Source organism: Cyprinodon tularosa, unplaced genomic scaffold, assembly GCF_016077235.1.
Source record: "Cyprinodon tularosa strain WSP-4 unplaced genomic scaffold, ASM1607723v1 ctg27, whole genome shotgun sequence".
Lineage (NCBI taxonomy): Eukaryota > Metazoa > Chordata > Actinopteri > Cyprinodontiformes > Cyprinodontidae > Cyprinodon > Cyprinodon tularosa.
This window is the reverse complement of record NW_024038974.1, coordinates 2,199,049-2,315,258: the sequence shown is the minus strand read 5'-3', so window position 1 is coordinate 2,315,258 and position 116,210 is coordinate 2,199,049. Positions and strand designations below refer to the sequence as shown.

Genomic DNA, 116,210 nt, shown 5'->3' with positions numbered 1-116,210 from the left:
GTCAGGAGACTTGACTAAAGTGCTTTATTTATTAAGTTGTAGAAGACACAAAATCCTGGATCCACGTCGTACAGTTTTAAAGGTTTTGCTGATGAATATTAAGGGAATACATCTACATATCAGGAGTTTAAAAATGTAGAAAACTAAATATCTTCTGCTAATTTAGTTCCTTCTTGTATAACTAACTTACCTAAGACAGTTTTAGTCCAATTAAAGGTCAGAAATGGGGTAAAAATTGCCTATTTTTTCTATGCAGAGGATTAGACTAGTTTAGTGAAGAATATTATTGCAGATTTTCCCACCATTACAGATAAATGGTCCATCTGATCAGACGGCATTTTGTTGGTTCGACTTCTCACACAATGACGGGTCAGCCTTGGTGGCTGGAAGGTTAGCACTAAGCCAAACTCCAGTTAATGTGTGTTGGGCTGTTTATTAGTTGCAGCTGGCTTAGTTGGTGAGAGGTTGGAGGATTAGTGAGGAGAAAGGCATGGAAGCTGGATGTGTGTGAAGATGGATGTGAGTGTGCTGGTGATGGTGGGGCAAATTGTTTTAACCCCTATTACTGCGACTGCATGGTTCTTCCCTTATCTAGGCCGCTGCAGCCACTCATTAATATTCCCTACATATGGCAGCGCTTTCTGTATCATTGTCTATTAATGGGAGGGATAATCGCTCATTCAATTATCAGGCAGTCAGCAAAAGACCAACCGTGCCAGCACAGCTCGGGTTCACAAAGTGGCAAAGCCCAAAACAGATATGTGCCACTGAGAAGGTGAGAGCGATAGCAGGGATTACAACATATTAGCTACTTTAATAAGTTAGGAATGGAGTCATGGGAGGCAAACAGGGATGGCTTGGCAAACAGGAAACATGTCTGAACTTTGCAGCAACAAAGCAAGGGGGGTTGGGGTATGACCTTCTTTATGTTCAATTTGAACATCAAACATCACAGTTTCCCTGCTTTATAACAGCAGCTTCTCCTCTGATAGTTACCAGGTAATGTGGTTGGGAAGAACCTTTGATAGCTGCATTATAGGCTCCAACAGCCTGACCCTGATGTTTGCGACCAGTTTTTTGGCAGTGATCAGATTTACCGCTCCCTCTCTACTGATTTGCGTTTTGCGGCCTCAGGACCTTGTGGTGTTTGTAGCCATACTGCTGAGGCCATGGCCCGGACATGAAGAGGTCAGTAATAATAGCGCGACCTCTGGCTGTTTTGGCCCTCAGAGACCCTGTTGAGTCAACACAAGCACACTTAAACAGAGGGAGGGAAGTGAAGAGGGAGAGTTGGAATGATGTTGTTTGGTTATTTGACGAGTTTGTGGAAGAGTTGGGTCACAAAAACTGGGAGTGCGGAGCTGTTTCTCTAAGACGGCATGTTTTGCAAGACAGATAGGAGGTGAAATGTTAACAAAAATCTTAAAAGAAAATCCACAGTTTGATAAATTTTTGCATTCTGACTGAGGCAAAGGCGGCTGAGGCTGTGGAGGGGCCTTTGTTGGCGGTCCCATTTTCTCCGTCAGAGCAGCGTGCTCACAGGGTCAGCGAAGTTACGAAAGTAATTAAAGCTCGGTGATTCAGTGGCTGCTGCAGAGAAAAGAAAGCAAGCTGTCATTCTGATTTAGAAAAATAAATTACAATTTTAATAATGGGGGAGGATAGGGGTGCGAGAACGTCTAGAGCCTTGGTGAGTACATCAGGGAGGAGGAGGTGGGCATGTTGGATGGGAGGAGGGTCGAGGGGGTTGCTGGCTGCCTACTTATCAATAGTTGCATTTTGTAGTTTTTTTATTTTTTTGAAACAGCATCGGTAGTACATTGTGAAAGCACAAGTGCCCTTAAAAAAGAAAACCCGGGAACATTAACATACTGATTTCATGCGCATGGCAAAGGGCCCGAGCCAATATCAGAGAGGACTCAGCAGTCCTATTGTCTGCTGGGACTCTGGTCCCCTCTGATATGAAAATTCAATTATTTTATAACTAGATCTGGCGCTGCGTTTTGACAGTCTACGGTAGCGCTTTGCCAGCTGCATCAGCGTGGGGGACCAGAGGCTCCTGATAGCGAGAGGGGAGGCCTTTCAGACATTGACATGTTTTTTGGGGGACAAGATTGCCCTAAATGTGTTGCATTTAGGGGCTGAAAGTTAATCTAATGCTCTACCATTATCTCACTCCGGTAATTCCAATACCACCCTCAATCTGTGTTTATGCTCATGCACGCAGCCTCACATACTCGCACATCCATTCATTCTTCAGCAGTTTGAATCTGATTCTCAGGGTTTTCTGCATCCAAACAGGAAATGTGTTTATTCTGCAAGGTGCACAAACTCTCAGCAGGTTGGGAACTATATAAAAAAGAAGTTTTCTTCTTGGCATCAGCAGTTTTCTGAACCCGCCCCCCCCCCACATATTTAAAATCGTGTCTTTAGAAAAGTTTTTTGCCAGATTTACATAGACTAATTATAATATTCAAAGTTATATGCATGTCATTGCTATGTAGAGAAACATTTTTTTACTTAAGTCTGTTGAAGAAGTATTAATGTAATTTAACTCTATTTTTCTCTAAATATTTAAATGGCATTTCGCCATCTTAATGTAGCTACGCAAATACTGGCTAAAACTTTGAAACCAGACAGACATAAGCTGGTCCATTTTCTTAGTTTCCTTTCATATCCTCCATGGCTCATTGTGAAAGGTTTTAGGGGGTCCCTGAAGAGTAGGAAACAGGAAGCAGCCCCCCTGGTAGGGCCCTCTAGTGAGAGCCCACTGTGTTGTGCTTATTATCCCGGCCTGGGAGAAGACGTACCTGCCTCGCCTCATTAGGCCGCTGTGGAGTGCACGCTCAGCCTGCAGAAGAATGGAGCATTAATTAGTATTCTCTGCAGGGGGAACTGCCATTAGCACTTAATTAGAAGTAAGAGTACCATTCAGCAGAGCAGCCAGTTAGTGTGTTTTCTGTCTGAGTCATGCTGAAATATTGCTGAAAGCCCTCTTGCCATTTGTCTTTACAGGAGTTTTATTTCTATACAGATTTGTGTGTGTGTTTTTTTTTTTTTACTTTGTTTAGTTTTTGAAGCATGACAGGGTAAAGATGCAATTGCTTATTGCCTGATTACATATAGAACAAAGCAAGAGGAGCTGGTTCAACCACACCAGAACCCTGTGCTCCCATGCCTGCATGCTTCTGTAAGATTTGCTTTTGTCTACTTGCTGCTGTTGACCTGCATGAGGTTAAATGATGGTTTCTTGGTCCGGCGTGGTAAAAATTGGGTGGTTAGTGAATCCAGGTCAACTTCTCCTATTGGTCATGGGGAAGTTTCTTTGATCTGCTGAGTAGGCATTTAACTTTTTTCTTTTCTCTGTCCCACATCACCACCACTGAGGAGGACAAGGGAAGCTGTTAACCCACCTCGGTCCACTACTCGGCCTCCTCGGTCCTCCGCTCTTACACTTTGCTCGTCCTTTTCTCTAATCCCTGCCCACCCTGACGGCCCCTCCGAGATCCAGGGTGAACGCTGGTAAAGGCGCCTTTTCTTTTCCAGCAATCTGAGAGGCGGAGAGCTGTCATTTGCCAATTTGGCCTGAATGGGGCGGATAGCGGATTGAATGTCGTTTTCCCACCAGGCTGCACCATCCAGACCAGCAGGGGAGGGAGGGGGATGTAGAGAGGAGTGTAATGCTAGAGTAAAATTAGAGCTTTGATGGCAGCTAATAGTGTGTGATGGGAGGCGCTGACGTGGACTTCCAGTACAGACGCCACAGGTTCCCCTGTACTCTTCCTCTCTCCGTCTGACTCACCTGTAAGATTACGCCAGCCCTGCCTACCGTCTCAGAGCTGTGATTTCACCCTGAACAGTGTAATTATACAGCTCCAAATCCAAGCCTCCCCAAGTCAAAGGGCCAGAAAGGTCCAGTTTCTTTCTCTTTATACACACTCATGCATGCAATAAGTGTTTGTGCAAAAGGAGAGTTTGCAGAAAAAAATATTACATTTCGTATTGCTTGTTCAGTTACTTCTGGGAGGAAATAATTTACACAGATGTTAACAAAAAGTTTTTTTGAGTTTGAGTTCAAATTCAAATCATGCCCAACCTCCGTGTTTCTGATGTTCTATTATGTACCTTTTCAAATTTTAAGATTAATATCTGACCATTTTCCAAAAGGTAAACTGTACTTTATCTATATACAGAGTGAATAAACATTTTTTTCTCCTAAATGGTTGAGACACTATAAATGAAGTCATTTGAAACTTTTTAAAATATGCTCACTATAGTGAAATGCGTTGTCTTGGCAATTTGTGCAATTTTGTCGGCTAAAAGCCCTAAAAAGAAAAGGCGACGAAGTATTTGGACAGAGACATGGCTGAGCAAATGTGGCTACTACGGTCTGTCAATTTTATAGAAGGAGCTCCGTTTCACTCGCACCCCCGCCATACTTCAGTGTTTTCATCTGAGAGGAAGAAGAAGAAGAATCCTTGCGCATGCCCACTGAGCGATTTGCCCACAACGGTCAACTGAAAATCAAACATGTTTGATTTTCTCCCGACCAATCCCCATCCCTTCCTGATGGGGAGGTGGTGTAAGAGAGGCTGATCGCCCCTCGTTACCCCCTGTACACTACAGTGTGCACAATCAGGCTGAAAGTCGGCCAGATTGAAAATTTCTCGCACGACTGGAAAGTTGGCCCAAATAGGGCAAAAAATCACACAGTGTAAGCCCGGCTTAATAGAGTCCATCTGTGTTTAACCTGATCTAAGTATGCAGGTGTTTCCTAAAGGCCTCAGGTATTAGAGGACATTATTGAGCAAACAGTATAATAAAGAAGAAGGAAACAATTATCAGGGATTCAGCTGTGGAGATCTTCGACTCAAGGCTTTACTCTAAAATAATATACTACACTTTAAGAATTAAACATTTTACAGTGCATCCCTCTTCCAAAAATTGCTTAAATGCAAAACAATATGCATAGAGTCAATCTTACTGCAAAAAAAACAACAAAAAAAAAACAACATAAAACAACCACAATAGTGAAACACAGGGAAATAGGTCTTTCGTCACATACTAACATCCTGATCTCTTTTCTTTTTCATTTAGCAATAACTCAGTCCTATACCATAGTCCATGGTACCACCAGTGGCCCATTTTTTCCAGCCTAGGCTGCTCTACAAAATCCTACAGAATTTAGAATTAGCTTGCTTTTTTGTTTTGCTGCCTGCATTTTATAATGAATCTAAATCAGAGCTACATTTCAGCACATAAAGAGTTGAGTGAATGCATGGGAGAGCTTCTTAACTTATGGTTACATTTTAGGAAACTAAAATTGACTGAGCAAGTAAAGAATGCAAAGTCAACTAAAAAGAAAATATATTCCACCTTCATAACTCTTAAAAAGAATTACGAGATATTCTTTAAAGCATGCACTTTTGGTGCAGTTTATCTAATTAAAATATAACTAAAAGGAAATTTAATTAGCTCCTTTCAAAGGGTAAAAAAAGAATCACTAAGTGTTTTACAACAAGCAAAAAATTATACATGTAAGAAATTTGTTAGAAAATGGGAATCAAGTGATAGTAGGAAAAATATGATCTCAGTCGTTTGGGTAATTATGTCTAACCTGACAACAGCCAGATGCATGTCTCGCTCCGCCTACTGTAGCTCCACTCACATACATGAAGCTAGGCGGAGCGAGACATGCATCTGGCTGTTGTCAGGTTAAGTTATGTCTACAACATCGAAAAAACTTTGTTTTCCTTTCTTGTGAAAAAATGCACGCTTTCATCCTTAGTGCATGTGAAGATGCTCATAATAATATTAAATTCCCCTTTTAGCTTGTTGGGTCGTGTATGTATTTCCTTTTCAAATATTAACCCTTTAATGCTTTTTCTTCTTTTTGTTACAAATGTATCACTAGCTTTAATTTATGGATATCTGATGTGATAGACCAAAACGGAATAAAGCATAACTGTAAAATGCAGGAAAAAAAGATTACCGTAGATGTTTTCAAAGATTCTTCCAATAAAACTAAAAATAAACCCTTTGTATTTAGGCTAATTTATCTGTACAAACTTTACATGGTTTATTTTTTCCCATTTTCTTTTCAAAATAGTTGAATTTCAGTCTGACGGGACAGAGAATGTGTTTAAATAGTAATGTTTAAGTCTGATCAGATTCTTAATTGAATACAAGTGTGAGATTTGACTGTGAATCTATTTTTCCTTTCTTTATACCTAACCCATTCCATTGCAGGTCTGTATGATTAGGGCTGTAAACTTATGTACAATTTTACTCTCCTATCAGGGAATAATAGATATGTGCTACATAGAAATAAGTCTGTATTTGGATCGCTGGATGGAAAGGGACATTTTCTAAACGACAATGAAAGTAAGCTATCCATGAGGATTTTTGCTTACTGTATAATTTAAACTGCTCCTATGCTCAGTTTAACAATGTCATAAACTCTAATCCAGCAGTCAACATGTACTGCGCACTATTTCGGAAGGCTTTGAATACAACTTCTGGAATAAACTTCCGATCCTCACAGTGCAGGACACCCCATTTTGCAGGTCTCCAATGCAGGGTCCTGATAGTGGGGGTTTGGAGATTTGGCTTCCTCCTTCTCCCCATCATCCATGGCCAGCTTCCATGCCTGAAACAAAGCAAATCACCAAAGCATGATGATACCACCACTGTTGGGTGATGTATTTAAAGGGATTTCTAAGGAGCTCTTAAATGAAACTGCCCCCTCTCCACTTAACCTTATCCATAATCTCTCTGTGCTTTGTTCTTTTATCCTCATAAATCTGTTTAGTTACTAATGTGAGACTGAATTACACACAAGCAGATTCCTACTACTAATAAATTTGTTGATATTTTTCTTTAGCATTTTTTGCAGGCAATTTTCTTTAACAACATAATAGTGTATACAGCTGACCAAAAATGCATAAAATAGTTTAAAAACTTGTATCTTCTTCCTTTGAGTTCTTATTTATACTTTACTTTGTGTTGGTCTGTCATGTCCAGTCCAATAAAATACCCACATTCTAAAGATTGAAATGTAACGCTTTAATCCACACAGTAATCACTCACACTTCGCTCCCCTCACCCTGCCCCCACTACAAGACACATAGATGCCTAGAACATAACACTGGGACCTGCCTCAAGGCCATCATAGGCTCACACACACATTTTCACACCTACATCGGATGTATTAATATCTCCCCAGATTGTAGCGGCACTGTGATGCTTTGACATATGTGCAGTTAAAGGCATCTTAAATGTCCGTATCAATCTGGGGAGCTGTCAGCTTAACAATGATTGAAACAGAACACCTTCGCCGGCGTCAGGCAGCATCATTCTCATCCATGCAATGTTAGAGAGATAGACGGCTCTCTGCAGGACATTCCATTGGATCAGCTGAGCTAGAGCAATTCAGGGGGAAAGATTGCTGGAACTTTTAATTCTGTTGTGCTGGCACAAAGATTATTGTTCATAAGCCAGAAAGTCAATATCCTGTTTGATTTAATTGATTTCCTTGTATTGCTCTCTCTTAGTAATTCTTATATGCTTGTGACCGTGCTGCAGGATTGTCTTCTTCCTGCTGCACATAAAGCATAATACTTGGCTCTCCAGAGACGGGATATGTTTTGTTTTTTAGAGTCTTTCACACCAGCTCTTCCTATTTCTTTTTGTTAACACAATAGCCATCTCTTTTTTCACCCAGTGTGGAAACCCTTTCAAACGGGCAGCTCCAGGTCAGTTTCCTTGCCAAGTTTTGCAGCCTGCCATGTTGTCTATTCTGCTCAGCTATTTAAAAAATGTTGAATATCAACAATGGCTTTCAGTGGTGCATTGTCAACTTTTGTATGAAACAATCTTGGCTGAAAGAGATGGGTCCCAGAGCAGGGAGAGCTCAGCTGCAGTGTGCACTGCCCAAAGAAGTGACTGCCCAGCACTCTCAATGTTTCATACTTCTCTGCTGCGCCTTGGTTGTGCTGTTTGAAAGGCCGAGGCTAGAGTCTGAGCTGAGGTTGGTGTCTGGCATCTTTCTGTCCTTGGAGTGCTGCTTTTGGGCCTGCTGACAGTCAGCTGCTGAAGTCGGATCCAGCAGAGAAATTTGAAGGCAGAGGAACCCTCGGGAGCTGTGAGAGATGGGTGAGTGTCCTGAATTTTTTTCTGATCAGAGTGGGAGGAGGTTAGTGGGAAAGAGTGGAGAGGAAAGGGAGGGGGCATTCAGGAAGACGATGTCGGGGAGCTTTGTGTTCTTTAAGTTCCACTCTGCCCTCATGCGCTAAATTGTAAAGGTGATCCATTGCTTCACATTTGGAAATTAGGTATTTTCACGTTTCACCTTTTTGATCAGATTTTATATTTATAAGAAATGGAGGAACTAATCCTTTCCTGTGCAAAAAAAAAGAACTAACAGTCATTTTGATATTTTAACAATATCCATCATGCCTCCCATTTTCAAGACTCATCCCATTTTGATATCCAGGCTGATGCATGAGTGACTTTAAGTAGAGCTCTGTATTTATGTGTGTATTCTTAAATAAAAGGATGAAAGCAGGAGTGAGAGGCTTGCTTCCAGATAATAGTAGCTTAGGCTCTTTGTCCTGCTGACAGCCAGGAGAGGAGCAGAGGCTGGAAGTCTCCCTGATGCAACCGGCAGCGTCTTGTATGTTTCATTGACATATCAGTCTGTGGGGCAATGAGCCGTTGCTCCTGCACCCCTCGGCACACTTGTGCTTCACATTTGTCGGAGGTGTCTTTATGGAAGTGCAAACAAGCGGCACGACAATCTAACTCTTAGGTGTTGCTGAGAAAGAAAATTTGATGCAAGAGGAATTTAACTCACTTGATTTTATTAGTGCTGCAAACAATTAAGAAATGCTTTACTATCAAGTTCTAAATCAAATTTTGTCCTTATGTTTCCAGAATTTTTGCACAAAAAAAAGCAAATTACTACATTTATTAAAAACATTACAGAAACAACTTTATAGTTTTTAAGCAGAATGATAAAACTATTTTATTCAATTTCGATATTTTTGGTCTCAGATTAAATAAAAAAAAAAATATAATGATAATAGTTAAAAAGGTAAACATTTCGTTTAAAGAGGAAAAATCCCTTGCTGTTTTAGGAAACTGAGTGTTGTCCTCTGCCTCACCTCTTTGAGCTCAACCAGAAGCAAGGTGACTAAATTCATCTCAGTTCAGCCCATCCATTATCTTGTCAACACAGCCAGCTTTCCACCTTAGTTTGCTCTCCTCCCAGAAGACTTGCTTTAATGAAACGCAAAGTAATCACCACACTTATCTCGTCATGCTCAAGGTAATTAATATATTTAGAGGGCGATGGCTAACTCTTAATTAAATTAAGACCCTTTTAATGAGACCTTGGCTAGGACTGAATTTATGGCCACTATCTGCTTTATCAAGTGCTTGGCATGCAAACAGAGATTAGTCATTTTGTCCCAAATCACAACCAGATTGCACATTATATTATTCATGATTTATATATCAATTTATGCTTGTTTGTTTCTTATTTGGGGTTAATAAATTACCTCCTATAATTTTCTTCTTTAAAAAAAATCCTAGCTTCTGCAATTAATGCTCAGCAGCTATGCTGCTGTTACATTTTCATTCTGGAGGGGACTACAGATAACAAACTCTGGGATATTAATCATATTACAAAATTGGTTGTATCTAATTAATTACAGTAACACTGCAAATTAATTGTGGATTCTCACAATATTATCTTAAGCTAATGAAGCCCTGACAAAGGAAGTGTTTCATTTTTTTTTAAAGGAAGAGGAAGCTAGATTAGTGGGATCTCAATTATTGCTAAAACAAAAGAAGGCTGCTTGCTCGGGCACGGTGCAAAGCAAAATGTGACTATTCAGCACTTTCCCCAAAACAAAAAACCAAGAAAGTTTCTTTTGTTTTAGTAAAAATACTGAACATGGCAACGATTGGGCAGATACATGGGGAAATAATGAGGGCTGTAATTAACTGGCCAGGCAAATAATGGTACCTAAAGTGATCATCAAATAGAGGTGGTTGATAATGCCATTCAGTTTTTAGGCATCAGACCAGGCTTAGCCAAACATGTAAGCAATCTTTATTCATTTCAGCAGCTTGCATCTGTGATGGAAATGCATGTATTGAACATTAAAATCAAGTCTATATAAATCACATGTGATCAAAGAAGTTCTTTGTTTGAAAGTTCACCTATATGTGGTCATGTTTAATTTTAAATTTTAAAAGAATTTTTTTTTAACATAATGTGACAGTGTAGTTTTTATGAGATAAATAACATGTTTGAACCTTTAAGTGAACTACCGTAAATCACTATGTTTTATCTTTTTGCATTTTTCTCTTCAAATAAAACAATCCTTTCTCTTTTTTATAAACTCATGTTAGAACCTTCTACTTGAATGAAAACCTTAAAGAATTAATCTTGAAATTGAATATGAAGAAGGAAAACATTGCAAAAATATTCACTTTAGTCCATCTGCCATGTATTTAATAATTAATGTAGTTGGAGTGCTGTGGAATGGTCTTCTTCATTCAGCTTTGGTTTACAAGTTAAACACATTTTTAATAATCCATGGGCAAGAAAAAAAGCCAACCCCGCCCCCCCATCCCCCGATAAAGTTCTGCTTAAGACCCCCTACATACTGGGATCTGCTCTGCATTGGATATCAGAATTTTAATGCCTTAAGCAGAAAAGCATCCACAGGTTGTAGTTGAGCTTTTTTAATGTCATGTGCATTTTTTCCCCTGACATGTTAACAAAATGAATACCCTGTTTAAAATATTCTGCTGTATACTAACGTGCACCTTTTTCCTTCCCTTGGTGGAAAATCTACCACAAAGATGTCTTTGTGCACCTTGTGGGAAGTAGATTTTGCTTTAGATATATCCTTCTTTTAAAATGGTTATCAAAAAAATGCAAGTTTGTTTAATTCCTTATATTCAATGAGCTGAATATGTACACTTGATTCAGATCATTTTGAGACAGACATCAAGTTTATTTTAATCATGAGCTTAGCTTATTGTCTGTTTTCAGTGTGCTTTTAAGGAATAGAATTAATATATTTTTATTTGACAAAATATAACAACTTGACCATAATCCATAAAACTTGTTAATATTGATAATTATAAATTAAAATCCAAGGTGATATTTAATTTCTGGATTTTTTGTTAAAAGCATTGAAAAAACTAAAGAATCTTCAAAATCTAAAATTAACTCACAAAAGTATAGAAATCCTAAATGCAAACCCCCCATATTAGCACCTTAAGTTCTGACCTGAAGGGCCAACACAGAAGTCATGTCATGCAAGAGTGCCTTAACCCAGTAGCTCTGAGGCAGAAGCATATTTTCTGAATTTTTTTTGCTTAATTTAACTTGTATAAAATTAGCTTCAAATGGATGGGAACTTATAATTTACTTTGATGTTTTATTTTTCATTTAACGCATCATATACCAAATGTTGGATATGTTTCCCCTAATCTGCAAAGCAAAGGGTCAGTAATCATTGTATCTTAATGAAAAAAAAATGTCTCTACTGATTTCCTCTCTTGTGATATAATTTCATTTGGCTTCATTAGCCAATAACCACAGGGGGAAAATGCTTTTTGGCAATTATGAGAATTGGAGGGTCAGTGAGAATGGATTTTCACCCTGCTGCACATGATTATCTAAAGTGGCCTTGTCGCAGCGATTAACCCTGGGTCCATGTGTGTGTGGATGTGTGTGATTGACTGAGTTTGAAATGTGCATCCGTAAAATGATAAGCAGCTATGAGCCAAAGGTGATGAGGTGAAAAAACTGTTCCCCTTTGCCTGAGTGAGATGGAGCACAGTGCTGGGTGGTCACGCCTTGTCTGTTTGCGACAGTGGCGGGTTAAAGAGATACACAGGGTCTGTGTCAGCGGCCTTGGCCTCACACAGGCAAATAATGAGGAAGGACATGCTTGGCTGCTGAGGGAGAAAAATAAAAGAAGCTGAAGTTTGAAGCAGATCTCCTGTGTATTGTTTCTGGACGGACGAGGTCGATGAGCAAGACGCCTACATTCCTCATAGTGGTACGAGGTGAGCCTTGGTGTACAGGGGATGACACTTGTGAGCCAAACTAAGCAACAGATAAATCTCTTACAGCTGAGGGAGGAATGCAGTGTTCTCCATTAGTCCTCCAGACAGATGTGCACACTCCACTAAAGCTCTGAAAATCAATACATTTGTCCTCAAATTGTGTGTTTTGCTTTTATGTTTGAAGGTCTGGTGACAGCTCCTTTTTCTGATGGCTGAACCTCCCCTTACATCAGATGGACCAGCAGTCAGAGATGATGACCTGCTTTTGTCGGACATGAGGTACATTAAAGAATTTTACGCGAGCTTGGTGGTTTAAAAAATACCTTTTAACACAAGCGACTCCAAATATTTACTGATTCTGAACAGTTGATCGTCAAAACATTGATTTGTTTTAGGAGATCGAATTTTAAAGATTAAGCTTTAATTTTTCAGATTCATTAAACACAATGATGTATTTCATTATTATGGCTCATATCTAAAAAAAAATTAAACAAAAACTTGCAGAATATTTTAATAATACAAGGGGAATAATGCAATATATTTTTTATAAGGGGGGGGATTTCAATAAACTATAGAGTTGGATGAGTTAATAATAGTTAATAACACTGTAATTAAAACATGTATACAAACAATTTATTCTCCCAACCCAATTCTGAATGAGAGACCTACTACTTGGGCTCAGAAAAGACACGACCGGTCTGTTTCAGGGGCCAATTTTCTCTTTTCCAATTAACATTTAATTTGCTCTGTGTTTTGGAAACCTAGTATAGCAATGACTGGTTTCAACTGTCTGTAGAGATTCTGTTGTCGAGAGAAAGAGACCCCAGAATCAACAATGCAGCTGAAAGTTGCTATCAAGCAACCATGGGCATCATTACACGTCAGCAGAGCATTCATGCTAAACTGTATGAATCCAGTAATTCATTCATAAAAGTCCCAACAAAGTTCTGAGGGCCTCTGATTTACAGATGGATGTACTTTTCAGCAGATCAGCATTTGTGCAAGAATGTATTTTATCATTATTAATTTTCTGACATACTAAATACAAAAACAGTGAAACAAAGAAAATAAATGCTTGATATATTAATGATAATATCACTATGTGTGTAAATAATCTGTATAATAAGTTTTACTTTTTGAAGTTGATTATTGAATTAAATATTTGGTCATATTATTTAATTAATATATTATAATCTCTAAACATAAATTATGTTCTTTATTTAATAAACACTAATTCTCTTTATGTTTGACCAGTCTTTAAATTGTCTTAATCTATATTGGTGACAGTGCTAAAAAAAAAAAAAAAGCCTTAATACTGTTGTTGTTTTTTTTTTTTTTTTTGCATTTTTTTTTTCATTGAAATGCAAAATCTCTAAATATTTGTTAGTCTGCATTTGATCTGTGTTAGTATTGGTGAAAGTGCTTTAGATTTTGAACTAGAGTCGAATACATTAATTTAAGATTTCTTAAAAACAAGAACAAAATTGCCTTTATATTATCAGGAGTTTGATACTTGTAAACCAGAGGCTTTCTTTTTTTCCCCCTGCCATTAAAAAGCTATAGTGCTCTGCAATATTTCTTACCCAGTGCTTTCACTTTGCACAAGAGAGGGTGGTGCCTAATCCCTATTTACTGGAGAGAAACTAAAAGTAGTCTGACAGGAAAATCTTCCTTCAGTGCTCTCCTATAAAAACAAGTAGAAACCTTTGATCCCAACTATTGGTTGGTGAAGATTATAATTTGCCATAAAAGTTGAATCAAATAGGAGCCTTGTTGTCACAGGGATTTAATTTATTTATATATTCAGTCATTCATCTTGTGCAAAACTATGTTTTAAAAATCATGTAAAGACCCTTTATTCGAGGTGCTGACGTTGCCTTATGCATTTATTTTCAGGCTGGCAGGACTTAAAATATAAATGTAATTTAGCCCATCTCATGAGTTATTTCAATAAGAAAGTATAACACAGAACACATCAAGATGTTTAAGATGTTGAAAATTAAACCTTTATCATTTTTTTCTCTATAAAGACAAACAAAAACAAAATTTTTTGCAGATAAACGTTTCAATAAAATAAATAAAATCGTAGAAATGTATATATTACAAATCTGACAATACCTGTTGACTGAATGGGTATCACCGATCCATTCATTTTCTTGAAAGGCACTCTGGTCTATTGCTTACTGCAAAAAAATCTAATCCCAGAGATTAAGTCAAACGCCAGGAAAGAGAATTACAATGTTCCTTGACTACATTACAGATTAAAAATCCTAATCATTAAAATGCATCATTTTTATTACCAACCGCGGCTCTTATTGGTCAGATAAGTCAAATTATCATTAGGACTACCAGCGCAGCTTTGTGCGACAAAGAGGCGATAAGACCAACACTTTTATTCCTTTAAATGACCCGTGAATATTATTTTTACCTGCGCTGAACTGGGGAGGACGCAGCCATTCACGCCACACAAAGGGAACAGCAGACCGTGTGTAAATCGCATCTTCATTTGCATCCCCGGTCCCTGCAAAAAAAAAAAAAAAAAAAAAAAAAAAAAAATCATGCAAATCTTAATGAGACAGTCTCCATTGTGTTTGTAATTGAAAAGCCATTCTTTGTTAATTACTGTTTCTCAAAGGGACCCCGTCCACTGGCCACTGAGCTGAAAACAAAACTGTAAGAAAGAAGTTACTGATGCCGGATAGAAAATGTAGAAAAATGTGTTTATCGTTCATTTAAAAATTTACTTCCAATTAAAATGAACGTGCTGTGGTAGGATAGGTCCAAAATAATTAAAAGAACACATCCAGCAAATAAATGCACTAAATTAGATTCAATATATAACTGAGTTTATATAACGTCTGAAATAATAAAATGTTGCCTGAACTTTCTCAGAGGAGAACATATATGTTTTATATACTTATTTTAAATTTAAGCTTTGGGAAACGTCCTGATTAATTTTATTACATATATGTATGCTTAATCTGTAATAATAATAATAATAATAAAAAAACTATTAATTTTAGTAGTTTTAATGTGATTGTCAGATTTTACTATTTAAGGATGGACTGGGATTGTGTGTTTCGCGCTGCATGAGCTTGATTCTAATTGAAAAAGAAAAATAGAAGATTAGCAAAGAGTGAAGTTTAAGTCAAGACTTCCACATATTTCCCAACATTCAGCAGCAATGCACCCTGAGAGCCCCCTCAGGGCTGTCAGGGCTTGTTGAGCCTGAATCAGAGCAAACTGTGCTGGTGGTCCCTCCGTTCCTTAATTAGGAAATTAGCTGCACAGAGACCCTCATTATCAAACTCCAGGTTACTCCTGACTATATTCTCTCTCTCTCTCTCTCTCTGCTACTGGTCAATTTCCATAAGGAGATTACAAGCGGATCAGCATTGAGATTTGCGCAGATAAACAAATAACCGGTCCCTGAGAATTAGATGACTACTAATTGGACGTTAGTTTTATTGCCCCCGTGCTGTTTGTTCCGCCCCATTGAACGGGAAAATGGAATCCGTTCGCTGATGTCTCTTTTTGAGCGGATTTCTATGGCTCAGGACAAATACTACAGTTGGATCTGTCCCCCTGTTCTGCCAGAAAACACTTAAGTGTCATTTAGTCTAATTTTCAGACATATCTTAAAAAAAATAAATAAAAAATGTAGGGCTATACAAAGCAAAATTTCCTTTTGTGGCTTGTAAAAAAGGCAAGAGTTTCATTTGACTTTAAATTATGGAGAGAAATTCAACTAATGTGTTATGCAATAAATTAAAGTCGGAACAGTTCAAATTTAAAAAAAAAGGAGCGCGTCTCGGTTTACTATTTTTTTGTGGCGCAAACCTGCGCGTTTTATTTGTTTGATGCGCTCCTCCCGTAATGCCGCGCTGATCAGAGCCCCACAGTGGCTGCATTTTTATCTTGTAAAAGCTCCAGGAGGTGAGTTCGCTCCAAGATGCACCCAGCAGAGCTCCCGTAGATACTCAGGTGTTAATCGCTCGTTCCTGATGGTCGATTCGTTTCTGGATCATTAGCAGGTGTGAGATGTTTCACTCGCTTAAGGTTTAGTTTCAGGAGAGAGGGTCGTTTGTAAAGGCCACACATGCAAATAAAAAAAGCAAAGGGGGGGGGGGGGTCTCCATGCTGAACGTTTTGCGCAAACAGCAGCTGACAGCGCCTTAAAAAGGTATGGAACTGACTAAACTTTTCCTCATGGGACCAAAAAAAGAAAGAGCCCTTCTCCTCCACAAGAGGTCGTTAATGTATTAAAATTCCAAAATAAAGGGTCCCTGAACGCAGCAGAGATTTAACATTAATTTAAGTCGTATTTCCTTTAGAACCCTGCATTTTAAAAGAGATGAACCGAATTCAAAATCAAAATGAGTAGCAATTCTTGTATTTTAAATTCAAAAAGCATGTTTGCATGCTTCATTGCATTACAAAAAAAGTTTGATAATTTCCTCCCCAGGGATATTTATGTTGAATATTATCTAATACAAAAAAGGACTAATTTAGAAAAAGTCCCGTAAAAACTAATCCGAGTCTGTCCAAAAGTGTTTGAACAAATAGATAAATAGATCAGTTGAATCTGTTTAAATGTGTCTAAAAACGAACTTAATGCAAACTTTCTATTGAAATGATGTAGCTATAATATTATTCATAATTTTAAAGTTTTTTTTACTTAAAAGTCATCAATATAATTTCAAATAAAACATTTCTAGCTATCTGACATAAATTGTTTTATCTAATTTTATGTCCGCTTAGGTCTCAAGCAAATGTAGCCTTTTGGCACAACTTATATTTTACTTCTTAAAATGATCCGAAATCTAAGTTAAATCTAAGTTAATTTTATTATAGGCTATGTATCAAAGTTTAATTAATAATTATGCTAATACTGATGATTATAATAATTGTGTCCCCATGTAAAAAAAAAATGAAAGAGAAAAATATGCTCTCTAGAATAAAGTATATATTAATTAGAGAATAAATCCCTGCATTTCCAGTCTAAATTCCCATCCTCTGCTTCTAAATGCTGTCATTTCTGAGCCCTTGTAGCTGAAGTGCGCAGCAGTTTTAAATCTTCACCTCCTTCCCTCCCCCTCCAACCTTAAAACGCACTGAAGCGCTCGCAGGCCGGAGCTGCGCTCTGATTGGTCTGCTTCCTCTCATTGTCAGCGCGTCAATCCGTATCACGTGGTCCGGCCTCTGGGCCTATTAACACATGAGCTTGGAGAACAAGTTTACAGACTTGTGTTTGAGAGCCGAGAGGATCTGAGCTGCTCTGAGCGGACACAAACCAGAGGCACCTGCGCACACTTGCTGCTCCAGGCAGAACTTTCCGACCTCTTTGACTTTTTTTTTTCTTAGAGAGGGTTTGTGAACTTTTATTTATTTATTTTTTTCATGTGCGTGTGAGAGATCTACAGAAGTCGTCTTAATGTATAACATGATGGAAACCGAGATCAAGACCCCGCTCCCGCAGTCCAACTCGGGCTCGGCGCCGGGCGCAAAGAACAGCAGTGCCAGCGACCAGGAGCGGGTGAAGAGGCCGATGAACGCTTTCATGGTCTGGTCCCGGGGACAGAGAAGGAAGATGGCCCAAGAAAACCCCAAAATGCACAACTCTGAAATCAGCAAGCGGCTTGGCGCAGACTGGAAACTTCTGACAGACGCCGAAAAAAGGCCGTTCATTGACGAGGCCAAGCGTTTACGCGCAATGCACATGAAGGAACACCCGGATTATAAATACCGGCCCCGCAGGAAGACCAAGACCTTGCTCAAGAAAGACAAGTATTCTCTGCCTGGAGGGCTGCTGGCGCCAGGAGCCAACCCCGTCAACAACTCTGTGTCGGTGGGCCAGCGGATGGACGGTTACGCGCACATGAACGGCTGGACGAACAGCGCGTATTCCCTGATGCAGGACCAGCTGGCCTACCCTCAGCATCACAGCATGAACAGCCCGCAGATCCAACAGATGCACCGGTACGAAATGGCCGGCCTTCAGTACCCGATGATGTCCTCGGCGCAGACCTACATGAACGCGGCGTCCACCTACAGCATGTCTCCAGCTTACACGCAGCAGAGCAGCAGCGCCATGGGGCTGAGCTCCATGGCGTCCGTGTGCAAGACGGAACCCAGCTCACCCCCGCCGGCCATCACGTCCCACTCTCAGCGGGCGTGTTTGGGGGACCTGAGGGACATGATCAGCATGTACCTGCCCCCCGGCGGGGACAGCGCAGAGCATTCCTCCCTGCAGAGCAGCCGGTTACACAGCGTCCATCCACACTATCAGAGCGCAGGGACTGGCGTCAACGGGACGCTACCTCTCACCCACATCTGAAGAAAAAAAAAAAAAATAATTAATAGACTTTCAAAATGTTCTTCGGATACTTGAACTTTTCTCGGTTGCTGCAGCGAAACGTTCAGCAGATTCGTTCAAGAACAATTTGATCTGAAATCCCTGACGCGTCCGTTTGATGAACTTTAAATGGACCGAAACTGAACGCTGAGCCCAACTCCACAGAGGCTTTTTTTTGTTTTTCATCACAAAGTAGAAGCAATCAACATGTGTAGAAGAATTGGACTTCTATATTTTAAATAAATGCCATATTTTCTCGCTTTGAAAAAAGGCATGTGGACTCATGAAGGGGCTGGTGTATTTCAGAAAATAAGTTGGATGGACACTCTGTTCATAAATGTTTACACTTAATTTGTAGGATGTCAGTCGTCTCCACTGTGTTCACAGCCTTTGTAGATTCCCCTTTTTTTTCTTTTATTTTTTATTTCTTCCCCAACATGAACTAGGTTAAATAAAATGTTAAAACTGTGCCGGTCGCAAACGCAAGTTTTATTTATAGCAATTTTTTTTTTTTTTTCCTTTAATAGCTTGTGCAACCAGATGTTTTGTCATGTGAAAATATTCAACATTTTTTTTGTAAATCTGTTTTTGTTCTGTGATGTTCTTTTTTTTGACAGAGTCATGTTTACTCATTTATCCTGAACGAAAAAAAAGGTTTATTTAAACTGACGTTTCTACGTATTTTAAGACCATCCTCTATTCTTAAATGCTGAATAAATTTTTAAGAAACGTAATTTTGCCTCAGTGTTTTGTTTAAAAAATTAGAAGGGATGTTAAAAGGAGGGTTTTGTGCAAAATGAGGAAAAATGTCTCAAAGATGTGTGAAAAACTGAATTGACATGTTGTGAAAATGATATACCTTTAAAAATATGCAATCTATATTTTTTTCATTAAAATTTGTGAAGATCTATACATTTTTAGGCATGACATTAAAAAATTTTTATTTTCCAAATGAAAGTGTTCTTCAAAGTTTTAGAAATATTTTAAATAAGTATTTAACTTGTTATTTAGAGCAATTTACATTCAAGCTACAGTCTTCTACTTTATAGATCTATATTTTTAGATTTTTCATAAAGTGCTGTTGTTCCGTTCTTTTACTTCATTTTAAATTCAAGCGCTTTTTAAAAATAAAATCTAGCTTTTATCAGAGTTAAAGCCAAGCTGTATAGCTTCACTTTACATAGGTTAACTATCAAGTTAACTTGTAATTCATTTTCTTTTCATTTCATTTTTAAAATTAATATTATTTCAGCTTTTTAAAATATAAATATAATTATCAATATCTTGAGTCTTTAGGTCTCCCATAAAAGAGTAAAGTAGGAATTTTCTTTTAAAGATTCCTGTTTATGTATTAAAGGTTTTGCAATAGTGCAAACAAAACATTTAGATTAGAAAATATAATATAAATTATTGTTTTAAACTAATATTTCTATCTTCAGGGTGTCTTCTTTTAAAGATAAATGTGGAAAGAAAATTAGCTAAAGCTGTAATATACTGAAATATGTGCACTAAACTTCACAGCATCTATGAATATAGCCACACTCATTGCTGCTGTTACTATTATACACAGGTGCAAGGAAGAATGGGCCAGCCTGCTGTTGAAGTGTACCTAAGGATAAATAAGCTGCGGCCACAAAGAGGGCCGAAGCAGCATGGCCTCTCTGGCCTTCCCACACTCCCTGCAGGAATGGATCCATACAGCTCAGCGCAGCAGCCTGGATTAGACCCCACGTACCTTTGTGGAGGGAAAGATTATCCAGACCTCCCTGCATTCACTGACAGGGTTTAAGTCACTCTAGCATGCCAGCAGCCACCCGTCACTTAATCGCGCTCTCAAACTCCTTTTTTTCCCTTTTTTGTTGAAATTAAGCAGCTTTTCTGGTGCTGCTCCTCAGAAGTGTGTGGACAGAGCAAAGGTTAGTGATCAGTAATGAAACTGCAGGATATCTTCTCTATACTGGGATTTGGGAGTAAATTTGAGATAAATAGTTGAACCTTCTACTTGAGATGTGGAGAGAAACTGTGCTTGTTTCTATGCATGTTCTCTAACTGTAGATTAAGACTGAGACCATTTTTAGGGGAGAAAAGTGTTAGGCAGAGCTGTGAATATGCATGATGTGTTTGAATATTCTGGCAGTTAGAACCTCTGAATTCAACTTGCTCCCCCTCCTGCTGAGTGCCCAGAGGGCCTCTCACCCCTGTCCTGTGGAACTCTGTGCCCACTCAGCAAGTGCAGGCATATCCCACTTCCATCTGCCTATGACCTCACAGCCCCTGTTTGTTTAACCCTCTCTCCAAAAAACTAACCTAATTATAGCCCTGTAGAACATGGATCCAGAAGATTCCCAGTGGATTTCTCCACTATGTGTCTACCTCTCACATGGAGGACTGAAACCAGGGGCCATGTTTTAGTCGGTCCTGTTTTTCACTCTCCCCTCATATTATGTCAGAACATGTTCTGCCAGTAGCACATCTTGCATGAGTACTCAAAAAAAAAAAAAAAGGTGGTAAAAGCAGAAGCGTGCTCCAAGTTTCCTCATTTACGTCAGAGTGATGAGTGGAAAAACTCATTAGACAGATCGCGCTGACAGAAGGACATTTGTGACATCACTAATTCACCTGCCCCAACCGGCTGGGCAACCCTGCAGTCGGAGTGGATCTTCCACCCTCATTTAATCACAGTCTGTGATCTGGTTACTCCCTAAAGCGTGGATCAGAAATCACAGTGGTTTGGGTGTAACCGATGCATGCGGGTAAGGGTTCCACCTAAGATTCAGATTGCGTTGTTTTCTTTGGCTTGGACCTTTAATATAGGCCTGGGAGTGGTAGCTCGGATAGCCCGTACAGCACAGACAAGCCGGTCCAAAGTGGAAGGACTTGTGCGAAGTTCTTGGATTGACAGCAGAGTGTACGAGGTTGTGGAGGTGTGGGGGTTGGGGATGGGGGTTAATCTCCCTGAACCGGGGCAGATGTTGTTAACGAGCTCCTCTCAGGTCGACTCCCTGCGTGGGAAAATGGCATCAAATCCTGCTGGGGTCAGGGCTTTTGGGCTGACCCACTGAGAGCCATCCCTTTTCACTCCACTGTCCTCTCCATCCCTCTTCATTTACTGGCAGCACTCACCAGAGACACTAGAAAATCAAATCTGACCGACTTTGTAGCTCCAAGAGCATGTAGAAGTTTCAAGTCCTCTCTTGAACTTATGTTGGCAGCAACAAGGCATCTTGCGTGATGTTAATGTCTCATTAATGATAACTGTGGCTGGATCACAGTCAATGACACAACCACAAGGAATGCTGAGTTGGAAATGCTTCAAAGACAAGCATGCCGCTGTTCTGGAAAATGCATCCGCCCAGCTGCAAGCTACAGGTTCTTGTCTCTGTAGAAAGTGAGTTAGTTGCCTTACAGGCCTTTATGCACCAAATACTAAACAAACATTAACATATGCATTGTCAAATATTTCTTAGAAAGATTCATTAAATTTTGCTTTCATGCATTATTAAATTGTCAATAGTCTTGATGATTACAAGTAAACCATTCACACAATTTATTTTAATGTAATTTTTTTTCCAAAGTTGGTTTTGCTTAGAAGTTCAAATGTCATTAACAAGTTAAAACTCTTAACTTTAACCTAATTGAAAGAAAGTCAAGTTGTTTTCAGATAGGAAATTATTGAACAAGCACAACAAAATTCTTAAGTTCTGCAAGCCAACCTGCAGCAATGTGGATTGGTTTCAGGCTGAGCTATACAACTGAAACTAACAGGTTTCAGTGGCTGAAGATCAAGGAGGACACAGCTACTAAATGATCAAGAAAGAAGTAAAACATTAAAATAAGTCATTTTTTATTAGCCTTAATACTATACAACACTACTTCAATGAGAACATTTGATACAAAGAACAAACCTAAGTAGAGACTTAAAAGAAATTATTTATTTGTAGAAATACAGCCCATTTGTTATATAAGCTGCTAAATAAGCTGCTAAAATCCAAAACATTATAAACATTTTAATTCCCATTTTTTTCCCAAAACATCAATAAAATCCTGAAAAGTTGAGCATGTGTTTCAGCCCTAGGAGATAGTAATTCCTAGAATAATTTGTACATCAAACACAGCTATAAATCTTTAAAGGCAAGTCTTTTATAGCTTCGTAGTGGACTGAACTCTAAACTGGACTCTGCATCACAATCAAAACATTACTTTGCACCACGAATGGGGCTGAAACTTTTATAATCCTTTTAAATAAGACACAACTCAATGTTCTTCTGCATTTTACACCATATTTATTTTGCACTGCACTGAACATTTCCGTATTACTGCCCTTTTGCACCATTTGTTTTCAAAACCAGTTTTCCTTTTCTCCTATACTGTTTACATGCATGATCACTGCTGCACTTTAAAAGGTAATGTTCATTTCACTGATGTAAGCTACTCGTTTCACAGTTGAAGCTGTAGCGACGTAATTTCTTTTTGTTTACACTCGATGTTTACAAAATGACAATAAAGTTTGTCTAAGTCTAACAAATTGTTGCCCATGATTTTCTATAAAACAGAGCCAGGACAGTCAGATCAGGAGTGGCAACATACATTGTTTTTTAGTCTTGTCACATATTCTTATTTGCACATGTGTCTGGACTAGAATCTGTTTATTGTTACTAGAGAGCATGTTCAGATCTAAATAACTCAGTTGTAGCTCTGGTTGCATGTATATAGCCTTTGTAATGCTGGAAAGTAAACTCGGCCCCACTTAGAAATATTTTACTTCCATGAACAGGTTTTCTTTCATAATCAACCTGCATTTTTCTGCACCCTTTTCCCATTGAATATGACGAGCTTCTTAGTCTCACGTTTCCTGCATATCTTATAAGGTTTCAGGATAAACAAATTTCGAAATTGATATTAACACAAGGAAAATACTTGATACCTATTTTCAATAGTGTGGTTACATTTTTTGAAAGCACAGGTTTATTCCAAACCAAGAGCAAAAATATATAAATAAAGCAAAATGAAGTAAAACAAAACAAATATTAATAATGTGACAACCTTGACTCCAATTTTAATTGTGGCTTAAGTAGACACAAGTGTAAAAATGAGGGAAAAGTTGCTTATAGGTTTTTAAATAGGTTCAAATGAATACGGTAATAATAAGAAAAAAGTAGGAAGGTCAGTAACGTTTTAAAACATGTAATAAAGTAAATACATTGGAAATAATGAATTAGGTGGTACATTTAAGAGTATTGGTTTATATATTTATGATTTTATTTTGAAATTTGTCAGTATCAGTATTCTATTGGTTCAGCCCTTCTTTGAAGAAATATACAACTTCAGTTTCACTGCCCTATTTGTTCTGTTTTTTTACTATTTTTTTTCTGACTGAGCCATCAGCTGATTAACAAATTCCTGTGTTGATTTATACCACAAGCTCAACTGCAGCATGGTTGAAAAATGCACACCTGGGAAACAAATTTCAAAGCAGGAGCTTAGAAGTGACAGAACTCTATCATTGGGCTGTCTGTCTCTGTTAAGCTAATACCAGCAAGTGTTTGCTTATGTTGTCTGGAAGGTTTTCTACTTCATTATTGCAGATACTAGAGCTTTACTGAGCTTTTTACATTGCCTCAACCAGATTTTAAAACTTATATTATTATTATAGTCTGAAGCGTCAGTGAGCAGAGGGGCTGAGCTAAAACAAAAGTGTAATAATTTGGGCTACTGTGAATTGGGTCAGCTTAAATCGATTTTTGATAGAAACGAGTATCTTTAAATAGTTCATTTTTTAACTATCAGCTCTATCGAGGTATGAGTTATTTTGACAACTCTAATCTCCTTCTTGTTTTGTCGCAAAATTCAAGCATCACTGTTTTTTTTTTTTTAAACCTTTTGATTTTGCTGTTCTTCAAGATAAGCCAAATTTGTGCAAGACTATTACCGGTAATTAATTTGAACTGAGGCTCTCTGCAGCTAGCCTCGTGAGACCATCCTGATCTCGCGAGCTATCAAGATTTCACTCTCTAATCAGTCTGGAGACTCTCTGTTGAAGAAAATTTGGAGCCGTTCACCAAAGGAACGTCCAATCAGCGTTGGCTTTGAGGCGGGTTGAGGTGTAACGCAACGAGAAGCGCGACAGTTCAGTCTAAAGAACATGGTGGCTTCAGCCGATGAAACTAGCGTTAGCGTGGCTATCGAGCAAGTTTTATCGGAATTACAGAGTATTTCTTCACTGAAAGAAGAGCAAAACACTGCTCTGGAGGCTTTTCTCAGAGGAAAAGATGTTTTTGCTCGTCTCCCGACTGGTTTCGGCAAGAGTAGCCTAGCTTGTGATTGTGTTTTCGTCGTCGGTCTGTTAGTACGTCATATGCTTCGTTGATCTGATTGGTTTATTTGGCCCGTCTATCACCAACATAGGCCATTCAGCTAACCAGTATTTTCGCCCCTTCCCTAAATTACTTCAACGGAAGGTTTCCAGATGGATATGCGGAGCTGCAGCTCCTCTAGAGTAACCAAAGTTCTCTTATTTCAACCTGCCAATTTAATTTCTTGGTTGTTTCTTGGAAGATTTGCAGTTTTACCGTGCTCTCTTTAATTTCATATGATTTACTGGCACTGTCAGATCAAAAAATCGTGGGATACTGTTTTATAAACTAAAAACTGCTTTAAACCTCTCAACAAATTCCCCCTTACCACTCTCATGTGTCCCTTGCTCTTCATGATACTGTTTGTTCTATTATATTTTCAGACAAACCTCTGAGGACTTCCCAGAGCAGCAGTATTCATAACGAGAATTAAGTGAAACTGACGTCTCTCCATAGCCATAATTTCGCCCACATATTTGATCAGTCTCCCACTGTAAGGTGTGTTTGTTGGGCCAGGCTGGGTGAAGTCTCACCTGTTATTGACAGCTGCACACTGACACGTACAGATAGGCAGGCATGGTGAGCAGAGCAATCCCAGTGATGATTGTTTTGTAATGGAGTCGTTGGATCTCTTAGTGAAAGTTGTTTAACTCTCTTTACCACTAGAGACAGGGGAAATGGAGGGGGGGTTGACTGTCAAAAAAAACAAAACATTATTTTAGAGAATAAAGATTAGGCAAACCATATTTTTTTTTTATTTTAAATAATTTTCTCTTTTTAAAAACTATTTTCCTCTTAAAATGACTTTTTTGTTTTAGCTCTTGTGACTAACTGAAACAAAAATAATGTTATATCATTACAGTAGAGAGACAAATGATGTAGTCTACTATTTTTAGCCTTTATATTCGAGAAAATCGTGCTATTTTTTAAAAAATTCCTGATTATAACAAAATAATCAAATGTATTCCCAGTCCCTAAGGGAACCGCCACTGTCCAGGGTAGAGCTGTCAGTTTTCCTAAGTTACATCACATCCTCGGCAAAGCCAATGGCCAAAATAAGATGCAGTAGCTGCTTATTAATCTGAGGGCCCCAAACAGGTGATTTTAGACATAAAAGCAGGATTTCAACAAATGTTTAGTAATCTGTTGAAATACTACTTTGCACATATAGATAGCACTATAAGACATCTGTTCATACAGTTAAACAAAAACAAAAAAGCAGATTTAGGGGTAAGCAGCCCTTTGGATGGACTCATTGACTTCTGTAGGGTTCTCTGAATGCATTGGATTTTAAAGAAATGTCAAGAAGTTCAATGATTACTTTTGCAGGAATCCTTCACTTCTGTGAAATGTTAATTTAAAAAAAGTTTGCCTTTAGGAACTTTTAGGGAATCAAGAAAAAATCAGTGTTTCTGATGAGATTTGGGTAAAAGGAGAGGTCTGATGGTTATTTTGTTGTTCGACCCATGTACAGAGTAAACATACTGTACACAAGTTACCTATGATGTGGCTTATCCTCATTAATCACGGCCAGAATGTCAGCTGTGTTTCTTACAGGTTTATCCAGGCTCAGCTTTTTAATGCAAAGGTCATCCATTAAGGTGTTTGACTCTGAAGGTGTGTTTACTCTGCCACAGCAGGTGTGTGTGAATATGAGACTTGTCAAATATGAGTCAGGATTACCACGGCTTTTGTCCCAAACAGTGCAAATATAAATCGCACGAACAACTTAATGGGGACTAACTTGATTTATTTTTTTTGTGTGTTTCTTTATCTAGTTCCTCCAACTTCTTGTTTGGTTAAACATCAGTAAGCTTTTCTTGAACTTGTTTTTGCTTGTAATTGTGGCTAAATACAACCACACAAGGTAGTTCACAGCAGGATTAAGAGACTTCTTTGCGAGTAATGATGACAAATAGATGGAAACCTTTCTATCTGCTGTGAAAAACATCCTAACTGATTGACTCACTGTAGTGTGAAAAGTCTATCTGGTGCAGATGGTCTATTTCTGCACCACATATTTGTTTATGAACACTGAAGCATGCTTGTAATTTATGAAGCTATACATTTTGACCCTTTCAGGGTATCCTGTAAAAAAAATGGGCCAAGTGTACGTGAGCTGATGTATGAGCTATTCTTTAGGCGTTGTGAAGAGTGTATGGGACCTCTGCAGGACAATGCAGAGCCAAGGGGGGTAGAGACTTAGGGGGGTGACCAGGGGGAAGATTAGGCCTCTCATCTAGGGCACAGATATTGATTAGTGTATGCTGAGGACAGTGAAAGGGAACACAGATTGACAGATAAACAATAGTCGTGTGGTGACTGTAGACGATCAGAGGCCCTCTGATCATATCTTATTGTCAGAATCTATGTTCGTTCTGCAACCTGTACTTGTATCTGACCCCAATTCACAGAAAACAAGCATCAAATGCTTGGCGAGAAAAAAAAAAAAAAATCTTATATAAGAGGAGTTTGGCTCTGGAGAAAATTGATGTTTTTGGTTGGAGCACTTTTTTGAACTTTTGCCTAAATGGGTGTGTGGTTTTTGGGGATCGTAACCCTGGGAACGTGGGAGGAGGGGGAAGATGCTCTGCTATGGGTCAGTCGTGACTGACTCTGTCACTTATTGATTAGTTGCCATGGAGAGTTAGTCGGGCCATCTCTCTTGGAGGTGTGTCCCCAAGGGCCAGCGGCGGTGTCCAGATGAGCCTGTGAAGGCTTTGTCTACAAGGGATTTAATGTGTGTGTGTGACAATACTCTCACTAGCTCTCATTCATACTTCCTTCATCTTCCTCCTAGTTATGGCTCCATATTTAATCTATTCACCATTTGCATTCTTTTACTGCCTCCGGCCTCCTTTGCAAAATTTCAGACAGAAAAGCAATCTGTGTTTCAACATACACCTCCTCCCAGAGGATTGGATATAAAAGGGGTTGTAAACAAATTGTTTAAACTTTCTGTGCTGCAAAATCCTCCTCGCATCTCCTGGATTTACCTATTCCTGTGATTTCTAGTAATTTCTGGTTTTGTTTTATTCTTAAGAAAGTTTAGGAGGTAACGGCTGGAATACACAACTCGTATCCGAGTCTAAAAGCTCTAATGCAAGTTTTTTTCTGTCACACTGACTGCGTAGAGACTCCCGCTATGCACCACTGTGCAATCATCGGAGAGTTTGTCCAGCAGAAAAACAAATGTGAACATTGATCTGTTGTTAATTCTTCAACAAACTCAAAGAAAGTCGCTGTTTTGCTTTATCAATTGTCTGTGCTTCTTAGCTCCTATTACGGGTAAATTACACTGTTTATTGAAATATTTAATTGAATGTGTATGTCAGAATCCGCCCTGCTTGCTGTATACCCACTGTTTGTTTCCAGACAGACTTACATGTGGAGGGAAGCTGGATGGTTTACCTTTGATTCAGAGATTTTACTTAGTATTTTCCCAAAAGGGGGTGTATGTTAATTTTTGGTAAAAAGGAGTAGTTGTGCGCACATCAAAAACCTATAGTCAGGGATCTCAAAGGGGATCTTTGCAGGGAGCTTTGAAGAGGTTTGCTGATTTTCCTTTTTCTCTCGTATTTTTCAATCTCTTCCTGTCAAATACACTGTCAAATTGCTGCATAGGTCTGACCAAAATAGACCAGGGGTTTACCTTGGTCAAAAACTACACAAGCATAGTTGTATGCAGAAAATTATATGCAGTATTGTGGCTACAATGTGCATTGTTTACTATAGCATTAAGCTATAGTAAGCACTTATCTCAGGGAAATAAGAGCAACTTAAATAAATTAAAGGCGCATCTTAAAAAAAACCCTGAATTACAAAGAAAACATTAAACAAGCTGAATAATCCGAAGTTCTATCAAAACAGGAAGGAAAGAAGTCAGCTGTCATGTAAGCCTTTTGCTTTCGTAGTGATCTCTCTTTGCAAAGATCCTCAGTAGAGTGAGCTGTGCCTTTAATTGATAAGGTTTGTAGAGTTTTGTTGGGCCCATCCATGGAAGAAGAAAACATGACTTGGATTAACAAAGAGCAAAAGAGACAGATAAATAACCCAGTCCCATATTGCACAGTTTAAACAAATTTCCTGCACAAGTGGGAGTCACCTTTGGAAACCTTGGCTGTATCTGAATGTTGGCCCTAATCCATATATACAGCACTATATGGTGGTTATGCCATTTTTGATGAGTATCCGAACGTCTAGTGGATGAAAATGTAGTGGACTCCAAATTTCCCTCGATGCACTTTGAAGTTACATGACCAACGGGGAGCAAAAAGTAGTGATCATCTGTCCGAACGGTCAGTCAACTGAGTACCCACTCTGTATAGTGAGTGAGGGTTTTAGTGGTTGGGGTTAAATCACACAGCCCTTGTGATAATAATCTGAAAATTAACTTTGGTATTGTTTCAAGAGTAGACAATGCCTCTAATTATGTCAACAGAGCATTTTTTTTTTATCAGTGCCCTTAAAAGAAACAACATAAACAGCCATTGGAATCCTTTCTTTAAGAGTGAACTTACATTAACTTGCAGATCATATTCTAATGACACATCCAAGCTAATTTATAGGTGCACTGCAAAAAATAGAAATCTCAATAAGTTATTTTTTCTTAAAATAAGTGCGTTTTTCCTTATTTTGAGGAGGTAAGTAAGACACTTTGCCAATGGAACAAGACAATTTCCTTTTAAAATAAGAAAAAACTATTTTATCGTCTTATTTCAAGTAAATATTATCTAACTATCTTATTTTAAGAGTGAAAATACTCATTCCATTGGCAAATCATCTTATTTACCTGCTCAAATTAAGGCTAAATATACTTAATTTAAGCCATTTTTTACTTATTTCTGGATTGTTTTTGCAGTGTGGAAGACATGCAAATATGAATATTTACCATGGGCCTAAAAGTGTACATCTCTGACCCATGCCAAGAGGGATTTCTTTTCTCCTTCAATCTTCTTTGACTGCTCTGTCTGAAGCACAGTTATGTTTTATTGAGTTATGGGCTTACTTTGTTTTGCACTTTGAGAGAAGTGGATCTAAATCCAGCTGTTTAGAACGTCATGATTTATGACATCTATATTTTTTTTTTAAATAATTAACAATCTGTATAGAACAACCCACTTATTGGGCAGGAAAAAACAAACAAAAAATAGCATGTGCAATTTAATGCCCCTCATATGGAATCTGTGAAGATAGGCCTCTTGGAGTCCAGTAGTTCCTGAAATCTTGAGTCAGGGACAGGGTGAACAAATCATGACCTAATTTGCTTATTAAGCAAATAAATAAATAATTTTCATCACATTGAAAAAATTAATCATGTCCTGACTGTGCAGAAAAGGAGCAAGTAAATCAGGGTAATTTCCAGTACAGTTCTACTTGGCAATGCTACTGCATACGTTTACACTAAATATCACATATCTTTTAGAACAAAATGTATACTCATAAAGGGAAAACTGCCAGAGACTGAAAACTGACTGTTAGTGACTGATTTTTCATTTAAATTCCGTTTCAATCATGTAGCACCAATTTAAAACAGATGCCACATTAAGGCGTTTTATAGAGATAATTCAGTCAGATCAGCCAGACAGATTAGTTAAAATAAATTTAGTAACATTTCTAACCTTGCTAGTAATGCATCTGGCATTTGATCTTAGTCAAACTGAACCTCTTTTTGAATAAAGCCTATGGATTAAGTGAGATAGTCCCAGTTCAGTTCCCAGTTAATTCAGTTGCATTCAGTTTATTTATATAGAGATAATTCACACAACGGCTTTACTGAGACAATTCAATCAAATCAAACAGACAGGTCTGTTAAATGTTTTATACCTAAGGAAACCTATCTGTTTTAATTGAATCATGGACTTTGTAGGATTTGTTCCACCTGGATAAACATGTAGCAACAGTGGACAGTCGCTTGCTTTTTGTCTTTGAATTTGCTGCAATGCCTCACACCAAGCATGCATCCAGCGCCAGTGGAGAGAAAAACACAATTCTAACTGGAAGAAACCTCCAGCACAACCTGGCTCTGTGTGAAGTCCTACTGCAGTCAACTGGAGGTCCAACAAGACAGAAGCAGACACAAAACACCATAGAAGTAGTGATCAATAGGTAGTTTCTATGTTAGAAAAGGTAATTTTGAACTATGTTAATTAGCTAAATAGGTAGCTCTGTCTAGGACTGAAACAGTTAAAAAGATGAGCTCTAAGCAGGTCTGATAAGATGGAAGATTTTTAGTTGATACCTTCTAATGCCTGACATAATGTTTGAATCTTAAATCTTAAAATTGGGATTTTAAGTAGAAACCTTTTCTATTATATCTTAAACTTTCCTCTGGTTATACCTTTAAGCGTAAGGTGGCTGCAGGCATCTTCTAAAGAGCAGAGCTGAAAAAAACATTTTTTTTTCTTTAACATGATGAATGGAAACAAAATACACTGCTCAAAAAATAAAGGGAGCACTTAAATAACACATTCTAGATCTTAATGACTGAAATATTCTCATTTTATACTTTGTTTTGTATAAAGTTGAATATGCTAACAACAAAATCAAAAAAAAAAAATCATCAATAGAAATCTGATTTATCAACCAAGTCACAGAGAAAACTGAAGTGGAAACACACACTATAGGCTGATCCAATTTTGATGTAATGTCTTTCAAACAGGTCAAATTGAGGCTCAGTAATTTGTGTGGCCTCCATGTGCCTGTATGACCTGACATGACATGCTCCTGATGAGGTGGTGGATGGTCTCCTGAGGGATCTCCTCCCAGACCTGGACTAAAGCATCCTGCAACTCCTTGACGGTCTGTTATATAACTTGACATTGGTGGATGGACATGATGTCCCAGATGTGTTCAATCAGATTCAGGTCTGGGTAACAGGTGGCCAGTAAATAGCTTCAATGCCTTCATCTTGCAGGACCTGCTGGCACATTGCAGCCATATGAGGTCTAACAATGTCCTGCATTAGGAGGAACCCAGGGCACCCAGCATATGGTCCCACAAGGGGTCTGAGGATCTCATCTCAGTACCTAATGGCAGACAGGAGCCCTCTGGTGAGCAAATAGTCATGCTGAAGGAATTTGGCGTGCAGCCCTCTCCACAGTGTCTCTAGACTCTGTCACATCATTCTCATTTGCTCCATGTGAAGGGCCCCAGTGGCGAATTTGCCAGTCATGGTATTCTCTGGCAAATGCCAAGCATCCCGCACAATTTTGGGTTCTGACCAAATTTTCTTACCGCTTGTACAGACACATACACATTTGTGGCCTGCTGGATGTCAATTTGAAGGGGTGTGGAAGTGCTCTTCCTGTTCCTTCTTGCAAAAGGTGAAGGTAGCGGTCCTGCTGCTGGGTTGTTGCCCTCGTACAGCCTCTTCCACGTCTCCTGGTGTTCTGGCCTGTCTCTTTGTAGTGCCTTCAGCCTCTAGACGCTACGCTGACAGACACAGTAAACCTTCTTGCCACAGCTTGCATTGGTGTGGCATCCTGGATTTATGAGTGTGAAAGCACCACCAACATTCAAAAGTAACCAAAACATCAGTAAGAAAGTATAGGTACTGAAAAGTGGTCTATGGTCCTCAGCTGCAGAACCACTCCTTTATTTAGTGTGTCTTGCTAATTGCCAATAATTTTCACCCGTTGCCTATTACATTTTCACAATTCATGTGAAATTGATTTTCAGTCAGTGTGGCTTCCTCAGTGGACAGTTTGATTTCCGAGAAGAATGATTCAATTGTAATTATGTTATGTTATGTTGTTTGCATGCTCCCTTTATTTTTTTGAGCAGTGTATAACTGCATGACGATAAACTCCTTATATATTTGTTATGGTACAAAAATAAACAACAAATATGTTTATTTTGTTTAGAAAATCTATTAAACGGTTCTTAGTCATGCATATTAGACTATTGTGTGTTGTATTAGGGTTTAAAGGACTATCTATGCTTAACTTGCTTAAACTTATATATTTGAATTATGCTTCAACATATCTGAGTGTAAAACCAGAAAGAGCAGGTAATATAATTGTAATTAAATTGATTTTATGAAAAAAGTTTTCTGTTGCTTGTATGTTGTAAGAAATATAGTAGCAAAGGACTTGCTCACTTTAACCCCCTCCAGAACCTTTTTCAGACATTTAATATTTTTGTTCTATGCTTGTGAGCTTGTCCTAAAAACTTTTCATAAGGAAAAAAAAAAATCTCAGAGAACTGAATTCCTCGAAAATTTAAGGAGAACTTTGGGATAAAATGGACAAATCCTGAACTAAAGCATAGATTTCAGTTACTATCCTTCCACTTCTTTGCTGCTTAAATGACAGCATTAGAAACAAATCCATCTTTAAATTATCTATATTTAATGAAAATAAAAATTTTTTTCTTAACAGCAAATAATTTTACAAATACTTTTAATGGCTCCACAAGTCTACAAACCTTCTCCCCCCTTTCAGGAATATGCGCACAAACTTATGGCAAAAACTTGACGACCCCCCCACCCAATATCACACCTTGGATGCATAAACATGCCTGCGCTCCACACATCACCCCACCCCGGGAGGCCTGCATGGCTTTAGTGCCGCACTGTGACACCAATCAGGGGAGATGGCGGGCTCCTTTGTCATGCAAACACGACTTGCTTCTTGTCTTATTCAAATGTCTGCCCTCTCTTTTTCTCCTCTCCCTCACTCTCTCATCCCCTCTACCCCTCCACCTCACCCAACTTTAGTCCCTCTCTCTCCCTTCTTCTCAAGTCCAAGTAAATCCTCTCGGAAAGAAGAGAGGGAGCCTCCGGGCCTGAGGCTGCAGAGGAAGGCCTCTCCCTCTTGGGGGTCAGCCTGTGTCTCAGCGCATGGGGCTGTTTCCAGGCCCAACCAAGTCTTATTTCATATTCAAATGTTACAATCAGGCATCTGACCCACAGGGGGCTCTTTATGGTAGCAGCTCCAGGTCGCAGGGTCAAGATGGTGATTTAATAGCTCAGGCAGAGGTAAAGAGTGGGGGAGCAAACTGATTTAGGGGATGAATGAGTAATGAAAAAGCATTTTTCCTAAGTTGTCATGTAAATTTCCATCCTTATTCAATATAAGGCTCTTGCCACACAAGAGACCTTCCTCTCTGGCTTTCTAGTGGACATTAGCCGCCCGGAATTAAGAAAGTTCATCTTCTGCTTTTGCTCTTGACTTGTGCTTGGTGTAAACAGTAGCTGCTGGTGAGTTGAACGAGTCTTAAGGGATGAAGATAAAGGAGACGTTAAAGAGTCATCATGTTAGTATGGTGCCACTGTGTCTCAGATGTCCTCATACTCTTGAGTGGCCTGTTATTCCTGTCTCTGAGGGTGTGTTCCCAACTCTACAGCTCGAGTAACATAGGCAGTTTGAGTGCCTGTATGACAGAAAACCAGCTGGATTGGATGTGATCGGCTGCTCTGTGTATAAAAAAGGAGATTTTTCTGTCAACAGGTGTCTTTAAAATGCAGACATACTAAATAAATATGTCCTGAAATATATTTAATGTCACTTAGTTTCCTTCACTGTCGAGTTTCATCACATTATTTATTGTGACTCAAGCCATTCTGCTGACTCATCTCAGCAAAAAAAATGGAAAAAAAACCCGCCCACAGAATTAAAGGTAGTTTTATAACGGTACAAAGGATGTTAGATCATAAAGTTGCTGTTATTTGAGTCCATTAGATGGCAAAAACAGAAGGAAGACAAACAAATAAAAACAGCAATACGAAAATAAAGTAACAACAGAGACAAAAAATACTAAGTAAATTGAAAATAAAGTTTGATATTCACTAAGTAATTTAGAAATGTTAATGAAAATATAAATTATAATAGACAAATGTAGAACAAAGAAATCCGAATGCTTGTTCCTTTGCTTTTCCACCTTTTCACACTTTCGTAGTTTGGGGATCTATTTTTTTGAAACAAGTGTCTTATCTGTTTTGGCAACTCATTATTTAAACAATTTTATTATTTCTACTGAGAGGAAATACACAATATTTAAGAGTAAGAAGTTCCAACTATTTAGCACTCTCTGCATTCTTAAAAATGTATTTGCTTAAGTCCCTTCAGTTCAGACCTGCCATAATATATATATAACCTGAAAATGTTTAAATAAAGATTAATTGCTGTAGTTGGATTTTCTTGACTTTTGTCATTTTTCATGCTATAGCTAAATTTAGCCAAAAAAAAAAGAAAAAAGTTCAGAATGGTCTCATTGAACAAAGACACCAATCAGAAGAAGGTTACCAAATGATCTGCAGCATTGTTTATATTCTTTGGCACAATGCAGACCTCCATTAATAATGTCTCACCCAAACTATTGAAAAGACAAGATAGACTCAAGTCAGGGTTGCTGCCAAAGAGGTCATCCTCAACACTGGGACTGCGAGAATTTCCAGCAAGGATATCTTGTGCTCTAATGTTAAGCCCTAAATTATTTCTACCCCTATCAGATTTAGATACTGAAATATTTTCTTTCGAAAAAGAACTCTGTTTCTGATAGAAGATGAGACAGGCATCCCTTAAAAGACAATGAAATTGATAGAGCGCCAGTTAAAACAGAATATTATACAGAATAGCAGAAAAAAAAATCCTAAGGAAGACTGTGCACATCTGTAGAGCGTAGACATGATATCTCTATAGAATATCTGATACATGGTTGGTATAAAGCTTTCGTGGGCAGAGCTGCTTTTTTTTTATATGGTAAATACAATCCATGAAAATTAGATATCAAATTGGCTACATTATATTGAGTAAATCCAACCGTTTTGTGGTGATACCAAATGCAAAATACCAATATAAAATGTACCAAAATAATTTGGTAATCTTGGTTTTCATGTACCATGAAGTAACTGCTTTGCTGAACCATTCAGAACATGAAAACCTTGCAACAAGAAAATAGTGCAATGTTCAAAACAAGTTCATTTTAATCTAACTGTAACGGTTCTCCCCTTTTGGGACTATGAGTTTTTAGTTTTCAATTATCAGTAGTTCTGTTTTGTTGATCTTTGGTTTATTTTCCATTTTTGTTATATTTAAGCAGTCTTAAACTATTCTCTGTTGCCTGTTTGTGCCAGTCTCTTTTCCCCTAGCTCCCTTCTAGTCTCTTCTGTCCACTCTTGCTCCATATCAGTTGATTAACCTATGCTTTTTTCTGTCTCCCATATATACTCTCCCTGTGCAGTTCTCCAGTGCTGGTTCCTTGTTCTTAGTTGCTTTCTCATTGCTGGCTCCCCACGTGAGTTTTTCCTGATGTTTTCTGTTTTTTTGGTTCTTTGTATTTTGGATTTTTGCCTCAGTTACTTCATTAAATCTGCAAGAACTTATTTCTGCCTCCCTCATCTCTGCATTTGGGTCCTCAACCAACCTCCAAAGACACGTTGACACTAACTGCATGTAAACCATCATAATTATATTGGATTATTCGTATGTTTGAAAATATTCAAACTACGTCGAGAATCAAGAATCCACCTTTCGTATTCCATTTTCAGAGTTTTTTAAAGTGTTTAACAGAGACGTTAGCACCTCGACGTCGGAGTACACAGAGTGAAGCGAAAAGACTACAACTGTGTAAACAGGCCACATTTCCGTTTCCGGTGGCAGCGGAATATTGACTATTCCAACAGAACTCAATGGGATTTACAAAATGCTAAATAAAACACTACAGGAACGTTTTTTCTTCACGAAACTTTTTTTGGAACGTCATTGAACAGCGCTGACGACCCGGTGAGTAGCATATTTAAAAAAAAGAACGTTTAAGGTTGTTTTAAGGACATTATCGGACATGCTCTATGGAAGCCATTCTGAAGCAGCCAGAGGTGGATTCTAAATGAGCCAAAAAGCAGAGACAGGACCAATTGTCAAAATTTTGGTGTCGATCATTCGATTTCATCCTGGACACTACAGAAAATGGGCTAAAAGTGTTAAAAACCGAACTTCTCCTTTAACACTAATTCCATGAACTTGAATATAATCAAGAAAACATGCACAACTCAGAAAACAGAAATATAGTCATGGGAAAACAAAACTTAATGAAAATAGAAATAAAATCAACTTCCATGACTCTTTTTTTTTTTTTAGGTGAAAGCCTACAAATTGACAATCTTTTAAGTGAGCAAGGAAAGACATGGATTAATTGTGATGTGAAGGTTGACTCACGTAGAATCGATACCTAGGTTTGGTGGTAGTGAAGGGGTAAAGCACATGCCCTATGTAACTAGGCCTTAGCCCCTATGTGGCTGACACAGGTTTGAAATCTGTCCTGTTGATCTTTTCTGCAGGTCTTCCCATGTGTCTCAATCCCATTTCCTGTAGAGTGGCTTTAAAATAAAGGTTACTGCCTAAATATGCATGAGGATCAAACATTTGAAAAAGCTTCCTGGGTGTCCAAAATGTCTTCAAACTTGGAAACAAAATCCAGTGGATCGTTTTATAATTTATTATATATATATATATTTTTTTTTTATGGAATGACTATGACCTGGAATAACTGAGAATCTTCCCCAGCGGATCATCAAAACTTTTTCTCAATGGCTTCATTCTGATTGGCTGTGTACATGTGTAGCATAGTGTAACATAGTAAAATGAACATAGATCTCTAACTTTTCTTATATTTTCTCAGTTTAAAGGGTAACTTTGATTGTTGAGCAATGTTTTTTTTATGGTTCCATGTTTTCCATGTTTACTTCCCCCTGCTTTAAGAAATTGGGATCCATCATGTGCTATTTTTCACAAAGCCCTTTTTCATTGGACTAACTTGCCTAATTCAACTTTTTTCTTGGACTTAGACTTCAAAAGCGTTAACACAGATGTCATTCAAGCTGATCAAACTTTAGTGTTTTAGTCAATGAGAGGTGGCTGTTCCTAACTAGTAGAGACTTACTTGATCATAATTAAATCACTGAAGTACATTTTTGATACTGCTTCACACAAATCTTCAAACCTTACCAATCATTTATGTCATAAAAGGATGGAACATGTCAAACGACGATGAGAGTAAGAGATCCAAGGAAGGAGATTATATTTGGAAGGTGAAGGTGCAGAGGAACATCATGTCTTCATTTATGTTGATGAAGGTGGATTTAGTCTGTAAAATGAAGAGAAATGGATGGAACATCATTGGGCACAGCACCACAGTTTCATGACAAAGGGATGTGAGCATAACCATATGTACTGCCATCTCCAGTAATGGTGTCCTTTTGCCACTTTAAAGTTTATTAGATATGAGGAATGTCAAAGCTGAGTGACGCATGAAACAATACTTGTCTGTCCTGTTAATCAATTACAACTGTTCCACATCCACCACTCGTCCTCCGCATGTCACCTTCCATGTACGTCTTCTCCGTCCGTCACCGTCAAAATACAGAGCTGAGCTATTTTTGGCTCCGGTCCAGATCTCAAGTTTTGCAATTGCAATCGACCAAACAAGAAAAAGAACGGCGAGAAGATCCAGTTTGTCAAATTAAAATATGGTAACGACAGGTCAGTATCTACAAATTAAATTTTATATTCCCAAAAACTAACGCTGTTTACGATTGGATGTAAACTATATATATGTTTTTTTTGACCTGGTATATACTTATATACCAGGAAGCTGATTTCTCATCTCGATCAAAATATTATTTTTAAACAGAGAAGCTTAAAAGTTTATTTAAATCCAGTCACAACAACTTCTTATCGCAGGCATGGATGAAGAGATGCTGAGTTTGAAAGTAGAGAACATAGTTCATACAAACCATGTATGATTCTAATTATCCCTGTTACAAAAATCCACAACAAAAAGAAAATATTTGGGCAGAAATTGCACACTTGCTGGATGCTGATGGGTATTTTTGTAATATGTCATATTAAAGTAAGTGTTCATTTCCACATGTTTTGCATCATCTCGCTATGATGAGAAAATGGCTTTCGTTATCTTTAGATAATGAGAAAATTAACTAGTTTTCTCGAGAAACCACAGTGAAAAAATATCTAAGGGACATGACCGGTCTCGGCTTCTGTACTTCCTGGGGGGACAGTTGACCAAAATATCTCTAAAACAACAGCAGCACTTATGATCTTTATTCATTTATAAATTTTTACAAATTACTATTTTAAAATCACAAACCTGCTCTAAAGAAGGAATAACTATGCAGTCTATCTGCTGAGGTTTTTTGCACATCAGTGGGGTTTCAGCTTCCCATGGCTGAATCTCCTTCTGTTAAAAAAGCGGTTCAGGATGGAAACACTCGGCTTCTGAAATGCAGAGCGGTGAACTACCTGCGTGCCTCGTGGAAATCGCCGCCTATACCGTGTGCGGACCATAACACTGGTTTTTTATTTCTTTACTTAATTTTCTACTCTAAAATGTTATGTTTGTTTACATTTAAAGTGTTTTCAGTAATATTTTATGTATTTTGATCTTAGCTTAAAGTGTCAGGGAATTGATCAAATTTACCTTTAAGGATTTTTGATTCTTGTTGGTTTTCTTTACAAAGTAGAAAATTTGACAAAGCCTTTATACAAATATTTCATTTAATGCTACTGATAGGATACAATGATGCAATTAGTGTATATTTTTGATCATTGTATAATGGTGGATTGGAATAGCTCATATGGTTGCTTGTGGGTTATTTTTGTAAAGTTAGTATTTTCTTTTGCTTCATATTCTAAAGGTTTTGGCCAAGTTAGAGGCTTTTGTAAACAAAATGTGTCACTTTTACCATGAATACCTCTGTTGTGCAGGGATATTAATCTGAGTTGACCGCTTCTTTAAATCAGTCAGTAAAACTGTGATAAAAACATGACTTTTAATATGCTAAGTGAGACTAACATAGGCTCACAGCAACATCTACAGACGTATAGAAAGTTCCATCAAACACTAGTTGTGCTCGATATGCTTTATAAAAACCCTCTGAGGCAAAGTGTTATGATCCACAGAAACCAAACTTGAATTTTTAAGCAGCAATTCCAGAAGCTATGTTTGGCATAAGAACTTGGTTGCACATTACTGAAAGGACAAACGTACAAACAAATCTTTGCAAGCAGGTAAATCCTGGTGATTTAGGTGTGTTTACTTAAAAATAAAGAGTCTTTATTTTTATAATGGAGGCATAATAAAATGTGTGTGAGACACCAATAAAGCGACCTATAAGAATATAGGCCATAGACCTATGTTATAGGGGTTAAAAAAACCAAACACCTTTGCTGTTTTCTTTAGATAAACTTTAAAAAAACGACTATATACAACCAGGTTGCATAGCAAACTGAGGTTTTTAATAGGCTATGTCATCATGTGCTTTATTTTCTAGGACTTTCAAGAAAGTGTTCAACCCTCCTGATCCGTTTCTTATACTAAAAACAAACATTATTAATGCAAATTAACAGACTACCTATTCCTTTGAAATTAATTAGTTGCCTTTTTAGTGATGATTGAACATTTTGGCCAAGTTTTTTTCCTACTTGGGAGTGATTCAGTGAGCTGAAACTCCTACCAGAACACTGTGAAGATTTCTGCTAAAAATGTACTTACTTTATAAGTCACATTTAACTTATTAGCAGCACCTTATTAGCAGCTTATTACTTATTTTTGTTGAATGCTGTTCTTCTTTAATTGGTTTAGGCATCTGAAATTGTTGAAGAAAGAATGACACTCTGCACTTGAAAGACATATGTTTTTCTTGTATTTGATTTGTAAAGGTAAATCCAGTGGATGATACTTAGACTTAAACAAACTTTATTGTCATTTTGCATGTGTGTAAAAATGTGTGTAAAAAAAACAAAATGCTGTTGTATACAGCTTACAATAGTGAAACTGTGAAATGAACATTACCATTCATAAAGTGCAGCAGTGATATTTGTTTTGTTAGATGAGAAAAATATCAATGTTCTTTGAAAAAAGAAAAACAAATTTCATCAAATTAACTCCTTCTATGTATATATAAATGCACACAAACTCAAGTAACTGTTCTGTTCTTTGCTCTCAGTGGTATATTATAATAAGCTGTTTTGAAAGATGTTAGTTTATTCAAAAGAAGAATGAATTTCTATTCATTAGAGCTAGAATCCTAAAAAAATGTACATGGTCTTTCATCACTTTTTGGAGGTTCTTTATTTCTTTTTAAAGTTTTAGAGTTTGTAAAAACCTTGACCCCTGTGGTTTCTTATTCTTGCAGCATAAGCAGTCCCCAGAAGACACACATGTTCAGATTTGGATGTGGGGCCACTCAGGGACAAGGTATGGTAAGCCTCGATAGGCACAGCTGTAGTGCTAAGTCATTACTGCCCCTCTGGTGCGTCAGAAGAAAAGTGCCGCTCCCGCCACATGGCCAGCTTGTTTCGAGCCACGTACTCTCCTGCAGCCCTGGCAGTGCCAGGCAGCACCACTCACAGTTTGCACTTGTCTCACATGTGGCAGAGGAAAACAGAAGTGTTGCAGGGTACCTATGGGACATCGGTTGGGACTGACAGGGTCAGAGGGAAGGATGGGTTGGCTGTGGAGGTTAAACCAAGGTGGGGGGGCTCTGTTCTTTTCTTCTCTTATCCTCTAACTGACCATTCTCTTTCCCATCCCATCCCACCCCTCCTCCCTCACTGCTTCCCTGTATTTCCTTTTGTGGTCCATGCACCTGCAGTCCTTGAGTCTGAGCAATAAAGCTGAAGGATTTGTCTACTGGAGGTTGGAAGAAAATGTGTGTGTGTGTGTGGATAGGTTGGGAGGGTGTGGGTTTTAAGGGAGACAAAAAAGCAACAGGTTCAAACTGTGGCTCTTTGATATGTTGTGATGCTGTATTCCAAATGTTGGTCTTGATAAGATGAAATCTACACATTTTAGAGTCCAGATTTAATCTTTGTTTAGGATTGTGTTGTATTTAAACAGCATTAACATAGTGGTTCATTTTCTGTTATAGGGGCCTAATATGTGCAAAACCAGCAAGCAGCTTCTGTTGTCAAGGCTGCAGGACTACAAAAACAAAAAATAATAATAATTGGTTGAACTTATCTATGTTTTGCAGAAAATATTACCGTATTTTTTGTTTGTTTTCTTAAGTTTAAGAAATAGCATGGAGATGTTCTTGCTTTTAAATAGAGAGAAAATATAGGCACAAAACTTGAAATAGAAAGTGTCTAATTTTAAACCTTTAGAAGCTTTGCAACCTCTCTGGAACCGTTGCAGACTGGTTCTGCTGCTATTAAAAGTCTTGTCTGAGTTATGTTGGTTTAATTTTCTTCTTTACTTTGATTAACCCAATACCAACCAAAGCAAAAACTGCTGAGGGGTATATATTTCTGTTTAACAATTTAAAGATCAAAACCAAATGTAATTAAAAGAACTTAATTACCTCACCAAAATAAAGGGCATTTCAGTTTACAGCTCTGAACCATGCATAACATATTTTAGTACTAAAAGCCATTAACAGTTTGTTCATTTCATTATAACCTCAGATTTCAATTGGCCTTTATGCAGAATACTATCTTTGGCAGAAAAATGACAACGCACACCAAACCTCTGAGAACACTATCCCAACTATGAGCCATGGGGGCAGAAGTATAATTGTCTGCACATTTTTTCCTTGAAAGAGACAGGGTGTTTGGGAAACCGTGAACACAAGGCAGTCTTACAAAATAAAAAAAAATGTAAGATGCTTTAAGGCATGAAACTGGGACAGAGGTTCACCTTTCAGTCTACTGTAAGTCAAACTGAGAATCTGTGACATCATATGACACCCTTGTTTGCTGGCAATCTCCATCCAATCTGACTGCTTTTGAGGCATTTAACAGAGAAGGTTAGGTAAAGATTATCTGGATATTTTTAAAGTAGTCTTTACAATTTAAAAATGATTTGTCCTGTATTTCATGTTCATTCCTTCAACAGCTCCTTCCCTGCCACACTAAGACTGATGGCAAACCTGAACCATTGTATTTTCTTTGCATGCTTTATATATATTCTATGTGTGATTTTATATTTCAAGCACAGTATAAAGTTGATGCTACAATTCTTGTTATCCCATTTTTTGTTAAATAATTAGTGCTGAGCCTCTTCATGCAGCCTTACTCTAGATGAATAAGGTTTAAAGCCTTTTATAGCTTTAGTCAAATGCTTACTTGGTTTGACTAATAAAGTCTCCTCACAAGTTCCTATGTTTTAGCTTTCAGATTTCTTTAGCAGCTCTTTAACAGACTTTTATGCCACATTTATCATGTTATTCCTCCTGTCTGTGTCTTCCAATACAAGTTTGCTTATTTAGTAACGACATAAACTTGAGCAGCTATGAGGAAGACTTTGCAACAATTTCAGTTTCTAGATGTGCACAGCTGGTTTAGACAAATCTCATCCTTTTTTTGTCTGTCGTGCAAAATAGATATATTACAATGAAGTTGATGATTTTACCTTGATAAAATATAGTTAACCTTTTTGAGGCACACCATATTATTAGTACTGCTCATGAAATCTGTTACACAGGAGGAATGGGTACTACTAAAAAAGCTAAGCAAAGAAATAATTATACAATTTAATTGTTGAATATTAAAGGATGTAAACATTAAGTTTGCATTTTTTGTGTTGTGTCTGTTCATTTCCCCACCTGTTGTAATGTTATGTTCAGTCATGTAGAACTTTTCCGTCACCAGTTGCATGCCAGACCCCCCACATTGTAAATCGGTGCAAAGGGAAAAAAGATTCAGCTCTTTCAGGGAGCGGCCATGAAGGCAGAGGAAATCACTCTAAACGGTCTTAATTCTGCCATTAGACGAGAGCGAGCGCTGTGGGGATTGGCTGGCCCTGCGCTCCATATTCACAGTAGCAGGATGAGGCTGAGAAGCCCGCTGAGAAAATGGTGTCGTAATCAGGAGCTAGCAGTTCTGCCTGATCAGGTACACTAGCCCCTCTTCTCGTTTCCTCATCCCCCACCCCTTTATTTTTTCGCTTCAAACCTTGTCCTGTAAGGAGATCCTAATAAGAGTTTGTATCTGCTGTGGTCTTCTTATAAGAAGGCCTGGCACCAAGGAACAGAGACAAGGCCTTAAAGTTGCAGGGAGGTGGTATCTGTTTAATCTCTAGGTACTAAAATGGTGGGATGATGGGAGCTTGTTTTTTTTTTTCTTTTCTTTTTGTTCCCACATTTGATTATTCAGGTTGGCTGAACTACATTCTAAACCCATAAAATTCGTATCCCCTCTGGGGAACCATTTGCATATATTTCAGGGCCCCCTCCCTCTCATCCCAATTCCCCCTTTTTATTTCTCAGAAAGTGAAAGAGGGTGAAGCAACCAGGCCTGTCTAGGCTTTAAGATGTCAACGTGGTGTGAAATATGGGCGAACAAGCAGGGTCTTTGAAACCCAAACTAACCCCCCACCTGCCTCTAAGCTTCTGCTTCACACACACGCACACACATGCGCACACACACCTCCTCTCTTATTCAACTAGTTACCTCCTTATATTGGAATTAAATCTTAAGTCTGTGTAAACTCATACAAGCTCTGCAGCTATTGTCTAATTTAAAGCAGTAAAACAGTATTTTTCATCTGCTTTGTATGTTTCACTCTATTTCCTCAGATATGTAGAGTTGTCTTTTTTTCCTATCATTTTTGTAAATTCACATGTTTGCAAAGTACTTTATTCCATTACGTGCCAAAATAAAAGAAATCACTAAAGGTGAACTAACTGAGGCCAGGAAGAGTACCTAATCTCTGATAAACAAAGCAGCAAAGCCTCGCCCTGTAACTATGCCAGATTCTCTCTTACAGTTGACGATGTAGGGGGATTATTTCTCAGACAGAAATGATCTAAAGCCAAGTCTTAAAATTCCATTTAGGATGTGTGCCCAGCAGCAGCTAAAAGAAGGGAACACACATGTAGCTGTGCAGGCAGACAAGCGAGCCAATGAAGGCTGGGCTCTGCATTTTCAGTCAGCCACAAGAGACACCTGTTCATTTGTGTGGCTGGTAAGGTTGATTGTTTTTTTTCACTGTGCCAACAGGCCCACTGGCTCTACTTTTACTGCCCATCTGTACGGATGGATGAAGTTGGTTTTTGAAAGAGACGAAGAGCAGGGGGTGGTGGTTGGTACTTGATGGCATTTTGGTCACATGGGGTGAGTTGCTGTCATCCTTTAACCTTCCCCCCTGGACCCCTTTTCCTCTCCCTCCCGTGCCCACTCTCTAGTGCACAGGCAGAATGCAGTGTCAGGAGGGTGAGCACTGAGCGCCCATTGTGTGTGCTAACCAAAGCGGAATGCCCGGGTGACAAAAGGGGGAGGAGTGGGCTCAAGGCACACAAAGCCAGAGGGAGGAGAGGGGAGGTGAAGGGGATGGGGGGTGGGGGTGGGGTGGGGTGAAAGAAGCGAGGGGGTGATCTGCTGGGGGCTAAATAGGCCCACTCAGCCCCCGAAAACTTTAGGTACCCTAAAAATCTTCCCTGACCTCCCCCAAAGCCTCCTATCCTGAACAGAGTTTCCTCCCTTGGCATTAAGGTGTACAGTACAAATTTTGTTCCTCTGTTCCCAGCAGAATGAAAAAGCAAACCAAACCTTCAAGCTATTACGTGTTGGCTTAGTTGTTTTGAGTTATCTGAAGATCCAAAACAAGATCCATTAAGAAACAGCAGTCATGGTTTTCAGTCTTTCGTTGTCAGGATTGTCCTAAAATGTGTCACTGCCAGGACTGTCTGATTGGCAACTCACAAAACTTGACTGCAAACTTTTCAGATTAAAAAAAACAAACATTATAGACCAATTACTGTTCACACAAATACATATCCCCTTAGTGTTGGGTAGCATTCAGATCACATAAATGCTTTCCTTCCCTGACATGACCCTAACTATCTATGTGGTTTTGTATCTGTGTTTTTAGCCTGTCAGTATTAGAAAAAAAGGGACACATGAATGTACTTGCACTTGCTTGTCTGTTACAGAGGCTGGAAGAGACACGTCTGGGTAGTATCGCTCGTCACTACCAGGTCCTTGGCCTCACAAACAACCTGGGGGTACAGGGGAATCACCTTAAAATGAAAGAAACTGAGCTTGAATGAACAATTTATTACCACTGTTTTCTGCAAGTATAAGTTGAACTAATCCAATTTGTTGCTGCTACAGAGTGTTACCTGGCTATTTGACAATCTAAATGTCCAACAAATGTTAAAAAAGAAGGTAAATAAAGCAAATTTCTTATTTTCTAAATCTATATATAAATCAGGGATTTATATGTATATGTTTTGTCAATCCACAGTCTTTAGGGTTAGCACAAAGCTAGAGATGTGGGGTGCATCCAACTGACTGAGGCAGGTGATACACATCTCATACACTAGAAATACTGATCCAAACTGGAAACATTGTGTTAATCCCCCACTAGAACCCTTTGTCTAGGCTGATGGAGCAAGTGGTATTTCTGTCAATATTGGCATAAAATTCTTTAATCATGCCTCCTAACCATATCCAGACTTGGGTGTATCAGACAAACTTCTTGGTTGGATGGGGTCCCATCCACACAAAGTGCGAGCAAAACCAACATAAGGGTTGCAAATGTTTGGCCGCTGCTTCATCAGTTCTCCTCAGCTGGGGTCGCGAGGGGTTCTGGTGCCTATCTCCAGCTTTGTACGGGCAAGAGACGGGTTACACCCTGGACGGATTGCCTGTCTATTGCAGGGCAACACAGAGACAAACAGAACAAACAACCATTCATGCACGCACTCACACCTAAGGAAAATTTAGAGAAGCCAATTAACCTAAAGCCGGGTGTACACTGTGCGATTTTTTTTCAATCGTTGCACTCAGCTGCTGCTCACACGGTACGATTAACCGCAGGGTTTAGTCGTACAGTGTGAGTTCACAGCTCACTATTTATGTACGACTAAAAACCATGTCAGACTGAGCTCCGCAGTGAGATGGAGCTGCTCTGTAGCTCTCTATCCCTGAAGCCAAACAAATAGAAGGGGAATATTAAGCTCACTATAGTGAACCGCGCTGCCTTGTCAATTTGTGCAATTTTGTGCTGAAAGTCCTAAAAAGAAAAGGCGACAGTGTTTTTGAAAAAAAGACATGGCTGAGCAAACGTGGCTACTACGGTCTGTCAATTTTACAGACAGAACTGTATTTCACTCATTGCATTCCTGCCATGCTGCTGTGTTTACATCTGAGAGGAAGAACAAAAAGAAGAATCCTTCTATGCGCATGTGCCCTGAGCGATTTGCCCACGACGGTCGGGAGAAAATCACACGTTTGATATTCTCCCGACCTCACGATTCCTGATCAGGAGGTGGTTGTGAGAGGCTGATCGCCGCTCGTAACCCCCTGTACACTACACGAGTCATGACGCACGATCAGGATGAAAGTCGGCCCAAACGGAAAATTCTCGCACGACTGGAAAATCGTACGCTGGGCTTTAAAGTCATGTTTTTGGACTGTGGGAGGAAGCCGGAGTAGCCGGAGAGAACTCAAGCATGCACAGGGAGAACATGCAAAAACCCAGCTGAGAATCACACCTGGAATCTTCTTGCTGCAAGGCGGGAGTGCTACCCAGTGCTCCACTGAGCAGCCCCTATCTGGTTTAATTTTTGCTTTCAAACATTTCTGTGTTGACACCATCTTTGACTCTATTTGGATGTAGCTAAAAACTACAGATTCTCACCAGAGGGGTTTTGTTCATCCCCACTAAGAACCACTGACACAGGCTCTATATGTTTGGCTCCTCCACACTAGAATTAGCAACATATACAGGTGATACCTACTTCATCTCCAGCAGAAAACCATCTCAGGCTGGAGATGCTCGGTACAATCTAATCTGAACTGTTTATGACATGAGTCAATGTCTCGAGTTGCTTTACTAAGTATGGCTGAGCCACAATGAAGATGATTGGTCTAATTGCAACATTAATCACTTATTTAGGTAGAAATGCTTGGTTTTTTTTGTGTTGTTTTTTAATCAAAAAATATAACCTGTTCTACTCACTCCAAGTGTCGATGTGCATGATGATATACCTGATTAGAAGGTTTAATTATGTATCTTTATACACCCAATTTATCCATCTCCTGCTTTTATGTATCCAAACCAATTGCACAATGTAAACTAACAGATTAAAGGGTAATAAGATAGATTCAGTTAAATGTTCTTTTCTTTTTTCTTTTATTAAATATAAGGACCACATCAAAGTATGTGCTCCTAATCTTCACCTCTGAGCATAAGAGCTATACTCACTACTTTTTCATTGATGTAAACATCAGCCCTCCCCTAATGCATTGACATGCGCTGCTCCAGGGCGTAGGTGGTTTCCAGGTTTATCTGGGTTTATAGGAAGTAGCTTGCTAAATAGTTTTGGTTTATTTGTTGTTAGTAAAATGCATAGGGTCAAAAGCAAGCCTTGAGGGCAGGCTTTGAAGACCAAGTAAACTGGGGAAAGGATTGACCTCAGTGACTTTATGGCTATCAACTTATTTTTAAGGTATACAGGTGGTGTTATAAGATGCCTCCATAATTTGAACATGCATTTGCACACATTAGTGCATGAACATCAGGTGAGTATAAGATGTCAATGCTGCCGCAGTTAAAATCTCTCCATCAGCGCTCACTCGGGCAACCGCCATCATTCTCGAGTTGTAATTCACCCTGCTGCAATCAGGTTCCTGATCTGGGCTTCTGTGAGACCTCACCACTCCAGATGATTCTTCTCCTGATTGGCCTAACTGGACTCCTGTCTGTGGCAGCAGATTAGCATGAATTGTTTTTTCTTCAGAGGCTCACAGATTGGGCCTTGTTAGCATTCACACCTCAGACCCAAAGCTCTTGGAGGGCTTGAAAATGCAGAGCAAAACTAAACTTAGTCTGTGATTTTTACTTTTAGAAAAGAAAAAGGAAACATGAAGATTAGCTAGCATAGTTTTTTTTTCTGTCTGATATATGTTATTGTTAAAATTGTTAAAAATCTGTAAAACAGAAATGGGACAGTTTTTCAGCACTTTTAGATATTATGTGAAAAGCCTTTTAGATTGACTGGTAGAATAATAACATAGCAACTTGGAACACCCTTAACTTTTATCTCACAAATATTGGTACCCCTGATGAAGATTTTAAAAAGCATATTTTTTTCTAGTAGTCTCTTCTCATATAAAAATGGAAACAAAATCAACATTTAATTCAAGTAAAGGGTGTATATAGCAGTGTGTGTGTGTGTGTGTGTATGTGGTCTTTTTTTTCATACAATTTGGGGGCACATGTGCTATTTGCCTGCACTGTTTTGTTTTATATTGTTTTGAGCTGCTCAAAAAAAATTGTGGTACCCTTATTAATAAAGAGTTATGGTTCGGCGTTAGTTAAGGGCTAAGGTGTGATTTTAAATTTCCCACTGGCAAAAAATAAATAAATAAATAAAATACAAGAGAACAAAATTAGTCCTGTGCCATATATTCATCTATGTTTTCTTAATTTGACAGGAATGATTGGATGGTGTTTTGGGGAGGTATGTCACCAATGGTTTTAACTTAGTGCTTTTAAAGTCTCTAACTGGACCTTTTGAAAACAGGACTGTCATAAACACTGACCGCCCTGCACACCTCAGCTAAAGCCTAAAGGTTTTCTTTACCTGTTTTGGTGGCTTTGTTATGTTAGAAACATAACAGAATCTGAAACTGTTTTATGATCACCTGTGAGTAGCGTAGCGAGGGGGTTGTGGCTTTCGATGCCAATGGCCTTGCATCAGGCTGCCAAAAAGCTTTTTGTCTTACCACAAGAACGAGAACAGAGCTGTGAGACTTCCACCGGGTCAGTGGCACAGATAGTCGCAAGTTTGGTTTTCCAGATAGAGAAAGTGGGAGGAAATGACAGACCTCTTAGTTATCACATAAACACTTAGTTTACCATTATTGCGACTTAGAAGTAGTAAAAATGTTATTTAGTGTTGCTTTAAATAAGCATAATCTATTCAGAATCAATCAGATTATGTTAACCTCAACCAGCGGCCAAATTTCCTTTAACCTTGACTGTAATAGATTATAAATCATTGAGGTCTTATTTCTGGGGTATGTGGAGTAAGAGGGATACATTTCTCAGTCAAAGAAAGATCTTAGTTTTAAATGTTAAAAAATGTAAATGCTTTAAAATAATTAAGCATTTTCAGACATATCATCACTATCCAGACTTAACCACTATCTCTTCTAAATACCGGAATATATAGGAACTCAACAGCTAGGCATACAATTAAATGCATATAAATGCAGGAATTAGCAATAAGACATGAATATATAAAGATTTTTTAATCAGTTTACTTACCTTTGTAATAATTATCTTATTTATAATTGTTATAATTTTCTACTTGATTTTTACTGACTATTTTTTTTATTTCTGTGTATGCTTTAATTTCTCTGTGTTTTTCTTTTTTTATTCCTGTTTACATTTTTTATGTATTATGCAAATCAGGAGGGGTTGGTTTTAAAGGACCAACTGTTGGGTCGGTTGGTTTTACCTCATGGAATCGACATGCTACCTGGCCAGCCGCAGTCACAACAAAGATGGCTGTCTAAGATGATGTTATCAGTGAGCTGATGCATTTAGTGACTTTGAGAAATATGCACTAATTCCTGACTTTATTTGGTGTCTAGTCCTAATATTTATCTATTTATTTTTGATTATCTTGCTCCTTTGTACTTTCAAGCTTTTTGCAAAGGTCAGCTCTGCAAGAAAAATTTATTCCTGTTCTTAAGATGGCAAGAACAACAAAAAGGTTTGTTTTTTACTTTAAGTATTCATACTACACAAGAAGCTCAGCTACGGAACTCACTGTAGCTTGTGTCAGACCGGCAATGAAAACACAACAGCTTTTTTATGAACTGATAAGGAGTAGGGGGAGAGCAAAACACCTTATATACAAATGGTTGTTTTCTCACTGCATCTACCAGGTGATCCAGATTTTAGTACGTAATTTAACACCTGAAATAATCTATGATCCGAAAAAAAAGGCCAAAGAACCCAATCAAAATATGTTTTTTTTACATTTATTATTTAATATTTAATTACTGTATTTTTTTCTGTGCTTTTAATCTTATGCCTATTTAAAGAGCATTTATTTATGTATGCAATTAGTTTTAATCATGTCAGAGTTGGTCTTTGATACTTCAAGGCATCCTGCTCAATGAAATAGTGCATTGAAGTGTCAAGATGTTCGTCAAATTATGCAGTGTAACAGTTTCCATTCAGACCATAGTAACACAAGACATAGAAAACATTGCATACTTTTGAAGTACTTTGCTTTTTGTATTCATCTTATTCAAACTCGTATACAGAAAAATGAAATGAAATACAACCAGAAGTCATTACCTTGAAATCTCCATTGGTGCTGCAAAGACCTCTGTTTTTGTTGTTGTTGTATTTTTCAGAAAATAAAATGAACATAAAGGAAAAGGAAAACAGCCCAAAGAGTACCGGTAGTGTATTGTTCAGAAGCTTGAGTCTTAAAAATGGAAAGAATTGTGCCAAATCCTTGACATGGCCATAAGACAAACAACCCACAGGTCTATGTGAGCTCTGGAAGAGCTACAAATACTTTGGCTGTTTAAAAAAAATGTTTTGTGGAAAAACTTATTAGAAGTTCCCAAAGATTTTAGAGGAGGATAAAGGTTCCCTCTCAAGCAGCAGAATAACACTAATATCTAGAAATCAGTCTGTACAACTCCCCCAACAGTTAGACTGAGTGTAAAGGTCTAATTATTTTTGCCCGCCATTTTTCACTTTTAAGGCTTACTGCACCTGCCTAGTTTGGGACGTTTGTCTCATGTTACTTGGTTGTGCAAAGTTTTTTACAACTTGTTGCATACTCTTTGAATGACTCTGGAAGAAAGGTGGGCATGTCTGCAAGTCAATTTAGATCTGCGTGCATTTGCATTATTCTGTTATTGTGCCAAAATTACTTCAAAAACATAACAGTTAAAAGATATATTTACACAGCTTGAACATTTTAGGATCACTTCTTCTGATGCATGCCTATTAGTATAGGAGTATCATATTCTCTGTGATAAAACCTACTGTTAAAAGCCTCTTTCCCACTGAAACTAGTACTGAAAGTTAATGCATGTTTCTTAAACATCCGCCAACTTACAATCCGCATTTGGCCCCCTTCTCAGTGGCAAAAAAAGCCTGGTTTATGCTCAGAAACCAGGTCATCTGCATGTGTGTCGCAGTTAACACAGACTACCCCCCCTCCTTCTGCAGACTGCCACTCACCACACCCACATTCTTAGCAAGTTCGTGATTGTCCCTCTTGTGTTTGTGGCGTGGAATAACATAGCGCAGACCACGCTTCAAAATTGGGCATAAATCAAAAATATCTGCATCATACCTGCGACACACTGCTGCGGGAGTATACACAGCCCTTCACCTCTTGCTGGCAAGCTGCATGGCCTTTTTCCCAAGGCAGCTGCATGTGTGGTGACACCATCGCACTGGGTTAGCATTGATGATGTCGCCAGTGTGACAGAAATCAAGAAAATAAACGATAGAGAGTAACATGTAAGGAAGCCAGAGCGCACTCAGTATTCTTTATCATTTCACTGTATTATCTGTCCGACTCCCTCCTACCAGTGCTAACGCATGTTTATTTAATGTTAAAAAAGTTGTTTCCGCTTGTTAGATCAGAAGCGACTAGTGCAATGTATTTACTCCTGTACATTGCATTTAATGGTGTCACGTAATTTAGTGGCTCAACCCGGCTCTGGTGTTCCCACAGGAAGCCGATCAGAGCCGAGGCGATTTTAATGCTTTATGAGTAGTTTGAACCGGTTAGACACACGTCAGTGAGCTGTACTGCAACTAAAAGCTGATTGTTCCAGGGTTTAAACAGGTTTTTCGACCAGTGGGAAAGGGGTGTAAGAGATGGAATATTATGTAAAAAAAAAACACAAATATATCAATTCAATTCAATTCAGTTTATTTATATAGCGCCAAATTCACAACACGTCATCTCAAGGCACTTTACAGTTCAACCAGATCATACAGTTAAATTGATACAAAGTTTTCTATCTAAGGAAAACCAGTTGATTGCATCAACTCATTGACTCAAATACAATCCCTCACACTAAGCATGCTTGTAGCGACAGTGGAGAGGAAAAACTCCCTTTTAACAGGAAGAAACCTCCAGCAGAACCAGGCTCAGTGTGAGCGGCCATCTGCCGATCAAACCTTTCCTTTGACCAACGTGATCATTATCAGCTCTTAAAGTGGAATTTAATGCAAACTTGATATTTGAAAATGTGATCAAAATCAAAAAGTCCTGAATGTCTTTGGGTCCTGAGTCAAATGCAAACAAAGCAAAAATGGCACTTAATTTTTGCTGTATATTTATAGGAATTTAAAAACAAGTTATAGAAATCATATCTCCTTTAACTCGATGCCCTTCTGCCAGGTCATATAAATTAGTTCTGTTTTGTTTTCTTAGTTCCCCTCATCTTTTTTGAGATATCTTAGAATTGCATTTTCTGAGCTAATCAGGTGGGACTGCATTTACCTGCAGGAGGCCCCACCTACTGCAGTTTATGTAGCCTTAAAGCTTGGGGTCTTTTATTCTTTTCAAGGGCCATCAGGCTCATCACCTTGTCAGCAGGAACTGCTGTCTGGGGAGACGAGAGTCATGGCCCCCCCATGGATCAGAATGTCAGTTCTGTCACATAACACCAAATGTAGTATAAAATAAAGTTCAAATTTCATGAAGCATTTTGGTAAAAATATCAAAATAAAGCTTATAGAAATGAATCAATTGAAAGGCAGGTTTTGATGTTACCCAAACACCTTCTAATCTACAGTACTTAAATTAAGTCATCAGTTGCGTGTTTTGCGCAGATGTCATTGCAAAACTTTTACAATCGACTTGATCTTACTTCATCACCTTCAACTCAAGGATAAATGGAGAGCAGCCAATAGAAGATAACTGCAAAAGTACTTAAGTACTGCATAACTTGAAATATCTGATTTATTGTTTTGGAGTGGTATCAGACAGGCAGCAATAAAAATTTTCAAATAAAGATAAAAAGATGTGTAAAAATTGCAGTTAAGGCAGGAACACTCTGTTTAATTTTATTTTCTTTACAACATAAGCCTTTTCAGCCAATATTTTCTATAAGTATCACATTCTTTTAATAGTGTTAACTGGTCTATGGATTTACATTTCTAATAATCGCAGTAAAATTGCCATTTAGTGACTGTAAAACAACTGATTTATGTCCTACCATGCAAACATGAAAAAAAATTGTTAAACTAAATATGATTAATTAAATGCCAGAAACGGTTGCCTTATTTTTTTCTCTCTCTGTTCCACAGAGATAAAAGGAAGCGCTATATGTAACCGCCTGGGACCTAGGAAGCCAGATACTGGTGGGAACCTGGCAAGCCATAAGAATGTACCGTTCCACCAAATGGCAGCGTTCTGTGGCACTCATGGCCTTAGTCAATCTGTTCCCCACTCAATGAACGGTTGTACTGAAACTGAAATTTCGATTGCAATGTAAATTGTAGTTAACAGTAAAGAAGTTTGATTGATTGATTGAAACGGTTGCCTTATTTTTTCAGTGCTCCGGAGGCTCAGCAGAGAGAAAGAAGGTTGTGCAAATGAGAGAATTGGTCTCCCTATTCACTCAGTGAAACGACCAGAGCTGGGTAGAGAATTGCTTAAACGTGTCCTCAAGTGAGAGTAGAGTTCATTCATCATGCAATTACCTTAGTCCAAGTAAAATCGAAAGTAAGATAAGATAAGAATTCCTTAATTCCCTTTTCAAATCTTGGAAACCAAGTCCAGTGGATATTTTTTGATTTTTTTACGGAAAAACTTAATTCCTTTCATTTAGAAAAATTACAAAGTATATTGCAGGAAGAATATGGTGTGAAAACGAACTCAAGTAAAGAGTTAGGTAGAGGTTGGTAATTTGTTTCTACCTACCTCTGCTCAGATCTTCCTCCAAAACTGTTACAGCTCCATTAGCTTCCAGTTACCCTGTTTTATATAGTACAGGCTTGCTGAAGCTTGGAGTGCACTCAAGTTTTATTCAACTGTTTTCACTTAGTTTCCAATCAGATGCTAGTCCGGTACCAGGGTCTGGCATCAACCTGTCAGCACATTAAGGTCAAAGCTACACTGAATTCAAAATAAAGTTGGAGTGGATAGTGGCACATGTTTGGGCCGGGCACTGCTCTTCCGATTAGTATTGTTCATTCCATAGAAAAACAATTCTTACAGGTTGTACCTTGTAGAGAAAATGACTAATGGGGTTTTCCAAACTCAAAAAGCAGTTTTAATGTTATTCAAAAGAGTTTATTGGGTACTTCACAGGTAATTCTCCACCCACGACAAACTGACAAATTTATTATCAAGGTCGTTTATAACACAATACAAGAATATCAGACTCTTAGCATCAAAATATGAAGAAATTCTGGATTATACTAGTACTGTATAACTATCTGAGTTATTTTATAAAGAAATCTATGCGTCAGGAGAGGCTGATGTCATCAGAGCTATTTCAGGCAGAAGCAGGGTAAAACTTAAATTTACTTGGTTAAAGCTCCAACAAGCTCATTGCTGAAGAAAGGTAAATGAAATGTCAACTTCTTGATCGCAGATTGAAGGAATAATTCACATGCAGTTTGGTGTCTAAAATGCTCGACAGCAATGCATCAAATTGAATAAGTGAAAATCTGTTTCTATCTTTGTTCTAGGCATAATGACTTTCTTTTTGTCTAATCTTTTGGTAATTTTCATACCCTCAAACCTAAAAAATTTGAATCCCTTTCTGTCTGTTAAAACTTTTTTAATGCAAATATAATCAATTTACATGTCAAGCGTTGACAATTATTCAACTGCATTACCCCTTACAGAAACAGATAGCTAGCACAGGTGTGTTTATTCAACAACACAAAGGAAGCATCATTTACTTAACTTTTTCTTACTGCTTTTTATGCAGCTTAACTCACGATGCAAAAATATCAGTTATTTTAGAAGAAATACAGCCTGTAGTGATAATTTAAAGTTTCAATGTAAACTATGAATGCAGCAGAAAATATACATTTGTTTCCTGACATTAAATCAGGCAAATAAATTGATGAAAATTAAAATAAAAAATGTATGTTTAAGGCTGCCTTTGACTGTGCTGCATTACTTTAAGTTTGCAGTCAAACTTTCTTTTGTGTTATTATCCATCAACTATGTATTTCTTTAAATACTCCTACCATTAAAAAAAATTTTCTTGTGAAATATTCGTTTAATTAAACACTTGAATACTAATCCTTTAATCTCAGAGTTTGACCGTTATGTTTGTTGCATGTACAGAAACTTGAATTGTCTTGCTACCGAAATGTGCTGTATAAATAAACTTGCCTTGCCTTCTGTTAGCAAAACCATAGTTAATTATTTAAGCTAAATGCTAGAAAAATAGAGGGAGAATATGTACATATATTTTTTACCTTTCTTCAAATTCAGAGATGTCATTATCTGGCAGGCTTGCTTTCCAATCTCTGTGGCTATATAATTTGGTTGTGATTTGAAAATCATCTCACAATAGCTTGTGGAGTTTTAGCCCATTCCTCCCCACAGAAAGGCTGTAACATAGTCAGGTTTGGAGGCCACACTTACTAGTGTGCAGCAGAGATAAAAGCTTTTGATAGCCACTTAAAAAAAGAAACATTCTTTAAACTTATTTGGCTCTCTAAGACCCATTTATAACAAAACCTAAATTTCTCTTAGATCTATCTTGAGATGTTCCTTCAGTAATTTTACCAAATGTTTTTTTTCCCCCTGCTTTGTGAAAGGCACCAGTCCCTTGTAGACCAAAGCACCCTTTATAGCCTGATGAAAAAACATGTAAACCTAACAGTAACAGTTGTGATGGTGCTCTCAAAAAACACATTCTTCCTTTTTTTCCCTTAAAAATCAATAACTATGTTTATGACGACCAAATGAATATCTTCCAATTTCAAAGTCCTTGCCCTTGTATGCATTTCCAATATAAAATGATGATGTTTTCCTTCTCACAGTGAGGCTCATGTCTGTATAAGACTTGTTTTGGCAGAATGTTCTACATCTGCTGCATCTGCATTTGCTTCCCTAAGTTGTTATAATACTTTTCTGAACAATTATCATTTTCATATATTTTTTTGGCATTTACAAAACTATAATGTTTTTTAAAACCTATATTTTTAAGATTGACTGCTTTTTACTTTACTTTACTACTTATTTTTATGGCGACTTTTTACTTCTACTCCTTACATTTTTACACAAATATCTGTACTTTCTACTCCTTACATTTTAAAAAATTGGCTCGTTACTTTAGTTTTGAATCATTTCAATGGAGTTACCGTTATTATTTTTCACGTCATCAATACCAAATTCAATCTCATTGGATGGGAATCTACATTGCATTTGACGCACCACTACAAGATGAATCGACAGATTCGGCGGTATTCATTCGCGGCAAATCATTGCAGCTTGGTGGCGGTGGCGTTAGCATAGTAGCATGGACGACGAGATGATTGAAAATGAACACAACGGAGATCTAGTCCTATTGGCAGACATCCATTTAAAATGTAGGCAACGGCATGAAAAAAGTGGTTTCTACTTTTACTTTTATACTTTAAGTAAATTTACAAGCCTGTACTTTGTTACTTTTACTTGAGTAAAGAAGTTTAATCAGTACTTCCACTTTTACCAGAGTATTTTTTAACACAAGTATCTGTACTTTTACTCAAGTACGGAAAGTGAGTACTTTTGCCATCTCTGACTGCTTTAAAAAAAACGTGAACTATATATTTTTATGTTATGTAGATATGATTTATTTCTCACAGAGAATTATATGAATAAGTTTATTTTCCCTTAGTGGAATTTCACAAGCAAAGGAGGACAAAGAAGGAGAGACAGGAGAGAATAGCTTCAGGTGTGCATATGTCAGATAATCCCACCTCATACGTCTGAGCAACACTCTCGAGTAGGAAGTAAGGATGATTTTATTGATTTATAACTTATTCCTCTGGCTGCTCTTGTTACCTTATACTCAGTATATACTTTTTAACACAGCCGGAGTAGACCTTTAACATTTTAGTCTAATAAGGAACGGGAGTGCTGTGATTTGATCAGTTCATCTATTTGGACTTGTCAAAAGCCTTGTTTTCCTTGTAACTGTGGGGTACTGTGGAGTTTCTTGTGCTTAAGCCTGCACTCTTATGTGTGCTCAGTTCACTCATGGAGTAATACATTATGTATGTGTTTGTCTATAATGTGTGTCTAGTATTGGAGGGTGGGGCAAAGGGCTTAAGAAGTTGATGGTCAAGATGGGGGCAGGAGGGGGTGTTTGTGAGGACCTCATCTCCCAGGGGGCCTGGATGAGCCAGAAACCTGAGCTCCAGTCTGTTAAGACAGGGATGAGAACACGTGAGACTCTGGCACATGGTGGCTAAGGTTACCTTCTCTTACTCTGAACTTTTGGCCCAGGTGGCAAAACCTCCCCACCCAATATTACTCCGGTCTTGCTCCACCTACCTCCATTTCTTCTCCCAGTATAGCAGATTATATTTAATTTCATGCAGCTCATATCCTATATGTTAATATTTTACCATGGTTCGAGACTAATCAACTTCAAATTGATTAATTTTTCAATAATTATGTGTTTGCTGTCTGTCTCTTCAGACAAAAACCTGGCTGGGCCCCTGCGAACAGATCTCGCTCTATCCACAAGTCCTCAGGTACACTCCTTCAACCAACCAGCCAGGCAAACCTGACTTTCAGGTCTCCCACCCACACTCATTGGACGGCTGTCCTCTCACCTGTGCAAATATGAAAGCGGGAGAAAGATATAGCGAGGGGAGGGAGGGTGGGGGAGAGTGAAATGGAAAGATATCCCAGTCTTTGGTTGCAGGGTGGGGTGCCTAAAAGAATAGAACACAGCTGAGCAAACCTCCACTGCCATAAGACTTCACCTGTGTGCTCTCAACTTTTCTTCTGTCTGTTTTCTCCCTTAATCCATTCTTTCTTTCTATAACTGGCCCGACAGCAATAGAGAGCAAAGGCGTTCTTTTATTGCTGCTGAATAGAGATTTCCTTTGAGGTTATAGAGTTGATACACTCCGTAATGCCACTTTTATGCAATGGTCACAATGGACAGTGATTTACTTTCTGCCTCAGGGGACACATCCTCTCTTTAGAAGTCCTTCCGTGTAAGTGTAGACATTAGATGGATATTATAGAGGAAATCCTTTTATCTTACAGTATCCTGAGTGGTGTTCACAAAATTTAAAATTAACTCCATAATGGCTACCATTGAAAGTAAAAAAACTGAGGACACATGAGTTCAGCCGGTAGGCCAGACGGAGGCATGTTAAGCTAAATGCATAAATTTATTTTCTATTATTTTAAATGCATTTAAATCTTGCAAGGCTCATTGGTAAATGCGATGTTGTCCTGGTTCACATTAATCCTAATAAACAAAGATTGCTGAACAACTTAACATTTTTGTGCAAAGAACATCCCCATTATTCATAAAGCACAGTGTGAAGTCTGATCAATTAAATAATGTTTTTTCTTTTTTTTCAAGTGGAATTGCGCCGTATGAAACAAAACTTTGATGCACAAGTTGGACTTTTATTAGATAATTTCCTTAATTCACACAGGGTCAAAATTATAAATACAGTCTTAATATAAAGAATATAAAGTACTCCATCTATGTAATTTCATCCACTTTGTGCAATGGCCTAAGGTTACCATCACTGGCACAACCATGGACAAGACTGTTGACTTGACAGTTGTCCAACAAAGTCACTGACACTTTCCATAAGGAGGGCAATGGTACAAGAGGTCATTGCTAAAGAAGTTGGTTGTATACATAGCCCTGTATGCAAGCATAATAACAGATGTTAAGTGAAAGTAAAACTGTTTTAATAAAAGGTGTATAACCAACAGAAATTTTCTCAGCTTGTAGAGCCGGCCTAGGCCACGAAGTAATTATTTGGATAGACTTAATTTGCTGGTGTAGGTCTACTGAGTTTTATCAAGGCTAAATGATAAATTTAAAGCACTTCATGATTCCCTTTGTTGACAAGCAGGACTTGGCACATGCCTATGAAGTTAAAAATACATATTAATGATCTCTAAACCCTAATCATTAATATAAAAACACACAATCACTTGAAATAAAGCACCTTGTGTGTAATAAAAATATAGAATTTTACAATCTGAACTAAATTATCTAGATAAAGATGAAAAATGATAAAACGATTCATTTCTTTAAAGGGTGAGTGTATGTTAACATTTCAATCAGCAGTTAGTTTGCATTTTTTTACTCAATAAAATAAATAAGTTGACTGCTACCTTTACTTTCAATCTAAATTTACCAGATTAATCAAAAAAAGGTTCTAATGCATAAACAATATCTTATAATTAAACAGCTGAGGACATTTATTGGTTTCATTTAATTGCAGCAGAGTGGTAACTTTTAGGTTATGTATTCGTTTGCTTAAATATGGGATTTATGTGCTTCCCATTATAATTTATTTAATAAGGTGGCACCTAAAACCAACTAAACCCCAGGAAGTTCAAATCATAATAAAAAGCCAAATTGTGTGGACAGCTGTAGGAGAGACAAACTATATGAGCACTGCAAATAGACTTTAAACGCATTCCTGGAATGTGTGACTACTGAAATACAATGAATTCATCAGCCGCGATGCGCCTGGCTGACTTGGCGAAGCAAAAACAAGTCTGCCCCACATGCCTGCTGCCTGTTCTGTGGTGGAAAAGATGTACAGATATGAATCTTAACTCAAAACATGAAGAAGAGAACATAATAAAGTGTAACAAGTGGAAACAGTGACCACCCAGTGAGATGCAAACAAATAAAGGTACATAAATATTTAACTGGAGATTATTATCCTGATGTGTTTTGGGCTATGCTGATGGGCTTACTCAGTGGATGTGGAGTTAATCCAGAGACAGAGTTAATTTCCTTAAACTGTGTTGGGAGCTTATAATGATGGTCAGGAATAAGTGAAGCTTGTCACATGAAGGCAGGTAGACTCACACCTATTTGCTTTCTGCCTCTTCAGTTTTTCCCCTCTCTCCTGTGCAGGTTTGGGCCTGAAAGACGTGCCAGACCTGCTGCCAAAGCCTTGGCCTCCACCTCACCCTGCAGACATGGCTGTACACACACGCATATATGCAACTCAGACAAACTTCAATAAGTACATATTGGGGTAAACATGAATGTCTTGTTATTATTAATTTTTTTTTTCAGATTAGAAGAGCAATCAACTTATTTATACTTCCTCAGAAATATGCAATCATACTTTGACTTTCTTATCATTTCTACACTCTGACTGTTACTGGTGATGGAGTTGTCGCACAGCCTCATACCGCATGTGCAGACTTAGTCACAATCACTGCAACATTCACACGGTTCCCTCTAGAGACAAACGTAAACAAACATCTGATTTGTCAGGCCTGCCCTATTTTTAAAACGGTAAACACCCACACACATTCTCCCATGCTTGGTTACACCCACTGCAGCCCAGGCCATGCAGCAGGTCTTCCCTCATAGCTGAGGATACCTAGCTCAATTATAAGGTAGAAAAATTAGTCAGGTGAGGTAAATCTCAACACCTGAAACCCACCCTTTGTCTTTAAAGTTGTTTTCAACGTTGCCCCCTCACTTAATGCTACTGCACCTACAGATAATTGTACACCGTGAGCTAGTCTTGTAATTGCATAGCGCATACCTGTCCAGGGTGTAAGCACAGCTAGCACACGGGGGCCCTTTATAAATGGGTACATTGGTGCATTTGCTTTTTTTCTTTATCATACACTCTTTTTCTATTCAACCTCAATCTGCTGTTGCTATAGATGCAATTGTTGGCTTATATAAAGATGTTTATTTTGTCTAAAATCAAAATCCTAAATGTTTAAAAACTGGCTCTTAAATGCTTAAAATAACACTTGGCTATAATGGTGAACTGATGACGGTTTGAGCTGTCAGTTGCCTAGTGAATCAGTAGAGATTTTAATCCTCTGGTTATTTTCATGGCGTGTATGAGTCAGGCTGCGTGCATGTGTTCGGCCGACTATTACACCTTCCGTAAGGCTTGCTGCAGTTAGGAGCCATTCTAAAAACACAAAATACTCACTGTGCGATATAATTTACTTTTGTACTTTTAAGGAATAGCATGAAAAGGATAAATAGTGGAAAGTTAGTAGACAGATTTAAGATGTTTAGAAGAGTGAGAGAAAGTGGAACCAAACAGACTAGGGGAGAATAACCAACTAATCTTTACCTGGCTGTTCTAGGGAAAAGCAAAGTGAAATAAGAAGTGGCCACAGAAGGTTGTCACACCAGGTCTGTCTACAAAAATAAAACAAACAAAAAAAGAAAACAAGAAAAAAAAAAACAAAGAACTTTAAGCTATTAGGCTAATGTGACCTCATTATAGTGATTAAACAATGCAGATCCTGAGCTAAGGCCACAAGAGTTTGTTTTATACTTTCTAAGTCTCACACAATGCAGCATTTGCATCAGTCTGACAGGATATTTAGGAGTAGTTAACCATAACTACTCCTGTTTTTGTACATTTTCAAATCAAATTTGTTTCTGTAAAAATGGGCTGGTTTTAGACTTCACTGATTAGACATTACATTATGACCCGATTGTTTGTTGAAATAAATTTTGCTGCCAAAAACAATCCCGATGTAGAGGTTTGGACTCCTTTATACAAATAAAAAGGTTTTTTTTGACTCAGAGATACACATTGGATTGTGGTGTGAGGAAACTGGATCTGAGGTCGACAACCCCCTGAAATATTTTGCCCAGAAATATTACGTTAGAAATGAAACTTTGTCCGATAAATAACACTGACTCCTGGTTCCAGAAAACTTTGTATATTACATCAAAAATGTGATGCATTGATAGCCTGCTGATGTAGACCCCACAAAGCATAGCTACTGTTATGTCAGTAGCTAATAGTAGATCTAAATAAAAAAACAAAAACAAACTAGCATTAAGTCTTTCACATCACTTTGTTTCTCATACTGTATTTTTTCAATCTGATCAAAGACTTATCTTTAGGTAGACCTTCTACCTTTCCCACTGTCTGAAAACCCTGTTTAAACTCTGGAAGAGTCAGCCTTAAGTGGCAGTGGGAACAGCTCACTTATCCCCGTCGACCTAGTTCAAACGTCTCAGTAAGAAACCCAGGGTGAAATTGCCTTCAAACGGTTCGGCTCAGACTGACATATTGTGGGAACATCAGATCCAGGTCAAGCCGCTAATTTACCTGATACTATAGAGCACAATGTACGGAATTCAACTCATTGCACCCATGGCATCTGATCTAACGATCCTAAAGAACTCTGCTTACATTGATGAACATGGCGCAACACTGGTAAGAGAGTATCGGACAGATAAAAGTGTGAAGCAATAAAGCACTATTTCTATGCCCTGGCTCCCTTCAATGTTGTTCTTCATTGTTTACTTTCCTGATTTTAGTTGCACCGATTACATCATCAACGGTAACCCAGGCCATGCAGTAGTGTTAATTTTAGCAGCCATTTTTAAATTTAGTTTTAGTCTTAGTCCAGTTTCAGCATCGCTTGTTAGTTTTTATCACATTTAGTCGACATCATCCCATTTTTATTTAGTCTAGTTTTAGTCGACTATAAGTCGAGCATTTTAGTCTTTATTTTAGTCCAAGAAAACATAATTTTATTAGTTTAGTTTTAGTCAACAAAAACCGTCAACATTTTAGTCTAGTTTTAGTCAGAACATAATTTTAACCTTTTACTTTTTTGTCAGCAGATAATATTTAACATTTCCTAAAATTATTTCACATTTCAACATTTTCTCTCATCTTTTTGATAAAACCCCCCCCACTATTTTAAGGAACACATGCAGACATGGAAGATGTTCTGACAATATTTGCATATTTATTTTGAACATTGTTAAGGTTTAAAGACACAAACACAAATGCTTGCATTAAAACAAATAAAATACACCTGACAAAGGAAACAAATAAATAAAGTGTTTTATGAACTTAACACAAGTGCTGGCTGTTTAAAGCTAGTTCACATAGAATAATAAAATAAATAGATAGAAATAAATAGATTTGAGATCAATGATGTGAAAAAAATAACTCCAACTGATACAACAAAAGTGCTTTCCTGCCAGCTAGTTCACATGGTTTATAAAGGTACAGTATTTATGTGAAACAAGGCATAGCTTGCTGGTCCTGAGAGTCAGCTTTGTATTTGGTGTGGGCAATTAAGGAAGCTTGTATAGCTGGCCTTTCATTGTTTCTGGGTGGTTGTTGGTGGTCGGTGTATCTTCAATCTGGAACAGAAATTAATACAATGTCAGGATAGATGCACAGCGTAACAGGAATTCCAAGTGTATAAGTAGCATATAGGTCTCTTTTTTTCCTTAACAACAACTAAGTCTGTGTAAAAACTACATTTGACAATCCATTTCAAACTCATACAAACAACCTACCGTAACTATCATTTTATGCAGGAATAAATTGCAGACATTTTTATGTGTGCATGCATTTTGGTTGTATTAATATTGATTAATATTGATGTTTGCATCCAAATCCCTGCAGTGGTTCCCCTAGCAATGGCTATTTTGTGTATGAAAATCTAGGTTAAAGTTGTTCTGAATTATGTGTGGCATATTATTTTTATTTTCTTATCCTGATACACACTGTCAAAGACCGATAGTTTCAGTTGGTTTTAGCATTTAGCATACATGTGTAGCTGCCGAGGTGTTTTGTGTTAACTATAGTTCACTTGCTGCTCCTAGTTTACCTAAAGCGTCTGTCTGCTTTAATCAAACTTGCAATGTAACTGAAAGTATAGTTGCCCGGCCAGTATAACATATCTAAGTTCTATCAACAAGTGGCTACGGTCGCTACGTGCTAACAAGCTAACGTAACGTAGCCAGCCTGGATACTAAATGCTATGAAAGTTAGCCAACACCAGTTAGTTTATCATTAGGACATTATAGCCGTTGATTTAATGTTACATTATAAACAACCACCACCAATATTTCTGTTAACTTACCGTAATGTCTTTGTGTTGAACTGCGACGTGTCTCTTCAGGTTGTGTTTTTTCCAGCTACCATGTGGCCACATTCCTTCCCTTCGACTAAAATCAAGCATTTGGTTTTGTTCTCCAATTCAATGAAGTGAAAATGTGTCCATATATCACGTCTCCTCTTTCTCCCGAGCCCCAGAGTAGGCTACTCTGTGCCGCCCGCTCCAGGTTTGAAAGTGGGTGTGTGGAGCTGACGAGGCGGAGCAGGAGATAGGTTTTGAAAAAAACATAAAATAATAATATGTAATTTTCGTCTCGTCTTTGTTCGTGAACTAAAATGTCCATAGATTTTAGTCCAGTCTTTATTTACCGAACTGCATTTTCGTCTCGTCTTTATTAGTCCACGAAAATTATTTCTGATTTACTCCCAGTTATTGTTTATTAGTGGGGATTTTCGTCTCGTCTTGTCTAACTTTCGTTCGGTGAAAAAGGTGCGTTGACGAAAATATTTTCGTTTAGTTTTCGTTAACGAAATTAACACTACCATGCAGTTTACCTTCAGGAGGTCAGAATTAGCTTTTTTCCCAAGAGAGGGGGAAGGGAGAGAATCAGAATCAGATTTATTACCAAGTAGGCTTGCACTGCGAAAGCATTTGACTTGGTGTTCATGGTACAGACAAATTCGATATATAAATGCTGATTGTTAGCAGGTAGACCCTGTTAACCTGCTAATTTCAAGGGAAAGAGGCTTAAGGTTTTCTGTTAGCCAATTTATTGTTAGCCAAAGGACTATATCCCCAACTGCACTTCTTCCAGAACTTTAGTCACCTCCTTTGTTTCCTTCCTTTTATTACTGGACAGACTGATTAATCCAAGTGTGCCTGACCTCAGTAACCATGAACCAAATGAGCTTGCTTAGTTTTAGAAAGTAGTGGAGCTGGGCATTTAACTAATTCCATCAATGATGACAAGTCATACTGGTACACAAGCAACTAAGTATCCCTGGACCATCATTCAACCACCACCATGCTTCCCTGTTAGAATGCTCCTTTCTGAAAAGCAACAAGTTTCAAAACAGATGTAACAGGATCCTTTCCAATCATCAGTCAGCAGAATATTCTCAAAACACTATTAATCAAAGGATCACCAAGATGTTTAGGAAAAAAGATGGATCTTTGAGTCATTCTGCTCAGCCTTGGTTTTGTCAGGACCTTGGACCCTATATTCAAAGCAGACAGATCTGGACAAGTTTCAAACAAGCCTCTATTAAATACAATACAGTGGCTGTTCGTCAGCTGGGGCTGAGCAAAAGTCACTAATCTGGTTAAGAGTTCAGTTCGATCCCAGAGGAAGGAGATGAATCCGAGAGGGAGATTGTCCAATACTTGAGGCCACACACCCCCACACAGTCAAATGCGTGCATCTCAAATGTGAAACACAATACGATTACACATCGTGGATTAACCGAACTATCTTCAAGTATCAACCATCACCAAGATTTCTATAATGCGGTTTTTAGTTTTGGTGGTTAACACGGACGCAACAGTGACTGCTGCAGTGTAATGTCCAGTAGGGTTGCCAGATCTCACTGACTCACGTTTTCCAGCCCAAAAAATATTCATAAACCGCCTGTATATACGAAATCTCACCCAATTAGAACCAAAGTCTATTGAGCTCTTAGGCCATAAATCCAAAGAAAATAAATTTTTACTCATAGACGGCCATACTAAGCTGTCAGAATGGGAAACATTCCAACCTGGCAACAATGCACGTAAGATGGGAAGCGTTAGCCTTTAGATGCAAAACCCCATTGTGCACCGCAACATATTTTTGCAAAATATTTGAACATAAGTTTGCCAAATATAAGAGGAACATCGTAGTTTAGTTTAAAGAACGAATTTTTGTTTTATTATAATGTAGTGTGTTGCAAGGATTTTACAGTTTGAAGAAATAGAAAATTACACCAAATACCACCCGTCACACGAATGTGCATGACGGAAGGGCTATATATACTACATGCATCATTTAGGTAGTTAACATTGTATTACTTCTTGAGCTCCTTGAGTTATTTACTGTCACAGGTAGATGCTTTGGCCAAAAAGTAGGTGTTCGGGCCGGTATAATTGAAGTAGGGCCGGCCCTCGCACACTGAAATTAGGACCGGCCCACTGGGCAAATGCCTGGCATCACAGATTACCAGTCCGAGCCTGCCTGGAACTCCCACCTGACAACTGATCCATGCTGTCAGACAGGTTCTGTTTAATGGACTTTTTTAAATTTTGGGGTCAGATGGAATCATGCCTGGTTACAGTTTGAAACTGAATGGCTATTTACAGCTAATCAATAGAGAGTAAATATATTTTAACATTATGGCAGGTTTGTACGGATAGTTTCTCTTCTTATTAAATCATCGTTTGACAACCGCATTTTGTATTTACTATTACCTTTGTTTAATGCAAACTGTAAAAACTGTCAGATTTGCATATTGCAGTTCTACATGGCTATGTGTCAGCTGGGCTGCCACCATCAACAACTTCCATTTTAGATTATAGAGTTGGGTCTACTTCCTAGTGTTTTGTCCTGTTTCTCTCCTAGACATAGCTATGGGCACAGCTTTTAATGTGACTGACTTTATTAGCTCTTCTTGATCCTTTTTGACATGAAATTAAGATCCTAAAACATCTGCTTAATTGTTTCTTTCCTAGACATAGTCACCAGTGGAGCAAGTTTCCTGTTACAGTACCTTTTGTAACACAGAAAGTATTTATGGATAACTTCTATAGCCCCATTTACACTACCCTTTTGAAACCTTGCCGAGATCGGTCTGAGCATGGTAACCAAGACAACCGTTGAGTGTAAATTACATGCACAACTGAGCTGGACCATGCCACACATAACTGACCAGCGCTGACATGTAACTAGTTCATCAGTAGGGCTCGGCATGATTTAGTTCAGGCTCGGTTCTCGGATAACAAAGAGAGCAGGAGCAGACCCCTTACAGTCAGTCTCTGTAATCATGAAAATTCAGACATTCATAAAAATACTAGCTCCCCTACCATGCCACATGATTTCCACTGATGATTCTGCTTAGCAGTGAGATGAGCCCTACGTCAGTCATTGTATCTTCTGCATCTGTAAGCCCTGATTGGACTATCGTTTGATGTATCCACTTCACATAAGCCAAATCCGTCAAGTAAATTCACCAAAGGCTGCCTTTCTTCGCCTGACTCTCCGTAATCTTCCTGAATGTTACGGGTGCTGCCATATTGGCTTGCTTGTTTACCTCTAGAGAGCAGTACTAGTGTAGATCATCACTAGGAGGTGAGGAACCGTGTTAGCGTGGTATGTAAATAGTCGGAAGAAACCGAGCTTGCCACTTTTAACTGATCAAAGCTCGGCACGGATCGGTTTTCAGAGGGTAGTATAACTGGGGCAAATGTTTTTATTGTGTATCTGCTTCTCTCTCCTTGAACCCTTATTTGGGCTCTGCAGAAGACTGCTCACACATATACATACAGCCTGGTTCTGCTGGAGGTTTCTTCCTGTTAAAAAAGCAGGTTGTCCTCTCCGTTGTTACATGCATGCTCAGTATAAGGGATTGCAGCAGATTCAATGAAAGGTGATGACAAACTGAAAAAAAATTATAAATCATCTAATTATAAGCTGGATCTCTGTTCTACGTGGCCATTGTAGATGGAAAGGTCTTCCACCAGTTGGAGGGCGTTGTTTTCTTGGTCAGGATCTGGTTGGTATTATTACTAACAGTGGGGCCTGCAGCTCTTTCATGGTGACAGTATCAAGGACTTAACCCTTTAAGTCTTCAGGAAACCTCCTTCCTTTCCTCTAATTCCTCATTACCTTATGGCAGGCTGGCTCAGGCGATGGTTAGAGGGCCTGCGGGGCTGCTCCGGTACTAAGAGATGTTTTACTCAGTGTGTGTGTTAATTGTGGTTAGAGCTAGACCACAGGGGGAGCCTTCCAGTTGCCCACGGCTTTAGGTAAGGTGTATGACCACAAGTGTGTTTCACCATTTGCAGCTTGCATCCTTGATTATATGTGCATGTTTGTAAGTGTGTGGTTTCATGGTGCAGCAAAGAGGTGGCAGCGGAAACCTAAAATAGAAAGAATTCAAACCTGATCGGTTAAAAACCTCTAATCTGTCCCCACTACATCCTGAGTCAGTTTGATGACAGCTCTGTATTTCGGGACAAGTGTTATATCTCACCTGCTCTGTCAGCCCTGCTGAACTGTTTACAGACTCATCCTTTTAGCCTGCATCAGTGTAACCTAACACCCACCTTCTTTAAAGTCATCTGTTTAACTACCTGGATGTCCAAAGGCTTAACCTGTGTCTCTAAACAAACCTATAAAATCACTGTTGGTACCCAACACTGCTCAAACAAAACTTTTCTTTCTTTTTTTTTCTCAGATTGGAGCCTGCAGGGGAATCCTTGCAACCCTTTTTGCTTGATAGCTCCTACTAGTGGTAGCAAAGCTGCACTGTCACAGTTAATAAGGGGATTAAAGGATCTGTTCCAAGTTTTTCATTAAAAGTAGTGATTCAAAAGGATGTAAGAGGATTAGACTTGTTTTAATAGTATTAATGTAAATGTTCATAAACAGGTCAATATTTAATTTATTTTGCTATACATCTACTTTGATTTTTTTCACTACTTGTCTTTAAGAGATGAGGCTCTTTGGATCATTTTGCAGTTTGTGTGACCCACTCTACTGCATTGTTTCTCCTGCCATAGTGTTTACATATAATTGAGTAATTACCTGTAAAAGACAGCACTCCTGTGGTTTTACCCAGCTGTAATTTTCTCATCTGAATCCCCTGCAGATCAGATATTTTACTTTGGAACAAAAAAAAAAAGTTTTCTCACTTGGTCTGAGTGAGCTTCTGTTATGCATAACCCCCTTTATGCCCTCTCTAAATTGGCCTCACCGGCAGTGAAATCACAGGAAACAAGAGAGAGTAACAAGAGAGAGTCTAAAAGAAATCATTTGACAACTCTGACTAGATGACGGTTGCTTATTCAAAATTGCACAAAATCGCAGGGTGATAATTTGGCATTCCTTTGTGGGTTTCAGGATCCCACATGGAAAGTTGTAACAGGCACTTTGTGCGTAGGCTAGTGGCCTCACCCACAATGGCATTTGAAAGACAAACAGCAGTGCGTGCTGCTGGCCTGAGCACCACAGAGGCGAAAGTGCTCATTCTTTTTGACATACGCCGGCCAAAGTTCAGCATAATGCCCATGTCATTACAGTGTAAAGGAACCATTGTAAGACAGACCTGTCCCTTTCCTCCTTTACTTAATGTCTTAAATCTGCTCATCCTCTTTGTTCCTTTTCATCTGCCCTGCTCGTGTTATAGTGTTTGTATAAGTATCACGCTGTATTGTGCAATCAGGTTAGATTTCATTTTATTTTTTTACACAAAGTGGAATACCAAGGTTTTTCAAGAAATAAATGACATTCATAACTAATTTCCAATGATATAGAAAACAAGGATTTTACAAGGATTTCTGTAAAACAAGGGGTCTTTTTTTAGATAAGAAAAATAACCATTATGTATCGGATATTTATTTATCAAATAACAGCATTGTATCATTCCAACCTTATCTAACAGCAAAGTATTGGCAAAAGATGATTGAACTTAAACTCTGCATTCGATATACACCAAGAAATTGAAATCTGATTAACCTGTCCTAATATCTTCCCTTTTTAACTCCACAAACATGTTAACTTTTAATTTTGCACATTTCTTACTTTTACATTATCACAATATTCTGGGGTAGGGCAACGAAAATGGGAAGACAAATGTAAAGGGAGGAATGCTTAAATTAACGAAGCACTTTCAGTTTTTTTAACCCTGCAGAAACGATGTGGGCCTATGTCTTGGCCAGCTTTTCACGACTAGTGAACCCCCCTCCCATTCTTCTTCTTGATGAAGGTCAAAAATACTGGATGATAAGCTACAAAATGTTGCTAAAGATTCTCTGCTGGATTGATGCCTTCCCTTGGGCTAGACCACATGAACTGGCCTTTAACTAAACCAGGTTTCAGTTTGTGCTCTTCATTCAAATCCCCATTAATTCCCTTTTCTTGGTAAAAAAAACAACAACAATATTCCCACTTTATGATGCCACCACAACCATGTTTTGCTACTGGGATTTGTGTATATAGTTAGAGCTCTGTCTTACCTGACTAGAACACCATCCCTTACTTATTTGCTTACTACTTATACATCATGTGACTGAAGCGGCAAACAAAACATCTTATATGTTTCTTTTTACATTAGTGTTCTTTTTGACAGTCTTCAATAGGGGCTGGTTCTGTGTACTACACGACTGAGAGGTAGTCTGAATCTTCTACCATATTGTAAACCAAGAATCTCTGCTATTCCTTTAAAATTGCCATCTTAGCTGCTTCTAAAGACTGAAGAGTGCTCTGTTAGATGTTTTGAACCTGTATTGTTTTATAATCAAAGGCCAATTTGAACTGCCCTAACCGGTCTGGCAGGGTGCTTATTTTTATGATGATTTCTTTGATTCTCTTATCTTATTTAATAAAACTCTTCGGCCATGATAGAGCAGCGGTATTTCAAATGAGGGGAAATTAAAGACATTTGACGGTAATTACTAAAGAGGGTTAGCGGGGGCAATATTAAGAAGATGTGAAAGAAATGAAGATCAAATTTTCAGATATAGATTTAGCGTCACAATCATGGGCTACTTTTAGGACTACTACTAACCGTCACTTAAAAGCCAATGAAAATTATTTGATGTTCGTGACTGTGGTATGTGAAACACTCACTTTAAAGCTGCATATCTCTGTCCTTTCCCAGCAGATAATAGCTACATCTTGGTCCATAAACCTGCATGTTAGCTGTTTTAAAATTTGCCATCTTTAAACTGGTTCTCAGGTTAGAAAGAAGTAGTACATGCTAGAATATTCAGTTACAGATACATTTCCATTTGATTGTTCTGAAGGAGGGCGAGTAGAAGTAAGCGATATGAGTTGAAGGGATCATATTAATGTAACTAACACACACCACAATCCCACAGGACTTCCTTCCCATTCCCATTAAAAGACACACCCAGGATGACAGGTAACACGAGAACACCTTTCACAGGGTCAGATTAGAAGAGGTGGGAAAAACAGGTGAGGTTACTCTCTGATTATATTCTGCTGAATATCTCTGCTTTCTCGTATTTATTAGGATCTTATTACAATTCTTCTTTCACTTTTGGGCACTTAAATTTTTTCTTAATGAAAGATTGATTTTAAATGCAGGAAGTGCCTCAAGAATGCCATGTAAGTCACTTTATTTTTAGTATTTGCCTGAGGTTTTGGGGCCTCAGAGGGATAGTATTATGCTCTGATGTAATATGCCAGATAGGAATCTTTTGTGGCTGTATTATAACTTGTAGTATAATGTGAGTGAATGTGCAGAGAGACGCGTTGAAGCTGAGGTTGGCGTGGAGAGGAGGGGTGGTTGGATCAAGCAGTGTCACTGGAATCCAGTGTTGTGAGAGCTCCATACCTTTCAGCTTCATTAAACCAATTTCACGCTGAGGTGAGCTAAGAGAGGAAGCTCTGAATCTCAGCGCCGGCAACAATGGTGCATTGAGGGGATGAGGCGAAAGTAAATTAGGTACCACTTCACAGACGGCAAATTAAAATCAGAAAGTTGGATAGGAAAAGTTGAGGGTAGATGATTATGTCTTTATTGTGGTCTCTCTCCTCAATCTAGAAAGCTCTCCTTTCCTTTTAGCTACCACCTTTGCCCCCACCCCACATACCCAACAAACCCTCTAAGAAAAAATAATGATCTATTTCTTGTCTGGTAATTGGTTTCTATGATGCCCTCGCTCAAAGGCAGGATCTTAAATACCAAGCTGCTCATGACTCTCCTTTCAGCCACTTAATTTGCTTTAGCTTATCTGCAAGATTTCATATCCTGGAAAATCATATAAATTAAACATTAATGTCAGGCTTATTTCAGTGCAACCATTGACCTCCACCGTACATTGACCCACTTTATCAGGTTTGCTGCTATAGTATTTGTCAGCCGTAAAGACTCCAATGCAAATTTGAAGTCTATCATAATTAGTTACATGTATTCATAAAAATCTTTTGTGATTTTAGCATCTGAATCTTAACAGTCTTTGAGTATTTAAAAAAATATTATATTACCAGCTAGTAGATTGTTGAGTAATTTTGACCGTTTTTAATCACACAAAAAACTTTTACACTGCAAAAACCGTCTAAAAATAAGTAAACACTCTTAAATTAAGTAAAATTGCCCGTTAATTCGAGCATGGTTCGCCGATGGAATGATATTTTTACTCTTAAAATAAGATAAATAAGATAATATGCACTTGAAATAAGACAATGCAATTGTTTTTTCTTATTTTAAATCTAATTTAGATTTCCATTTTCTGCAGTGTAAAAATATGTTAAAATAAGAGGTAGTAAAAGAAATGAGAATTAGCTTTATTTTTCCAAACTTTCATTACCTTTTTTTTTTTTTTACCTTAACTCCCTGGTTGGGTCTAGGCATCGGAGAAATATTTGTACTTAATAATGTTGGGTTTAAAATATCCCATCCGAATTTGTTTTTTTAAAGCAACCCATTGTAAGTTTCGACCCAAGTAGTTTATATTAGGATATGTTCTCTACCAATTGGCAATTATCAATTCTCCATGCATACTACCCTTCTCAAATACTGCATTAATCTTCTAATCTTCTACCCGAGTCATGTCACCCAGAGTGCTGCTTTATAACATTCATGAGCTCCCCTCAAAAACAAGACCCAGCAAACCTATGAATTGTTGGTAGGCAAGAAAACGAATTTGAGACTTACTGGTCAGTCATATTTCTGGTTCTCTAATGTAGGATTTAATCTAGAGACTCAATGTGGCCCTTTCGTTGAAATTACACAGTACTACTTTAAGGGGCTACATGGTGCTCCAATTGGTTGCACTGTTGCATTGCAGCTAGGATCCTGGATTTAAATTGCTTGGTGTGATTGTTTTAGGGAATTGCAGCTACACACTATAAATACAAGGAAATTTGGTTTAACATATAAAAACAGCAAGTGTTACTTTTCTTTAGACAATGTGAAATGGTGGATGAACACTGTTGTCTCCTGGTGGTAAAAATGTGCCTCCATTAATTAGTTTTATATACCATGCTGGACTTTCATGTCTTTAGTTAGCTGATATTATATCAGGACCCCAAAATAGCCACATTTTAAACAGGATGAATGAATACTGGCCAAGCAACTGGTGTTATTGAACGTTTATTTTTATGCTGACATGAAGCTTTATTTCTTTTTTCTTTTTTGGTGAAAGCAAAACAAACAAAAATTATAGAAAGAAAAAAAATCTTTATATTTTCAGAATATTATATATTTAGAATATCTATATTTTTTAATAATTAAACGTATATAACAGTTTAAAGTCTATTTTACCTTTTATGTCTCCGTTTTAAACATCAGATTGGCTGAAATAGAAGAGAAGCATAAACTGTATCCTGAGAATTGGATTGCTATTTTATTCCCCACAACAAACTGAATCAGTTGACAGTGTGTGGTTCCTGTTTCTCTATTTGGCGGAATTTTCACCCAAGAGAAGGTGTTGTTAGGGAAGCTGTCAGTTTTTAATGTTGATCGATTGTCTGTTGGTTCCAACCTGACAACTAAGACAACTATAGCATAACATGTAATTTAAAAACAAACATGAAGGCAGCCGAATCAAAACAATTGATAATTACACACACACACATTTCTTATGGTTTCTATTGCCTCTATGCTATTTTATTTTGAGTCTATACTCAAAATAAATATGATAACAGCTTTAGGAGAAGGAGGCATCATTGGGTGCAGATCTGCCAACCAGAAGGAAAAGAAAGAAAGTATTCCTTTTTGCTCCTTTTTGATCCGTTCTGTTGCGGAAATGTGTCCTCTTTGATTACTCCATCCCTAAGCGAGCAGTGTGCTGCAACACTGTTGACGCTATCCCATTGAAATTAGAAGATTAATGCAGGTTTTTCACAGCCTAAGAAAAACAGACCATGTGTAAGATGAAAAATTATTTTTACTTTTTTTCATCACTTTCTTCCGATTAGAGAGAAAATATGAATATACCAAAACAGGAACTTGGTATTAAATAAGTTTGAATGACAAACTTTATGTGGCGATTTCTTTTACTGTGATATGGAATAACAATTTATTTAAAGGAGAAACATACCATTGACTGCAGTTGTTATGGCTAAAAACAAGAAGTTAGTAAAAAGGGTAAGGGTACATGTATATATATATATATATATATATATATATATATATATATATATAGTAAATTTGAAAATTATAGAATTATATAGATAATTAAATATATAGATAGGAAGTGGTTAACACATATAACATACTATATGTGTGTTGATGCAGATTACATAATACCTTTTCTTAATTTGATCATTTTTGCATTATTTATGAAAGATATATCAATAGAAATGTATTTTATAGCTAAATTTAATGATGTATAAATAACCAGAATGAGGAGTAGCAAAGCATGAGATGCAAACACATCTGTACTGTAGATACAAACACATATGTAGATTGGGAAATATAAGCTTTCACTATAAAATTAACATTACCTACAATCATTATTTTTTAAATCCATGTTAAGCTCATTGTGTATGTAGGAATGCTTTTGTATTGTGTAACGTAAAGTTTAATCACTGGTGAAATATTGGGTAATGCCTAAATGACCACCTTGACTGTTCAAAACATCCCCTTGAAGCCAGTTATCCATTATACAAATTGTTATATTTTTTATATTAATGTATTTGTCTCTATTTATTCTAATAGTTCCTGAATTCTCTGTAGAAAGTGAGCTTTAAAGATTTGCATTATTTATGTTAGGTATTAAAACAAGCTCTATGTGTCACTAGTGGGGTCACTCTGGGAGCTACGCAGGCCCCACACAATGCCATGCCACCAATGCGGCTTTTACTGGGCCTCGCACTGCTGCCTTTACGAGAGCCAGACAGACGGATCCCCTTCACGCCATAAAGCCATCAACAAGCGAAACAAAGAGGGCAGGTGCTGAGAACTGCATTGAGTGCTCACCTGCACACAGCAGGGGAATATAGTGCGTTCAGCCATGCCAAGAGGCCCTCCACATTCACATCCCCACTCACCAGGCTCTAATGGGCTAAGATGGCAAGCCAAAGAGAAATTATTTCTCTTTCTAGACTGAAGCGAATCATCAGTCAATGCCGTTGAATATGACAGTTAATGTATGCAATGTTTTGTTTGGAAAAAAAATTGGATTCTGCCCTCTAAAACAGGCTGTAACAATATGCTGCTAAACTGTGTAATTATCAACATTTGATAGATAACAGAAGCTATTGTAATGGTGGCTATCTCTGGTTTAACATATATTTTCTGTTAAAAGGTTTAACAGATATTTTTGAATAAGTACTAATACACTGTCAGCTTTATGCAGCATTAAAACTTGTATTTAATTGGAGCATATGTCAAAAGCCAGAAGAGAGATCATAATATTAAAGTGGGAGGAAAATTATGGATTTTATTTAATTATACTGAAATTAGGGGACTAAAGAAATCCTATTTTTTATTCTATTTTTCTTAGATTTGTGTGCTGTGTTTTCTTCGTTCTGAATTAATTATTTTGTAGTGCTGTAAAAAGTTGAGCCTAGGCTACATAGTGTGTGTCGAGTAACAGTCATAGGCAAAGGGGGGTAAAGCACATATCAAGGCTTACTTCATCTACGGGAGGAGCCGGGAAAAAAATGACATCCAATGCCTGGCTACCCAACTGTACGATGTGACTACTTCAGGAAATGATTTGGTAGGCAGTGAAACAGCTTTATTATTCATTCAAATACGGGTATTTGTTGGAGAGTTGCAGTCAGTTCAGGTTTTAGATAGTTTGGAGATACGTGAGTGGTTTATTGTGTGCAAAGGAGTTGGTATACAACAAGCACTTCATCCCTGCTGAGAAGCTCTCAGCTGGCATATCCATGGAACAGTGAACAGGTGTTTTTGAAGCCAGTGAAGTAGTGCAAGAAATTTTAAGAAAAATAACAGTTGGAAAACTCTTTATTTCTGAATGAAAACATATAAAATCTCCCATTTAAAATCATTGTCCAAGTCATACAAGCACATGCTCTTCCAAGTTCCACCAGTAACATAACTCTCTGACTGCTTAAGCTCAGCGTCGTTTCACTGAAGTGAAAGAAAGACATATATAACCACCTATATAAGATGATCCTTTTTCAACAAATTTAGACACAAAACATGTTCAAAAAGTTTTATTATGCAGATGTGATAGAGAGAAATTAATTGTCATTACTTGCTTCCATGTCAATAATCACTTCCTGAGGAGTTACAAATAATATTGGTTCCTTTACTCCTGGCACCTTCCATCCATCATCTGTTTCCTACCATACCTACACCTAGGAATGGCATTTACTAGAATAAAAGTAACTAGTTAGAGTCAATGTGTCTAGTTTAAAGTTATGTTTACTACATTTACCAAATGTAACTAGGACAAATAAATGCAACAAGTAACCAGTTACAGTTAGTGAATTCACTAACTGTAACTAGTTGGTGTGAATGTAACTAGTTGCATTAACTCTATTAGACCATTACACCATACTTTATACCTTTACTTGAACCACTTTATTATTAGGTATTATTACTCAGAGATACATTTTCAAGTACAAGAACAAGCTGGTTTTAATGGAAATATCATTCAAGATATAAGCTGACAATTAAAAATAAAAAATTAGTATACTTTTTTCAACACAAGCTTACATTCGATCTCCTGAGAAATCTATGATATTTAGAAATCAAGTTGATATACAAAAAACTGCAGATATGTCATGGGTACTGAGTCATAGGAAGAGCTACAAATACTGCCCAATGAACTAGAGAGATCGCATACGCCTAAACTTCATACATAAAAAACATGTTTTTATTGTTTCTGTAATTTCTCATTTTCTTTTACATACTGTTATTATGAAATCTCTATACATGCTATATACATTTTTGAAGTAAAATAAATGTTAATCTTAGCCCACTGGTGAGTTGTTTTTGTTTTCAGAGGATGCTGACGACACATGGTCAAGAGGTCCTAGAAGGCCCCCATGGTGCCCTGGGGCACTATGTCGGTGACCCCTGCTTTAAACTATTCTAGCATGTATTCATTACTTACTGTAAGGATTGGTTTGGTAAGTTTTATTTTTGGTTAAAAAAAGAAATTGTAAATTGCTTTACTTACTTAAGTTTATTTATTTTGCAAACATGTCATTCATTTCTATAATTCATGTAAATGTGGTGCTTAAAATACCAGAATTTGCTCAGACTTTAATATTTTATTCTGTCTTGTTACATTCTTTTAAATACTCCATCAAATGCTGTGATCAGTTTCTTTTTAAATGAAGTGATACTTTATTAATCTCAATTGAATAATTTCCTTAAACATTTACTCGAAATTTTTTAGATATTCTACCCATCCCTGTCCCTACCTGTCAATATAATCTATTAATGAAAGTGTTGATAGCAGATGCCCAGCTGATATTTCTCTTCAGGATGGTGTCACAAGCAAACAGGAACAGAGAGATGAAGTAAACTATGATGAGAAAAAGAACGTAAAACAAGGGGTTGAAAAAAACAAAGATGGAACAAGGCACAATGATGAAAAGTGGTCTGAAGGTCCTCCAGCAGCCTAGGCCTATAGCAGCATAACCATAAAAATAGCTCAGGATAACATAAGCCATTTTGAGCTTTATCAAAAATGAAAATATGTAAAACAGTGGGTCCGTAGGAACAGGGTTGAAGACCCCGGTTACTGATGAGACATTTTCAATTAAATTTGCCTGATAGTTTCCAATTGAGATGAGATCCCTGGAGCCCCTGGATGGGATGTACACGCCACAGGTATACATAGATAGTAGTCATCACAGTAGAAACAGACAATAAAGGGGCAAAGCACTCTGGCAAGGTCAGGGCTGTGTTTTACTTTAGAACAGGGATGGGCATCCCCAGCCCAAGAGGGTCTAAAGGAACATGCCGAAAAGTTACTTAATACTTACTTAATTAATCTTTTCAACCAACAAACTGTAATAACTGCTGTTGCTTTGGTTCCAGCTTAATGCACTGATTGTAACCTTTGTCATTTGCTCCTCACAATTAAAGTTTGTTTCCATTGCAATTTAACTACAAAATGGGCCAGTCACATACAAACATGAATATCCAAAAATAGCTTACATCTATTAATGATCACATACAAAATATTGTGATGAAATCACCATTTCTTTTCCTCCCTGTAACATGTTAGTCGAATTTATCCCATAAGAGGAGGGTCCAATTAAGAGGGCCACAGGCGTACATAGAGAAAGCAGTGGAGTTGGGGATGTAATCACAGTTGAATCTGTACACCTGTAATAAACAAGGAAATAAAGACTTGCATAAACTTCATCATTTAGCTCGAAGAGAAAACTTGGGCCTCCTTCTGATTTGCCCACCATCGTTGGGAGAGGCCAAAGGTATTTGGTGTAATGTGAAATGTGTGACGGTTGGGTACAGAGACTTTGGCGATTCAATTCTAGGCTGCAGAAGCTGGCTCTCAGGATGTCGGATGTTCTGGTGGGGAAGGAGCCTGAGCAGGTGGGTGAGACAGAGAGGTTTTGGTTGGAAAAAGTCGGACTCACCTCGATTCATGGATAATCAAGTCTCCCTGAGAAGGGTAGGACACTTCCACTTTGATGTGGCACATCAACCAATCAGCTTCTCTGATTGGGTAATGTGGTGCATCGAGCAGCAAAAGTCAAATTTTTTTCAAATCCAACATCTGCTGCTTGTGCAGTGCATCCCGTGGTCAGATACTCATAAGGCGCTGCTTCAGCTGCTCAGACGCATCAAGATGTGCTTCTCCTGATGTTCGAAACGCATTGCAGGACCTTTTGATGCTCCATGATGCTCGTCAAACATAGACTTTGCATGTAAACTAGCTGCTTCTGGTACCTCTATGGCATGCAGTTAGCATTACCCATACCTCTGTAACCCTCTACTACTCTTTCTGCACTTCCGTCCCTCTCTCACTTTGCTGTCACCACTGATTCTGACAAGGGATTTTTCCTTATCGTCATATTGATCATAACTGTAAAATTATGTCTACTTTGTAAGTTGCTTTGTATAAAAGCGTCTGCTAAATGCATAAACACAAACATCTACAGCCCTTGTTGGAGCAGTTTGCAGAAAAGTGTGAAGCAGCCGGGATGAGGATCAAATTCAAAACTATTGTCTTGAGTTGGAAATGAGAAGAGGCCCATCTCCAGGTTGGAGATGTTCTGCCTTAAGTGCAAGAGTACTAGTGCCTTGGTTTGCTGTCCACCAATGAGGAAAATGGAGTGGGAGATTGACAGGGGGATTGGTAGGGCGATTGGTACTGTGTCAGCAGTGGGCACGGTATCGGTCTGTCATGGTTAAGAGAGAGCTGAGTCAAAAGTCGATGCTCTTAATTTACCTACATTTCTGCCCTCATCTCTTTTCAGGAGCTTTGAGTGTTGACTAAAAGAATAAGATTCACAATACAAGCAGCCGAAAGTAGTTTTCTCCACAGGGTTTCTGCCTCAGATATAGGTTGAAAAACTCAGTCATCCGGGAAGGACTCAGAGTAGAGCCGCTGCTACTCCACGTCAAAAGGAGCAAGTTGAGGCGGCTCAGTCATATGGCTAGAATGCCCCCTTTGTTTGTTCACCATAATTTTTATTCTTAAATAATGAATTTTTATTAGATGTTGTAAAAGATGTTTACTTAACGTTAGAATAAATGCAAAGCAGGACAGGAAATTGGAGTTTCTCTTTAGACAATGGTGCATAGTTATACATAAAGAGGATCCATGCAGTATGGAAGTTTTTTATAATCACATTTTATAAGAACATCCTATGGACATTCACAGAACATCTGTTAAATGTCAGAACTCCACCCTATTTCCAACCTTGATACAAAAGATTACTCACAGCTGCAAAAATGTATTAAAAATGAAAACTGGTTTCATTATCTTAGCCATTGAACACTCAGGTAACATGAATGTCAAACCTTTACATTTAATATTTGACTTTCAGATGATGTTCAGCCAACGTCATCCTTAACCTTCGGTTACTGGGTAAGGGTTTAAAAACTAATATGTCTTTGAGCTGTATGGGTTATTTGATCCGCACATTATATTCGACCGCTAAAAATAGAGACTGATCCAATATTCCGATTGGATGTCAGCTCCAATATTGAGTAATTAGCTGGATCTGATATAACTGACAATTAAATAACTGATCCAGTATTCCGATCTAGTCATTTCTATTCTTTTTGATATTATACACAGCAATACAGTTTCAGTGATTTAGTGATTTCAATGTTTTGATGCCACTTCTGATTCCATCATCACGCAGAGCACACACTGCAGCCAGTGAAGATTTATGTCTGTGTCAGTTTTTTATCTTTTGAAACTATATTTACATGGCAAGGTATAAGGTTAAGTCAATAAACAGTATTATCGGATCAGTATTGTATATTGGCTCTTAAAATCAGCCTCTTTATTGATATAAGATTGAATCCTAAAAACATTAATCTGTGCATCTGTAGCTAAAATAGGGCCAAAGCCTCATGATTCTGGCCTGACCAATCACCAATCTTTACATTCTGCTTTGTTACTCACTACCAATAAGCCCTACTCTGCTAGCCTTGTCTCCTGGCTTCATAAGCCTCTACAGGTGATCCAGTCAGTGCCACATTTCTTCAGTGACGTCATTACCCTGCTGTCAGGTTTCGGAAAGTAAACAAACAAAAGTATTCATGTCTCCACCAGAATCCTGAAAAGATTAGAAACTTGTTTATGAGTTTTCTTGAAAACATTAAACTCATTCCCGCCACTCGTCTGTCTCTACAGCTCAGCAGTAAAGGTGATCAACAGTGCCAAATTCCTGGGGGTACACATCATAGACAACCTCACTTGGACTGTAAACACCTCCTCACTGGTCGAAAGGGCACAAATGTGCATGTACTTCCTGCGGAGGATGAGGAGAGGACCTGCACCAACCATCCTCACCACCTTCTACAGAAGCACCATAGAGAGCGCTCTGACCAGCTGTCTCACTGTGTGGTGTGAAGGCTGCAGCACTACGGAGTGGAAGAAGGTGAGAAGAGTAGTGAGAACAGCAGAGAGGATAATCAGAGCTCCTCTTCCCTCCATAAAAGACATTTCATCTAAACGCTGCATGTCCCGAGCCCGTAACATCATTAGTGACTCCTCACACTCCCACCATGGACTGTTCTCCCTGCTGCCCTCTGGGAAGAGGCTTCAAAGCAATCGATGCAGGTCCAGCAGATTCCGCAACAGCTTCTTACCCACTGCCATCAGACAACTGAACTGTTAAGAAAACTCTAAATCACGTCACAGACTCTGCATCACACTGACAACACCAAACCACAACACTACATATACGCACCTTACATTTAATGCTCTGAACTTCCATATCAATGTGTTTCTTTGCACCATGTTTTTACTTCTCAGTTTTTCACCCCCAGACTGTTTACATTTAATCTTTGCCACACTTTAAGGAATGTTAATGTCATGAAAGCTGTACAAAAATACATTTTCTTTTGTATGCACTCTGTGTATAAAAAATGACAATAAAAGTTGTCTAAGTCACAGTCTCTACCTCCAACTCTACCTCTTCCTGTCAGTGGCCTCAGGTTATCGATGAGGATTTATAAAACTATCTAGGATGTTAAAGTAAAACATTAAGACACCTGTGAGGATTATAGGCAGGCAAGGTTTTCAGAGGAGACATATGGTAGACCTAAGCCACAGGTAGGCATCACATTAGGAAGGAAGGCATGCACTCAGTGGGGGCAGACTTTATGCTACCGCTCTGGTTGAAGTGACAGATGTGTGGTGAATCTTTAGCTCTGCAAACTCCCCACTGTCCCTGCATCTGTCCCCTTTCTCTAGCAGGATGGCCCAACCCCTTCCTGTGAGAATAATAACAGGCTAAAGTGGAAACTATCACTGGACTTATTGATTAGTCCAGGTTGCCCTGGCTGGCTTCATTTAATGACCTTTGGGAGTCATTATTGAAGAGTCATCGTCTTTATGATCCGTTCACACTTTCCCTTAACATATGGGAATCCTCCTGTTGCGACCTCAAGGATGAGATTTACAGCCGTCTTCAACAGGAAACATGTTGACTTCAGACAGAAAATCTTAAAGATGTTGATTTCTTCTTTTACAGATAAAATAAGTCAAACATAAAAAACATCGACATGAAGATGGGGCAGAGGCTTATGCTCCAATCTGAAAGAGCAACAATATTCATTGTCTGTAATTAAATCCTTCCATAGAAAACATATCACCAACAGTTAAGAATGATACATCCCACTTTTCCCGTTTACACGTTCTGTCTAATCTCCTCAGACGTCCCAAATGACAGGGACAGTGTCCCACTCTGTTTCCCCACTCAGCCATGGCACTGGCAAGAGATGGTTTATTTTAATTGAAAATTAGCAAAACAAAACAAGGGCAAGAGGATCCCTGAATAGGGCCCCTTTCTCCGGGAGCTCCTGTGCCGTTGAATAATGCATATGGGAGAAAGTAAACAGCAGCCGTGGGCCTTGCTGGGGGAACAATGGGCTGCACACAGCCCAACCAGGGCGCCTGATTTTATTACTGGCCTGTCAATCCCCCCAGCCTGGGAACTGTGGGACCTAGGCCAGGCAGCAGCTGCTGACCGCTCTGTGCTGACCCAACACTCCCAGAAACCTGCAGGAGGAAACTCTCACACCGCTGCATACCTCTGCCCAGCACACTGTCCACTCCTAATCTATCCATTCATACACTCAGCATGGGCTAACTGATTCAATTTCCTGTCTGACTAGATGGTCAATTCAATTTCACCCTGACTTTATCAAAGTTAGCTATTTTAGATATACCAGCATCAAAGTTCAGGGGTGATGTATAATTTCAACTGCAACTCTTTAAAACTGATTTTCTCATATTTCTCATGAAAAATAAATTTAATTTTGACATTGTAGATTCTCTCATTTTGAAGGTTCCAGTCTGTGGTCACCAAGGCTGCTTCTGAACTTTTTCATCTCACCAGAACACTGTTGTGTGTGTGCGCATGTGTGTTTCTGTGTGTTCCCCTTTCTACATTGAGATTCTGGTCTTGCTTCTGGTTTCAGCCAAGTCCCGGTTGCCATGCCTACTAGTGCCTGGTCTCCCAGGATGAGTAATGATGTGATGTGGCTGTGCTTTAGAGTCCCAACAAAGACCTTATTACCACTGCAGCACCTCATAACACCCCATTGTTGTCAAGTGCTCCTGATATTAACCTGCTTGCTCTGGGGCTTCCTCTCTCTTAATGCCGAAGAGGTGTGTGTCTCCATATGTGTGCGAGTGAGTGTAGTCAGGTAAGCAATTTTTAGGAAAAAAAAAAAGAAGATGAAAGTTAACAGAGACCAGCCAAAGTTTAAATTTAGAAGTGCTGCATAAACTACTTATAATACACAATTGGAAGGGTTTCCATCATAGCGATTTGACAACTCTAATACAAGTTTTCATCTTGTTGTTGTTGTTGTTGTTGTTACATTCTGTCATAGAGAAATATCTATATATTGAACATGCCAAATTACATTTTTGGTACTAAATGAACACCACACACGTTATGTTCCCCTACCCACTGTGAAGCATGGTTGTGGTTGCCTAAAGCTGTGAGCATTCCACTTGGGTCAGTTTTAAACTTTTAATCTAGTTTTCACAAAATAAAAGAGCACTTTTCACCCAAAAGGAAATACATAGAAAAAAAAATGCCAAACTCATTGCATAAAAAATGCAGACCTGATGTAACATCATAAAAAAAAGTGTTTAAGGTTTTCATGAAATATAAGTATTTACGCTTTTAGGGTTGATTGTCAAATCTTGTGGTTATTTTCTTGTTTTGTTAGCTTTAAAAAAAAAGTCACTATATCAGAACTGTGTGAAAGTGGGCCTGTTAACACAGTTAAAGAAATATTGTGCATTTTTATTTTTAAATGCTAGAGGGAAATCAGTGTTTTTATTGTTCTCCAGCTAAGTCAAAGTCTTTCAATGTTTTTGCTGTCACCACGATTCATGGCTCGAAGAGAAACTTAATATCTGAACAATAGGAAAGATCTGTGTATGTTGTTAGATTATATACATTCTGAAGCCTCATATAATGTCAAAATGTTTTTGTAATGAACAAAACAAAGCTCAAGATGCAGCTTGCATTTATTTTTTAGAATAAAATTGTGTATTTCTTTTGAGGACACAAAAAGAGATGCATCACTTTACTTGGACTTTTCACTTTATTTGGATTTAGTTTTTACATACGCATAGATATATGTACAGATATATATACAGAAGAGCTATATGTGTATATATTTTATCTCTTATTAATTCTTATTTTTTTTTTTTATTATATTGTATAGTTGGATGTGTGTATATATCATGTAAAACTGTAAATGGAGCGTGTAACAAAAGTAATTTCCCTCTGGGATTATTAAAGTATTTCTGATTCTGATTCTGATCACTTTTTTAAAATACTTTGCGTGATTATGGAAGATTAATTGTATTAAATGTCTCTTTAAAGCTCTTATATTCTGGTAAGATTGACCCAGAATAAAGCCACAGTTTGAAATGTATCACTGTAAATATACTGAGGCTTCATCAGCTATGTCACTGCAAACATCAAACTTTTTATTCCCTTTTATGAAATACTTTTATTTCAAAATAGCTTATCACTGATAATAAAAGCTGTTTAAACCCAATTATTCATTGAGGTGAATTTAAACATTTCATTATCATTGATTAGATAACTGGATGTAAACATTAGGAGGGGAACTTTGCTTATAATCAAACTGAAGATATATCTTTTAATTAGATTGCGTCCATTTTCAATTACCTTTGTTATTTACAATTTGTGTATTTACGGAGTGTGTGGTATTTTATTTCATTTTTGAGCTGCTTTTACCTTGTCCAAAATGCTCTTTAAGGGGAGATTTGAAATCAAATTTTTTCCCTTGTAAATAATGTACAGGTTGTACATTAATTACAGAAGTAATTAGATATGAATACAATAACTACATTGATTACAAGCAATAATTATAAATCTATCTGGCACTCCTATGAGATCAAATGGCGTTCTCATGCCTGTGTACCATCCACAGTGCCAGAACTCAGCAAAGTGTGAAGTTCTATAAAACAAGGGTTGTGTCTGGGTGTGTTTTTGTGTGTGAGACACTGATGCACAGCTATATAGGCAGGATGATGCCACAGGATGTTTGAATGTTTGACTTGGCTAAACAACATCCTCTGAGAGAGACGCCACAGGCTGCAGATGGAGTGAGAGATAAAAACAACTGTGATCCAGGCCTCCACACCAGCCATTGTCACTGCTTATCTCTGTAAGGCTTTCTACTAATGACAAGTAGGAGAGAGGTGGAAATACAAGAGGGGTTTGTCACAGAAGAAAATTGAAACACATATATGTTTTTTTTTTTTTTTTTTTGGCTAATCAAGTTGTAATTTGGGGAAAGTTAGATCCAGAGAAAGCATGCCCAAATTAAAAAACCCAGTGAAATCACTAAAGTCTGCAAATAGCAACATATGCACCTAAACAGTTCATAGCTAAAAAAAATTAAGTTGTCTTTACTTTTCTCCCAAAAGTTCTGTAAATATTTTTGAAATATTGCAGAAATTTTTTAAATTTTTTAGAAATTCTTTATATAGGCTATTTTGCCTGTTTTGTCCCATCATTATGGTAACATTGTAATAATAACATTGTAATAATGTTTTTTCTAAAAATGATAACATATTATGCAGTGTTATTCAAAATAATTATAAATCAACAAGTTAAAGACTAACAAAGAAGTGCAAGGCTAAAAAAAAGACGTGATCCAGCAAAGAGCAGACACATAACTTGGGAGATGTAATATCCTTTAGCTCTAACAATACATTGGGCATTTAAGATTGTCCAGTTTCTATCCTTATTTTCCCCAGAAAATTCCAGTTTAGTCTTTTTAACTAAAGGACCTAAACCAGGACCTAAAATGATTTTTTTTTTTACAAATTTTTAAAGCTCTGCAGCAAATTGAACACCACCCTGTAAACCACAGAAAGCTAAATGTAATACTTCATACCTGTGGTCTCCATGCTTTACAGCAAAGGCCATCTTTTTAATAGGTTCAACATCTACTGTCACTTTTTTATATTAGATCTAGGGTGTGTACTTTTTGAGAGTGATTTTTTGGTTGGAACTAATCATTGCCTTTAGTTTTTCTTCAAATTTGAATAATCGTAAGAATTTTTAGCAAAAATTCTGACCTAAATAGAGAATCTTTGGGGGACCTACAAATATTAATAAGATCTATTGCAATATTGCTTGTCAGTACTATATTTTTAGTACTATAGAGAATTACAGCAATGTCTGGTTTCTGGGAGGCAAAATATAAAGAAATTGGAGTCCAACTAAGAGTCATCCATGACCCCAATGTGTTGTTTTTTATGTTTGTTTATGTCTTTAAGATATGAGGTCCCTTTGTTTACGCCTGATGAGGCGTGCACTCAGGTGCTTCACATAGGATGTCTTGTCCTCTCCGGTTTCGCTTGCCTATGCTGGCAAATGAGTGTGCCAAGGAGATTATCATCTTGAAATCACCACTCAACTATGAGTCTCCACTAAACAGGGGGAGGGGACAATGTGCTTGCATACATCACTGTCACCGTGGGAAACCACATCCATCAAATAAAGTCAAGCATTTACCTGCATGGCTCAGGTAACGGTGGCAGAGGGGCGAGGGACTGGAATGATGGGCAATGTTGGTGACCCAGAGTTTAGAAAGTAACCCTGACCCATGTTAATGTGGTGCTTGGGGATGGGTAAGCAACCGATTTTAACGGACTGTGTTGTTGCACGCTCTGTCCTGCTGGGCTCTTATAGACGCAACTGTGGGACTAGGACAATCTTACCTTTTAACAGGTCCACAAGGAAAGCTTCCAAACCTTACCATCCTCTCCTTCACTTGATGTCTATAGGACATGATTCAGAAAGTTATAATACATATGGGTAAATGTGGCTCTAGCATGAAACACTTTCATTCATGAACAGAAAAACTCCAAATTATTTTTGTTTATTCATACCAAGTGCAAGAAATTAGTTTTAAATAAATGTGGCCAACTTTTTTGATATAATTAAAAAAATTTGTAAAATCAGAATTAGTTCAAGCTAACATGAATGATCGGTCCTTCCCAGGTTTTGAAATTATTTTAAAACAGTCTGACAGCCCAAGACTCATTAGCAGTAGCTTGCTTTAGTTTTCTCTATGGTGTATCAGAATCTCACATTGTTATATATTGTATAAATTTGGGTCCTACTAAAGAATTTAAATCAGACCAGGTTTAAAATTTGACGTTTCAATCCCAAAACTTTGATTCTTTCTAAAATCCAGACTCTTAAGTATATTTGGTCCAAAGACTCCATCCCAAACGGTTGCCCTTCTGCCATCATATTCAACAAGTGGAAAGGAGTGGAATTGCTGATTTTCTATGCTTGGTTGGATAGAAGTTTAATTGGAAACAAGGTTTTAAATCTAAAGGATGATCTGACTTTCTCATGGCAACAAAATCAAGTTTGGTCATTGTTTGTCAGGAAATGTTCATCTTTTATATTAATCTTTTTGTTTTTTCTAAGCACTGCATGTTGAAACTTTAGGGTAAAATCAATGGGATTCCCACTCCTGTTGGCAGCTGTTCTGACTTTTGATCTCTTTACATTGTAAAATACATAGGAATTATAATTTGGATATAGAAATGTTAAAGTCACCCTTTTCTAGAGCATAAATTGCATCTCTAATATCATTGCTGATACCTTTTGGTATTTTGCCAACACAGACCTACATTCTCCAGACCTTCCTTCTCCAATTCTACAGAAACAGCAAGCAAATTCTCCTATTTTCCACATTCATCTCCTTTACTTTAGCTTCATTTTCATAGATATTGAGAATATTTTTGGTGTATCTTATTAGCTTTAAATTAGATTTTAACCTTGTGAGGTCCAAATCATTTAAGGTATGTTTTGAGAAATAAACCACAAGCATAGAAAGCTTTTGCACTCTTTTTACCAAAGCTGTTGAGTCACAAGGGTGGAAACGCTCGTCTGCACGTTCTGGATGCATGTCATCCGTAAAATAATGAGGGTGAGGCGTTTGTCCCATCACAACTGTCAAATTTCATAGATCAACTCTTATTTCAAAATTCTTAGGGAAGTAATTAAATAAATCACCACCCACATATTTATTAGAAAAATCTGTTTGAGATACTGGAGGAGAATTAATTATGCTCTAAAGTCATTAAAAGTAGAGTACGTCTCTGATTTAATTACAACCATTCTTTAATGGGCTCACTTTGAAAGTTTATCATATTTCTCACACTCTAATGAAGCTAACTTCCATTACAAACACAGCGCTTCCTTTGACACATGATGTAGTATTTAATTCAGTTTCTTCTTGAATAAATCACTCCTCTGACAATGCTAAACAGAGCTGAGGAGACCATGGTTGATAGCAGGGATATTCAGTTACACCTGCTGATATGGAGATAAGATTACATTTGAGACTGAGGGACTAGTGGTTGGAGGATAGGAGAGGCTATAGTTGGTAAAGAAGTTCCCTCACTCGTGCATGAAGAACAACATTTAAGCAAGCTGGGGCAGGAGGCCAAAAGGTTGTCAGCAAATCTGGTCTGAACACAGGCAGGACTCTTTGAGCTGGGTGTTAGAGGTTGTTGCAGAGCTAATCCCTACATTTGGATTTAAAGGGGCTCCCAGACGTGGATGTCGGTCCACTAAGAGTCAAGCAGAGTGGATGGAAGCGGGGTCGAAGGGTCGTGTTTACCTGCGGCAGGTATTTCCTCTGGGAACTGATAAGACTCTGGGAGGGGAAGTGCTCTGTTCCAGGTGAGTGCAGAGGTGCCTGCAAAATGACACCATATGCAATCTCTCCCTAAAACCCACTCCCTTCATTTCATGCTCCGCCCCATATAACCACAAACAGGTAATGGTTATGCTTCCTGAAAGACCTGCTTCTTCATATTTATACTTCTTACTATGTATGTATATGTATGGTCTCAAATGCATTCAATTTTGCATATGTTTGACTTTTATATCAACATTTATACCAACCAGATGTAACTGTCAGTAAATCAAGGTTGATAGCATAGATGAAACCTGCTCTCTTTTTAAATGCTGTTTTTGCCTTTTGTTTAAATATTTATTTTTGGCTATAAAAAAAATGCTGAACATTCTGAACAAACCTTATTAAATTGTGTTGCTTAAGCAGGCAGCTGTGATACTACTGAGGTGTCGCATTGTTTGTTTTTCCTTTCTTGCTCTTCCTCACCTGGCTCTGCTCTGTGTCCCTACCCTGGGGTGCTGAGAGGAATCAGTGAGCTAGAACATGTTAACAAGCCCAGCCTTAAACACTGTATTGAAAGACACACATGCTCACCATACAAAGGAGGAGGGACACGAGGTAATGATGGGAGAGTAGAGGACTGAACACCTCATTTTAAATCATAAAAATTGATAGTTCATGCACTGTTTATGGTACATTGTGTTAAGGTTGCTGCTGCAGATTAATCCTTAATGATTATTGACCCCTTCATAGGCTGAACATGAATATTTAGAATGTCTCAGCAGTATTTATGAGTTGATCTAATATTTTCTCATTTTTTATTGTCTGTGTTCTTGCTTCAGTGTATCAATATATATCACAAAGTAGCAGGTAGATATTGATGACATAGTACCGTATTTTCACGACTATAAGGCGCACTTAAACGTCTTTTTTTTCCCTCAAAATGTGCGGTGCGCCCTATGGTGCGGTGCGCCTTATGTGTGTTGTAACTGCGACTTTTGAGACCACCTCATTGAGGAGATGATGAAAGAGTGGCTGAATGTAAGGAGACCAGGTGTTTTTTTTCCACTCATCACCATCGCTGTTAATATGTAACTCCATGCGTGCCCATCTCACAGCTGATGTGAAAAACATGGGGAAACAAATTAACGCTGTGCTCGCTGTTCAACCGCTCGACATCGGTGTGAACCGGACCCAGCAGGTGCAGCAGAAGCAGCGAGTTTACATGCAAAGTCAATGGTTGACGCGCATATAGGTGCAGCAAAAGGTCCCGCAGCGCGTTTTGGTGCAGCACGTCGGGAGCGTTTAAGCATCTGAAGCACCGCCAACGCGCTGCTGCTGCTCAGATGGAAAAATTGAAGTTTTGCTGCTGGACGCGCCGCATCAACCAATCAGAGAAGCTGATCTGGGAGCTGCCAGCGAGACAGACAGCGCTCTGATGACATATGATATTAACGCAAATGGAAAAGGCTAGATGGATGCGTGGCTGAGGCAGGTGTATGTGAGAAGACTAGGTGGTTTTTTCCACGCATCACCATCGCTGCGTGCCCATCTCACAGCCGATGTGAAAAAAAGGTGAATCAATGAACGCTGTGCTCGCCGTTATCCCGGGGGTCTGACAAAGGAGCTTCAACCGCTCGACATCGGTGTGAAGCAGCCGTTCGAAGTAAGGCTGCGAGCGGCGTGGGAGCGATGGATGACCGACGGAGACCACAGTTTCAGGATAAGAAGGCAGCGCCGGGCAGATTACGCCACCGTTTGCGGATGGATTGTAGATGCTTGGACTAACGTGTCTGCTGGCTCTGTTGTTCAAGCTTTCGCAAAAGCCGGCATTATTTCTGAGGAGCTGCGCTGCACGGAAAGTGACTCTGACAGCGCAGAAGGGGAAATGGGCATGTCTGATTTAGCGCAGCTGTTTTATTCAGAAACAGAGGATGATGACTTTGATGGGTTTGATTAATACTTTGTAATAAATACATTAATAAAGCACAATCATACTCAGTTTTGCTCCCGCTGTATTTTTCTACCTGAAAACTTAATTCAACAGCAGCCTGTGGGCGCGTCTCCTCCTCTTCAGCGCGGTGGCTGGCAGGTGTTTTTTCATCTAAATAATCTAAATCTTGCAGCTATATTTGCTGTGATCAGTGGGAATAAAGTAGTTTTAATATGTTTTTAAGTGAGAAAGTCCACCTGAAAACTTAATAATTGCAGTCAGTTCATCCAGATTATCTATTTCTGTCGGAGGCGCTCAGACCCCCACATACCAGCGGTGCGCCGACAGGAGAAATCCTTTCGTTCACCGCGGCTGCTGGCAGGTGTTTTTCATCTAAATAATCTAAATCTTGCAGCTATATTTGCTGTGATCAGTGGGAATGAAGTAGTTTTAATATGTTTTTAAGTGAGAAAGGCCACCTGAAAACTTAATAATTGCAGTCAGTTCATCCAGATTATCTATTTCTGTCGGAGGCGCTCAGACCCCCACATACCAGCGGTGCGCTGACAGCAGAAATCTCTTCATCAGCAGCCTGTAGGCTGGGCAGCCTGGGGTTCACCGCGGCTGCTGGCAGGTGTTTTTCATCTAAATAATTTTAGCTGCAGGCACCAGGATACCGGCAATAAAAGCGAACATATTCCGTCAGCAGGTTTCAGGATTTTAAGTTAATTTAGGAGTGATCACAGCGCTGTGTCATCTGCGATGTGTTTGTCTCACGGCCAGCTGCCAGGTTTGATTAATACTTTGTAATAAATACATGAATAAAGCACAGTCATACACAGCTGTATTTTTAAATACGCAGTAGAGGTATTTAAAGGTAGTAGAGGACTTGTACCTGTATATAAAAAACGCGCCCTATAGTCCGGTGCGCCTTATGTGTGTGTTAAATACAGAAATGGGACACATAACTGAGAGTGCGCCTTTTAGTCCGGTGCGCCTTATGGTCGTGAAAATACGGTAAAAGTGTCATTCAGATTCTTTGTGTCTTAGTGACGGGAGGCAGCCACACAACGAGTTTTCAGTCAGCATGGTCTCTGTCTTTCATTATGCAGGCTATACCCAGCTTGCAGCACTTAATGTAGATTTCCTACATCCAGACAGAGATTATCCCAGCATCTTCTTGACACACCTGAAAGTTCTGCAAAGGGTCTTCCTGTCTCATTTTGATGGTTTTCATGAACTCAGACTCCACCACAGAAGAAAAGATGGTCTTCTGCAGTACTGGAGAGACTTTAATACTCAGTTAATATGTTTGACCAGACTTTTCAGATCAGTGTTAGAAGTTTGGGTAGTCCATGGCTGTGTCCGAGCATCTGCCCTAACCCCTAAACCTCAGCATTCAGCACACATGCAGTTTCTGCCCAAACCTTCTATGTCTTTGTGTGATAACTAGGAACATACAAAAATAGTTTGTTCTCTCCTACCAAAGTCAGCCTCTATTCATCAATACCTGCGATAAAAAGTTGCTTTTGAATTTGTGAGATGAGCTCTTGAAAGCTCCTGTGATTGAATTTGACAAAATTTCTAAGCTTTTCAGCATAAAATAAATATTTTCATAGACTCGACAAAGCTTTGTTGTATATTTAAGTACTAATAGTTTGCATCCAATGAAATGGTCTAATGCTCTAATTTGTAGTTACCAATCTAATGTTACCCTATTTCACTTTGAAAAACTGGCACTTCAGCGTTCTTTTTCCTGTTTGATAAGATTGTAATTGCATATCTTGACCTGGCTCTTATTTAGGTGTTCAATGACATCTATATAAAAGCAGAATGTGGAAGAGCCACAGATTTTGTTTTTGGCGAAGAATTATAAACTGTTCATTGTTGTATTTTATCAGAACACCTGGAAAACTCAGTGACTCAGTGGCTGACTTTATATCAGACATAACAAGAATCACATGTGGCATGCCCCCAGGGTCCATCTTAGGACCCCTCCTATTCTACTTAGTATAAACAACAATGTAAGTTATCATAACTATGCAGACAACTCACAGCTATGTATTATAATGTCACTAGCTGACTAAGAGCATATCCCAGCGCTCGGTATATGCATGGAAGAAATCAACACATACATGTGCCAGCATTTTCTTCAACTGAATAAAAACAAAACTAAAGTAAATATTTTGGTACCAAAGGAGGAACATTGATTACTGCAATAGTGTCTTAAGATGTCTTCCTAAAAATTTAGTTAACAACAGACATTGAGGTTCATCACACTGCTAAGCAGAACCATCACTGAAAATCATGTGTTAAATAGGGAAGCTATTATTTTTCTGAATTTCTGAAATTTCATGATTACGAAGGCTTACTATAAGGAGATGAGGTGGTCTGCTCATGCTCTCTTTGTTATCTAAGAACTGAGCCAGAACTGAACTGAGGTAAACCCTACTGATTAACTAGTACCAGCTTAGCACTGTTCGGTTGTGTCTGGCACAATCCGGTTTAGTTGTGCGTGTCATTTACACTCAGCGGTTATCCTGGTTACCATGCTTGGACCGATCTCGGCAAAGTTTCAAAAGGGTAGTGTAAATGGGGCTTAGGACTGAGGTTCATCTACTAGCAGAACAACAACTTAGATATAGAGCCAAAGTTACAATGAATGTAATGATATAATGACTAGAAAACTGAGGACCCAGAATTATCGTCAACTTCAGAGAATCCCTAAATAATCCGTCCAGGCTGGTTTGGAGGAATCCTTCTATGACAGTTAATCATTGGTCCAGGGGAAGGCACAGGGTCAGATCCGTGAGAGCAGAGACAGGCAGAATGATCAAGGGGCCAAACCAGAGTTAGTCAGAGAGTGAGTCCAGAATCAAAGCCAGGTGATCCCAGATCCAGATATAATCTGATAGAGTTCAGACAGGCTCAGAGAATCAGGAGGCAGAATCATGTCAGATTCAGTCAGGTAGGCAGACAGGTTTACAGGAATGCTGGATAAAAATCGCAAATGGCTCTTAATAATCTGGCACTAGGGACTAGCCTGAAAGTTGATTGTATAGTCTGGTAAGCAGGTGAATCAGATGGAGGTGATAGGTGTGTTGAATCCTGAATCTAATGAACACTAGTGCCAGGAATCATGACAATGAAAGATTTTGTTTTATATGAAGGCTTATTCAAATGTTATAATGGCCCAGTCAAAGTCTAAACCAAGATTTATAAACTTGGTAATGTGATGCTTCCAAAAATATCTGCCTAGACTTGACCTGTGGTTCCGAGATGAATAGAAATAAATGTTATTCTCTTGTCTGACAGCACTGGTGCACAACCACAAAGGACAGACTTCCTTATTTGCAATAGCTGGTTTTACAAAGCACTGATTCTGCTGAAAACAATTCTGTGAGAGATATTTGTCAAAATGGGAAAATCCTGTTCCTTTTACTTTCCCAGACACAGTGAAATGAAACTTACTAATATAGGTCTGTAAGTAATAGAATTAGTTACAGTCTATGGTTAAAATGCCAAAAATGGGTAGTTTAAGGGGTCTAAATGCTTTTGCAAGGCAGATTCCATGTTTTTTCTCCAAGTAATTACTTTTAGTCATATCTATACTCTGTGATAACTCTTCTTTGCTCTCCCATAATCCTAATCTATTGAAGTTCTGTCAGTTTACCCTCTAACAGAGCTTTCATCATCCCAGAGTAAACCAGCTGCTCCAGTCTTGACACCTTTAAGTGTTTATGAGCAAGTGCGTACATTTCTCTGTATCATACAAGGGATCTTTGGTGTTCTTTCTTAAGAGTTAGCATGTATAAGGAGATGAGATGAAGAAGGTGTGGGAGGTAGGTACATGGTACACTCCTTCTGTTTCCTCCTTATCCCCACCTCCTCACGCCCTCTCCTCTCCTCTTCCCATCTCTGCAGTAAGCCTCATTAGTACCAAGGAACTGCTGAGGTAGCACACGGCTGTCATTCTGGCCAATCCAAACATCGGATTCTATCCATCCGAGCCCCCACTTCAGAATCCTCAACGAGATCCCATTTTCAGGCTCTGCAGCTGCCCTGCTCTGCCAGAGCACTTAGCGATGTCATTCTATCCGGCCCTTCAGGCCTCTGAGGAAACAGGCCTGTTTTGTGCTTGGCAGCCTCTGATATGACTCCAGAAATGGAAATGAAGACATGGATCTTCATTAGGAGAGGCAGGTGTCCACAGAGATTCAGCCCAGGTGAAGGAGAAGGGAAGGGAGGGGGTTGGTGCACGAAAACTTCCGCAGATGACGGGGAATAAGATCAGTAGGGGGTTTCGATCCTTAAACCCAACAATGGGCCGGTAAGCACCCCACATGCAGCCCCCCCATACGCTTACATTCAAACACGCACACATACATCCAACTTCCCTGCCATCACCCGTTCCACAGTTTCTCCCTCCTCCACCCCAGCACTTAATTGCCCATGTAATGAGCTGCAGTGAATGAAATTACTTGTGTGGAGGTACTTGAAGACTTTACACATTGAGGCACCTCCTACAGATCCTCATCTCCAGGGAATACATTTAGGTTGATGTTTTTTATAAAGCACAGGGGCCAAAAACCTAATCACATCTGGTCTAGTTGCATCAGGCCCTCCAATGCTTCCATCTCCTCTCCTGAGCTCTCACCCCTTCTGGGAGGCTTTTGTTTTCTTAATTATTCATCCCTGAGAGGTGACCTTTACTTTGAAACCTGTGGAGGTGGATGGGGCTCGAGGCTGACCCATGTAACACAGAGCATCCTCCAGCCTGAGATGAGTCTTTGTGAAAAGACACCTGTTATTTCTCCATCCTCAATCAGCTTTGCCTCTTTTACACCACTACATTTTACATGCACATCTCATGACAGGTTGAAAGTTTTATTTTTATCTTTCCATCTTATAAATCAACACAAATACTCCAAGATGGGGCAAATAGTTGCATGAAACAAGACAGACTGTGTGTAATGTGTGTAAAGAAGCCCTGGTGCCCAGGGCTGCTTCTCTTCTCACGCTGTTTTTGGTAAAATATTAGCCCCCATGGCCCTTGTGGAGAGCTCCTGACAAATAGGGGGCTGTTGTCCCCCTTCTCTCACAGGGGTGAGGGTTAATGATTCCAGTTTCGGGGGTTAAAGCTTGCCAGTAGTCCTTTCTCCTGCTCCCCAACAGATGTTGCTAGGACTTTAATGTGGTTATCAAATCGGAGTGCCCTCTAAGCCCCGGGGGCTCATTGTGTGTCCGCACATTCCAGGGCCTCGCCGTGGTGACAAGGCATCCTGGGGGCCAAGCTGGGCTCCCGCTGAGCTTTCCAGCAGCCCCTCAGACCTGACAGCTTGGGCAGACCCTCTCCCCAGCCTACTGATGCCTCAACCGAGCTCTCTGTTGCTGCCCCAGATTGCGTCCCCCTCCGTGTCATAAAGTCATCCTCCGTCTCTTTTCTGTCCCACAGCTTTTCCCTCACTGCTTAAGCACTTTCACTGGCCTGCTTGCATTCTTGGTCACACACATTCATCCATCTTGGACACACATTTGCCCACCCTGTCGGGGAACAAAGAATCCCGCAGCAATGATTAAATGCTTTTTAATATGTTTGTGAACCTGGTGAGAAAAAAAAGAAATGTCCGGAAATGTAAAACTGAAACTCTTTATCTGCCTTGGTGGATTTTGTAAACTAGTCAAACAATCCTCCATTTTATCTTAGTTTAGCGTTTTTGAAATAAATCAGACTAAAGAGGTGTAGACACTGCATTTTATTTGTGGGTACTAAAAGTAAACAATTTTCTCAGAGGAAGCTGCTGATAATTTAGATGCTGCTTTATGACAAAATTTGCTATCAGGGACCAGAATAAAATCTCTTCATCGTTGGAGGGTGATCGGTTTTACCAGGAATATCCACCGCTAAGAATTTAGTGTTCTACACAGAAGATGAAGTAGAGACATTAAACAATCACATTGGATTTACTTTCATTGATATTAACTAGGAGTGATACCATTATTTAGTCAATCGCTGCCAGTTTTTCTTAAATAACTTATTTTTGAAAATACTACAACCTGCCTAGCCCCCTCAAACAGTTTTAACCAGTAACTTTAATCAATAACAGCCTTAATAGCTGTTATTGGTGAAGAGTTTCTCATAATTATGTATCATTCCCAGTAAAGATAGAAATATATCTATTTGAAGGAAAGTCAACAAAATATGATGTAATGATTTAATTTTAAAAGCAGGATATTACCTGTCACCATTCTAATAGTAAGCAAACCATATAATACTATAAGGAATTAGGACTTTTGTTTGACAAATTTTACTATTATATGTAAACTGACTTTTTCTTATAAAGCAATTAATATTTACTTTCTTTAACCACAATTGTCTTACCTTTATATAAGGAAAGCTCAGATTATATTGTCATACAAGAATATATATACTTTGATGTGATTCCTAAATAAAGTTTCTGACAAACTAAGCTTAGCATAATGCATAATATTAAAGGTTTAGTGTACTTCCTTTAAAGCAAAACCTAAAACACTCTGTTTCTGTTTATGACATCATATAAAAATCTGAGGAAATCTGCAAAACGATGCCTGAAGCGGTCTCTTTCAAACAACATTGTAAACACATGAACACCATGGGAATTATCATTCATCAAGCCATCAAAGAAGGAGACAGTTTTTGTGTCCTAGAGAGGAAAATATTTTAACATTGAAAGTAAGAATCAACTTGAGATCAAAAATAAAAGATCTTTGCCAAAGATGTTGGCTCTAGCTGAAAAGAGGGGTCTTGTGCCTGCATGGGTTAAAAGGTCATTCAGAGACGGAAAATTCATTACTGCAGGAATGAAAATAAGATAACTAGATTACATTAAAAACACACTTAAAATTGAAATCCTTAATTTTTGGTTTAGTCCTTTGGTTTTATGAATTTAAAGTGTGAAAGAAGAGAAAAAAAATGGGAAGCAAAAAAAAAAAGAACAAATTTGGAAATATTCAAACGTGTCAAGACATCAATCAAGATGTTACGTCTTTGGCATCTGTCTTATAATTAAAAATGTCTTATAAATGGACAATTATTTTAATGAAACCAAATAATAATTGTTTAACAAAAACTGTTTACTGATAGTAAAGTAAATGCTTTTTAGTGTCCAACATAAATTCCTGATTTAAAAGAATAAGGAAATGTATACAGAAAGTTTAACTTAAAAGTTAAGTTGTTAAGTTTAATTTAAAAAAAGAAATATGCTAAAAATGTCTAAAATGGGATAAGCCCAATTTGCTTTTAAAAAAACTTTCTTCTTCAAAGATTTCTCATCTTTTCTTCAAACACAGAACAAAATTGCAGCTGTCATCAACAGGATATTAACAGAAAGTAGCAACCTTTTATAATAATCCTTTAATTTCAAAGCAACAAACTCTGAGTTTTAAATGCCGCCCTATAAGTAGCCAGTATTTATCTTACCTCTCCCCATTTTAAAGATGTTTTCAAAATTAGACCTGTATGATGCTTACATTTTGCAGGGACAAGTTTTCATGCTTTAGACCTGCGCCTCAGTAGGTACCTTGTAATTAGCTATACCATCAGTTTTCAGAACATAGACCTGCTAATGTTCCTGTTCTATAGCTACAAAGAGCTGCAAACACTGAGGGAAATCACAGGTGCCGCCCGTTTAAAATTGCATGCAGGTTAAGTGGCTTCTAGGTGTCACAAATTCCTCCTAAATGAGTGGGTGATGGTTCTCTGAGGCGGTGCTGGAGACTCGGGGGTCAACCTGTTCTCTTTTGCATGTACAGTATCAATGGCAGCAGCTGTGAGATTGTTTGTACACAGATGCCTGGGTGCTTGATGATAATTACCTCACAGCTGCACTCCAGGGCTTAAACTGGGAGGGTTTTTTCTCCCTTCTTTGCTGGCAAATTTTTGTGTTAAAGCGCAGGAAGGTTGGAAACAGTCGTAATTAAAGTATTCTGCAAATCAATTAAGGATGCTGCATCTTTAGAAGCTCTAACTGTGATCTGTAACATAGACAGACAAACAGAGTCTGTTTGTATGAAAGCTACCCCCTAAATCACCCAGTGATTGGTGTTTCACCAATGTCGGGGATATTTATGCTAAAAAAGGGTGGCATTATTTTTCTTATATGAAAAATTAAGGGCTAGAATATTTAAGGTGAAGTGCAGACAGTGAAGTGGAATAAATGGGAATCAGTGCTCCATGGAGGTCTGTGAACCCGCTGAAAGCTAAGAGGTGAGACACTCATTACAGCCATGAGTCATTTTTCATAGGCTGTTATCATCTCTCAGTGCACAGAAGATGGATGGATGACAATTACGTTGATAACGACCTCACATACAGTAGGTAGGGTCACACACTCAACAAAATTGTTACCTCATAAGGTTGGAGTGAGTTTTAGAAAACACAAGTAGTTTTTAAGATTTGTCAATTCTATTTGATTGCACATATTTTCTCCATCTTCTAAATGTGTGGTAGTTATTGGTTTTGCCTTTTAATAATAATAAACAACAACCATTAAATCAGTTTCTAAGCCTTGAAAATATTTTCATGCCTCTTGCTTCTGACTGTATCTGTGCTTTGAATGAAGGTGTTTAGTTAAGTGTATAATGATTAAGACATCAATTACTGGTTTGATTGATGAGGCCAAATGATCCGATTCATTTTCTTCATCCAGCGGAAAAAATGAGGGGGGCTGCAATATGGGGAAATTTGTTGATTAATAGTTTGAACGTGCAGAAAGAGCTCAAGAATACAGTGTTCTGTAACTGCTTAAAATCATACAGCTTAACTGTTTTTTAATAGTCGCATTCATCCATCTTCTTTCTGCATCCACCTATACCTTAAATAGCTTTATGCAGAAATGTATCATCATGCTAAATATTAGAGTTAATGTTGTTTTAAACCTACATGTTTTAACTTGCATTTTTCTCTTTTGCACCATCAATTCATTGCATTGCATGAAATAGGTTAATGTATCAGATGAATATAATTCTTTTCTCTTCTGCTATTGATGCTGATGATGTTCCTTTACCCCTCCAACAATGGCCCAAACAATGTTTGAAGAGCGCCTTGAGACCGGCTTGGTCTGAGGCTTTAGTTTTTATTCTGCTCATGTTGTCAATGTGTAGAGGGATAATTGAGGCGATCTTTGACTATGGGATCTATTTATACTGGGCATAATTCCCTCTGTATTCAGGCATTATCATGGTGTCAGAACAAGCACAATGGCACAATAAGGTCAATATAATGAAACTCCAAAACAATATGGTGCCATTTGTACAATAAAACTCAAGCCTCTCTTGATTTGTTTAGCCTTGCGATGTTGGCCAAGTTATGTAGGACTGACTGTAAAGCTATTATAAATTATTTTTTTAATGCAAATAAATATGAATATCTGTAATAATACTTTTTTCCTTTATTGTTACATTTTATAAATAGTGCTTTATGAATATAAAAAATATGTGCTTTAAACAATATTGATATCAATTTTTAGATGCACAAATTGAACTGCTGCCAAAAACCAAACAATTTTTATCTCATTATATTCTAAATACAATATTTCCTCTCCATTTTCTCAGTTATACTACGAAGCATTTGGAGCCAAATTTACATCAGTTATCCCTTTTCCACATTAGCAAAATGACAAATCTCCCCTTTATAGCAGTCCCATATCATTCTGCTTGACTTTCTCCTGGGTCTGAATTCAGTTATTGATTGCCTGTTCAGTTTCACTTGGAAAAGGTTGATAAAGGGAGGTTTTCACTTTCTCAATTCAATGTGACAGCTCCCTAACAAGAATAATGGAAAGTGGCCATTCACAGGCAAATCAAGCTAATCCAGCGTGCCCCTCTGCTCTCAATGGAGAAGTCACAGTCCTTCCCGGCCCATTCCATCACAAGCCCCTCTCTCTTCAGAAACCTCACGAGTTAGCCCAAACCCCTCCAAAAGACAACATCGCTCTTTGTTGTGGCCTCTTTTCACTCGCCACCGGACGGATAAATAGGTCAATAAATGTATACAAAGTCAGTTGGAAAACAAAAACGAAGCATATAATTGGTTTGTTTTAAGTTGGTCAGATTTCACCAATTCCTCAGGAGGAGTCAGATGTATATTCACAGAGAAGACGTTTTGAAAAACAGTTTCCAAAGTCATACAAGTCAGAATAAAAAAGAAAGTGTCTGGAGTACTCCTTAAAGGAATTACCTTTTCTCGCACAAAATAAGGAGCAAAAGTGGCTATAAAAGTATCAAAGATTTATAAAACATATAACTTTGGCTGTATCCATGTTTTGTCCTAATTAGGTAAAGTAATTGTTAGAACATCTCCAAAATGTGCAAGAATTTATTCAATCTTTTTTAGTATTTCTGTATCCCATTCAATATCCCCCAGCTATGTATTCAAAGAACACTTCAAAGTGCAGAGTCACAAAGCAAAAAATGGTCGGCCTTAAAAAAAAAAGGTTTAAAAAAATGATATTTACATAATTAAAAAGGTTCATTGTTTTTAGGGCAAGAGATTACAGGTCTCATTCAAGTTTGACTGAGGAATGACTTTGTAAGACTTTAGTTGGACCATTTAAGTGCCACAGGTTCATTTCTTTTGCTTTTAAACGCCTGAAAAGAGAGATTAACATGATTTTGCTTTATCCACCACATACAAGCCACAAAACCATAAAACACAACCCAAAGGCATCCCCGTCCGGAGCTGAATGTGCACTTGTTACCGCTCTCAATTCGGCTTTCAGCCCCTTCTAAAGAGACAAGGCCCAATCAGAATATTGTCAAGGCTCTGTTGGTTTTCTGGTTCAAATCCTTGTTCACGCTGTTTGCTGAGTACTCATCTGCTGTGACAGCCTTCAGACAAACAGTAAGTCCTGAAAGAGGTCTCCCACAACCAGATCTTTCCTGCTGGGCAGCGGCTGAAACGCTCCTTTCTCTCTCCATCAAGTGGAACCCAAGCTATTGAGCTGGCCCCTGGGATTCTTCCATTGAGGTGGGCTATGGGCCAGTGCTTCCCCCCCTCCTTACCATGGGCCACCCTCACTCTCCCAGGACACCTGTACCCCTAAACCTCATCGTGGGAACCTCCTTACTGCTTGCGCCACCTGAGCTGCTCTTCATGCCAGCTGGGCACATCTCATAGGCATCTGTGGGAGTCAAAGGCACTAAATAAAACTTTATCTTTTTGAACTTTTTACCCTACAACCATCATTTCAAAAAAAAATTTAAGGAATTCCACCAAAGTTATAAATTTAGTGTATATCAGTTCGTGATCTTTAGTAACCATTTCAAACCGGCATATTTATCAAATACAATTAAGAAAAATGAACATTTTGAGCCTGCACACTGAATCTCCATGGCACACTGCAAAAAATGGCATCAATTAATCAACATTCATGAACCGTTTACTTGAGCTCTCTTTTGTGAGATGCAGGGCCTAATCCAGACAGAGACCAGGCTGTTATGCAGCAGTGCAGACTGCGTCACTCCACCCTTTGTGGGAGAAACCCATCAACTGGTGTTTCAGGGAAATGTCTCCCCCATTGAGAGGCTAACCTTCCCCCTCTCTCACCCTCTTCCTCTTGTGCCCCCTCGGCACTTAGGGCAGGAAGCTCCATCTCTTAGAGGAGGCCATCCATCTATCTTGCCTCTTCCAATCCAATTCACTGCTGCTCGACATGTATGAAGACATCTGTCCATATTTGATCAGATATTCCATTTTGCTGCAAATGATCTCAGCCTCCATCCCCACCCATGAAGGAGGCAGCTATTTAAATGTGCTGATACTTTCCTGCATAATAACCTGCCAATTCTTTGCCTTGCAGAAGAAGCAAGTTTAATTGGACCGTGCATTTAGAGCTCTTCTACAATTACACAATTACAGCGGAGATGCATTTCTGCATGTTGCGATGTTTGCCCCAATTTACTGCACTTTTCATACAGTTTAACTCTGGTTGTCTTTTCAGGGGATGCAAATTTGGCTCATTTGGCTTCAAATGAACCATAATTGCTCACATTGAAATCCACACCTTTCTGTGAGATGTTCCTTCCAGTTAGTTCTCATTAAACCAAAGAAGAACAAAAATTCACAATTTCATTTCAGCACACACGCCATCTGTATCTTCTTGTGATAAAAGCTAGGAAATCTGAGACTAAACGCACGCAGAGTGTTGGGAGGAAAAATATACAAATAACTCTTGCCTAAGTTTGTCAAGTTAAGGCTAACCTTCTCCAAAATTATGCCTGTTTTGCAAGTTTCTCACAATTAAACCCGGTGACAAATAGTAGCCACTATGCAAAAGTATCCGTATCTTTGCAACTTTTCAAGTTTTATTTTTTCAAACCTACAGACTTCAACTTATCTAGTTACATTCTGAACACTTACAAAGAAATATGTTTGTAGAGTTTTTTACATATAAAAATCTATTAAGCAGGGCATAAAATGTGTTTTAACCCATCTAAGGGAAAGCATATTTTAAAGTAGTTCAGAGCATATCTGTAGCAACTTTGCACATTTAAAGACTGACATTTCTGCCCATTCTTCTTTTGTTTTGGAAAAATAGCTCAAACTTTCAAAGACAGACAAAATAGCGATTTTTAAATTTTGCCAAAGATTTTCGAATTTGGATTTCTACAAAGACTTTAATCATGGTGTCCGAACACATAAAAATACTTTCATCTCATCATTAATTTGTAGCTCTGGCTGTATATTTAGGGTTGCTGGAAGAGAACCTTTTGTTGCAGCCTCTACCCGCCTCTAACAGAAAATTATCCTCTAGCTTTCAAGATTGCCTACCATTGCTGAAGAACAGCATCCCCACAGCATGATACTGCCATCAATGTGTTGAACCACGGGGGAGAGGTTTTAGGCTTAGGTATTGTACTAAGCAAGTCACTTTTGCACCACTGGTTTATCACATTTTGATTTAAAAAAATGCATTTGGCTATAAACCTATATGTCTGATTCATCTGACCAGAGCATTTTCTTCCACATTATTTTTCCCTATATGGCCTTCAGAAAACTGTAAACAATAACCCTTATGACTTTTGACACCTTGCTTCTTGCCACTTTTTTATTAAGGCCACATTTCTGAAGTGTCAACCGATCTTTTTACGACAATTGACAAATTCTCCCAATTAACTGTAGATCTCTGCAGCTCCTCCACAGCTGCCTTGCTCCTTCTCTACTGTGACTGATACTCTCCTTGCCCAACCCGTTAGTTTTCCTGTTCCTTCATTTTATAATTTTGCCCTTCTTTGTGTTGATCTGTTAAACAATAAAATACCTTAATAAGGTTTGGAAGTGTACTATGTAATAATATGATGTCCTTGTTGAAAAGACTTTCATCCAAATGCACCCTATTGAGGTTGAAAAGCCGGTGCAAACAACCTTTCTACATTCGTATAAGAGAACAAACATGCGCTCAACATCAAACAGTTTTCCTCTCTGTCCTCTTCTTTTATATCACTGTCCTAAATGTTAAAGAAAATTCTACTCTAAAAGGCCCTCTGCTTCTTAAGTAGTGGCCTGTGCCCACTCCAAACAATACCTTACAAGACACTGTTTAAATTCATATCCGCTCTTCCTTTCTTACTGCGGGACAACACAACAAACTGCTGACCCACTGATACACAATTAGAAGTGATGCGGCAGTTAAGGCTACAAGCAACTTTGTTTAACAGTCTGTCTTTGACCCTCCACAACTGAATAAATATAATGCCCCCAATGAGAATAGGACACTGAGGTGGTGTGAAAAGGGAGCCGGGGAAGATTTTAAGCCACACATAAGTAGTTAAAGACCTTTATAGAGTATAACACCATTATCCTTGCTGAATAAAAATGGGATTTAGTGTTTTTTCCACTTAATTTAAATCAAAAGAGTCCCAACCTTACATATTGCGGTGGTAGTGTAATGGAGAGAGACCCAAAAAAAGGCTTTGTGGCTCTGACACCTCCTATAGTGGGACCGTGTTGTCCTGTGAGCAAAAGGGAAAGAAAGGTTTTTCTTCTCTGCTTTGCTATCTGCTAACACATTCTAATTGATGCTACTGCATTCCTCCACTGGATGCATTCAGTGAATAACGAGCCTAGGACTGAATACCCATGAATTGGTCCCCACCAAGTAAAGCAGTAAAGCCTTTGCCCCCCATCCCTTAGCCTCCCTTCACTTCCACCATCACAACCACAGCCGACTACCACCTCCCCTCTGAACGTTCCCCAAAGCCCTGCTCCAGCTTTACCGCCCATTAAAGCACAACCATTGTGCAGGGATGCAGCCCACAAAAGCTGTCAATCTCTCCCGGGTGCTCCAAAGCTTGGACTCACACAGACCAGAGTGACAGAACCCCCCACCCCCATTTTCACCCCCTTTTCCCCCTAAAATCCTCTCCCTGAAAACTTCTCAGCTAACTATCCCCCCTCTCTCCCACTCGGGCTCTCTAAATCCTCGGTGCACAAAGCATCAATCTGTCTTCAGCCCCAGCACCCTTGGCCCTTTGTCCCATCTGCAGGTGCCTCTGAAAGCACCCACGGTCGCCCTGGCCTCAGCGCACGCCACGCCTAGTCCAGGGACAGGAACTGCTGACAAAGACCCAGTGTGGGAATGAGGGATGTGTGGAGGGAGAGAAGAGGGGGGAGCGCTTTAAGACAGATGGCTGGGGAAGTCTCCCGACTCCTCTGCAGGGGTTGTCAGTTTGAATTCAGATCTACGAATGACACAACCAGGAGTAGAACCACTAGAGGAATGCCCACTAAACTCGGCAGCTACTGTACATGACACGCAGAACCCCTAGCCAAAAAGAAAACTCAACCTGCTGCTTTCTCCAAAATGCAAATAGGACAGACTGAAAAAATGAGTTGGGCTTTCTCTCTATAAATCAAAGTTTCAATAATCCTTCAATAAGAAAACTTTTTTTTTTGTATTGTATGCTTCTGCAAAGGTGGGTGATAAAAATCAAAGTTAGATTATAAATAACACGAAAACTCTCCGACAAAACATGAATAGACCAGCAGTTTTAATAAAGGCAAGGCAAGGCAAGGCAGGTTTATTAATATACCACAATTCAGTACCGAGACAATTTAAAATGCTTTACGTGAATAGACGAAGGAATATAAAAACAGCAAAACCAATTAAAGATAAAAGCATGCAGGTTGTAAAGCAAATAAACCCATTTTTAAAAGAAATGTAAACTAATGATACCCCTTTTAACCATTTAACTTTAACATCAAGGGCATAAAGGAAACTAGACAGAATAGATAAACTATTATATACATATTGCATATGTATAAATGCAACAGCCACTCTGATGAAATTTCTTATTGCAATATTAGTAGCTTCTTGAAACCTGAGGTTCTGAGTTCGAGTCCCACTCCCACAGACTGTTACTCTGGGTCTCTGAGCAAGACCCTTAACCCCACATTGCTCCCCAGGTGCCGCACAATGGCAGCCCACTGCTACCCATGGGGATGGGTTAAATTTAGATGTAAATTTCTCCAATGTGAGATCAATAAAGTTTAATTATTAATATCCATTTTACTGGCCTTTGGGGGTTAACAGCTTGGTAAGGTCAGTCAGTAATGAAAAAAGAAACATTTTAAATATAAAAGTGTCTCAATATTAGATATTATATAACATTTTGATATGTTTTCCAGAGGCTGATTCTGATTGTTATATTTTAAGTAAATATGTTCCAGTGTCATGTTTTTGGTGAAGCATCATTTTGTTTCTCTGCAAACCCTAGTCAGACTAGATAACAAGAGTCATCAGAAATGTTTGAGACAGGGTTTGCGGTTCGGGGTGATGATGCAACGTACAAGTAAAGCATAAAAAAGAAGCAGCCTCTTCACACAGGGTGAAACTTTCAGTGTGAAAGAAGAGGAGAGGAAGATCTCAAACTACGTAGTTGTGATGAGCTGGTTAAAAAGTCGTTACAGTTTTGCGCCAGTATTTATCATAAACAGTATAATACTCTCATCGAGTGACATTAAATCAGGTTTAATCTTTCCTGTTTTAGGTCAACTCAACTTTATTTATAAAGCCTTTTAAAACCACCAGAGTTGCCACAAAGTGCTGAACATACCAAGTAAATTTAAAATAGTTTAAAAACAACATAGAAGTTTAAAGGAATAAAACAATAATATTATAATAAAAAACAATAATTAAAACAAATAAAACCATATAAATAAAAAACAAAATAAATAGTATCAACTTTATAACCAAATTGTTGCTATTTATCACATCCAAGTATGATTAATTATATATATTTATATATGAATATGTTAAATGTTTAAAAAAATATTAATTAATAAATAAATAACAAAATTGTAATTAAGTAAATTTTTATTCAAAGTTATACTTTAACTTTATTTATCTCTAAAGGTATCTTTTAACATGTCAGAAGTGCCCATTCCTCCAGGTAGAAGGTTTATACTTTTGGAATACTCATACTTTTCTGAACATACCACACATTTATGTGAAACTGGGATTAAGGCTTTTCGATGATGACTCCGAAACATTTATTTCATTGTCTTTATGCAACTCTAACTGTATGCATTCAGAAAATCCCTTTGTGACCAAGCTTTTACTTCTTTGCTGATGTTTTGAAGTGGGCCCTTGATAGTTTAGATCTAAATAACAAAGCAGCATATCTTTTATTTCTTTTATTATCTTTTTGTTCAGGATATTGGTTTAAATTACATGCATTTATTCCTGAATTCATCAATTTCTTTATTAATCTTCTCTTTTTATTAAGACATTTATTTTATAAAACCCATCAGTCCATTCTCCTGAGATTTAGAAATGCAAAATTATGCCACCATGAGTGAATATTAACAGCCACCAGAAAGCATCCATCACAGAGTAACACTTGACAGTCAGGATGATGTTCTCAGACTTGCAAGTGTCCCACCTAGTTCACATCAGATTCACGGATGAATCAGTGCACATCTCTGTGAAAATTAAAGGTCTTTATCCTGAGTAGATTTTAAAACTATTGTGTGGTTTCAGTGTTATTTTTGGGAGCAGTCAGCTTCTCTTACTGATTAATCTCTTGGTTGTAGAGCAAGATCAATGTGATGATTGGAAAATTAATGCTTTTCATCCTTGCATATTTGCACTATAAGAGGAACATTTTAGGTACTTTTAAGGACATAGAAATTGTAATAAAAACTTTTTTGCCACATATTTCAATTCCCAATCTTCAGATAAATCCTAGCTGCTCATTTTATTCGTTTATCATTGACATATTTTCTTTAGAAATAACATCCGAATTGTTTGAAGAAAAAAAAAAACACGAAGTTGAGTGTAAACCTCCTAAGAATTAAAATATTTAACATTCATAACTTGTTAATTTTTTGATTATTCATCTTATGCTGGAAGACAAGATTATTTTCACAGCACATTTAGGTAAGACAAGTCAATGTGCCCTCGTGGAAAATATAGTGAAAGGGAGTATAAAGAAAAAGAATATTACTGTGGCTAATAAAAGCAGATTAAGATAAGTTGGACTACGGACTAAAACTAATTCTTAGGAATAGCCAGACCCAACTCTAACCAATTAGGTTTGTCATTTTTATTCAAAGAACTTTCTTATTCAGCAATTTTGCAGTCTTCTGGGAGTTTGTTCTAAAGTTAAACATAAGAACAAAACACTGTATCTCCATGTCTGGTTCTGGATATGCAGAATTGATTTGTGCCAGAAGACCTAAGAGGTCTCAGCACCTCATACACAAATATCAAGTCTGTAAGGTATATTAGAACTAAGCCACTAAGTCACTTTAAAACTAATATAAGACACTGCAGCTGTCTGATTTACCCATTAGACAAACCTGTAAAGACATTTATTCAGATACAGATATATTTTTTTATTAATCCAGATTGATATTTAACTACCAAACACAACCATGTGAAGGGTGTAGTTAGCGTTCAACTTTTAGTCTATTTCTCAGTGCAACAAGTGTGTACCGTCTCATAAATGTTACAGGGGTGCCACCATGTGGATACATATTCAAACTGAGTTACAACAGTTGTTCACACCAAACATTGACTGGGAAATACAAAATGGTATATTAAAGCACAACTAAAATATTTTTTGAGATAATTTTTTATTTACCGCCTATGTAAAGGAAAATATTGTTTCCTACCCTTTCATTAAAAAGCCTTTAATAAAAGAATAGATCATTTTTTATATTTCCTTTTTTTTTTTTTTTTTATTCTGGTAGATTTTTAAACTACATTCAACTTTTGAGAAAGCCACATTGCATGCTTTGGCAACCTTTATAGTTTAATGTTATAACAAACACATGTTTACAATATACTGGATCTAGTTACAGCATCACTGTTTAGTTACATCAAACACAATATAAAACAAAACTAGTTCTATGTGAATATAATTCTTCTGAAAATATGTGTGTAAATGGCCTAAATGGGTTTTCTAGATGATTAGGGTTAAAAGAATGCAATGTAAATTTTAAATAATGTTTATCCTAATAACATACAACCCCAAGCAGAAAATAAAAATAACCATGATATTACCTATGATATTTAACATGTTGACCTTTATATTTTAAAATGCATCTTTTTTTTTTTTTTTTTTGCTAGCAGGCTATTTTAGATCATTTGCCTCATGCAATAAAAACAAATACGGCCATAAACAAATACAATGTTGAGATTTTTACTAGAGACATGTAGTAAACAATCCATATTTTTTGTTTTAACCCAACGTGATTCTTTAATTAAAAATTGCATTTTCACATAAATCAGAAAAATGCCCTGGTTCCCTTTTGAGTGAACAGATTGACAGCCTTTAGAAGCATTAAAAGTATCAGATCAAAGGGCCTTTAAATCAACAGTTGCATGTAATGCTTAATCTGGCCACAAGATGGTAGTATAGTTCAACTTTGGAGTGTGCATGTTTTAGCGGAAGTGGTGTCATATAACAGTTCCATGTTATGCAATCAGTAAATGCTTGTTCAGTAAATGCTTGTGATTTTTCTTTCCTGCAAGGCATATTTTGTCCTAGACATAGGGTATTTTTCAAAATATTTAAATAGTGTATTTTTGAGCATGCAATGTACCAAAGAGACAGAAACTAAGGAGGAAGGAAGACTTGAACTAGACTTGATTCAAATGGAATTCAGTTTAGAATAGAACAGAATAGAATAGAATTATTATTGTCAGAATTGAACTTCCTCAGAATGTGGATCAGACTTGCTTTTCCAATGGTTTTTACCTGTGGGGTTTGATGCTGGCTGCATGTTGGAGTCGCTCAGCTTAATTTTGATGTTCTTTTTACGATAACTTTATTTTCTGTGGATCGTAGTTGTTGTTTTTTGTCTATTTAAAAAAAAAAAATTTACCTCTGGTGTCAGATGCTGTGCAACTGGAAGGATCTTTAACATAATGTTTCTTTTTCAGGCATTTGTTATGATTCTTACCCATAGCCATTCTTACCCATTTTTTTTATATCTAGAAGCAGCTTACTATTTACCAGCTGAGGGAAAAGTAGTTGTTGAGGATCCAGAGCAGGAACAAAAAGAAGAGATATGAGCAGGAATTTCAAGCTGTATCTTCCATCAATCATTGAGGGCATTTTGACATTTTTAGGAAGTATTTTAGAAGAACTCCAAGCCCTAGGAAGGACCCAGTCAAAATATGGGCCATACAGTTGAATATGTTGTACTGAAAGGTGGTGTAAAAAATATACCCGACTGCAGTGTATCTCTGACCATTTCTGACCATCCACTGTAATAACAGTCTGACATAAAGATTTCCTTTAATCAGAAATGAAAGAGGTGCCAAACTTTCTCAATTTAATGTGCCACCACCCAAAAAGATAACTCTGCCTTTAATTATTTGAAAAATCCCAGATGATGTTTTCATGATTTTGTAGGTTTATAATTTGCAATAATTTAACTTTATTGAGCTCACATTGGAGAAATGTACCTCTGTATTTAACCCATCCCTTTGGGGAGCAGTCATAGTGGGGCACCTGGGAGGCAGTTTGTGGGAGTGGGGCTCGAACTCAGAACTCCAAGCTCAATGCTCTAACCACTAGGCCGCCACTCCCCAAGTCCAAATTATTGAAAAACATCTTAGGTAACCGGTGGCACCTGCGGATGGAAATGAGGCACAGCTGAAATACAAAGCCTTCTTGTGTAATATCATAGGGAAAACAAACAAACGAACCAAATAAACCAGGCTTGATTTTATAATGAATACTATTAAGCTTCCCAAGTCCAATTTAACCCTGAGTATTATTCCAAGAAGCTTGAAGGTTCCATGTTCACCCATTGAACCTGTCAGGGTTTGGTTGTGGTTTGAAGACCCAAATGCAGAGGCGAATTTTTTTGAAGATTTAATCTGAGGTTCACAACTGAGGCAGGGATCCAAAAATCCAAAAAATGCAACATGAAAAAAGTTAAACAAACCAGAACCATGGAGACATCAGGGGAAAACAATCACGACGAGGTAAAGCCAGAGTTAGACGAAGTTAGACGATGTGAGGAACCAGCACTGAGGAACTGCACAAGGAGAGCATCTATGGCTAACTGAACAAAGAGAGGACTAACGAGCAGATTGGGAGCAGGTGAGAAGAAAGCTGTCTATGGAGCTAGGGAAAAGTGAGATCAACACAAGAGGGCAACAGAGAGAAAGAAATAAAAACCTAAGAAGTGAAATATAGCCAGAAAACACAAACAAAATAAGAATTAAACCAATAAAACTAGAAAACATGGAGCAAAGTTAAACTGAATACTCAAAAGAAAACATAACAGAACCAACACTGTGACACAATCAATTATATATAAAATGCAAAGGATCATATCAGGAAAGAACATAGCTCTAAATAATTTACTGCAATCCGATTTTTACCGTATTTTATTAAAAAGGAAACTATTGAGATACTCAAACCTACATATGAGGAAAATGTACAAATCATAGAGTTGGACCTAGAGACATATTCTTTAATTATACACACTTACTCTGTTACAAATGTATGCAGACACAATTCAACCTTTTAATGCGGTGTACTTCCCCTGCAGTGTACTTATGTACAGTAGTGCTGTCAGTTCAAGCTCTGGTTTTCAGTGTCGTGTCCTTGGGCAAGACACTTCACTCGCATTGCCTAGTGATGGAGGTCGGAGGGACTGGTGGTGCCAGTGTATAGCAACCTTCTGTCACTTATTCAGATAATAAGTGTGCAACATTATGTAATTGTTCCTGAGGGAACCACAAAACATTCAGCAACACTAAGGACACTCTAGGCCACAAACACCGGAAGTGGTTGTTAGGTGTTTAAAAAAAGAGTAAATGGTTAGCAGATGAAGGGAATGTCTTTTAATTAAAATTAAATGTCACAGTAACTCATGGGCATTTTTTTTAAATGAGTTGTCATAGGTATTGATAGCTGTAGGCAGGTAGGATCTTATGTAGCAGTCTCTCTTTTACAGGATCTGGAAAAGTCTCTTACCGAATACACTATATTGTTGTTTGTCTTCTGAAGATGATGTTCACTGTTGTCTATAATGTTCTTCACTTTGTGAATAAGTGTTCTTTGTGAAATCCTCTCCCGGTGTTCTGTATAATCCCACAGAGCTGCTCTGCACTTACCTTTAGGACTGTGGGGCTAATAACATCTGGTCCTGGAGATTTATTGTGATTCAGTCTCTCTAGTTGCCTCTTTTCTTTTTAGTTCTAGAGATAGGCAGGATGAAGGTATAAAGAGTAGGTTCTGATTTGGCTTAGAACAAACCCTTAGAAGCAGAAGGGTCAATGGCAAAAGTGGCAAATGAAGTATTTGAGGTGTAACAGTGGAGTTTTGGGTCAAATAACGGTGAGATAGATGACTGTGGGCAGGAAAAAAGGATGCCAAGTTTGTTGCTTGAAGCCTGTGGTTTTCTTCATTCTTCACCACAAATCCCTGGTCTTGTTCTGCTGAAGCATGTTTTCTAGCCTCTTCTTGTGTGCCTCCTAACTTTCTCTTATCTTGACTAAATTGCTACTATATACTTCTTACAGTTCTTCTTTAATGCAGGTTGTCTCTTGTAAAGTGGCTTGTACTCTCAGCAGCATAGGCGGATCTACTGGGGTGGCATAGGGTGGCAAATGCCACCCTAAATGACAGCCTTGCCACCCCTGCTGCCACCCCAGTTGGCGGTAGGGGTGGCGAGGCTTATAAATTATGGATCATTTGAGAATTACGACCGCTAATTTCTAAAGTCGGACTGCAGTGAATGCAGCACGAGATGACGCGAGAGCAACTCTAGACTGATTGTTTTGAAAACCGAGTGGGGCAAAGCGAGGGAGCCAGGGGTCATGGGGAGAGGAGACACAGGATGAAACAGGTAAAAACTGATTAACTATCTATCGAGAAATGAAATCATAATGAAAGCACAATGTTGCTAGCATAGCTGCAATGTTGATTTTGAGATGATAAAAATCAGGTTACAGAACGTTATTTCTCTATCTATGATGTTAGTTAGGCCTGACGTCTCAGGCTCAGAAAGACATATTTGCGGTCAACTATGACAAAAAAGAGACTATCAAGTTTGGTTGTACTCAAATCAAAGCGCACAAAGGCATTGGATCTAAATAAAGTTGTGAAGCGTTTTGCTGAGCAACATGGAAATCACTGCATTCAGCTGTTATAGTCATGTTAACTTTATGTTCTGCTCTCTGGTGAGCCTTTACAGAGCTGTTACATTTTGTTTTGGCACCTGAGAAAATCTGATATTTCCTTTAATAAAACCAAAAGTGTTAAAAGTTAAAAATGTGATACTGGTGTAAATCCTGCTTAATATGAAGCAGTGTTGTTGTTTCTTTTTTTGTATATATAGTATATAGCTATACAGAAATGACCTGTATGAACCTACTCACAAGCAAAATGTATTTTTATGTTGCTTCTTTTCAGATTTGTGGAGATTTTGATGTAACAAACAGAACCCGCCTTTTTGTTGATTTGTTGATACAGCAGTATGGAGGACCAACTCTGCCATATTTAAAAATAAATACAGAAATAAATAAATGCTTAATAAATAAATAGGCATACAATTAATTGCCACCAAAAATACAAACAACAAATAAATGTAAGTAGAAATTAAATTATACAGCTAGTTATACAGGTATATAACTCTTTTAATTGGCTTCTTTATTTCTTTGCCTTTTTAATATTTACCTTATTTATTTTTTTTGTCATTTATCATCTTCAACTTCATTTTTTAATTACTTATATTTTTAAGTATTTATTTATGTGCATGTTATAATATTTTTGTCTGTTTTATTCTGCCTTTGTATTTTTTTTACCCTAGTTATTTATTCACCGCTATTTCTTTCTGCCTGCCCTTTTTACATTTCTGGCTGCCATTATAATATAATTTCTAATTACATTTATTTGTTGATTGTATTTTTGGTGGCAATTAATTGTATGCTTATTTATTTATTGAGCATTTATTTATTTCTGTATTTATTTTTAAATATGGCAGAGTTGGTCCTCCATATGCAGCTCTATCTACAGCAGATCTACATGCATGAAATGTCCCTTTCATTTTGCCTTAACTGCTGTATGTCAAGTTACTGAGGAACAAATGGGGTAAATGTGTGTTCAGAGTAAACATTACATAGATGTCCAGTACCTTGTTTGGGTGCCTTGACCCATTTATTTCTACTGTGTAGTTCTGCTCACTTTAGTCCAGCTCAGTCCATAGATCTCTGATCAGTAACTTTTTCTTTCTATAGTTTCTTCTTGTGCAAATGCTGCAAAGCTGCCTCTCTGACAGTCAATCTCACACATCTGCCACTCAGCACCTGTGTCTCTTACCTTAATACCTTTCCTGTCATAAGGCCCCACTAGAAGTAGTGTTATCATTCTTCTATCTCCTATTAAGTGAGATCACATTGTACGATGTATTATTAATATGAACTGTTTCACATGAAACACTAGTACTGTACATACTATTCTCACCAAACTGTGATAACTGTGATTAAATTCAGTGTAAACAAATGCCATATGTTGCCACCCCTAAAAAATTCCTGCCCCCCTCTTGCCACCCCATAAATATTTGTCTAGATCCGCCCCTGCTCAGCAGTGAAAAACAAGATTATGATCTGATATCCTAAGAGGAGTTCTTACTTTGGAGATATATGAGTCCTTAACATTTACATAAAAGAAGTCCAAAGTTTTGATTGCTCTGGTACAGCAGCTTACAAACTGTTGGGATGTTGGCAGTGGAGCAGAGAGATATGCTATCCTTACATGTAACATGATTGAAGTAGCAGAAGCAGCTGGTTTACATGCAAAGTCTATGGTTGACCTGCATCAAGGCGTACCAAAAGGTCCTGCAATGCATCTCAGCAGCTGAAGCGGCACCTCATGAGTTTCTGAGCATCTTAGGTGCGTGATGCACTTCACAAGGAGCAGCTGCTGGAGTTTGAAAAATTGA

At 38.1% G+C, this 116,210-nt stretch overlaps 2 protein-coding genes across 2 annotated transcripts; both read left to right on the top strand.

Annotated features, from left to right (window-relative positions):
- Positions 1-7,855: 7,855 nt before the first annotated feature.
- LOC119786273 lies at positions 7,856-106,381 on the top strand. The gene is made up of 6 exons (XM_038289515.1): positions 7,856-8,154; positions 12,278-12,372; positions 58,421-58,476; positions 60,855-60,978; positions 81,791-82,171; positions 106,252-106,381. The coding sequence occupies exons 2-6, from the start codon at positions 12,302-12,304 to the stop codon at positions 106,379-106,381; spliced, it is 762 nt and encodes a 253-aa protein (XP_038145443.1). The 5' UTR covers positions 7,856-8,154; positions 12,278-12,301.
- sox3 (SRY-box transcription factor 3) lies at positions 17,321-19,182 on the top strand. Its single transcript, XM_038289521.1, has one exon. It carries the CDS (start codon positions 17,528-17,530, stop codon positions 18,428-18,430), a length of 903 nt encoding a protein of 300 aa, XP_038145449.1. The 5' UTR covers positions 17,321-17,527; the 3' UTR covers positions 18,431-19,182.
- Positions 106,382-116,210: the final 9,829 nt, after the last annotated feature.

What these genes read in the sequence shown, in the direction of transcription:
- sox3 (XM_038289521.1), top strand. Translation starts at nt 17,528, where the DNA reads ATGTATAACATGATGGAAACCGAGATCAAGACCCCGCTCCCGCAGTCC.
- LOC119786273 (XM_038289515.1), top strand. Translation starts at nt 12,302, where the DNA reads ATGGCTGAACCTCCCCTTACATCAGATGGACCAGCAGTCAGAGATGAT. An exon ending in CTGCTTTTGTCGGACATGAG is followed by an intron (nt 12,373 to 58,420) that starts GTACATTAAAGA and finishes CTGTCTCTTCAG; the next exon opens with ACAAAAACCTGGCTGGGCCC. An exon ending in TTCAATAAGTACATATTGGG is followed by an intron (nt 60,979 to 81,790) that starts GTAAACATGAAT and finishes CTGTCTCTACAG; the next exon opens with CTCAGCAGTAAAGGTGATCA.